At 50.7% G+C, this 144179-nt stretch overlaps 2 protein-coding genes across 3 annotated transcripts in view; both read right to left on the bottom strand.

The window, feature by feature from the left end:
- Positions 1 to 5578, bottom strand: part of LOC147116796 (protein scribble homolog) — a 145134-nt gene extending 139556 nt beyond the window's left edge. Inside the window, 1 exon segment of the mRNA XM_085987226.1 lies at positions 5210 to 5578. Within this exon segment, the coding sequence (XP_085843352.1) occupies positions 5210 to 5368 (159 nt within the window). The 5' untranslated portion in view covers positions 5369 to 5578.
- A 23946-nt stretch (positions 5579 to 29524) lies between these two features.
- LOC147116795 (poly(U)-binding-splicing factor PUF60-like) lies at positions 29525 to 136121 on the bottom strand. 2 transcript variants are annotated; one of them, XM_085987215.1, is made up of 12 exons: positions 136007 to 136121; positions 135099 to 135140; positions 96325 to 96411; positions 91009 to 91098; positions 71438 to 71503; positions 69843 to 70004; positions 61554 to 61646; positions 56783 to 56996; positions 47274 to 47464; positions 33338 to 33479; positions 31367 to 31605; positions 29525 to 30523 (listed from the first exon to the last, which is right to left on the bottom strand). In XM_085987215.1, exons 1-12 carry the CDS (start codon positions 136031 to 136033, stop codon positions 30224 to 30226), a joined length of 1653 nt encoding a protein of 550 aa, XP_085843341.1. In that variant the 5' UTR covers positions 136034 to 136121; the 3' UTR covers positions 29525 to 30223. The 2 variants fall into 2 exon arrangements, with proteins under 2 accessions (XP_085843341.1, XP_085843342.1); XM_085987216.1 differs by lacking the exon at positions 71438 to 71503 and having other exon boundaries at positions 136007 to 136120.
- Between the last annotated feature and the right edge of the window lie 8058 nt (positions 136122 to 144179).

Genomic DNA, 144179 nt, shown 5'->3' with positions numbered 1-144179 from the left:
TTTACCAGTTACATCCTCAAAAAATTCCAGTAGATTAGTCAAGCACGATTTACCTTTTGTAAATCCATGTTGACTTTATCCGATCCTGTCACTGTTTTCCAAGTGCTCTGCTATTACATCTTTTATAATGGACTCTAGCATTTTCCCCACTACCGATGTCAGGCTTACCGGTCTGTAATTCCCCGTTTTCTCTCTACCACCTTGTTTGAATAGTGGGGTAACATTAGCTACCCTCCAAATCCATGGGTACTGTTCCAGATTCTATCGAATGTTGGAAGATGATCAGCAATGCATCTACTATTTCTAGGGCCACTTCCTTAAGTACCCTAGGATGTAGATTATCAGGCCCTGGGGATTTATCGGCCTTCAATCCCGTCAATTTCCCTAAAACCTTTTCCCGACAAATACTGATTTCTTTCAGTTCCTCCCTTTCATCAGACCCTATGTTCCCCGACATCTCTGGGAGGTTATTTGTGTCCTCCTTTGTGAAGACAGAACCAAAGTATGTATTTAATTGGTCTGCCATTTCTTTGTTCCCCATTATAAATTCCCCTGATTCTGACTGCAAGTGACCTACACTTGACTTCACCAATCTTTTTCTCTTCACATATCTATAAAAGCTTTCAGAGTCAGGTTTTATGTTTCCTGCAAGCTTACTCTCATACTCTATTTTCCCCTTCTTAATTAATCCCTTTGTTGAATCCTAAACTGCTCCAAGTGGAGACTAATTCTGTCCCTCAGAATTTTTTCCAATAATTTCCCTACCACTGATGTTAGGCACACTGGCCTGTAATTCCCTGGTTTATCCCTACTACCCTTCTTGACTAATGGTACTACGTTAGCTGTCCTCCAGTCCTCTGGCACCTCCCCTGTGGCCAGAGAGGTTCTGAAAATTTGTGTCAGAACCCCTGCAATCTCCTCCCTTGCCTCACACAGCAGCCTGGGATAGATCTTGCCTGGGCCTGGGGATTTATCCACTTTTAAGCCCGCCCAAACCGCTAGTGCCTCCTCCCCCTCAATACTAATTTGTTCAAGTATATCACAATCCCCCTGCCTGATTTCTGTGCCTACATCGTCCTTCTCCATAGTGAACACAGATGCAAAATATTCATTTAAAACCTCACCCACATCTTCCGGCTCTACACACAGATCGACACTTTGGTCCCTACTCTTTCCCTGGTTATCCTCTTGCCCTTAGTATACTTAGAAAACACCATGGGATTTTCCTTTATTTTGCCCGCCAGTGTTTTTTCATGCCCCCTCTTCGCTCTCCTAATTTCTTTAAGTACCCCCCTGCACTTTCTATACTCCTCTAGGGCTTCCACTGTTTTTGGTCCTTTGTATCTGCCAAGAGCCTCCCTTTTTTAAATAATCCATTCTTGTATATCCCTTGACATCCAGGGTTCCCTGGGCTTGTTGGTCCCATGCTTGACCTTTATGGGAACATGTTGGCGCTGTACTCTCTCTATTTCATTTCTGAAAGACTCCCACTGCTCTGATGTGGATTTTCCTACAAGTAGCTGATCCCAATCCACTTTGGCCAGATCCTGCCGTATCATATTAAAATCGGCCTTCCCCCAATTTAGAACCTTTATTTCCAGTCCATCTTTGTCCTTTTCCATGACTACCTTAAATCTCACCAAATTATGGTCAATGTCACCAAAATGCTCTCCTACTGACACTCTACCACTTGCCCGGTTACATTCCCTAGAATTAGGTCTAGTACCACCCTCTCTCTTATAGGACTTTCTACATGCTGGTTCAAAAAGCTCTCCTGGATGCACTTTAAGAATTCCGCACCCTCTAAGCCTTTCACACTCTGACTATCCCCGGTAAATATTGGGGAAGTTGAAATCCCCTACTATTATTACCCTATTATTTCTACACTTCTGAGATTAGCCTACATATCTGTTCCTCTATCTTCCCCTGACTGTTTGGGGGCCTATAGTACACTCCCAGCAAAGTGCTTGCCCCCTTTTTGTTTTTAAGTTCTACCCATATGGCCTCATTAGAGGAACCTGCTAAGATATCATCCCTCCTTACAGCAGTAATTGACTCCTTGATTAATATTGCGACAACCCCTCCTCTTTTACACCCCCCTCTGTCTCGCCTGAAGATTCTATACCCCGGAATATTGAGCTGCCATTGTCGGATAGATGCCAATGTTACAGCTGTACTGGAACAACTTAGCTAGAGGCGTAGCTAGTTCTGGAGCACAAGTCCTCAGCACGATAGCCGAGATGTTGTTGGGGCCCATAGCCTTTGCTGTATCCAGTGCGCTCAGCCGTTTCTTGATATCTCACGGAGTGAATCGAATTGGCAGAAGGTTGGCTTCTGTGATGGTGGAGACCTCAGGAGGCCAAGATGGATCATCCAGTCGGCACTTCTGGCTGAAGTTTCTCCTGCTCCCCCCTCCTTCACCATTACACTGCCGGTTATCTCGAGCTGCTCTCACAATCTGCGAGCATGGGTGATGTCTCCAGATACCAAAAAAGATTAAAACCACATCTCTGGGATCAAGATATGAGATAGAACAGCTGCCAACAATCAGGTCACCTAGACAGGGAGGTACAAGGCAGGAGTGCTGTGTGAGCTAACCAACTCACATGATCAAACGCTCCACTAACCATTGAAAGCAAAAACCTAATATTTAAACAATCATATCTAAACATTAAACACCCGCAACTCACTCCATCGACCAACCAGTCGGTGCATGAGAGAGAGAGAGAGAAGGGCATGTGTTCAGGGCAGTTTACTTAACATTATAATGAGAAGGTAATAGGATCGGGGCTGGGTGCAGTGCAGATACTTCACACAGTGCAGCACGACACCACCCCAGGTCAGACTGCTCGAACTCCCATCACAAGCTGTGAATCAAAGTATAAAGCCCCTAATTCCACTCAGTTGGGTACAAGACAGTGAGAACTTAGACAGGGATGACTCTCAAAAAACCCGCTGGATAAAGAGCGACTGGGCTAAGCGAGATAGACTCCGGGTTTGAAAAGACAGGAAGAGGCCATTCAGTACTGGCTGTCAGTGTCGGCTTTCTGAACAAGCTAGTCAGTTAACGTCGGTACTGGCCCACAGCGCAGGTAGTCTGTGGAGTCCACCCATCATCGGACAATCCCACACCGCACATTTCCAACTGTCTGTCTCAGACCCTGCCAGGACAGGAGTCCAGACAAACACCACAATAAAAGGCCTACACTGGGAAACCAGGCGCGGCACAGATCTTTGTTAATGGGATTAAAATAACTACAGATCCGAGACCGTAAACAAATCGAAGAGCAGGGAGTTCTGCCGGTGTCCTGTTCAACATCCGCCCTTGACCTACACCACCAGAAACAGATTATATGGAAACGCATCTCACTGCTGTATGCAAACTGGTGACTGTGTTTCCCTACACAGCAGCAGTGCGGACTGAGGCCCCGCCCCGCCCCGGCCTACGCGGAGTGAGGCCCCGCCCCCGCCTACACGGAGTGAGGCCCCGCCCCCGCCTACGCGGAGTGAGGCCTCGCCCCTGCCTACGCGGAGTGAGGCCCCGCCCCCGCTGTAAGGCCCCGCCCCTGCCTACGCGGAGTGAGGCCCCGCCCCTGCCTGCGAGGAGTGAGGCCCCGCCCCGCCTACGCAGAGTGAGGCCCCACCCACGCGGAGTGAGGCCCCGCCCCCGCGGAGTGTGGCCCCGCCCCGGCCTACGCGGAGTGAGGCCCCGCCCCTGCCTGCGAGGAGGGCCCCGCCCCGCCTACGCAGAGTGAGGCCCCACCGACGCGGAGTGAGGCCCCGCCTACGCAGAGTGTGGCCCCGCCCTCGCCTGCGCGGAGTGAGACTCCGCCCCCGGCTACGCAGAGTGAGGCCCCGCCCCGCCTGCGCAGTGAGGCCCCGCCCCTGCCTACGCGGAGTGAGGCCTAGTTCTATGCAGTAAATTCGATGTAATTATACGATAACATTCCTCAGGTCGGGATCTCCCTTGTGGGATTCAAGTTCCACTCAAGAGGCTTAAACACCAAAATCCAGGCTGACACTCCAGTGCACTACTGATGTATTGCTGCACTGTCGGAGGGGCAGTACTGAGGGAGCGCCGCACTGTCGGAGGGGCAGTATTGAGGGAGCGCCGCACTGTCGGAGGGGCAGTACTGAGGGAGCGCTGCACTGTCGGAGGGGCAGGACTGAGGGAGTGCCGCATTGTCGGAGGGGCAGTACTGAGAGAGCGCTGCACTGTCGGAGGGGGAGTCCTGAGGAAGTGCTGCACTGTCGGAGGGGCAGGACTGAGAGAGCGTTGCACTGTCGGAGGGGGAGTCCTGAGGAAGTGCTGCACTGTCGGAGGGGGAGTCCTGAGGAAGTGCTGCACTGTCGGAGGGGCAGGACTGAGGGAGTGCGGCACTGTCGGAGGGGCAGGACTGAGGGAGCGCCGCACTGTCGGAAGGGCAGGACTGAGGGAGTGCGGCACTGTCGGAGGGGCCGTCTTTCTGATGAGACGTTAAACCAAGGCCCCGTCTGCTCTCTCAGGTGGAATTAAAAGATCCCACAGCCACTGTTTTAAACAAGAGCAGGGGAGTTCTCCCATGTGTCCTGAGGCCAATATTTATCCCTCAATTAACAGGAGTGAAACAGATGATCCGGTCATTATCACATTGCTGTCTGTGGGAGCTTGCTGTGCGCAAACTGGTTGTCGCGTTTCCCACATTACAACAGTGACTGCACTTCAAAATACTACTTCATTGGCTGAAAAGCGCTTTGGGACGTCCGGTGGTCGTGAAAGGTGCTATAGAAATACAAGTCTCTCTTTCCCAGGGCCTTCCCCCCCTGGGACCTCGCCCCCCCGGGCCCCAGCCTCTCTCCCCGGGGCCTCTCTCTCCCCCCCGGGGCCCGGCCTTCCCCCCCCCTGGGGCCTCTCTCCCCGGGGGCCCGGACCTCTCTCTCCCCGGGGCCTCTCTCTCCCCCCGGGGCCCGGCCTTCCCCCCCCTGGGGCCTCTCTCTCCCCCCGGGGCCCGGCCTGTCCCCCGGCCTCTCTTCCCCCTCCCCGGGTCCCCCGGCCTGTCCCCCGGCCTCTCTTCCCCCTCCCCGGGTCCCCCGGCCTGTCCCCCGGCCTCTCTTCCCCCTCCCCGGGTCCCCCGGCCTGTCCCCCGGCCTCTCTTCCCCCTCCCCGGGTCCCCCGGCCTCTCTTCCCCCTCCCCGGGTCCCCCGGCCTCTCTCCCCCGGCCCGGCCTACCTTGGGCAGCTCCCGCAGCTGGTTGGAGTCGAGGAGCAGCTCCTCCAGGCTGCGGCTGTAGCGGTAAATCTCCTCGGGGACGCCGCTCAGGGAGCAGTGCCGCCGGTCCACAGACTCGATGTGCCGGTTGCAGCGCCAGAGCGGGATACACTTCAGCATCGCCGCGGCCTCAAGCTCGACCCGGCCCGACTCACCGCCCGCCTATTGCGGCATCGGGGCTCTGCCCGCTCTCGCAGCCCGCGCTCCGTCCCCGGGCCCGCTCTCGCTCTCACGCTCTGCGGGCCGCTCTGACCTCATCACGCACACAGCACGTCCGAGCCCGCCGCCATCTTTGTTAGGGGCACCCGGACCCTGCGGGGCAACCCGGGACCCCCCAAACCAACCCAGCCCAGCCCGGGACCACCCAGCCCGGCCCGGCCCGGCCCGGGACCACCCAGCCCAGCCCGGCCCGGGACCCCCCCAAACCAGCCCAGCCCGGCCCAGGACCCCCCCAACCCAGCCCAGCCCGGCCCAGGACCCCCCCAACCCAGCCCAGCTCAGCCCGGGACCCCCAGCCCAAGACCGCCCAGCCCGGCCCTGGAACCCCCAGGCCGGCCCGGGACCGCCCCGCCCAGCCCGGGACCGCCCAGCCCAGCCCAACGCACCCCAGCCCGGGACCCTGCAGCAGCAACTTTCACCACCTCCCACCCTTACAGCCACTTTTTAAGGTGTAGTCGCTCTTCTGATGCAGAGAAGCAGGCAGCCACTGAAAACTCCCACAAACAGCAATGAGAACACACACCGCAGCCTCTGCTTTACTTTGTTGGTTGACGGATGAATTCTAGCCCCAACCCCACAATGAATATATTTTAATTAGAGCCTGCAAGCATCCTAGGGGGTAATTAGAGAGACTGGTGGTGACTATAAATCATAGAATCACACGATGGTTACAAGACAGGAGGCCGTCAGTCAGCCCATCATGACTGTGCTGGCTCGCTGAAAGAACTATCCAATTAGTCCCACTCCCTGCTCTTTCCCAAATCACATTGAACTCCTCCTCAAGGCTTCCATGGCCATAGAGTGTATCCGGGATGGTTTCCTAGAACAGTATGTAATGGAACCAATCAGGGAGCAAGTTCTGACAAAGGGTCATCGACTTGAAATGTTAAATCCGTATATCTTAATGTAGTGTGTCCTTCAATCAATCGACAGAGACTGCAGAGGAACAATCAACAGGTGTTTACTGGATGAGGGTTACTCTAAAACTAATAGTACAGATCCCTACTCAGGGTTTATATACAGGTGTGATCACTGCCGGTACTACAGTATACAGGAGCTGTAAAAGGTAGTTCTCCCCTTAAAAGGTACATGCACTACAATTCCTCCCCTTTTAGATTAACAGTACCATAACATTCATTTAACAATTAACACTTTTAACATGCAACATTAACTGAACATAGTCCATTTATAAATTCAGTCTTTGGGGCGGCTTCCTGATCCTTTCTGGATAGCGCCTTTCCTGAGTGTCTTGCTCTTGGTGCAGAGGCGATTCTGGCCCCCTGTCGTCGGTTGGTTCATCAGCTTCCGATGCTACTGTTTCTGGGGTAGATGCTACCTGTATGTCGGGTTCATCACCAGGTACGCGAGACATGGGGTTGACTCGTTCCTGTGACTCGAGGATCTGGTCGACATGGTGTCTCACAATGTTCTCCCCAACATCCACTGTGTACATTAGTGGCCCCTGCCGTGTGCATATCGTTCCGGGTTGCCATTTCTCTGTTCAGTAGTCGCGGGCCAAGACTGGTTGCCCTACATTGAAGCTCCTTGTCGGCTTCTCATTGATGTGTTGGAATTGCTTAGTCTCAACATCTCTTCGTACATTTGGTCTGAGCAAATCCAGACGAGATCTCAACCTTCGGTTAAAGAACATCATGGCCGGGGTCTGGTTGGTGACTGCATGTGTCGCATTTCTGTAGGCTAACAGGAATTTGTCCACCTTATGCTGCAGTGGAATATCGTCATGACACATGGCCCTTACTGCCTTTTTAAAGGTTTGTACGAACCTCTCAGCCAATCCATTTGTGGCTGGATGATACGGGGCGGATGTGTAATGCCTTACCCCATTCCTTTTCATAAATTTCCGAAACTCTTCGGACACAAACTGTGGTCAGTTATCACAGCAAATCTGCTCTGGCAAGCCGTTCCTGGCAAATATGGTCCGTAGGACTGCAATCGTTTTCTCCGTGGTGGTGGAGGACATTTTGATCACCTCAGGCCATTTCGAGTGCGCATCCACGGCTATTAAAAACATTGAGTCCATGAATGGACCAACAAAATCAATATGCACCCGTTGCCATGGAGAGGAGGGCCACTCCCATGGGTGTAGAGGGGCATGTGGTGGTGCATTTTGGACCTTCTGGCATCCTGAGCAGCTTTTTGTCAGGTCCTTGATTTGCTGATCGATCCCCGGCCACCACACATAAGCCCTAGCAAGGCTTTTCATTTTCACCCCTCCCAGATGGCCTTCGTGAAGCTCATTGAGCACTCTTTCCCTTAACTTGGGTGGAATTACCACTCGGGATCCACACATCACTGTCCCCTGGCATACTGACAGCTGTTCTCTTCTGGATGAGAATGCTGGCAACAGTGAGTCGCCATGTGTTGGCCATCCCTTCACCGTCAAGTCATGTACCAGAGACAGTGTCGGGTCATTTCGGGTCTCCTTCTCTATATCCGCGTTAGTTACTGGCAAGCGTTCAATTATAGTCGAATAAAATATTTCGACAGGGTCCACTGCTGGTGCTTCCTCCGCAGTAGGCAGTGGCAGGCGTGATAGCCCATCAGCGTTTCCATGCTGTTTCGTGCCCTTATACTCTATTTCATATTGGTTCGCCCCTAGAAAAAGGGACCATCTTTGTAGCCGTTGTGCAGTCATCACTGGAATGCCCTTCTAAGGATTAAAGATGGAGACAAGTGGTTGGTGGTCAGTCAGCAAGGTGAACTTCTGCCCGTGCAGATAGTGGTTGAACTTTTTCACTCCCCACACTAGGCTGAGGGCCTCCCTGTCAATCTGGGCGTAGTTACGCTCGGCTGAGGTTAGTGACCGAGACGCAAAGGCTACTGGCCTCTCCAAGCCGTCTGGGAATTTGTGCGACAGCACCGCTCCAATGCCATAGGGTGATGCATCACACGCCAACCGAATTGGTAGTGCTGGGTTGAAATGAGCCAACACCTCTTTTGATGTGATCAATTCTTTGCACTTCTGGAAAGCTCGTTTACATTCGTCATTCCACTTCCATGGTACCCCCGTTTGCAGTAGGGTGTTCAGTGGGTGTAGTACTGTAGACAAATTCGGCAAGAACTTATGGTAGTAGTTCACCAGCCCGAGGAACGACCTCAGTTGTGACACATTTTCCTGTGCTGGAGCCTTGACTACTGCCTCAATCTTTTCAGGGGACTTATGTAACCCCTCTTCATCAATAACGCGGCCACAATACGAGATCTGCTTCTGGAAAAACTCGTATTTGTGGCGATTAGCTCGGAGCCCATATTCCTTCAATCTAGTGAGCACCTGCTCCAGGTTGGCGAGGTGATCACTGTCATTTTCGCCCGTGACCAGGATGTCGTCCAAATAACACTGGGTCCCTGGAATCCCTTGCAGGACTTGATCCATTGCCCTTTGCCAAATAGCCGGAGCTGATGCTACCCTGAACACCAGCCGGTTGTATTGGTAGAGACCTTTATGAGTGTTGATCGTGAGGTACTGTTTCGAGGCTTCTTCTACCTCCATTTGCAGGTACGCCTGGGCCAGATCAATCTTAGTGAAGCGTTTTCCTCCAGATAGCGAGGCGAAAATATCTTCAATCCGCGGAAGCGGATATTGTACCGTGTGAAGGACTGGGTTCACTGTCACCTTAAAGTCCCCACAGATGCGAACCTTCTTTAGTTCCCCAGGCGTATTACTCAACGACCTCTTCATTACAGGAATGATGGGTGTAGCCCACTCGCTCCAGTCCACTTTGGACAGTACTCCAGAACGTTCCAAACCTTCCAGCTCTGCTTCGACGGCTGGGCGGATCGCATCAGGCACCGGTCTGGCCTTAAAAAACTTTGGGCTTGCATTTTCCTCTATTTTGATCGTCGCTGTTATACCTTTTAGTGTTCCGAGTCCCTCCTGGAACACTTCTTGTGCGTCAGTTAGCATTTTTGACAGTCGTCCAGGTGTGACGTCGTCATCCTTTTTGGCATCTACAGTCAGTGCTTGTATGGAATGCCAATCTAGCTGTATCTTCCGGATCCATTCACGTCCTAGTAGTGGTGGTCCTCCATCTGGCAATACATATAGGTCCATTTTTGGTGTTTCCTTGTTGTTATATATAACGTTCACCCTTATTTTTCCTTTGGGGTAGACTTTTGCCCCGTGTACGTCTTCAAGACAATCCCTGTATCTCTCAAGGGTATATGTGAGAATAGCCGTTTGTAGTCCCTTCGGTTTATGACTGTTAGGGCTGATCCTGTGTCCAATTCCATTTTCACTTGGACTCCAGCTATCTTGAGCGTGATCCAGATAGTTTGGTGATCCTCCATTTTGATCACATTATGTAGTTTCAGACAACCCAGCTCCTTGCTTCCAGAGTCTGTATCACTTTTCTGTTCGTCTGCACTACTCTCCGTCACCTTATGTACCTTCTTGTACTTCTCCTGTGGGGATTTCTTGCTGCTGGTTTTCTTTTCCGACCTGTAGACTCTTGCTATGTGTCCTACTTTTCCACACTGTCTGCACACTTGGTCCTTGAACCAGCAATCCTTATGGTCATGTGTTGTTCTGCCGTATGACATTTCATTTGTGCCATATTCTTGCGGTCTCCGTTGTATCTCTGCCGCGCCCCGTGCTGCTGCTTCATGTGATACTGCCATGCTGAAAGCCTTGTCCAGCGTAAGATCCTTTTCTGATGGAAGCCGTTTCTGCGTTCCTTCACTTTGAAGCCCACACACAAACTTGTCCCTTAAAGTATCTGCTAGTCCCATTCCAAACTGGCGGTATTTCGATAGCTTGCGCAGTTCCGTTAAAAACTCAGCATTACTTTCATCTTTATGCTGGTTCCTTTTGTGAAACTTAAATCTTTCCACTATCAGCAGCGGTGTGGGGTCCAAGTGGTCCTGTAGGATTGACACTATGTTTTCAAAATCCTTTTCCACTGGCTTCTCTGGGGTTACTAGGTTTCGCAGTAAGCCATACGTTTTTGCACCCATGGAATTCAACAATACCAGCGCTTTCCTGTCATCTGGCACTTCATTCGCCTTGCAGTACACTTCTATGCGTTCGACATATGTCGCCCAATCTTTGACTTCATTGTCGAACGCTGTGACACTGCCACTCTTCGGCATCCCTGGGTGTGGTTAGACTGGCTAAAAATGGCATCTCCTGCGCTCTCCCTTCTTCTCCGCTGTGGCTCAAAATGGCGTCTCCCGCGCTTCCTTTCTTCCCCGCGGACGCTGCTCAGCCCTTGAACACCGGCTGCGCTCTGCGCGTTTTCCTGCGTGCTTCTCTCGTTGACGCCGCTCGGTCCTGAACAGCGGCTGCGCCCTGTGCGCTCTACCCTCTCTTCTCGCGCCGACGCCGCTCGGTCCTGAACACCAGCTGTGCCCTGTGCGCTCTACCCTCGCTCTGCTCCAGTCGACGCTGCTCGGCCTTTTCCTGTGCCGTCGGTCGGCTCTAGCCGCCGCTGTGTGGGAAGGGTCTGCGCCATACCTGTTGCCAGTCCGTCTCGCTGGAGTCTCCGCTGGATGGTCGACGCCCGTGCCTCTGGAATCGGACTTCTTCTGCAGAGTTGCAGGTAGGTTCGAATCGACTCATCGCCAATGTTAAATCCGTATATCTTAATGTAGTGTGTCCTTCAATAAATAGACAGAGACTTCAGAGGAACAATCAACAGGTGTTTACTGGATGAGGGTTACTCTAAAACTAATAGTACAGATCCCTACTCAGGGTTTATATACAGGTGTGATCACTGCCGGTACTACAGTATACAGGAGCTGTAAAAGGTAGTTCTCCCCTTAAAAGGTACATACACTGCAACTATGTTTCTCTTTCCACAGATGCTGCCTGACCTGCTGAGTATTTCCAGCATTTTCTGCTTTTATTAGCAGGCTATCTTGGATCTGGTACTGTGTAATGCGACAGAATTAATAAATTCTCATAGTAAAGGATCCTCTAGGAAAGAGTGATCATAACATGGTTGAATTTCAAATTCAGTTGGAGGGTGAGAAAGTTGTATCTCAAACCAGTGTCCTGATCTTAAACAAAGGCAATTACAATGGCATAAGGGCAGAACTGGCTAAAGTGGACTGGAAAAATAAATTAAAAGGTGCAACAGTTGAAATGCAGTGACGGACATTTAAGGAGATATTTCACAACTCTCAACAAAAATATATTCCAGTGAGAAAGAAAGATTTTAACAGAAGGGAGCACCATCTGTGGCTAACTAAGGAAGTAAAGGATGGTATCAAATTGAAAATGAAGACATACAATGTTGCCAAGATTGGTGGGAGGCCAGAGGATTGGGAAATTTTTAAAAACCAGCAAAGGTGACTAAAAAAGAGATGAATTATGAGAATAAACTGGCAAGAAATATTAAAACAGAAAGTAAGAGCTTCTACAGGTATATAAAAAGAGAGTAGCTAAAATTAACGTTGGTCCCTCAGAGGATGAGACTGGGGAATTAATAATGGGAAACAGGGAAATGGCAGTGACTCTAAACAAATATTTTGTATCTGTCTTCATGGTAAAAGACACTAACAACATCCCGATAATGGACAATCAAGGGGCCACAGGGAAGGGGGAACTAAAGACAATCACTATCATTAAGGAAAAAGTACTCGGTAAAATAATGGGACTAAAAGACGACAAGTCCCCTGGACCAGATGGCCTGCATCCCAGGGTCTTAAAAGAAGTGGCTGCAGAGATAGTGGATGCATTGGTTGTAATATACCAAAATTCCCTGGACTCTGGAGAGGTCCCAGCGGATTGGCAAACCGCTAATGTAACACCCCTATCTAAGAAAGGAGGGAGACAGAAAGCAGGAAACTATAGACCAGTTAGCCTAACATCTGTCATTGGGAAAATGCTGGAGTCCTTCATTAAGGAAGCAGTAGCAGGGTATTTGGAAAATCATAATGCAGTCAAGCAGAGTCAGCATGGTTTTATAAAAGGGAAATCATGTTTAACAAATTTGCTGGAGTTCTTTGAAGATGTAACGAGCAGGCTGGACAAAGGTGAACCAGTAGATGTGGTGTATTTGGATTTCCAGAAGGCATTCGATAAGGTGCCACATAAAAGGTTACTGCATAAGATAAGAGCTCACGGAGTTGGGGGTAATATATTAGCATGGATGGATAGAGAATTGGCTAACAGAAAGCAGAGAGTCAGGATAAATGGGTCATATTCCGGTTGGCAAATGGTAACTAGTGGGGTGCCACAGGGATCGGTGCTGGGGCCTCAACTATTCACAATCTACATTAATGACTTGGATGAAGGGATCGAGTGTAATGTAGCCAAGTTTGCGGATAATACAAAGATGGGTGGGAAAGCAAGTTGTGCAGAGGATTCAAAGAATCTGCAAAGGGATATAGACAGGCTAAGTGAGTGGGCAAACATTTGGCAGATGGATTATAATATGGGAAAGTGTGAGGTTATCCAGTTTGGCAGGAAAAATAAAAATGCAAATTATTTAAATGGAGAGAGATTACAAAATGCTACAGTTCAGAGGGACCTGGAGGGTCCTTGTGCATGAAACACAAAAAGTTAGCATGCAGGTACAGCAAGTAATCAGGAAGGCAAATGAAATGTTGGCCTTTATTGCAAGGGGGTTGGAGTATAAAAGTAGGGAAGTCCTGCTACAACTGTACAGGGTATTGGTGAGACCACACCTGGAGTACTGCGTACAGTTTTGGTCTCCTTATTTAAGGAAGGATATACTTGCATTGGAGGCAGTTCAGAGACAATTCACTAGGTTAATTCCAGAGATGAGGGGGTTGACTTATGAAGAAAGGTTGAGCAGGCTGGGCCTATACTCACTGGAATTTAGAAGAATGAGAGGGGATCTTACTGAAATATACGATACTGAGGGGGCTCAACAAGGTGGATGCAGAGAGGATGTTGCCCCTCGTGGGAAAATCTAGAACTCGGGGGGCAGTTTTAGAATAAAGGGTCGCCCTTCTAGAACTGAGATGAGGAGAAATTTCTTCTCTCAGAGGGTCGTAAATCTGTGGAATTCTCTGCCCCAGAGAGCCGTGGAGGCTGGGTCATTAAATACATTTAAGGTGGAGATAGACAGATTTTTGCAAGATAAGGGAGTGAAGGGTTATGGGGAGCGGGCAGGGAAGTGGCTTTGAGCCCAAGATCAGCCATGATCTTATTGAATGGCGGAGCAGGCTCGAGGGGCCAAGTGGCCTATTCCTGCTCCTATTTCTTATGTTTCCCACAGCCCTGCAAAAAAATTTTCTTCACGTATTTATGCAATTCACCTTTTGAAAGTTACTATTGAATCTGCTTCCTCCGCCCTTTCAGGCAGCGCATTCCAGATCATAACTGGTTGCATAAAAAAAAGTTTCCTCATGTCGCCTCTGGTTCTTTTGCCAATTACCTTAAATCCGTGTTCCCTGGCTACCGACAATTCTGCCACTGAAAAGTTTCTCCTTATTTATAAACTCATCAGAAGCCTTCATGATTTTGAACACCTCTAGCAAATCTCCCCTTAACATTCTCTGCTCTAAAGGAGAACCCCAGCTTCTCTCCATGTAACTGAAGTCCCTCATCCCCAGTACCATTCTACTAAGTCTATTCTACACACTTTCTAAGTGGGGCCAGGGTGGTAATTAATGAGACTGAAGGTCCTGGCTGTCGTGCTGAAGTCTTGTGCTCCAGAACTAGCTGCGCCTCCAGCCAAGCTGTTCCAGTACAGCTACAACACTGGTATCTACCCAACACTGTAGAAAATTGCCCAGGTATGTCCTATCCACAAAAAGTAGAAAAAATCCAATCCGGCCAATTACCACCCATCAGTCTACTCTCAATCATCAGCAAAGTGATGGAAGGAGTTGCAACATTGCAATCAAGTGGCACTTACTCACCAATAACCTGCTCACTGATGCCCAGTTTGGGTTCCGCCAGGACCACTTGGCCCCAGACCTCATTACAGCCTTGGTCCAAACATGGACAAAGGAGCTGAATTCCAGTGGAGAAGTGAGAGTGACTGCCCTTGACATCAAGGCAGCATTTGACCGAGCCTGGCACCAAGGAGCCCTAATAAAACTGAAGTCAATTGGAATCAGAGGGAAAACTCTCCACTGGCTGGAGTCAACATAGCACAAAGGAAGATGGTTGTGGTGGTTGGAGGTCAATCATCAGTTCCTCAGGGCATGTCCTAGGCCCAATCATCTTCAGCTGCTTCATCAATGACCTTCCCTGCATAACAAGGTCAGAAGTGGGGATGTTCGCTGATGATTGCAGTGTTCAAATCCATTCGCAATTACTCAGATAATGAAGAAGTCTGTGACCGCATGCAGCAAGACCTGGATAACATTCAGGCTTGGGATGATAAGTAGCAACATTCGTGCCACACAAGGGCCAGGCAATGACTATCTCCAACAAGAGAATCCAACCACATCCCCTTAACATTCAATGGCATTACCATCGCCAAATCCTCACCATCAACATCCTGGGGGGGCGGGGGTTACCATTGACCAGAAACTTCACTGGACCAGCCACATAAATACTGTGGCTACAAGAGCAGGTCAGAGGCTGGGTATTCTGCAGCAAGTGACTCACCTTCTGACTCCCCAAAGTCTTTCCACCATCTACAAAGCGCAAGTGTGATGGAATACTCTCCACTTGACTGGATGAGTGCAGCTCCAACAACACTTAAGAAGCTCGACACCATCCAGGACAAAGCAGCCCAATTGATTGGCACCCCATCTACCACCTTAAACATTCACTCCCTCCACCACCGGCGTACCGCGGCTGCAGTGTGTACCATCTACAGGATGCACTGTAGCAACTCACCAAGGCTTCTTAGGCAGCACCTCCCAAACCCGCGACCTTTTCCACCTAGAAGGACAAGGGCAGCAGGCGCATGGGAACACCATCACCTCCAAGTTCCCCTCCAAATCACACACCATTCTGACTTGGAAATATATCAGCCAATCCTTCATCGTCGCTGGGTCAAAATCCTGGAACTTCCGACCAATGTTCCCGTTAAGCTGCTCGGCTGCAAAAATAAAAATACTTGTATATGCACTTGAGGTGCCGTAAGCTACAAGGCTTTGGACCAAGAGCTGGAAAGCGGGGTTAGGCTGGATAGCTTTTTCCACTGGCACAGACACGATGGGCCGAATGGCCCCCTTCTGTGCCATAAATTTCTATGATTCTATAATCTAACGCTTGGAGCCCTGGTAACATTCTGACGAATCTGCTCTGCAATCCTTCCAGTATCTTTCGAAGGTGTGGTGCCCAGAACTATACACAGTACTCCATGTGCAGTCTAACCAGGGCTTTGTATAACTGTAGAAAAAATCCCCCCCCCCCCTCTATATTCTAAACCTCTAGTTATAAACATTCCATTAGCCTTTTTGATTATTTTTTTATACCTGGCCACTACATAAGAACATAAGAACATAAGAAATAGGAGCAGGAGTAGGCCAATCGGCCCCTCGAGCCTGCTCCACCATTCAATAAGATCATGGCTGATCTGATCCTAACCTCAAATTTTCTATCACTCTGCATCCACCCGAACCCATGTGATCTCCCGGGAGAGGCGAAAAACCAGATAAAGACCCAATGGCCAATTTGGGAGAAAAAAATCTGGGAAATTCCTCTCCGACCCATCTAGGCGATCGAAATTCTTCCAGGAGATCACTCTGTCCCTATATTTTCTACAGTACTTACCTTCTGTAAAGGCGATCTCCACCCCAGCCAGGAACAGGAATAAAACCATCTCCTGAAATCTAACAGAATTAGAACACAGTAGGAGCAGAACAAGGCTACACGGCCCCTGGGCCCGCTCCACTACCCACAGGGCCATGACCATTCCGAACCCAGACTCATGTCCAATTTCCTGCCCGCTCCCCGTAACCCTTAATTCCCTTTACTTCTAGGAAACTATCTATTTCTGTTTTAAATTTATTTAATGATGTAGCTTCCACAGCTTTCTGGGGCAGCAAATTCCACAAACCTACCACCCTCTGAGTGAAGAAGTTTCTCCTCATCTCAGTTTTGAATGAGCAGCCCCTTATTTTAAGATTATGCCCCCTAGTTCTAGTTTCACCCATCATTGGGTGTACATGGACCCCTAAACCTCTTTGGACCTCCACTGTTCCCAGCTTTTCACTATTTAAATACTCGGATCTATCCTTTTTTGGTCCAAAATTGGTGACCTCACACTTACCTGCATTGAAAGCCATCTGCCACAGTTTCGCCCACTCACTGAATCTATCAATGTCTCTGTAATTTTATGATCCCGCCTAAATTGATGCGCCTCAATAACTTCAAGACTCAAAGTTAACTGAATAAAACAAGGCTTTCGGAGTGTTGGGCAGGGGCAGCTCCCGTAGGGGGCGCAATCGGTCGGGGTCTGGTCCGATTTCCCCATTCTCCACCACGCTGCCTAGTATGCAGAGGCGCGTGGTGTTGAAAACGCACTTGTCCTCGTTGTAGGTGAGGTTGAGTTTTTGTGCGGTTTTCAGAAACCTCGCAAGGTTTGAGTCATGGTCCTGTTGGTTGTGGCCGCAGATGGTGACGTTGTCGAGATAGGGGAAGGTTGCCTGCAAGTGGTGGTTATCGACCATGCGGTCCATCTCCCTCTTAAAGACCGAGACCCCATTCGTCACCCCAAAGGGGACTCTGAGGAACTGGTAGAGGCGTCCGTTTGCCTCGAAGGCGGTGTACGAACGGTCCTCTGGTCTGATAGGGAGCTGGTGGTACGCTGACTTGAGGTCGATGGTGGAGAACACCCGGTATTGGGCGATTTGGTTCACCATCTCGGATATGCGGGGTAGCGGGTAGGCGTCTAGTTGGGTATAGATGTTGACTGTTTGACTATAGTCAATCACCATCCGCTTCTTCTCGCTACCCCTCACCACCACCACTTGGGCGCGCCACGGGCTGTTGCTGCGTTCAATAATGCGCTCCCTCAGGAGCCTGTCTACCTCGGTCGCGATAAACCGTCTGTCCTCCCAGCTGTACCTCCTGCTTTTGGTCGCTATTGGCCGGCAGTTAGGGGTAAGGTTCGCGAATAGCGAAGGCGGCTTTACCTTCAGGGTAGCCAGACCGCACACTGTGAGGGGCGGCTGGGTCCTACCGAAATTGAGCGTGATGCTTTGGGGGTGGCACTGAAAATCCAGGCCCAAGATCATGCTCACACATAAATCCTTCATAATTAAGTTTAAAATTATTATATACAGTGCCTTTAACGGACAATCGTACCGCGCAGTAACCCGCAATAGTCGATATCTGGGTTTTGTCGGCCATAGAGATCGTGCCCTGAGTAGGGACTATAGTTAGCGAGAGTCGTTGTACCAGATCAGGGTGAATGAAGCTCTCCGTGCTCCCGCTGTCAATTAAACATTTAACCTTGCACCCGTTTACCTCGATTATTATTATTATATTATTACACTACTTACTGAGCCACCAATCTTTGTGTCATTGGCAAACTTTGATATATGGCTCTCTATTGTGTTACCCAAGTCATTAATAAATATAATGAATAGTTGAGGCCCCAGCACAGATCCTTGTGGAACACCACTAGTCACATCCTTCCAATTCGAGGACATACCCATTATCCCTACTCTCTGTCCTCTGCCGCCTAATCGAACTGCTAACCAGGTCAATAACCTGCCTTCAATTCCATGAGCTTTAATTTTAGCTAACAGTTTCTTCTGTGGAACCTTATTGAATGTCTTCTGGAGTCCATATTAACTACATTAGAGACTGGAGGTGACCAGGGTGGTAATCCTCATTCTCTATCACTCACCCAAGTTTCTCAACGATATATCTTTATAGCCTCTCAGCCTCAGTGATATTAACCTCCATATCAACTCATCATGCCCTCTCTCCTGAATTCACTGCCCTCCTATCCTCCCCAATCTCTCCCATCATGTAAACTCCCCTCCCTTTATTGACAGCCATCTCACATGGCCTCCCATCATGTCAAATACAGATAAGACCATCTCTAATCACTTCTTTGTATCACTCTACACCCACATCCCCCTTCCCAATCCCACTTCCTTCTGTGTCCGCCCCTGGAAAAAACTCCCTCCCAATTCACTTATAACTGCACTTTCAAATTCTCAACTGTCTCGCCTTTGGCTCTCCATTCACATTTCTGCAGCTACTGATCTGCTCAACCACACCCTCACATCCACCTTTGATGCCCTCGTCCTGATTAACAACTTTCATTTATATAACACGTTTAACATAGCAAAACATCCCCTGGCGCTTCACAGGAGCATTATCAAACATTCACACCGAGCCACACAAGGAGATAGAAACATAGAAGATAGGAGGAGTAGGCCATTCGGCCCTTCGAGCCTGCTCCGCCATTCAATGAGATCATGGCTGATCATCCAAACCCTAGCACCCGGTCCCTACACCGACAGCCATCCCACCCAAGCCCTATCCCCGTAACCCCACATATTTAATCCCCCCCTAACACTAAGGGCCAATTTTTTATCATGGCCAATCAACCTAACCCGCACATCTTTGGACTGTGGGAGGAAACCGGAGCACCCGGAGAAAACCCACGCAAACACGGAGAGAATGTGCAAACTCCACACAGTCACCCGAGGCCGGATTTGAACCCGGGTCCCTGGCGCTGTGAGGCAACAGTGCTAACCACTATGCCACCGTGCCGATATTAGGACACATGTCCAAAACCTTGGTCAGTGGTAGGTTTTAAGGAGAATCTTGAGAGAAAGATTGAGACAGAGAGGTTAAGGAGGGAATTCCAGAGGGCAGGGCCACCAATAGTGGAGCGATTAAAATCGGGGATGCGCAAGAGGCCAGAATTGGAAGAGAGCAGAGATCTCGGTGGGTTGTAGGCCTGAAGGAGGTTAGAGATAGGGAGGGGCGATGCCATGGAGAGCTTTGAACACAAGGATGAGCGGGATTTGGTGAGAGTTAGGACACGGGGCAGCAGAGTTTTGGATGAGCTCAAGTTTATGTAGGGTGAAAGATGGGGCGACGGCCAGGAGAGAATTGGAATTGTCAAGTCTAGATGTAACAAAGGCATGGATGAGTATTTCAGCAGCAGATGAGCTGAGGCAGGGACGGAGACAGACGATGTTACGGAGGTGGAAATAGGCAGTCTTGGTGATGGAGCAGATATGTGGTCGGAAGCTTATCTCGGGTCAAATATGGCACTAAGGTTGCGAACGGTCTGGTTCAGCCTCACAGTTACCAGGGAGAGGAATGGAGTCAATAGCTAGGGAACGGAGTTTATGGCGGGGACTGAAGGCAATGGCTTTGGTCTTCCCGATATTCAGTTGGAGGAAATTTCTGCTCATAAAAACCATTACTCTCTCTCACCCTGGTCGTTCCCCCTGGTACGGCCCTCATCTCCACTCCCTTAAGTCTAAGGGATGCAGACTTCCAAGATCATCCTAGAATGCAAAGATAACTCTCCGCTTCTCTTCTCAACTAGTCTTCTGAATCCACTCTCCCCGCCTCCTCCACCTCCAACAGGTGAGGAATTCATGGACTTCTTTATCATTAAGAGTGAGACCATCCCTTCAGCTGCCTCTGCCGCTTCCCTCCCCTCCTAGCCCACCGGGCCAAACTAACTTTTCTTGGCTCCCCTAGATTTCTCAACTTTCCCTTAGTTGTGCCCTGTATTAGCCCTGAACTTGCATCTTTCTCAAGTTCTTCTCCTGTCTCCCTTCATGCCCTATCCAAGTTCATCTTGTCCATGAGACCCACCTCCTGCTCCTTCGACCCTATTTCCAAACTGCTGCCCACCCAACATCCCTTCCTGGCCCCCATTTTAGCTGAAATAACAGAAAATGCTGGAAAAACTCAGCAGGCCAGGCAACATCCGTGGAGAGAAATTAGAGTCGACGTTTTGGGTCGAAACCCTTTTTCAAAACTGGAAAGGAAATGAAATAGATCGAAAGGAGGGCTGGGGAGGAAACAAAAGAAGTGAATAGACATTAAGAGGTATTCAAAACGAGACGAGATGGTGATAGGACTAGTGGAGACAAAAGACGGCTCGGATTAGGTGTGAAATGTACTGGCAGAATGGGAGACAGCTGCCATGTAAAAAAAAGAGGACGGGGTGGGGTGGGGGGGAGGGAAAACCCAAAACAAAGGTGTGGATAAAATATAAGTAAAAATGTAATAGGGGCCGAGGTTATGACCTGAAATTGTTGAACTCGATATTGAGTCCGGAAGGCTGCAAAGTGCCTAATCGGAAGATGAGGTGCTGTTCCTCGAGTTTATGTTGAGCTTCCGTGGAACAATGCAAGAGGCCAAGGACAGTGAGGTCCGAGTGGGAATGGGACGGTGAATTAAAATGACAGGTGACCGGAAGCTCGGGGTCACCCTTACGGACTAAACGGAGGTGTTCCGCAAAGCGGTCACCCAATCTGCATTTGGTCTCCCCAATGTAGAGGAGACCGCATCGTGAGCAGCGAATACAGTATACTAGATTGCGAAAAGTACAAGTAAATCGCTGTTTCACCTGGAAGGGGTGTTTGGGGCCCTGGACAGTGGGAAGGGGGAGGCCAGCGAGGCCCGAGAGCACTCGGAGCAGCGGGAGCAGAGGAGGAGCAGTCGGGTATAAAAACCCACGACCAGCGAGGCCCGAGAGCACTCGGAGCAGCGGGAGCAGAGGAGGAGCAGTCGGGTATAAAAACCCACGACCAGCGAGGCCCGAGAGCACTCGGAGCAGCGGGAGCAGAGGAGGAGCAGTCGGGTATAAAAACCCACGACCAGCGAGGCCCGAGAGCACTCGGAGCAGCGGGAGCAGAGGAGGAGCAGTCGGGTATAAAAACCCACGACCAGCGAGGCCCGAGAGCACTCGGAGCAGCGGGAGCAGAGGAGGAGCAGTCGGGTATAAAAACCCACGACCAGCGAGGCCCGAGAGCACTCGGAGCAGCGGGAGCAGAGGAGGAGCAGTCGGGTATAAAAACCCACGACCAGCGAGGCCCGAGAGCACTCGGAGCAGCGGGAGCAGAGGAGGAGCAGTCGGGTATAAAAACCCGCGAGGCCCGAGAGCACTTGGAGCAGCAGAGAGCAGCGAGGAGGAGCCCGGCTTAAAAACCGGCGGCAGTTGCGAGGCGTACCAAATCAACAGCAGAGGAGAGGGGTAAATAGTAATCAGTGTGTGACGTCACCAGGGAGCAGCTGGTGCAGTCGGGAGAGCAGGAGGCCAGTAACTCTTATATAGGTGGAGCTGTTGCTAAACCCGAAACACTACAGTGTAGTGTCTCCCACCCTTCCACCTCCTCTAACCTTTTAGGGGTTAGGGGAAGTTGAAAAGGTAGGTTCAATTTATTTTATTTCAGGAGCCTAACCTAGGTGGAAAAGGTTCCAGGACAGGAGGCGGCAGTGAAAATACAACACCAGAAAACAGGTAGGTGACTGGTTGGTGAGTACTTTCACAAACTTATTCTAAGTAGAATTCAATAATTAAGCTAAATCGTAGTAAATAAAAGGGTCTTGTAAGGGTTAAGTCATGGAAGGGCAGCTCAGACCCGTGTCATGCTCCTCCTGTGCCATGTGGGAAATCAGGGACACTGTCCCTGACAACTATGTGTGCAGGAAGTGTGTGCAGCTGCAGCTCCTAGCGGACCGCATGGCGGCGCTGGAGCTGCGAATGGACTCACTCTGGAGCATACGCGATGCTGAGGATCTTGTGGATATCACATTCAGTGAGTTGGTCACACCGCAGGTAAAGGCTAGCTCAGACAGTAAATGGGTGACCAAAAGGCAGGGTAAAGGCAGGAAGGTAGTGCAGGAGTCACCTGCGGTCATCTCCCTCCAAAACAGGTTTACCGTTTTGGGTACTGTTGGGGGAGATGACTTATCAGGGGAAGGCACCAGCAGCCAGGTTCAGGGCACCATGACTGGCTCTGCTGCACAGAAGGGCGGGAAAAAGAGGGATAGGGCTATAGTGATAGGGGATTCAATTGTAAGGGGGATAGACAGGAGTTTCTGTGGCCGAGACCGAGACTCCAAGATGGTATGTTGCCTCCCTGGTGCAAGGGTCAAGGATGTCTCGGAGCGGGTGCAGAGCATTCTGAAGGGGGAGGGGGATCAGCCAGTTGTCGTGGTACATGTAGGTACCAACGATGTAGGTAAAAAGAGGGAGGAGGTCCTACAAGCTGAATTTAGGGAGTTAGGAGCTAAATTGAAAAGTAGGACCTCAAAGGTAGTAATCTCTGGATTGCTACCAGTGCCACGAGCAAATAAGTTTAGAGAAAGTAAGATAGATAAGCTAAATACGTGGCTTGAGCAGTGGTGCAAGGGAGAGGGATTTAAATTCTTGAGGCATTGGAACCAGTTCTTGGGGAGGAGTGACCTGTACCAAGGGGACGGTCTACACCTGAACTGTGAGGGAGCCGATGTCCTCGGGGTAATATTTTCTAGGGCGGTTCGGGAGGATTTAAACTAATTTGGCAGGGGGATGGGAACCTAGGTAGTGGAAAAGAGGGAAGTCATATGAAGTCAGAATTAGATGGTAGAAAGGTGAGAAGCAATAAGCAAAGGAGAGAAACACAAAGGGCCAAACTAATTCATAATGAGAGTGTGAAAAAAGCAAGCCTGAAGGCTTTGTATCTTAATGCTAGAAGCATTAGGAACAAGGTGGATGAATTAGTTGTGGAAATAGAGGTAAACAAGTATGATTTGATTGGGATTACAGAAACGTGGCTGCAGGGTGGGCAAGGCTGGGAACTTAACATCCAGGGATATACAATATTTAGGAAGGATCGGCAAAAAGGTAGGGGAGGTGGGGTAGCATTGCTGGTAAAGGAGGGGATTAATGCAATGGAAAGGAAGGATATTAACTCGGATGAAACGGAGTCTGTATGGGTAGAAATGAGAAATAGCAAGGGGAGGAAAACGTTAGTGGGTGTGATATATAGGCCTCCAAATAGTAATATGGAGGTGAGGGAAGGCATAAAAAGGGAAATTAGAGAAGCGTGCGATAAGAGCACAGCTGTCATCATGGGTGACTTTAATTTACATATTGATTGGACTACCCAAATTAGTAAAAATTCTGAGGAGGAGGAATTCCTGGAATGTTTTCGGGACGGTTATCTGGACCAATATGTCGAGGAGCCGACTCGAGATCAGGCGATTTTAGACTGGGTATTGTGCAATGAGAAGGGACTTATCAGCAATCTTCTTGTACGAGGCCCCTTGGGTCAGAGCGATCATAATATGATCGAGCTCTCAGTCGAGATGGAGAGTGAGGAAATTGAATCAGAGACTAAGGTCCAGAACTTAAATAAAGGGAATTACGAGGGTATGAGACGGGAATTGGGTAAGATTGATTGGGTGGTGTTTCTGGGGGGATTGACAGTGGAGAGACAATGGCAAGCATTCAAAGATAGAATGGAAGAATTCCAGAACATGTTTATACCGGTTTGGCATAAAAATAAACCTAAAAAGGTGACTCAACCGTGGATAACGAGGGAAATTAGGGACAGCATAAAATCAAAAAAAAGGGCATATCAACTGGCAAAAAAAAGCACCAGACCGGAAGATTGGGGGCAGTACAGGATACAGCAAAAGAGGACAAAGGGATTAATCAGGAAGGGGAAAATAGAATACGAAAGTAAACTTGCAGCAAACATAAAGACAGACTGCAAAAGCTTTTATCGGTATATCAGGAGGAAAAGACTGGTAAAATCCCAAGTCGGTCCCTTGCAGTCCGATTCGGGAGAATATATAATGGGGAATAAGGAAATGGCAGACCAATTAAACTCATACTTTGGTTCTGTATTCACAAAGGAGGACACAAATAACCTCCCAGGAATATCGGCAAACATAGGGACTAATGAGAGGGAGGAGCTGACAGAAATTAGTATCTCTAGGGATATGGTGTTGGGTAAGTTGAGGGGACTGAAGGCCGACAAATCCCCGGGGCCTGATAAACTACATCCTAGGGTACTTAAGGAGGTGGCCCTGGAGATAGCAGATGCTCTAAGGATCATCTTCCGGAACTCCATTGACTCGGGAACAGTACCCGTGGATTGGAGGGTAGCTAATGTTACCCCAATATTTAAAAAGGGGGGTAGAGAGAAAGCAGGGAATTATAGACCAGTAAGCCTTACATCGGTTGTGGGCAAAATGCTAGAGTCCATTATTAAGGATAAAATAGCGGAGCACTTGACAAATGGGGAAAGGATCAGACAGAGTCAACATGGATTTACAAAGGGTAAATCGTGTTTGACTAATCTGCTGGAATTTTTTGAGGAAGTAACTGGTAAAATAGATGGGGGAGAGCCAGTGGATGTGGTGTACCTTGACTTCCAGAAAGCCTTCGATAAGGTTCCACACAAAAGATTATCATGCAAAATTAAGGCTCATGGAATTGGGGGCAAAGTATTAACGTGGATAGAGAACTGGCTGGCGGATAGAAAACAGAGAGTTGGAATAAACGGCTCGTTTTCGGAGTGGCAGGCAGTGACCAGCGGGGTGCCGCAAGGATCTGTCCTGGGACCCCAGCTGTTCACAATATATATAAATGATTTGGATCAGGGAATTGGATGCAATATTTCCAAATTCGCTGACGACACTAAACTAGGAGGAGGGGTGGGCTCTGATGAGGATGTCAGGAGGCTACAGTGCGATTTGGACAGGTTGGGGGAATGGGCGGATACGTGGCAGATGCACTATAATGTGGATAAATGCGAGGTTATCCACTTTGGGGGTAAAAACAGGAGGGTGGATTATTATCTAAATGGCAATAGATTGGGAGATGGGGAAGTGCAGAGGGACCTGGGTGTTCTTGTGCACCAGTCACTGAAGGAGAGCATGCAGGTGCAACAGGCGATTAAGAAGGCAAATGGTATGTTGGCCTTCATATCAAGGGGGTTCGAGTATAGGAATAGGGATACCTTACTACAGCTGTACAAGGTGCTGGTGAGACCGCATCTGGAGTATTGTGTACAGTTTTGGTCGCCCCATCTGCGGAAGGATGTTCTTGCCATGGAAAGAGTGCAACGGCGATTCACCAGGCTGATACCTGGAATGGCGGGAATGACCTACGAAGAGAGATTAAATAGTTTGGGCTTGTACTCACTGGAGTTTAGAAGATTGAGAGGGGATCTCATCGAAACATATAAAATTATGGCAGGCCTGGACAGGCTGAATTCAGAGAGAATGTTTCCAATGGCCGGGGAGCACAGAACCAGGGGCCACAGTCTAAAAATAGCGGGCAAATCATTTAAAACAGAGATGAGGAAGAATTTCTTCACTCAAAGAGTGGTGAGCCTGTGGAATTCCCTGCCACAGAGGGCTGTGAAGGCTAATTCAATAAATATTTTCAAGAGAGAATTGGATATATTTCTGAAGGCTAAGGGGATTAAGGGTTACGGAGAAAAGGCGGGGACGGGGTACTGAACTGGTAAGATCAGCCATGATCTCATTGAATGGCGGAGCAGGCTCGAAGGGCCGAGTGGCCTACTCCTGTTCCTATCTCTATGTATCTATGTATCTATGTATAGGGGCAGGTGTTACATCTCCTGCGAGGTATAGGGGCAGGTGTTATATCTCCTGCGCTTGCACGGGAAGGTGCCAGGCGAAGGGGAAGGGGTGCTGGGGATGATAGAGGAGTGGACTAGGGTGTCTGATATTGTTACCGTTCTCTCCCTTCAGGGACTGCGCCCCTCTCCTTCAAATCTGCCATCATCAGCCCTCTCCTCAAAACACCAACCCTTGACCCCTCTGTCCATGCAAACTACCCATCTCTAACCTCCCTTTCCTCTCCAAAGTCCTTGAACGTGTTATCGACTCCCAAATTCGTGCCCATCTTTTCCGTAATTCCCAAGTTTGAATTCCTGCAATCAGGGTTGTCTCTGCCACAGTACTGAAATGGCCCTCATCAAAGTCACAAATGACATCCTACATAGAAACACAGAAGATAGCAGAAGGCGGCCATTCGGCCCCTCGAGCCTGCTCCGCCAATGAGATCATGGCTGATCATCCAAATTCAGTACCCTGTACCCTGCTTTCTCCCCATACCCCTTGATCCCTTTAGCCTTAAGAAATATATCTAACTCCTCCTTGAATATATTTAATGAATTGGCCTCAACTGCCTTGTGTGGTAGAGAATTCCACAGATACACCACTCTCTGGGTGACGAAATTCCTCATCTCTGTCCTAAATGGTTTACCCCTTATCCTTAGACTGTGACCCCTGGTTCTGGACTCCCCCATCGGGAACAGCCTTCCTGCATCTAGTCTGTCTTGTCCTGTTAGAATTTTATAAGTTTCAATGAGATCCTCTCATTCTTCTAAGCTCTGACAAATAAGCCTAATCAACCCAATCTCACCTTATATGTGACTGTGACCATGGTGAACTATCCCTCCTCATTCTTCTCGACCTGTCTGCAACCTTTGGCGCGGTTGACCACATATCCTCCTCGAAAGCCTCTCCTCCATCATTCAGCTGGGTGGGTCCGCCACGCCCAATTCTATTCTTATTGATCCAGTCGTAGCCAGAGAATCACCTGCAATGGTTTCTCTTCCCGCTCCATTACCTCTGGTGTCCCCCAAGGATCTATCCTTGGCCCCCTCCTATTTCTATATACTGCTCCTCGGCAACATCATCCGAAAATACAGCGTCACTTTACATATGTATGCTGACGACACCCAGCTCCACCTTGCCATCATCTCTCTCGACCCCTCCACTGCCTTTGTCTCACTGCTTGTCAGACAGCCAATACTGAACGAGCAGAAATTTCCTCCCACTAAATATTGGGGAGACTGAAACCATTGTTTTCAATCCCCGTCACAAACTCAGTTCCTTAGCCACCAACTCCATCCCTCTCCCTTGCAACTGTCTGAGGCTAGACTGCTCGCAACCTCGGTGTCTGAGCAGACCCCTCTAACTTCACATTCCCGAATCTGGGGAGATCCCAGACTCCCCCTCATTCCTGAATCTGGGGCGGTCCCTCTAACCTTTCTCAATCTCATAACTGGGGAGGTCCCTCTAACCCTATTTCACGTTCCTAAATCTGGGGAGGCCCTTCAAACTCCTCACACTACCGTAACTGGGAGGTCCCTCTAACCCCTCGCACACACTCCCGAATCTGGAGAGGTTCCTCTAACCCCTCGCACACACTCCCGAATCTGGAGAGGTCCCTCTAACCCCTCGCACACACTCCCGAATCTGGAGAGGTTCCTCTAACCCCTCATATACACTCCCGAATCTGGAGAGGTCCCTCTAACCCCTCGCACACACTCCCGAATCTGGAGAGATCCCTCTAACCCCTCGCACACACTCCCGAATCTGGAGAGGTTCCTCTAACCCCTCGCACACACTCCCGAATCTGGAGAGGTCCCTCTAACCCCTCGCACACACTCCCGAATCTGGAGAGGTCCCTCTAACCCCTCATATACACTCCCGAATCTGGAGAGGTTCCTCTAACCCCTCGCACACACTCCCAAATCTGGAGAGGTCCCTCTAACCCCTCGCACACACTCCCAAATCTGGAGAGGTTCCTCTAACCCCTCCATTCCCGAATCTGGGGAGGTCCCTCTAACCCCTTGCACACACTCCCGAATCTGGAGAGGTCCCTCTAACCCCTTGCACACACTCCCGAATCTGGAGAGGTCCCTCTAACCCCTCCATTCCCGAATCTGGGGAGGTCCCTCTAACCCCTTGCACACACTCCCGAATCTGGAGAGGTTCCTCTAACCCCTCCATTCCCGAATCTGGAGAGGTCTCTCTAACCCCTCATTCCCAAATCTGGGGAGGTCCCTCTAACCCCTCGCACACACTCCCGAATCTGGAGAGGTTCCTCTAACCCCTCCATTCCCGAATCTGGAGAGGTCTCTCTAACCCCTCATTCCCAAATCTGGGAAGGCCCCTCTAACTCCCTCACCTTCCTGAATCTGGGGAGGTCCTCCTCTCTCACTCCCGTATCTGTGAAGGCCCCTCTCATGCTCTCATATCTGGGGAGGCCCATCCATCAGACACTTTCTTATTTACAACTTCAGTGAGCTAGAGAGCGCCGAGAGGTACTGATTTTTAGATGAGACGTTAGACCAAGGCCCTATCTGTCTGTTCGGGTGGATGCTGAATTGGAGAGCTCTTTCAAAGAGCCGGCACAGGCACAATGGGCCAAATGGCCTCCTTCTGTGCTGTATCATTCTATGATGATGATTCGATGTTAAAAGATCCCATTCCACTATTCGAAGGGCAGGGATTGAGCCAGTAACCTGGACAACAGTCATCCCTTAACCAACACAACCAAAAAAGAGAGTAACTGGCCCGTTCGCTGAACCTGCAGTTTGTGGGACCTTGTGAAAATCAGCTGCTAGGTTTGTTTACAGAATAAGATAAATAATTTATTGGTTTTGAGGGGCTTTGGGACATCCCGATATGTTAAAGCCACCAAGCTCTTCATTGGTTCATAATGTTCGGACATTACCTTACCAAATCCTCCACGGGCTTCAGTCAACAGTGCCAAGACTCCACCAGAGGTTTACTGAGGCACCATTTCCATTGGCACGTCACTGCACAGTATTGTCACAGCTGATGAACTGGTCTGTTGGATAGCTCATGTATCTGGGGAGGCTCTCTGGACACTGCTCCTGTTCAAAGATCATTCCTACGCCCATTTTGAGGACGGCCGCACCATTGGGTTTTGACAGAGTTTCCTTCGACAGGCCAGACGATTTCCTCATTGACATCGTTCCTCAGTTGACGCGCACACTGCCTCTGGCTGGGAACGCCACGTGCCTTTTAGGGTGTTAATCAGATACTATTGGTTCAGAGAAATGATTTCAGCAGCCAGTTCAGGAACTATTCCCCTTTAGAGTTGTAGATAGTTGAGAACTACTGGGTAATATAACTTAAACTAACACTATTCCAATAATCTACGGTAATAATACCCGGACAGGTTTTCCCCGATTAGCTGCTTGACAGCATTCCACCAACAGTCGGAGGATGTACATTTTGCAGACAACTAGTTTGTGTCATTCACCGCCTGTGAAATGAAATGTCAATGAAACATGTGGCAGACTCTAATAGGTTGAGATCATCATTCAGCTCAAGGGCATTTACAGTCACGACTTAACACCAAACAAGAGCTATCACAGCAAGAAGCATTTGTTTTTATAATTTCTTTAATAGAAATGGAAACGGTTTAACTTTTCTACAATATCCAGACGTTTGGATCCATACAGTTAACAAATTTAAAAAATGAGAGAACCCCGCACTGAGTTTAACCATTCTGGAGTGGACTGAGCAACCAGGTTCGTTCCATGTCCAGAACTGGGTTAAAATGAATCCTGTCCCCATGGACAAGAACTGTCAGCAGTTACCATCTCAGCCCCACCCTCCCCCCATCCAGCCCAAGTCCACAGGTTCCATTTTAATTGGGGCAATAAATCCCAAACATTCTGCTGTTCTCTCTGACTAGAATCAGCAGCTGAACAAATCTCTCTAACCAGTGACGTACTCACAAACAGGTGAAACAAATGTGTGGCCCAGGCTGAGAGTTCACGGGTCTGAGCTCCCAGTCTGCTCCACACTGTTACAGGTCTGCACTTTTGTCCACTAGGTGTTGCTACCGAATGGAGGAATCGCACACTGTAACAGGTTAAGCAAACACAGCATCTTATCACTTCATGAAGTGGAAATCCATTGGATCCATCTGCGTCCACCAGAGGTCCCAGGTCAGAACACGTGCTGAGACATCAGGTGTTGGGTCAGGTCCCTGGAGAATACCTGACCTCATGACAGGATGAGAGTTTCTTTAGCTGTAGTTCATGAGTAACAATCAAAAATATCACACACCCGGGAGTTCATGCAGACAGATCACTGTTATCAAACCGATCCTGGTCATATATCTCCGCAATAACCTTTCGTCCTCCAAACCACCGCCCGTTAAGAGCCTGGATGGCTTTATGCATCTCTGAAGCCATGGAGAACTCCACGAAGATTTTGACAATCACCTCAGCGTCCTCCTCCTCGCCCTGCTTCTCCTGGTAGATGATCACACGGTTCACAGCTCCAAATTTACCACATTCCTCTGTCACTTCGCCCTCCAGATCATCATCAATGTCCTCGGGACCCACCATGTTCCGCAAGACCATGACTGTGGACTGAAATGAGGAGGAAAAGGTCCAGTTATTCTCCGCACAGGCACCGCTCGAATCCTGTGGCATTGCACCAGGCCACACCGCCCATTCTATAGGACATGACCCACATATCAAACTCTTACTCAGAAACAGGAGGAGGCCATTCAGCCCCTCCAGCCTGTTCCGCCATTCAATTAGATTATGGCTGATCTGAACCTCAACTCCATTTTCCCGCCTTTGCTCAGTTTCCCTCGATACCCTTACCCAATAAAAATCTGTCGATCTCGGGCTTGAAAGCTCCAATTGACCCTCAGCATCCTCAGCGTTCGGGGGGGGGGGGTTCCAGATTTCCACCACCCTTTGTGTGAAGAAGTGCTTCCTGACATCACCCCTAAACGGCCTGGCTCTAATTTTAAGATTCTGCCCCCTTATTCTGGACTCCCCCCACCAGAGGAAATAGTTTCTCTCTATCTACTCTATCGACTCCTTTTAAAATTTTAAACACCTCAATTATATCACCTCTTAAATCTTCAATATTTAAGGGAATACAAGCCTAGTTTATTGAACCCGTCGTCATTTTTAATTCTTCTAGCCCCGGTATCATTCCAGTGAATCTGCGCTGCACTCCCTCCAAGACCAATATATCCTTCATGAGGTGCAGAGCCCAGAACTGAACACAATGCTCCAGATGGGGTCTGGCCAAGGCTCTAAAATTAAAGCCCAACATCCTCCCCTTTGTATTCTAGACCCCTTCAGATAAAGGCCAACATTCCAGTAGCCGCCTTGACTTTTTTTGTACCTGTCCACTAGCTTTTAGTGATGTGTGTACCTGGACCCCATACCTCCGATTCAATGGCCACCTCTTACCTCCTGCTTGCGAAGCAACTTCTGCATCACCATGTGCCTGGCGTTACTGCCAGAAATGCTCATGTGCTCCTGCTCGCTCAGCATCTCCAGCCGCTCCGTATCCAGCAGCTTCTCCTCATCCTCCTTCTTGCCTTCTGCAGCAGCGGCAACTGTTGGTGGCGTGGCCAGGACAGGGTTAACCACCCCTACCTGTGGGATGGTGACTGGCAATGACACTGTTGGACGGGTTGGGGTCACACCTGAGGAGACAAGGTTACATCTACTGCCATGGTGCAGATAGGTTTCCCTTCAACTCACTACAATCATAGAATGGCTACAGCACAGGAGGCCGTGTGACCCGTCCTGGCTCTCTAAGAGCACTTCTGCTACTCCCCCGCCCTTTCCCTGTAGCCCTGCAAATTTATTTCCCTCAGGTACTTCTCCAATTCCCTTTTGAAAGCCACGATTGAAACTGCCTCCACCGCCCACCACCCTCGCAGGCAGCGCATTCCACATCACCACTCGCTGCGTAAAAAGTTTTTCCTCCTGTCGCCTTTGGTTCTTTTGCCAATCCCCTTAAATCTGTGTCCTCTGGTTCTCGACCCTTCCGCCAATGGGAACAGTTTCTCTCTCTCTACTCTGTCCAGATCCCCTCATGATTTTGAACACCTCGATCAAATCTCCTCTCAACCTTCTCTGCTCCAAGGAGAACAACCCCAGCTTCTCCAGTCTCTCCACGTAACTGAAGTCCCTCATCCCTGGAACCATTCTTGTAAATCTTTTCTGCACCCTCTCTAAGGCCATCACATCCTTCCAAAAGTGCGGTACCCAGAATTGGACACAATACTCCAGTTGAGGCCGAACCAATCTTTTATAAAGGTTCATCATAACTTCCTTGCTTTTGTACTCTATAGCTCTATTTATGAAGCCCAGGATCCCGTATGCTTTTTTTTTTTTAACGCTTTCTCAATCTGCCCTGCCACCTTCAACGATTTGTGCACATATACCCCCAGGTCTCTCTGTTCATGCACCCCCTTTAGGATTGTACCCTTTAGTTTATATTGCCTCTCCTCGTTCTTCCTACCAAAATGTATCACTTTGCACTTTTCTGCATTAAATTTCATCTGCCACATGCCCGCCCATTCCACCAGCCTATTTCTTCCTGAAGTCTAAACTTTATAAAAGTTACGGTGATCTCATCAAAGATGCACAAAAATCTTCAGCAATTAAGCACTCAACACCACCCTGGAATTTGTTTGGACTTTATTTTATACTGAATAGCAGAGGTTAGAAGACAAGAGCCATTATCAAGACTTAAATCCTTTTAAAGCACTCTTGTGCAACTAGGTTACAGCCCTCTTGCCTGCCCTGGGCTCAAACACAGCTCTTAGGGATGGTCTTCCCCAGAGAGGGGCAGGAAGGTGCCCAAATTCATTTGTAGCTCAGGCTGAGGGCTGGATGCTGGACTCATTCAAGTCACAGCCGGATGGTGCAATGGAAAGACGCTCGGAGTGGTGGGTCAGCAAAGATGGGCCCAGGAGCCTCCTTCACCCCAATCGATCCCGACAGTGCACAGATTTCCCTCCTGGGTTGTTCAGGAGAACAGCCGGCCCACTCGGTTGATATCCATTTATTGAACACCCTCAATGACACCAGCACGACTTTGCACCAGATGTTCCCAATCAGTTCGCCAGCAGCTATTTTATGCTCATTTCTAAAGAGCGAGGCACCCAAAATCAGGAGGAGTAGTTTGTTGTGGGCACGGCCTTTTTTATTACTCAATGTGTCCTTCTACCCTCTTTATAGAAGTGTTTTTAAATCAGAGCCAACTTAACACCCACTCTCCAGCCAACCCCCTGATAATACAACACCCACTCTTTCACTGCCCCCCACCAATAATACAACCCCCTCCCACCAAGCTCTCCTCTCTACCCCACCACTCCAGCCATGTCTGCACTCGCCAGTGTTCCAGAACCTCGACGCGTTACTGACCTGTTATGACACCTGGGGCTTGGGCTGCCATGACGGCCTGTGGCAACGCTCCAATTGGCTGTGCGAGGGTAAGTGCTGGAGTAACTAGACCTGGTGCCGAGAGGCCACTAACACCAAGCACTGCTGCCCCAGCCACAGCCTCCTGCAGGGAGGCAAATACACGAGCGTTATGAGAGGGTAAAGGGATTCATACAACAGCTTATAGGACATCTGCTCCTTAACAGTTCCATTTTTGAATGCTCAAATAATGCTCACATACCAGCCTCTCAACACACCAACACATCCATAATCCTGAATGTTGCTGAAGCCTTCCGTGATTGGGTTGAGGCAGTAACAGGCCAGATATTAAAACTAGGTGCAGTTTTTCAATGTGAACGAAACATTAAGATTGAGGCTGAGGGGGACTTCCTACCCCAGTGTGGTGGTGAGCAGCCTTCTCCCACGAGGGGAGTGCGAGAGGGGGCACTCCCCAGTTTCACAAATGTGAGAGGGTGACCAGTGTGCTCATCGATGACCATTTATCCAGGATTGGGGACAGTTTGTCACTAGCATTTCACAAGTGTCTTAAACTTGAAATGTTTATACTGTGTCCTCATGAAAAAGAGCCAACAGTACAATTACAGACTCTGTCTTTCCAACTGTGAGCTGTATGGGAAGTAGAATCAGTCTGGGTGGAGATAAGAAATAACAAGGGGCAGAAAACACAGAGGAGTTGTATATAGGCCCCCTAACAGTAGCTATACCGTTGCAAAGAATATTAATTAAGAAATAGTAGGAGCTTGCAACAAAGGTAATGCAATAATCTTGGGGGACTTTAATCATCATATAGACTGGACAAACCAAATTGGCAAAGCTAGTCTGGAGGACAAGTTCATGGAATGCATTTGGGACAGTTTCCTAGAACAATATGACATGGAACCAACCAGGGAACAGGTTATTTTAGATCTTGTATTGTGGAATGAGACAGGGTTAATTAGCAATCTCATAGTAAAGGATCCTCTGGTGCAGTGATCATAATGATAGAATCTCACGTTAATTTTGAGAGTGACTTATCAAAGTCCAAAACTAGAGTCTTAAATTTAAATAAAGCCAATTACATAGGTATGAGGGGCGAGTTGGCTAAGGTAGATTGGAAAAATAGATTAAAAGGTATGGCGGTAGATCAGCAGTGGCTAGCATTTAAAGAAATATTTCATAATTCTCAACAAAAATACATACAGGAAACTCTCTGGTCTCCGGCACCGACAGGACTGGGATGGTGCTGGTTAATTAAAAATTCCGGATGACGGAGAGGTAAATCTACCGAGGCTATTTTTAACTAAAATAAAAAAAATCAAGCATTGTGCAGTATACAGTAATTGGGTCCTCACCTACAGAATGTTGTGTTAAATGGATGGTGGAAGATGCTTCATTAAGTACAGTACTGCCAGTTGAGGGTAATCCATAACTCTTTAATAACTTAACAGTAAAACAAAACTTATACAGTAAACAGAAAAATGGCGGATCGGAAGAGACTAGCGGCAGCGCAGGAGAGTCAGACTCCTGTTATTGAGGTGTTCAGACTTCCGACAGCGCCAAGAGGCCGAGTAGTGGCAGTTTGGAGAACTACCCCCACTGACTAACTCGACCAGCGCGGGAGACTCGGACTCGGCAACATTGCCGGTTATTGAGGTGTTGTTTTTGGAGTATGGAATTTTGCTGGTTAAGAGAGAATTCTGGATATTTAGGTGCCGTATAAACGCGTTTCCTGTACCATTAACAAAAACTCCACGGAAAAAGTAATCCAACTGTGGCTAACTAAAAGAAGTTAAGGATAGCATTAGATTGAAAGAAGAAGCTTGAGGATTGGGAGAGTTTCAGAAACCAAAGTTTGACCAAAAAATTGATAAAAAGGGAAAAAACAGAATGAGAGAAAACTAGCAAGAAATATAAAAGCAGATTGTAAGAGCTTCTACAAGTATGTAAAAAGGAAGAGAGTAGCAAAAGTAAACGTTGGTCCTAGAGGCGGAGACAGGAGAAATTATTATGGGGAAGAGGGAAATGGCAGAAACATTAAACAAATATTTTGTATCTGTCTTCACAGTAGAAGACACAAAAAGCAAACCAAAAATGGTGCAGAACCAAGGTTCTAATGAGGGTGAGGAACTTAACGTAATTAATATACTGTAAGTAGAGAAAAAGTACAAGAAAAACTAATGGGACTGAAAAATCCCCTGGACCTGACGGTCTATATCCTAGGGTTCTAAAAGAGGTGGCTGAAGAGATAGTGGATGCATTGGTTTTAATCTTCCAAAACTCCCTAGATTCTAGAATGGTCCCAGTGGATTCGAAGGTCGCAAATGTAACAGCGCTATTCAAGAAAGGAGGGAGAGAAAAAACAGGGAACTACAGGCCAGTTAGCCTGACATCAGTCGTCGGGAAAATGCTGTAATCCATTGTTAAGGAAGTGGTATCAGGGCACTTAGAAAATCATAACATGATTAGGCAGAGTCAACATGGTTTTATGAAAGGGAAATCGTGTTTGACACATTTATTAAGAGTTTTTGAGGATGTAACTAGCAGGGTAGATAAAGGTGAACCAGTGGATGTAATATATTTGGATTTTAAAAGGCTTTTGATAAGGTGCCACATAAAAGGTTATTACACTAGATTAGGGCTCATAGAAACATAGAAGATAGGAGCAGGAGTAGGCCATTCGGCCCTTCGAGCCTGCTCCACCATTCAACGAGATCATGGCTGATCATCCAAACCCTAGCACCCAGTCCCTACACTGACAGCCATCCCACCCAAGCCCTATCCCAGTAACCCCACGTATTTAATCCCCCCTAACACTAAGGGCCAATTTTTATCATGGCCAATCAACCTAACCCGCACATCTTTGGACTGTGGGAGGAAACCGGAGCACCCGGGAGGAAACCCACGCAAACACGGGGAGAATGTGCAAACTCCACACAGACAGTCACCCGAGGCCGGATTTGAACCCGGGTCCCTGGCGCTGTGAGGCAACAGTGCTAACCACTATGCCATCGTGCTGCTCACGGGGTTTGGGGTAATATAGTAGCATGGATAGAGGATTGGTTAACGGACAGAAAACAAAGAGTCGGGATAAACGGATCTTTTCCAGATTGGCAGGCTGTAACTAGTGGGGTGCCGCAAGGATCAGCGTTGGGGCCTCAGCTATTTACAATCTATATTAATTACCTAGATGAAGGGACCAAGTGTAATGTATCCAAGTTTGCTGATGAACAATGGTGTCACATTTGCCACAAGAAAAGGTGCAAGGACAATCCTAGTAACTACAGGCCGGTCAGTTTAACATCAGTGCTGGGTAAAGAACATAAGACGTAGGAGCAGGTCATTTGGCCGCTCGAGCCTGCTCCGCCATTCAATAAGATCATGGCTGATCTGATCTTGGCCTCAACTCCACTTCCCTGCCCGCTCCCCATAACCCTCGACTCCCTTACCTTTCAAAAATCTGTCTATCTCCACCTTAAATATATTCAATGACCCAACCTCCACAGCTCTCTGGGGAAGAGAATTCCAAAGATTCACGACCCTCAGAGAAGAAATTCCTCCTCATTTCCGATTTAAATGGGTGCCCCTTATTCTGAAATTATGCCCCCTAGTTCTAGATTCCCCCAGGAGGGGAAACATCCTCACTGCATCTACCCTGTCAAGCTCCTTCAGAAACTTTTATGTTTCGATAAAATCCCCTCTCATTCTTCTAAACTCCAATGAGTATAGGCCCAACCTTTCTTCATAAGACAAGCCCTTCATCTCCGGAATCAACCTCATGAACCGTCTCTGAACTGCCTCCAATGCAAGTATATCCTTCCTTAAATAAGGAGACCAAAACTGTACGCAGTACTCCAGGTGTGGTCTCACCAACGCCCTGTACAGTTGTAACAGGACTTCCCTATTTTTATACTCCATTCCCTTTGTACCTCAGCATTTTGTAATCTTTCCCCATTTAAATAATAATTTGCTTTTTTATTTTTCCTACCAAAGTGGATAACCTTGCATTTTCCCACATTAAACTCCATCTGCCAGATTTCTGCCCACTCACTTAGCCTGTCTATATCCCTTTGGAGATTCTTTGCGTCCTCCACACAATTTGCTTTCCCACCTATCTTTGTATCATCAGCAAATTTGACTACATTACAATCTATATTAATGACTTGGATGAAGGGACCGAATGTAAATAGTTGAGGCCCCAGCACTGATCCTTGCGGCACTTCACTAGTTAGTTTGCCAACCTGAAAATGACCCATGCATCCCAACTCTCTGTTTTCTGTTAGTTAGCCAATCCTCTATCCATGCTAATATATTACCCCCAATCCCGTGAGCTCTTATTTTGTGCAGTAACCTTTTATGTGGCACCTTATCGAATGTCTTCTGGAAATCCAAATACACCACATCTACTGGTTCCCCTTTATCCACCTGCTCGTTACATCCTCAAAGAACTCCAGCAAATTTGTCAAACATGATTTCCCTTTCATAAAACCATGCTGACTCTGCTTGACTATATTATGATTTTTAAATGTCCTGCTATCACTTCCTTAATCATGGACTCCAGCATTTCCCAACGACAGATGTTAGGCTAACTGGTCTATAGTTTCCTGCTTTCTGTCTCCCTCCTTTCTTAAATAGGGGTGTTACATTTGCGGTTTTCCAGTCCGCTGGGACCTCTCCAGAATCCAGGGAATTTTGGTAGATTACAACCAATGCATCCACTATCTCTGCAGCCATCTCTTTTAAGACTCTAGGATGCAGGTCATCGGGTCCAGGGGCCTTGTCCACATTTAGTCCCATTAGTTTGCCTAGTAATTTCTAGTGATAGTAATTGTTTTAAGTTCCCCCCCCCCCAAATAGCTCCTTGATTATCCATTATTGGGATGCTTTTAGTGTCTTCTACCGTGAAGACCGATACAATACATGTGTTCAAAGTCTCCGCCATTTCCCCATTTAAAGTTTTAGAAACAATAATCAAGGAAAAAATTAACACTTGGAAAGGTTTAAGCTAATTAAGGAGAGCCAACACGGATTTGTAAAAGGCAGATCATGTGTGACTAATCTAATTGAATTTTTTTGATGAAGTAACAGGGAGGATTGATGAAGGGAATGCAATGGATGTTGTCTACATGGATTTTAGGAAGGCGTTTGACAAAGTACCACATAGAAGGCTGGACATATTGAGAGAGTGGTTAGCGAAGCAGATGGGATCTTGGGCTTCATAAATAGAGGTATTGAGTACAAAAGTAGAGAAGTTATGCTGAACCTTTATAAAGCGCTGGTTAGGCCACAGCTGGAGTATTGCGTCCAGTTCTGGTCACCACACTTTAGGAAGGATGTGAAGGCCCTTGAGAGGGTGCAGAGGAGATTTACCAGAATGGTTCCGGGGATGGGGATCTTAGCTACAAGGACAGGTTGGAGAAGCTGGATTTGTTTGATTAGAGCAAAGGAGGTTGAAGGGTGATTTGATAGAGGTGTACAAGATGATGACGGGTTTGGATAGGCTAGACGGTGAAAGGCTGTTCCCACTAGTTGATGGTACAAGGGCTAGGGGACACAGATTTAAGGTTTTGGGCAAGAGATACAGGGGAGATGTGAGGAAAAACATTTTTACGCAGTGAGTGGCGAGGACCTGGAACTTGCTGCCAACGGAAGTGGTGAAGCGGAGACACTCAGGCCTAGAAATTCAGTATAGCCACGTTTGGGGCGCTACAGCCGGGCGGCCGCTAAAGTTTGCACCCGGCGCAACTTAGCGCCACCTTCGCCGATATTCAGTTGCATCGCCCCAAGAGGTTGCTGCTGCGCTAAAACAGGCGATGCACGACTATCATTAGGCGCTAAGCCAGCGGTCCGGGGCGCTACCCCCGAGGGCGGGCGCAGCGCAGGTGCAGCGAGTTGCTGATTGAAGGCAGACACTCTGGCGCCGGTGAGCTCTTAAAGGGGGAGGGTGGAATTGTTTGGCTGCCATGCCCTGCACACTGCAGCCCTGAAGCAAGGCCTGACCACTGCTGCTTGAACTGTTCAACGCCCAGGACAATGGAGAAGGCCAGTGCTTCAGCGAGGGTGACCTGAGGGTGCTGGTTGGTGCAGGCGCCATGTTCTGTTCCCTGAAGGTGGCAGGAGGCCGCTGCCCAGCGCCTATCGGAAAGCCTGGAGGGAGGTGTCAAACAGGGTGACCTCCAACAGCGTGGTTGCCAGGACTCCTGTACAATGCCGAAAAAAGTTCAACGACCTCACTCGGGTCGTCAGGGTGAGTACCCTTTCCAGTGTCCTCATCCCTGCATGTGCACCTCACTTTATGGGCAAAGGGACCTGAAAGCCCTAATGCCCAGCCCTCATCCAGCAGCTATGGGACTGTCATGAAAATCACTTGCACATTCAGGACTTTACACACTGTCAGGGCTAATCCACCATGGGAGGCAGTGCAGGCAAGATCAGGGCTTCACACTGTACTTAGAGGCCGTCCTTTCTCTTGCAGGGCAAGCTGGCGCAGAACCAAAGGCAGCAGCGTCAGACCGGGGGAGGCCATCCTGACCTCAAACAGCTCTGCGACCTGGAGCAGCGTGTGGAGCGCATTATGTCAGGCCGGCTGATTGGCCCCGTCGCCAGTGGAGATGCCAACCCTGTTGTGGGCCCCAATGGTAAGGGCATCACCTTTTTGACCTCTCTTTCCACTTGCGCCTCACACCAGCATCCTTTGCCACTGTCGGACCAACGCAGTGCATAGCAGCACTCATGCCTCCCTCGCTGCCGCCCTGTCCTCACTCTAAAGCAACTCTTGTGCCTCCCTGCTTTCAGATGGTGACTCGCCAAGTGAGGAGGCGGCCCCTCAAGCTGGCACTGTGTCCGAGTCAGACATAGAGGTGGAGGAAGAGGAAGCCAGACCATCAGGGACACCCTCAGCCGAGGCAGCCCATGGCCATGATGGTGACACGTCTTCCCTGGAGGGGAGCAGGTTCGGAGGATAGTGAAGCTCCGGGGACCAGCGGGCTGCAGCAACGCGGGAGGGGTGGGGAAGCTCGGCGGCCTTCTCCCCAGAGGGTGAGTGCGGCCTCCAGTCCTGCTATGGTGAGCGCAGGAGGAGGTGCGGATCGTAGTGGAAATGGGCGCCCAGGCTGAGCGCAGGCACACTGAGCTCATGGCTGCAGTGGCAAGGATGCCTGACTCCACAGAGTCACTGACAAGGAGTGTGCAGGAATTCGGGGCAACACAGGCTAGGAGTCAGCAGGACTTTGCTGCTTCACAGGCGGCTTCTATCCAAGTGCTCAGTCGTGCCGTGCATTCACTGGCTGCTGTCATGCACACAGACCAGGGCCACACGGGCACTAACTGCTGCCACACTCGCTGGATCGGCCAGGCATCGCCGGGGCACTCGCTGTGCCGCAGCAGCCCAGCAGTCTGTGCCTCAGCAGATTGCTGCGCATGCTGCAGTGCTGGCCCGTGCGCGTGCCAATGTATCAGCCGACCAGGGAGTGCCTGTGATCTGTCAGGTTGGCAGCATTCCTGCAGCCAACACTGTCAGTCCTCCATTGCAGCTGCCACCAGCTGTTGGACAGACTGCTGCCGCCCAAGCAGAGTTGGAGCAGTCAGCAGCCGGCCCCTCCAGGCCCAGAGCTGGTCCAGGCCGACCCCCAAGGGCATCTGTCGTCCCACCATCTGACCCTCAGCAGCCTTCCCCCAGCCTTGCTGCAGCCACTGGGGTCCCATTGAGGAGGAGCTGCAGGGTAGGTAGGGGCCAGTCACGGATGCGAAACGCATCACCCTCGCAGGGGAAAAAGTAGAAGGTGTGGCCAAATGTTTTGTTTTACTTATAAAAGCTGAGACTGGTGTATTTGTTTTACTTGTAAAGGCCGAGGCTGGTCTATTTGTTTTACTTGTAAAGGCCGAGACTGCTGTATTTGTTTTACTTATAAAGGCCGAGACTGGTGTATGTGTGTTTTTGGGGGGGGTTTCTCTCCATTAGTTTGTCATGTGGGAAGGGCACAGAGGTATCATAGTAAAAAAAATTCTGAAATCGCACCGTCCATGCTTTCTTTTGGAAGTCCTGGTTGCCCTGCTCGGCTGAGGGCTTGTGGAGCGGCTACATTCATCATCTGCCATTGGCACAAGCCATTCCGAGAGGGGGCCTAGAACCGACTTGCAATAAGCCGCCGACGGGCGGCCCTTGCACTTTCTGCCTCCCTCCTGTGCTGGTCCTCCTCCTCCTCCTCTGGTGGTCCTCCAATGTCTGCTGGCAGTGGCTGAGTCCTGCGGATAGCCAGGTTGTGCAGCATGCAGCACACGACAACGAAATGGGAGACTTGCTCAGGCGAGTACTGTAGGGCTCCTCCGGGACGATCCAGACAGCGGAACCGTTGCTTCAGCACGCCGACTGTTTGCTCAATGATGTTCCTGGTTGCTTGATGGCTGTCATTGTATCCCTCTTCAGCAGGGGTGCTGGGCGCACGGAGCGGGGTCATCAGCCAGGTGCACAAAGGATAGCCTTTGTCCCCGAGAAGCCATCCTCGTGGGTGAGGCTGGGCCTCGAACATGTCTGCCGCAAGATGAAGGCATCGTGGCTGCTGCCTGGAAAGCGGGCATTGACAGCTAGGATGAGCTGCCTGTGGTCACACACCAGCTGTACGTTGAGCGAATGGTAGCCCTTCCGGTTGCGGTAATCCTCGGCATTCTCTAGAGGTGCCCGCAAAGCCACAAGCGTGCAGTCAATGGCGCCCTGCACCATGGGGAAGCCCGCTAATGCTGCAAAGCCCATTGCACGCTGTTGCTGCTTGTCAACGGTCATGGAGAAGGAGATGAACTGACGTCTCCTTCTGAAAAGGGCATTGGTCACCTGGCGGATGCAGCAATGTACCGCAAACTGGGAGATGTTGGAAATGTCCCCAGTAGCGGATTGGAAGGAGCCGGTGGCATAGAAGTTGAGAGACACCGTCACCTTCACTGCCACCGACAGACGTCCTGCTCCTCAGCTGTGGCTGCAGATCTCCGCAAAGCAGGTGGCAGATCTCAGTGACCACTGCCCTTCTGAATCGCAGCCTCCGAACACACTGCTCCTCAGACATGTTCAGATATGAGAACAGCTGGCGGTATACCCTGGGTGGGTAAGGCCTCCTTTGCCGACGTCTGTTGCCCCTTCTCCGTCTGGCCATGACTGGCACTCTCTCACGGCATCTCTGAGCCCTTTGAATGCAATGGAGAAGCCCAACGTTTCCACCCATTGCAGCCCCCATTATATGTTTCCAATCAATGCTATGGCTCTGAAGTTAAAGACAAGTGCAAAGCTGTGGCCTGAAGCCACAAGTACCTGTGCGAGTGTTGAGCCAAACCAGAAAGCTCTCTACCTTTGTCTCTCTCCAAAGATCCGTCTCTCACAAAGGAGGAGTGGTGCAAAATGGCTGCCATTTATACTGCAGGAGGAGTGCCCTTTAATTAGCGCCCCCGCGCCCCGCAGCGACTGGGAACCGTTCCCCTCTACCAGTCGCTAGGGGCGCCAGGCGCACAATAGGCCGGCGCCACTGAATTTCCGGTTTGGGGTGCACAAAGTGCGTTGCACCATGAAATGACGTCAGGATCTGCGCGCGCAGCTGAGCGCGCGCAAAGGTTTTGCGCCGCCGCTAAATCTTAACTGAAGTTCGCAAGAGGCGCAGATCGCGCTGCGCCCGGCCGCTAGCCGCTTAGCACCCCACATCTCCTCCTCCTCCTAAGGCGCTAGCGGCTGGCGCAAACAACTGAATTTCTAGGCCTCAATGTTTTCAAGGGGAGACTGGATAGGCACTTGAAGGAAATAAACTTGCAGGGCTACGGGGATAGAGCGGGGGAATGGGACTGACTGGATTGCTCTAGAGACACCCGGCATGGACTCGATGGGCTGAATGGCCTCCTTCTGTGCAGTTCTATGACTCTGACACAAAGCTAGGTGGGACAGTAAGCTGTGAGGAGAGTCTGCAAAGGGATATAGATAGGCTAAGTAAGTGGGCAGTAAGATGGAGTATAATGTAGGGAAATGTGAGGTTATCCACTTTGGTAGGAAGAATAGAGAAACAGAATATTTTTTAAATGGTGAGATACTTTCAAATGTTGGTGTTGAGAGATTTGGGTGTCCTCGTGCAAGAAACACAAAGTTAGCATGCAGGTACAGCAAGCAATAAGGAAGGTCAATGGCATGTTGGCCTTTATTGCAAGGGGGTTGGAGTATAAGAGTAAGGAAGTCTTGCTACAATTGTACAGGGCCTTGCTGAGACCACACCTGGAGTACTGGGCAGTTTTGGTCTCACCAAGGCCCTGTATAACTGTAGTTAAGACATCCTTGCTCCTGTGCTCAAATCCTCTTGCAATGAAGGCCAACATGCCATTTGCCTTCCTAAGTGCCTGCTGCACCTGCATGTTAACTTTCAGTGACTGGTGTACAAGGACACCCAGGTCCCTCTGTACATCAACATTTCCCAATCTATTACCATTTAAATAATACTCTGCCTTTTGTTTTTTCTACCGAAGTGGATAACTTCACATTTATCCACGTTCTGCTGCATCTGCCATGTATTTGCCCACTCACTCAACTTGTCTAAATCGCCTTGAAGCCTCTTTGCATCCAGCTCACAATCCCACCTAGTTTTATGGAAAAATTACATTTGGTTCCCTCATCCAAATCATTGATATATATATTTAGTGAATAGCTGGGGCCCAAGTACTGATCCCTGCGGTACCCCAAAAAAGACCCATTTATTCCTACTCTGTTTCCTGTCTGTTAACCAACTTTCAATCCATGCCAGTATATTACCCCCAATCCCATGTGCTTTAATTTTACACACTAACCTCTTATGTGGGACTTTACCAAAGGCCTTCTGAAAATCCAAATACACCACATCCACTGGTTCTCCCTTATCCATTCTACCAGTTACATCCTCAAAAAACTCCAGTAGGTTTGTCAAAAACGATTTCCCTTTCATAACTCCATGTTGACTTTGTCTAATCCCATTGATACTTTCTAAGTGTCCTGTTATCACATCCTTTATAATAGACTCTAGCATTTTCCCTAGTACTGATGTTGGGCTAACCGGTCTGTAGTTCCCTGTTCTCTCCCTCCTTTTTTTAATTAGTGGGGTTACATTTGCCACCCTCCAATCTGCAGGAACTATTCCATAATCTGTAGAATTTTGGAAGATGACAACCAATGCATCCACTGTTTCCATGGCTACCTCTTTTAGTACTCTGGGATGCAGATTACCAGGCCCTGGGGATTTATCAGCTTTCAGTCCCATTAATTTCTCCAGCACTATTTTTTACTAATTCTAATTTCCTTTAATTCCTCCTTCTCACTAGACCCTTAGTTCCCTAGCATTTCTGGGAAGTTATTTGTGTCCTCTTCCGTGAAGACAGAACCAAAGTATTTGTTTAATTGCTCTGCCATTTCCTTGTTCCCCATTATAAATTCTCCCATTTCTGACAGTAAGGGACCTACATTTGTCTTCACTAATCTTTTTCTTTTTACATACTTGTAGAAGCTTTTACAATCCACTTTTATGTTCCTTGCAAGTTTACTCAAACTATTTTCCCCCTCTTAATCAATCTCTTGTTCCTTTTTTGCTGAACTCTAAACTGCTCCCAATCCTCAGATTTGCTACTTTTTCTGGCAACTTTATATGACTCCTCTTTGGATCTAATACTATCCTTAATTTCTTTTATTAGCCATGGCTGGGCCGCTTTTCCTTTTGTGTTTCTGCACCAGAAAGGAATGTATAACTGTTGCAATTCCTGCATTCATTCCTTAAATGTTAGCCATTGCCTATCCACCGTCATACCTTTTAATGAAGCTCCCCAATCTATCATAGCCAACTCACTCCTCATACCTTTGTAGTTTCCTTTGTTTAGATTTAGGACCCTAGTTTCGGATTGGACTTCTTCACTTTCCATCTTAATGAAGAATTCTATCATGTTATGGTCACTCTTCCCTAAAGGACCCCACACAAGATTATTAATTAACCCCTTCTCATTGCACAATACCCAATCTAGGATAGCCTGTTCCCTAGTTGGCTCCTCAACGTACTGGTCTAAAAAAACCATCTCGTACACACTCCAGGAATTCATCCTCCATAGTATTATTGCTAATTTGGTTTGGCCAGTCTATATGTAGATTAAAGTCACCCATGATTACTGTAGTACCCTTGTTACATGCATCTCTAATTTCCTGTTTGATGCCATCCCCTACATTACCACTACTGTTTGGAGGCCTATAGACAACCCCCACCAATGTTTTCTGCCCCTTTGTGCTTCTTGGCTCCACCCCGACTGATTCTACATCTTGATTTTCTGAGCCAACATCCTTTCTCACTATTGCTCTGATTTCATCTTTTACTAACAACGCCACTCCAACTCCTTTTCCTTTCTTGCCTGTGTATCCAAGGAAGGATATACTTGCCTTGGAGGCAGTGCAACAAAGGTTCACTAGATTGATTCCTGGGATGAGGGCTGTCCTATGATGAGAGATTGTGTAGAATGGGCCGATACTCTCTGGAGTTTAGAAGAATGAGAGGTGATCTCATTGAAACATACAAGATTCAGAAGAGGATTGACAGGGCAGACACAGAGGTTGTTTCCCCTGGCTGGAGTGTCTCGAACTAGGGAGCATAGACTCAGGATAAGGGGTCGGCCATTTAAGACTGAGATGAGGAGGAATTTCTTCACTCAGAGGGTTGTGAATCTTTGGAATTCTCTGCCCCAGAGGGCTGTACATGCTGAGTCTTTGAGTATATTCAAGGCCGAGATCGATAGATTTTTGGACTCTAGGGGAATCAAGTGATATAGCGATCGGGCGGGAAAGTAGAATTGAGGTCGATGATCAGCCACGATTTTATTGAATGGCGGAGCAGGCTCGAGGGGCTGTATGGCCGACTCCTGCTCTTATTTCTTATGTTCTTATGTATCTGGAGATAGCACCTCTGAGCAGTGCAACAGTGAGGAAGTGGTGAATATAGGCCATCCAGTCACAGACCACGTGATGACCAAGAGCGCAGTACTGAAGTATGATCCGCCGATGGTGGACAATGCTGAACGAGCCCAAGAGTTACGAGCCCCTGGCTGTTCCCAAACCCCCTGTAAAGGAGGCTGAACGCCAGTACCCATGTGGTGTTTTAAGCTGCTGGTCACATTAGACAGACATTGTGCAGGAGCAGTCTCCGTGACAGGCTGCTTCAAAGACAGCAGCTGAACCAACCTTTCCTTTCTGGCAATCGGTTTGTGGTCATCACTAAAGTTATCCCGTAGTCATCTTGTCCCTTTGGGGAAAGGGTAATGGTGCAAGGACAAAATCTGCTCCTATGTATATTAAATAGTGCCAACAACATAGAATTATAGAATTCACAGCACAGAGACAAGCCATTCGGCCCAACCGGTCGAGTCCATGCCAGTATTTATGCTCCACGAGTCTCCTCCCACTCCTCTTCACCTCACCCTATCAGCATATCCTTCTATTCCCTTCTCCCTCATGTGCTTATCTAGCTTCCCCTTAAATGCATCTTTGCTATTCGCCTCAACCACTCCCTGTGGTAGCGAGTTCCACATTCTCACCACTCTCTGGGTAAAGAAGTGTCTCCTGAATTCCCCACTGGATTTATTAGTGATTCTCTTATATTGATGGCCCCTAGTTCTGGTCTCCCCCACAAGTGGAAAAATCATCTTTACATCTACCCTATCGAACCCTTTCATAATTTTAACGGCCTCTATCAGGTCACCCCTCAGCCTCCTCTTAGACCCAGCCTGCAAACCGTCCTTGTCCAAGTTCCCACACGTGCCTTCCAGCAGCGATTGCTGATTTTGCCCTCCCTGGCACAGGTACCCGTTCCACTGGCCTCGACACAGACCTGGAGATTGAGTCAGGCGATGCCACAGGGAGCTAGCTGGCATACCACGACTGAAACTGCCTCATACCCACCTGAGCCGTGATCTTGGCTGTTGCTGCGGCCGCTGCTACCGCTGCTGCGGGGGGCAATCCACCAGGTGCCGCGGGCGTCATCAATGGCATCGGAGGAGTCACCGCTTTCCCAACACGGAGGAACTGGCCACCGAGGTCAAAGAGGTTCATGGAGGACACGGCATCCTGCGAGGACTGGGCCTTCTCGTACTCTGCACAAAGGCAACAGGTTCCGTGTTCACTCAAAACAGTTAGGGCCATGGGTTCAGCACACTTCACACCCCATCATTCACACACCCCCCAACCCATCATTCACACATCTCAACTCCACCACCCACACACCCAAACCCAGACCCCACCATCCACACAGGGCCCAACTGGCATTGAGGTTTTCTATGCCCAAGGTACAATCCTTCCCTGTGCAATTCTCTTTCTCCCCGCACCCCCCACCCTCAGGGACACAGCCTCCCCAACCCCCATCCCACCAGGGACACCCCTCTCCCCTCCTCGTTCAGGAACACAGTTCCCGGCCCCCATTTACACACTCACCCATCCACAACACCTCTGCTTAATCTAAAACAGGGTATCTTACCTTGTTCCCCACTTCTCTGTTGCCGTTCCTCAGTGCCATCTCCAACACTCGTCTCCACACTGTTCAGAAAGTGCAGAGTTCCGTTACCCAGACCGGGCTGTGCCGGCCTCGGGCTGCAGGCGTCTTTAAACATACGTGGGCTTGTACAGACTTTGAGCCGACTTGGTGAGCGAGTCCAGCAAGTCAGCAAGCGCAGAGACAATGTGAGCAACCAGAAGGAAACACTGCAGCAACGTTTTGCCACCGTGCTCCGGTGATGCAGCGATGAGTGGTAGTTTACCGGCCAGCTTGCAGTTAATACCTCAATATACAAGTGAAACCCAAGCCAGGGACAAGGAAGCATTCCATCTGCCTGCTGGACTGATGGCCACACATTCCGCTCAACTCATCAGATCCAAGTCAGTCATTCAGTGACGAGCGTCTTGTCACCTGTAACAGGCAGCTGCTGCTGGGGCGGACTAACTGCAGCTGCTGCTGGGGCGGACTAACTGCAGCTGCTGCTGGGGCGGACTAACTGCAGCTGCTGCTGGGGCGGACTAACTGCAGCTGCCCATTCAGCCCCAGGGTCTCGGCGTCAGGGTCCACAATATCTTTACACTCCGACAAAGGTCAAGCACCATTGACTTTAAACCCTCTGTCTGTATGGATCACAATCCCTTGGGTTTTCAGTCCATCTGCTATTTTAGACGGAATTAATTTAACTCAATGGCACAGTTCTCAGATGCAATTCCATCACATTTCTACCAGATGCTTTTCGTACACTGACCACTTTCGTGCAGAGAGTGGTGAAAATCAAAGGTTCAGTCTTCACAGAATGCTTTACAGAGCAGCTGTTATGAATGCCCGTACACCCTAGTGTGTAAACCAAGCAATTTACCCCAAACCCAGTTTCTGGTTCCATTACAACAATTACCTTCCAGGGTAAGCACAGGGAGGGCTTTTAATAACCAAGCTGTCCTTTCACCTCTGGGACCAGAATTCAAATTCAGCCCAGACAAACAGAATGAAAATCTCCTCTCCCCGACTGTCACTCGGTGAAATAGGAGTGGCTGGAACAAAATCAGTTCCCAGACAACAAGAACCCGCAGCACAAAGTGACCTATAATTTGCCATTATCTGGAGAATCTCACTGCGTTAACTTCCTCTTTCACACGGGCAGGTTATCAAGCTAATGTATTCAATGGCAATCAGATCCAAAATGTGGGGTCATTGTGGAGGGACTTAATCCTGTACCCAACCTGCATAAAGCAAATACCAGATTTGATATAAAATGATCTCCTTAGCACGATCATCCTTCACCTGGAGACGTGCGAAAACATAGAGCCTGCATTCACACAGCCTTTTATCACCACAGTAACATCCCACAGCACTCCTCACACACTCAATTACTTCATGCAGTTATTGCCCATCATCCAGACTCATCTGAAAGGACGCTAAATAAAATCAGACAAGAATGGGTTAAACGGAAAATTAGATGCAAAAGCAAAATGTAGTTTGGGAGATGAGGTTTACTGTGTTAAACGTAACACAAGTGGAATTAGGAAGTGTTAACACCAATGCCATTGTCTTCGGTCCCAGACACAAACTCTGTTCCCCTAGCCACCGACTACATCCCTCTCCCTAGCACCTATGAGGCGGAACCAGACTGTACACAACCTCACCATCCTATCTGACCCCGAGATGAGCTTCCGACCCCATATCTTCTCCATCACCAAGACCACCTACTTCCACCTCCATAACATTGCCCGTCTCCACCACGCCCCCCCTCTCACCCCACCTCAGCCCGCCTCAGCTCATCTGCTGCTGAAATTCTCATCCATGCCTTTCTGTTTAGATTTGACACTTCCAACACTCTCCCGGTCAGCCTCTCACCTTGCACCCTCTGTAAACATCAGCTCATCCAAAGCACTGCTGTCCGTATCCTAACTTGCACTAAGTCCTGTTCACTCCTCACCCCTGTGCTGCCGGACCTGCACTGGCTCCCAATCCTGCAACACCTCCATTTTTAAATTCTCATCTTTGTAAATCCTTCCATGCCCCCGCCCCTCCCCATCTCGAACCTCCTCCAACCCTATAACCCTCGAGGTCTCTGCGCTCCTCCAATTCTGGCCTCTTGTGCCTCCCCAATTTCCTTCACCCCACCATTGCATTAGGCACTAATTCTGTTTCTGCCTCTCTCCTCCTTTAAGACGCTCCTTAAAACCGACCTGTCACCTGTCCTAATTGCTCATGTGGCTCGGAGTCAAATTTTGTCTGATAATATTCCTGTGGTGTCTTGGGACGTTTTACATATTAAAGACACGACAGAAATGTAAGTTGTTGTTATGGCAAACAAGTGGAATTAGTGGGGTGCAACACTGTCGGGGTGCAACACTGTCGGGGTGCAACACTGTCGGGGTGCAACACTGTCGGGGTGCAACACTGTCGGGGTGCAACACTGTCGGGGTGCAACACTGTCGGGGTGCAACACTGTCGGGGTGCAACACTGTCGGGGTGCAACACTGTCGGGGTGCAACACTGTCGGGGTGCAACACTGTCGGGGTGTAATTGCGTTGAGGTGTAACACTGTCGAGGTGTAATTGCGTTGAGGTGTAACACTGTCGAGGTGCAACACTGTCGGGGTGTAATTGTGTTGAGGTGCAACACAATTAGCAGAATATTGAATACGCAGTATGAATATTCAACCTCTGGTTGCTAGTCCAGTTATATAACCACTACATTACCAATCCCATTCAAATCAACAGTGCAATTACATGGACAAATATTACACACACAACTTAGCAGCAATAACGAGTAGCACAGACAGACAAGCACACACACACAGGGGCACATAGAATCATAGATTGCTTACAGCACAGGAGGCCATTCGGCCATCCCAGCTCTCTGCGAGAGCACTTCAGCTAGTCCCACTCCCCCGCCCTTTCCCCGTAGCCCTTCAGGTACTTATCCAATTCCCTTTTGAAAGTCACGATTGAATCTGCCTCCACCACCCTTTCAGGCAGTGCATTCCAGATCATCAGCACGGTGGCATAGTGGTTAGCACTGTTGCCTCACAGCGCCAGAGACCCGGGTTCGAATCCGGCCTCGGGCGACTGTCTGTGTGGAGTTTGCACATCTCCCCGTGTTTGCGTGGGTTTTCTCCGGGTGCTCCGGTTTCCTCCCACAGTCCAAAGATGTGCGGGTTAGGTTGATTGGCTATGATAAATTGACCCTTAGTGTTAGGGGGATTAACTACGTGGGGTTACAAGGATAGGGTGGGACATGTGTTGGTGTAGGGGTTACGGGGATCGGGTGGGATATGTGTCGGTGCAGGCTCGATGGGCCGAAGTGGCCTCTATCTGCACTGTGGGGTTTCTGTGATCACCACTCGCTGAGTAAAAAAGTTTATCCTCCTGTCGCCTTTGGATCTTCTGCCAATCACCTTGAATCTGTGTCCTCTGGTTCGCGACCCTTCCGCCAATGGGAACAGTTTCTCTCTCTCTACTCTGTCCAGACCCCTCATGGTTTTGAACACCTCGATCAAATCTCCTCTCGATCTTCTCTGCTCTAAGGAGAACAAACCCAGCTTCTCCAGTCTGAAGTCCCTCATCCCTGGAACCATTCTTGTAAACCTTTTCTGCACCCTCTCTAAGGTCTTCACATCCTTCCTAAAGTGCAGTGCCCAGAATTGGACACAATACTCCAGTTGTGGCCGAACCAGTGTTTTATAAAGGCTCATCATAACTTCCTTGCTTTTGTACTCTATGCCTCTATTTATGAAGCCCAGGATCCCACAGGTCTCTGTGCATGCACCTCCTTTAGATCACACAGACACAATTTTGGATTGAAAGGCTACGACCTCCAAGTAAAAATTTTCTGCTTTCCATTCTTACAGAATGTGGTCTGTACCTGCGATCCTCTGACCTCAGTGAACTTGCACAAGTCAGACGACCCCCCGCGCAGGAGTCAGACTACCGCGAGCGCACCCCATTAAAAACACAAATCACAATCATCACCCTTACCTCTCTTTTTCTCACCTTTGTTCAGCCTTCCATTATCTTGCTCACTCACTCCTCTCCACGAGATGGGCTCCACTGCTCCCTTGCACACTTTGTCTCTTCCTGGGTCCTCCCTGCAGTGTCCCCATCTCATTCCAACAGCATCCTACACACTCCATACTCTTCAAGAGGCACTTCGGAAAGGAGCGGGGCTTGCGATCGTTTCAGCTCCAATTGGAAGCATCTACCCCTGCAGCAGCTATCGAGCAGTCAAGAGCTGCTGGAATGGTAGCTGGTGTTGTGTTGAGTTAAGATGAGGCTAACAAGGTGCTGAGGGAGGTGAAACAAGACAGTGGCTGCACTCATCCACAAGGGCCTCCAATGACAATGATCCAATGATCAAACGTCTGTCACCATTTCATGGTTAAAAGGGTTCCTCTGGGCCAGTGGTTTTACAGAGTCAGAAGCCATGGCAGGGAACAATCTGCCTGGAGCCGGAGTATCAGCAGCGTGTGCTGCGCTGAACCAACTGACTGGAGAAAGCAGGCTGCGGTGCGTAACTATCTAGCGGGCAGTAGGACGCCTGGTTTCCAGAGGTTGCTGCCAGCTGTCCCTCGAGGTTGGGGGATTAGGATTCTGTTTGAGCCAGGATACCCTTGGTACCACAATGTAATTGGGAATTCTAACCACTGAGGAGGATCCCAGCCAGAGCACAATCTACAGTAAAATGTTGGCCGTATCAGCAGCTCTTCGGCTCATGGTGGCAGGCTGAAGTGTGTAGGACAGGTTGCGGTGCAGTGCAGAATATGGAATACCGTAAGGCTCAGCAAATCTCCCCGACAACCATCGTACAGTTGTTCTTCTTGTAGATGGCCTGATTCCACACTTCACCCAGGATGGCTTCTCCAGCTCCAGGATCTGCGTACAGCTCAATGAGGGAACTCACGGAACCCATTTCACTCGGTCAGCATTGCAAGGGCTGCCCTTGGAGTGCTTCAGGCATTTCTGAAAGAATTGGGCACTTCTTTTCACAGACTGGCTGGGGATCTGGTGCTCTCTACTCACCATCTTGAACCATGGGCTGACCAGCATTTGTTGTGGGTTCTCCCAAGTGCTGTATCATGGGTCTGCAAGGCCCAATGGACATCTTGAAGGTACAGGGGCCTTCTGTTCCAATCGATTCACTCATCAATACTCGAGAGCTGGGCCGAGTGGACTCACTTCTTCAATACCACGTTGGTCTTTCTCGTCTCTCTTCACAGACAGCAAAGTTGTGCTCCAGGCTAAGCTTGTGCTGTTTGGTCTCATGGTTCACAACTCCTAGGCATGTAACAAAATGGCCTCCTTCAGTCCACAAGATTCAGGACCAAGCTGTGGGCTGGATTTGTGACAAAGCAGAAAGGGGTACATGGAGAGGGGCTCCAACACCCTAGAGGGCAGAGCCAGCCTCACAACAGACATGCAACCTTTGCCAAAACTCTTCGATAAGGGAAATACACAAGTGGTGAATATGTGGAACAGCCAGCCCAGGGAGGCAGAGGATTTACTAAATTTAAAGAGGGACTTGAATAATTTTTTGCCAAATAGGGTGAGAGATATAAAGAGGATGGTAGCCTTTAACCACTGGACTGGCACGACAGATGGAAATGGTCTTTTCCAGACCTGTATGGTCCAACGACCCCAATGATATTGAGGAAGGAGAGCTGGCTGGTGAACTATGTCCAATGATGCACCATGGACTCCTGGAGCTGGCTTGGTTGGTTGGGGCAGGCGGGAAGGAATTTCCTTGAGCTTTTCCAACATTTCTTCAGTTCTCCTAGAAGTCAGCATTCTGAACAATTGGAGTGGGGAAGGGGAGTAGGTTGCACTGGCCAGCTGATCGATGGAACATTCATGGGCCCAAGGGCCCCTTCTTTTTATGTCCATACAAGCAGTTAGTGACAATTAAGTCTGGCACAGGGCTGTGTACTTCTAGAATACCAAGGCAGTGGTGTACATTGCAAGCTATCCCCAGTAGGTCCCGTCACTGCGCTGAAAGCAGGTGCAAGTCATATAACTGAAGAAATGATGGAGGCTTGGAATGGCAATGGCTGGATGGCATTATTTGTTGGCCAGGGTTGAAAACACAAACTCATCCACGATTCACTGCTTACCTTTATTGGGCTGTAGAGGCTGGTGGAAGCACTGTTCGATGGGCCACGGTATGTGCCCATATTGTGGTGAGCAACATGGTGGCAGTGTACTAATCTTTTATGGAGAGTTGTGTTGCTCACCATGCTATCAGTTTGTGGTACCTACTGTCCAATGAGCCAAGGCTCAACCCATGATCAGTCATCCAATAACCAGTGACTACACGCATCCCATGGGGAGGTGAAAGGTCAACAGAGTCTCTTTCACTCCTAGATGGCACACTGGCACTGGAATTTGGAAGCGTTCATCCTCTGGGGCAGACTCGATAACCCAATACTTGAACCACTAGGCCACAGCACCCATGGGTAATGCTACTGAATGATTAGCCACACTGGCTCACTGATGGGACCTGAAGGACCTTCAAATCATCCCACATGGCTCCAGAGAAGCCTGTAAGGTAATGATGGGCCTAGCTGGGCAAGCAGCAAGAAGCTTACCTGTGCTCTGTACTGATAAGGGAATCTTAGCTAGTTACCTACACACACAGGGTCCCTGTGGCATCAGCAATGCGGTGTCTCACTATGGGGAGAGATTGTGCATCCTCTGGATTTGTAATGAGTTTGTTTTGGACATTCCCAAGCATGGTTGAGGTGTACTCTGCTGACGAAGAGGCACAGAAACTAAAAACAAATTTCCAACTCCAACAACACCCAGCTCAATGCATTTAAGACTACGACCACAAACCTGAACAGCAGAATCAGGGAGGAACTGCTTCGTCTACCTACCAGCCAATGCTGCCTGGTTTTCCCAGTCCACTGCCAGCTGCATTGGCACTGGGTTCCGACATTGCAAACAGCACTCGTGCTGAATCAGAAAACAAGACCGTTTGTACTTCTGTCCATTCTTAAAGAACGCAAAAAACCTCACCAGTAACAGCACTTGTGTAAAACGGTCAAATCACTTGTAATACCCAAGGACTCTACTTGATCAGAGCAGTAAATCAGCCACACAGTGAAGTGACATACACTCCACAAGCCCAAAGCTCCCACGTTCCAACAAAGAGCAAATTTTAACTAGAAATCAGGAGTTTTAATTCTCATCTCCCATTACGTACCAGGACAATGTGCAGCCACCTCTATTTTACACTGGCTACCCCCACCCTCCTCCCAACCCATAACACCAAGATCATCAAGCTGCCCGTCTACATATTCAAAATACCTTCAACCCACCATTCCCATACCCAAAAATCAACTACACCCATAGAGTATTCACCTACGCACCACCTATCCGCATCATTCAGAAACCCAAGGCACCCTCGTACTATTATTCACACTCAACTCATTGCAAAAATAAAATTAGCCCAACCTAATGGCCCAGTCACACAGATTTCCTGAGGTTTGTTTCCTACTCACGTTGTACATATAGTACAACAGAATTCTTTAAATGGAGCTAATTGTCAGGCAGATAAACACATTGGAAGAGTTATCCGAGCAGTCACCAGACACCAATACAATCAAGATGCCTGTGCCAAGCTGCGGCCCACTGAGGTGTAATGACCTGCCACAGTGCCCACTCTTCCACTGCACTCCGCTCCACGGCCAGGCTGCAATCCCCTTCTGGTTTCAGATTTTGCTTTTCCTTCTACAATGAAACATAGGAATTGCTAGCCGAAAAAAATATCATGGCCCATCTAGATCACCTCCTCGTATCCTAGTCGTTGCAACGATAATGGAGTTGTTGACTAATCACAGCAATCAAATCTTTATCAATGCGTCTACAACAGACTGAGACGTGAGGCGAAGAAAACCCCCCGTGGTGGAGAGCTTTGGGAACCAGAGGTCCAGTCACCCGTTCCTTCTGTATTCTCATTTCTAAGATGGCCATCTAGGTGTGGCACGTAGACTGAACATATAATATATATATCCACGAGTAGCTGGCAGTGAGCGTTACAGTGCACGACAAGGTCAAAATGGATGCCCAACAGCACAGCGTCAAAGTCTCGCAGATAAAGGACTGCTTACGTGTCACTCTGTAATGGGCAGCACAGATGACGAGTGTCCAGAAGTTCCAGAAATTCAAAATGACAGAGCTGGCACAAGTCTTGCGTAACTGAATCACGGCAAGAAACCAATGCTAAAAATGCAGTGTATCTGCAACTGTGGCAGTGCCCATGACATTGAAGTGTCTTTGTAAACATGGCCTATGCTGGTAAGTGCGCTAGCCAGCCCGTGTGTAAGTGCACAGAGATCTCTACTTAAAGTTGTACTAGCAGAAGCAGAATCAACTAAGAGGAGGAGGAAAGCAGGAGGGATGATGGTGCTAAGGAATGAACATCTTCCCACTTTGCTGCCAGTTCTGGCATTAGCACTGGTTGAGATGAAATGCAGGGCTTGTCCTCTGTGAACCTTTTCTTCCAGAGTCACTCCTACTGCATCAGGACAACTCTTCCAATTCTGGCGCGCTCTGTCCCGACAGCCTAGCAACGCTGGATAAATGGCATGCTGGCCAAATTTAGAGGCTGCTTGGTGCTTCGGAATGAGAGGAAAGGAGGGGGGGGGGGGGGAAAAAAGAGAATCACAATGGCAAAAGGAAATTAGACGGAGAGTGCCGAAACTCGTTACTCAGGACTTACAGGAACCAGAGAGCAGTCCTTCACTCCATCTACCTGGGCTGGAGTGATTGGCAAGTCCCCGAGGTGAAAGGTCACTGCTCTATCCAATTCTGCTTTAGAAACCTGCCAGGCCTTTTTTTTTTCAAATTTTGTAAAATGCGTGTTCCTCCCTTTTTCCACAATACCATCACGAAACCAGTTTTACCAACAGAACACTCACCAATGAATCCATATCCTTTGTGCTTCCCCGTTGTGGGGTCTCGGGCCAAGGTGCAGGATTTAATCTTTCCAAAGGCCTCGAACACACTTTTAATGTCATCATCCGACAGATCCGGGTGAACGGACGCGACATAAATTCTGTTAAACGCCCTGGCTTCCTCTGCAAGCTGGTCTATGATTGGTTGAGCTTGTCCTATGTTACTCGGTCTGCCAACCTGTAACAAAAGAAACCCCCGCCAATTACAGACCAAGCTAGAAATTAATACGAACCATGCCACTTCTCCTGGAAAACACGGGCTAAGAACTGAGAGGCCACCTGGAATCTTCCTGGGACATTGGAAGTACCCCAAGAACATTTGCAAATGGCGCCTATTGGTAATGGAATCGAGTGAGTCTCACAGTCTGCTCCCTATAGGAAGAGACCAGTTTTTTTTTTTTTTAAAGATTATTTTTCCAACAGACCTCACTCATCAGGAACACTGGGCCTGAGTGTTCAAAAGGGAAATCTTAGTGTTTTACAGGAGAGCATGTAGCATGCTGGCACATCTAATTAAAGGGAAACTACACCTCATTTAAAAAAACAGTAAATTTCCTGCTCCCACGCACAGTCCCCTGCCAAGTGCTCCGAGCCACACGTTGCGGTGCTGTGGAGAAATCCACCCCGTAACCTCGCGTTTGTTCACCACCGGGAGGAGGAAGGCGGCGATGGGGAGGGGAAGGAGATACGCAGCCCACACGCCTGCCTGCGGTGCATTCTGGGTAGAATGACATCACTGCAGCTGCACAGTACAAAACCTTCCACCGAATTTGATCACCTGTGGAAGACTTGTACAGGGCAGCTACAGAACAAGCAGACCAGAGTGATGTCACCCTACCCAGAGTGCACCGCAAGCGGGAGCAGGAACCGCGGCACCGGGCAGTGGGAGAAAATGCAACGTCACGAGCTGGACTTCTCCCCAACACAGCAGCGCATGATTCAGAACAATTGGCAGAGGATTGCGCCTGAGAGCAAGCTATTGAAACTTACCACTTTTTAAATGGGCTGAAGGCCCCTTTAACAGATATCAATGTGGCTGTCGGTGTATGTTTACTGGGACTGCCCTGACTTATTCCCCCAGCCAATCGCAGGACATCATGGAGGTGTGGCACCATGGATCAGCACCGAAGCCCAACCTGCTGCGGAGACAGGCCAGAACCATCGCAGTAAACATTAGAAAGAAAAGATCAGAGACTGGTTTCACAACTTTGGAGCATTTATTGTTTAAAACTTGAATTACAAGCTGATTTGCTGGTAGTTGGGAGCCCCTCATCCTCCAGTCGACGTGAAGTGTCCAACACGACAGTTTGCTTTTAGGAAGGGCGAGGGAAGTGAAGAGCAGGAAGAGGCTTAGAAGAATAGGATGTACAGGTATTTTACCTATTGAAGGACAATTTATACTAGGTCTGGAGTATGGAAGAGGAGAAAAACGTGGGAAGCGTGGGCTAGCAAGAGCTCCAACGAACATTTTCTTGCGGATAACTGCCAAAGACCGGAATAAACAAGCTCCAAGTGCATTCCAAACATTTCAAGAACAAAAGGGAGCCTGGGATTGTGACACAGGCCGGAAGAGAGCGGCAGAACACGATGAAGAAATCTGGATGTGCAGGCAGCACAGTAATCGACGAGCGAGTTAAAAGGACAGAAAACGGATGTCCGCGAGATCGTCGTGGTGTCTGGATCGTAACTAAGGGTCCAGGCGGAATCAGTTGCCTCCTCTTGTTCTCCAAGCCCTGGACTGCTAGGGCCCACTAGATGCTTTTATGTTTAGTCTTCAGTCTTCAACTACTCTTAAGAACCAGTAGATCTTCCGATTGGAACGGGGCCAATCGCTCTGAAGTGACCCACAGCGACCTACGTGTTTCACTGGAGGCAATTAAGCCGAGATCACCGCCGTGCCTGCTCAAAGATCCCTTCTGTACTCCGCACAAAGGCAAGGTCAGAGAGCCAGCTGCCGACAGGGGCAAGCCAAGAAAAGATGCTATGTACTTAACAAAAAGAACAAAACTCCGGTCAAACGAGATGCAATTTTAAAAAAATATCACTAGGAAAAAAATATATTTTTATTTCAAAGAGGAAAGGTAGATAAAACCAGTGACCCCTGCCCGTCACTGCACCTCCCCCCCCCCCGCCAAATTAAATGATCAGGCTGGCTCCTGGAGGCGCAGTCGTTTAAATGTCGAGTGCTCCACTGGCTGCGGGCACCTTAATGCTGGAATTTACAGCTGCTGCTTCTTCTGAACAGAAAGGCTGCCGGACTGGCGAGGAGAGAGTGATCTGCAGCCGAATCCTGCTCCACATTAAAGCTTGGGGGAGACACAAAGAAAAGGTCGTTTCTAGGCACATAATAGGAATGGTTACGGCAGCATTCATAATGTCAGCAACAACCCAGAGCTTAAACACGGTTACCAGAAATCTGCCTCCATCAGGCTGAAGGAACTGACACTAATACGGTGGAAAGTCTGGAGGGTCTCTCCCCTCCCCTCCCACCCAACCTCACCCACATCATTACTGCTTCGTTAGCGTCTGTGGAGACACATTACCATCGCCCCGATCATTCACTATTACCCACACCTTCCCCCAGACCAACCCGCAAACTAAATCCTCCTTGTTCGCTTTCCCTCACCTGTTCTGTCCAAGGACTTTTAACATCTACTTTCCCCCCTTTCTACATCCCCTCCCACCTTGTCCCCTTTCTACATCCCCTCCCACCTTGTCCCCTTTCGACATCCCCTCCCACCTTGTCCCCTTTCGACATCCCCTCCCACCTTGTCCCCTTTCGACATCCCCTTCCACCTTGTCCCCTTTCGACATCCCCTCCCACCTTGTCCCCTTTCGACATCCCCTCCCACCTTGTCCCCTTTCGACATCCCCTTCCACCTTGTCCCCTTTCGACATCCCCTCCCACCTTGTCCCCTTTCGACATCCCCTCCCACCTTGTCCCCTTTCGACATCCCCTCCCACCTTGTCCCCTTTCTACATCCCCTCCCACCTTGTCCCCTTTCTACATCCCCTCCCACCTTGTCCCCTTTCTACATCCCCTCCCACCTTGTCCCCTTTCTACATCCCCTCCCACCTTGTCCCCTTTCGACATCCCCTCCCACCTTGTCCCCTTTCTACATCCCCTCCCACCTTGTCCCCTTTCGACATCCCCTCCCACCTTGTCCCCTTTCGACATCCCCTCCCACCTTGTCCCCTTTCTACATCCCCTCCCACCTTGTCCCCTTTCGACATCCCCTCCCACCTTGTCCCCTTTCGACATCCCCTCCCACCTTGTCCTTTCGACATCCCCTCCCACCTTGTCCCCTTTCGACATCCCCTCCCACCTTGTCCCCTTTCGACATCCCCTCCCACCTTGTCCCCTTTCGACATCCCCTCCCACCTTGTCCCCTTTCTACATCCCCTCCCACCTTGTCCCCTTTCTACATCCCCTTCCACTCGACCAAGCTGTTCTTTTCCTGTCTCCTACATCCATCTAAGCTTCCCCCCATCCCAAATCTCACCCTTATGACATAGTCACCCAAAGCTAGCAGCTCTGCAACCCCCCCCGCCACTCTCCTTCCCCCACCCCACCTCGCTTGAACCCACCAACTGCATAACCCTTATCGCACTCCAGGAATCCTGTCCCCACTCTCACCTCGATACCCTGGACCTGTCACTCCTTGACTGAATCTGCCTTCCATTGTGTTACAATACCAATGGCAGTCTTTAGTCTCCATGGCATTGCCCATCCAACAGGGACTAACCCTGGTGGCTCCACTTCTATGTTCTAATCTGGCTCTTGCAATAAACACTGCCTCTCTCTCAGAAAAGATCAGATATATAGCCTGGTCTCAAACGGGTTATTCCCAATTGCCCCAAAAAGCCCACTTAAACCACACAAGCTGGTGAGTCGATTTACGCTCAATGGCTAATTTGCACATCAGTTCCTCCATTTACGCCACATCAGTTGCAGCCACTAAGTTTGAGTCATCCCATAAGCTATGCCTAGCCTTACTTACCAACTCTGCTGGGAAGTCTACCAAGTCAGAGCAGTGACCTGTGGTTCAGTGGCTCCAGTTGTCACAGGAGCTCGTGTGCAGATGTGCAGGATCCCTTACTTAGCAGCAATGGCACTTACTGATCTATACCAGTGTGCCTGTGACAACACCCTAACCAATGAACCTAGAACATCTTGGCCTATAGGAATTAAAACTAGGGTTAGAAAACACAACAAGAGTCAACTTTAATGAAAGAAATGCGACACCATCGAGTGCTCACCAGAATTCTGGTGGGGTCATCCAAATCTCAGCTTAATTGATGAGGCTGAGAACAGTGAGGAAATAAAACTGGCCAACTATACATAAACTATTATAAAAAGAGACAGAAATTCAATTTTGTATTGCACATGAAGAGCCTTCTGCTGTAGTCACTGCGGACGAGATGACAATGTAATGAGCTTTCAAGAATCCCTGATGCCACAAAGGCCACTGACAAGCTCCAACCTTACAACTGCTGACCATCATTACCCAACATATATCTGTGAACAGCCAATCACTCAATGTTTAAGGGGACAGTTAGCAGGGTCCTGGCTCATCCGTTCCCACGTCATCTTGCGCTTTATCCTTTCAGCGGACCACAGTGCATTGGGCCTTCGTGCATTTGGGTAAAAAATGTAAAAGAACTGCTGGTTGTGCAGAGACCCCAGTCCGCTTGTGGTCAGACAGGCGACGTGTTAAAGTGCTGAAGTCCTTACCTTGATGTTTCTGCCTCCCAGCATCACCGAGTTCATCTGCTCAAGAGCAAGTTGAGCTGCCTCTGGAACCTCGTACTCCACAAAGGCAAACCCCTACAAGTAAAAGGAAGGGCCTCACTCTCGGCTCTGCTACAGCACAGTGCAAGCCAGAGCCAGCTGACCCGCACTGACCCCAGCCATCTTGCACACACAAAACCAAGACTTCACAACCACATGCTAATCACTTAGCTAACACCCCTATCTGCTACTGAGAATTTCTCATTTAGTCTTTCCCTTTCTATACAAACTACCCGTCAGCCTGTGATCACACTAGCGGCCTCCACACCCATCGATACAGATCAGAAAGGCCCTCGGCTCCATCCTAGCTCAGCCATTCAGCAAAACACTATAATTCGCACCTCCAGCTGTTTTTTAGAATCATAGAATGGTTACAGCACAGAAGGAGGCCATTCGGCCCATCAATCCCATGCTGGCTCTCTGCAAGAGCACTTCATGCAGTCCTGCTCCCCCTCCCTGTCCCCGTAGCCCGGCACATTTTTTCCCCCTCAGGTACTTCTCCAACTCCCCTTCGAAAGCCACGATTGATTCTGCCTCCACCACCCTTTCAGGCAGTGCATTCCAGATCTTAACCACTCGCTGAGTAAAAAAGTTTTTCCTCCTGTCGCCTTTGGTTCTTTTGCCAATCATCTTAAATCTGTGTCCTCTGGTTCTCGACCCTTCCGCCAATGGGAACAGTTTCTCTCTATCTACTCTGTCCAGACCCCTCATGATTTTGAACACCTCGATCAAATCTCCTCTCAACCTTCTCTGCTCCAAGGAGAACAGCCCCAGCTTCTCCAGCCTATCCACGTAACTGAAGTCCCTCATCCCTGGAACTTTTGTAAATCTTTTCTACACCCTCTCTAAGGCCTTCACATCCTTCCTAAAGTGCGGTGCCCAGAATTGGACAATACTCCAGTTGAGGCTGAACGAGTGTTTTATAAAGGTTCATCATAACATCCTTGTTTTTGTACTCTGTGCCTCTATTTATGAAGCCCAGGATCCCGTAAGCTTGTTTAACCGCTTTCTCAACCTGCCCTGCCACCTTCAATGATTTGTGCACATATACCCCCAGGTCTCTCTGTTCATGCATCTATAATGAAAATCCAGCCATCTCAGTCTTGGAAGTTTCAATTAACCCCCCACATCCACAGCCTTTTTGGGGAGAGTTTTCCTGATTTCCACTATCCTTTGTGTGAAGACGTGCTTCCCGACATCTCCCCTGAACGGCCTGGCTCTAATTTTAAGATTGTGTCCCCTTTTTCTGGACTCCCCCACAAGAGGAAATGCTTTCTCTCTATCAACCCAATCAAATCCCTTTATCATTTTAAACACCTCAATCAGATCGCCCCATACATAACCTGCTCTCAATTTAACCCATCATTCTGGTGAATCTGCGCTGCACTCCCTCCAAGGCCAATATATCTTCCGGGGGTGCAGAGCCCAGAACGGAACACAGTGCTCCAGATGGGCTCTGACCAACACTCTGGAGAACTGAAGCACAACTTCCTCACTTTTGAGTTCCAATCCCCTTGAAATAAAGGCCAACATTCCATTAGTCTTTTTAATTACTTCTTGCACTAGCAGTTAATGATTTGCGTACATGGACACCCAAATCCCTTTGCTCCTACGCAATTCCTAGTCTCTCACCATTAAGAAATTATTCCAATTTGTCTTCCTCAGATCCAAAGTAGATGACCTCTCACTTGCCCACATAGAACTCCATCTGCCACAAGTTTTGCCCACACACTTAATCTGCCTCAGGTCTCTCTGTAATTTCCTGCTCTCGTTTACACAAATTACTGTGCCTCCTAATCTAGTGTCATCTGCAAACTTGAGCTCTTTATTCTTTCATCCAAGTCAGTGATTTACATTGTGAGAAGCGGAGACCCCAGTACAGATCCCTGGGGAACACCACTTGTCACATCCCGCCAATTAGAGAACGTTCCCTATATTCCTACTCTGTCTCCTATCGCCCAACCAATCCATGTTAGGTTACCTCCAATTCTGTGCGCTCCCATTGTTGCTAATAATCTCATGTGCAGAACCTTATCAAATGCCTTCTGGAAGATCAGAGAGGTAACATCCATAGACACTCTAGTTCAAGCATGTGCCCCAAGTCCTGCTGAGTGAAGTAACATTCCCGATGTATGGTTTCCAAACAGTCACCATTTAATGCAAGTGAGGAAATTTGAGCCGTATTACTCCTAGAATCATAGAAAGTTACAGCACGGAAGGAGGCCATTCGGCCCATCGTGTCCGCGCCGGCCAACAAAGAGCTCTCCAGCCTAATCCCACTTCCCAGCTCTTGGTCCGTAGCCCTGCAGGTTACAGCATCCCAAGTGCGCATCCAAGTACTTTTTAAATGTGGTTAGGGTTCCTGCCTCCCACCCTTTCAGGCAGTGAGTTCCACACCCCCACAACCCTCTGGGTGCAGAAATTTCCCCTCAAATCCCCTCTAAACCTTCCACCAGTTACTTTAAATCTGTGCCCCCTGGTTTTTGACCCCTCTGCTAAGGGAAATAGGTCCTTTCTATCCACTTTATCTGTGCCCCTCATAATTCTATACACCTCAATAAGGTCTCCCCTCAGCCTCCTCTGTTCCAAGGAAAACAGACCCAGCCTATCCAGTCTTTCCTCATAGCGAAGATTCTCTACTCCCAGCAACATCCTTGTAAATCTCCTCTGTACCCTCTCTAGTGCAATCACATCTTTCCTGTAATGTGGTGACCAGAACTGCACGCAGTACTCTAGCTGAGGCCTAACTAGTGTTTTATACAGTTACATAGAAGATAGGAGCAGGAGTAGGCCATTCGAGCCTGCTCCGCCATTCAATGAGATCATGGCTGATCATCCAAATTCAGTACCCTGTCCCTGCCTTCTCCCCATATCCCTTGATCCCTTTAGCCTTAAGAAATATATCCAACTCTTTCTTGAATATATTTAATGAACTGGCCTCCACCGCCCTCTGTGGCAGAGAATTCCACAGGTTCACCACTCTCTGGGTGAAGAAATTCCTCCTCATTTCAGTCCTAAATGGCTTACCCCTTATCCTTAGACTATGACCCCTGGTTCTGGACTCCCCGGCCATCAGAAACATCCTTCCTGTATCTAGTCTGTCCAGGCCTGACAGAATTTTATAGGTTTCGATGAGATCCCCTCTCAATCTTCTAAACTCCAGTGAGTATAAGCCCAATTGACACAATCTCTCCTCGTATGTCATTCCTGCCAGTTGAAGCATAACCCCCCTGCTCTTGTATTCTATGCCACGGCTAATAAAGGCAAGCATTCCGTATGCCTTCTTAACCACCTTATCTACCTGGCCTGCTACCATCAGGGATCTGTGGACATGCACTCCAAGGTCCCTTTGTTCCTCTACACTACTCAGTGTCCTACCATTTAATGTGTATTCCCTTTCCTTGTTAGCCCTCCCCAAATGCACTTCTCCGGACTGAATTCCATTTGCCACTGTTCTGCCCACCTGACCAATTTATTGATATCTTCCTGCAGTCTACAGCTTCCTTCTTCAGTATCAACCACAGCCGATTTTAGTATCATCTGCAAACTTCTTAATCATACCCCCTATATTCAAGTCTAGATCATTGATATATACCACAAAAAGCAAGGGACCCAGTACTGAGCCCTGCGGAACCCCACTGGAAACAGCCTTCCAGTCACAAAAACACCCATCAACCATCACCCTCTGCTTCCTCTCTCCAAGCCAGTTTTGAATCGAACTTGACACTTTGCCCTGGATCCCATGGGCTTTTAACTTCGTGTCCAGTCTGCCATGTGGAACCTTATCAAAAGCCTTGCTAAAGTCCATATATACTACATCAAACACACTACCCTTATCTACCCTCGTTACCTCCTCAAAAAATTCAATCAAGTTTGTCAGACACGACCTTCCCTTAACAAATCTGTGCTGACTATCCTTGATTAATCTGTATCTTTCTAAATGAAGATTTATCCTGTCTTTCAGAATTCTTTCCAATAATTTTCCCATCACCGAGGTTAGGCTGACTGGCCTGTAATTACTCGGTCTATCTTTTTCTCCCTTTTTAAACAAGGGTACCACATTAGCAGTCCTCCAGTGCCACACCTGAAGCCAGAGAGGATTGGAAAATGATGGTCGGGGCCTCTGCTATTTCCTCTTTTGCTTCGCTTAACAGCCTGGGATACATTTCATCCGGGCCTGGGGATTTATCCACTTTTAAAGCTGCTAAACCCCTTAATACTTCCTCTCTCACTATGTTTATTTCATCTAATATTTCACACTCCTCCCCCCGATAGCAATGTCTGCTTCGCCCCTCTCCTTTGTGAAAACAGACGCAAAGTATTCATTAAGAACCCTACCGACGTCTCCCGCCTCCACACACAGATTACCCTCATGATCTCTAATAGGCCCTACCCTTTCTTTAGTTATCCTCTTACTCTTAATATATTCATAAAACATCTTTGGGTTTTCCTTGATTTTACTTGCCAAGAATTTTTCATGCTCTCTCTTTGCTTTCCTAATATCATTTTTAATTGCACCCCTGCACTTTCTGTACTCCTCTGAACATTCTGGAGTATTTAGCATCTGTCATACGCCTCCCTTTTTCTCTTTATCCTTCTGATCATCCAAAGCTGACTGCATTCAGGCACAATACCACAGGACTGGAAGACAAACATCACATCACTTTTCAAAAAGGGAGAAAGGAATAAACCAAAGCAAGTGAGTTAATCAGTAGTGGAAAGTTGCTGGAACTCATTACCAAGGACACAGTGAGAAATTGGAAGTGTGAGAAATTGGAAAAGTGCAGACCAATTAGAGAGTTAGCACCGTTGTGAGAAAGTTAAGTCATACCTAACTAAAATAATGCTGGCAGTTTAGGGGCAATGTGATCGAAGTGTTTAAAATGATGAAAGGGTGGGACAGGGCAGATAGATGCAGACTGTTCCCAGTAATTGAAGTGTCCACAACGAGAGGTCAAAGATAGAAGATTTGAGTTAGTATTTTAATCACTCCACCATTGGCAGTGCTGCCTTCAGCTGCCCAAGTCCGAAGCTCTGGAATTCCCTTCCTAAATCTCTGCCTCTGCACTTTCCTTTCCTCCTTAAAACTACCTCTTTCACCAAGCTTTTGGTTATTTGCCCCAACATCTCCTTATATGGCTCGGTGTCAATTAAAAAAAATATATGTAACAGTCCTGTGAAGTGATTCATGAAGATTCAGAAGAGGGCAGGAGAAACTTCTTCACAGAGAGCTGCGAGTCTGTGGAAATCACTTCCAGGGTTAGTGGGAAATGGGGTTGAAGAGATATGGGAGCAGGGCGGGTAAACGTGCCAAAATGACTAATTGCTCACACGGAGCGTGAAAGCCAACACTTGGGCTGGGCCAAATGGCGTGTTTCCGTGTTGTACATTCTATGTAGAGGTGAAAAGTGATCGAGAAGACGACGGTGATGTTGGGCTTCATCACAAGTAGCACAGAATATAAAAGCAAGGAGTGACAGAGCACCATCACTAGCTCATTTGTAATAACATTGACTTTCAGCAGCCCGGCTGGAGGAGGGAGATGCAGACTTTGAGAATGTTCGATGATCACTCACCGTGATGACTACCTGGGATGAAGGGAATGAGTATCTGGTGAGGCCGGGCAACCGAGTATCTGGTGAGGCCGGGCAACCGAGTATCTGGTGAGGCCGGGCAACCGAGTATCTGGTGAGGCCGGGCAACCGAGTATCTGGTGAGGCCGGGCAACCGAGTATCTGGTGAGGCCGGGCAACCGAGTATCTGGTGAGGCCGGGCAACCGAGTATCTGGTGAGGCCGGGCAACCGAGTATCTGGTGAGGCCGGGCAACCGAGTATCTGGTGAGGCCGGGCAACCGAGTATCTGGTCAGGCCGGGCAACCGAGTATCTGGTCAGGCCGGGCAACCGAGTATCTGGTCAGGCCGGGCAACCGAGTATCTGGTGAGGCCGGGCAACCGAGTATCTGGTGAGGCCGGGCAACCGAGTATCTGGTCAGGCCGGGCAACCGAGTATCTGGTCAGGCCGGGCAACCGAGTATCTGGTCAGGCCGGGCAACCGAGTATCTGGTCAGGCCGGGCAACCGAGTATCTGGTCAGGCCGGGCAACCGAGTATCTGGTCAGGCCGGGCAACCGAGTATCTGGTCAGGCCGGGCAACCGAGTATCTGGTCAGGCCGGGCAACCGAGTATCTGGTCAGGCCGGGCAACCGAGTATCTGGTCAGGCCGGGCAACCGAGTATCTGGTCAGGCCGGGCAACCGAGTATCTGGTCAGGCCGGGCAACCGAGTATCTGGTCAGGCCGGGCAACCGAGTATCTGGTCAGGCCGGGCAACCGAGTATCTGGTCAGGCCGGGCAACCGAGTATCTGGTCAGGCCGGGCAACCGAGTATCTGGTCAGGCCGGGCAACCGAGTATCTGGTCAGGCCGGGCAACCGAGTATCTGGTCAGGCCGGGCAACCGAGTATCTGGTCAGGCCGGGCAACCGAGTATCTGGTCAGGCCGGGCAACCGAGTATCTGGTCAGGCCGGGCAACCGAGTATCTGGTCAGGCCGGGCAACCGAGTATCTGGTCAGGCCGGGCAACCGAGTATCTGGTCAGGCCGGGTAACCGAGTATCTGCTCAGGCTGGGTAACCGAGTTCTGGTGAGGCTGGGTAATTTGGGTTCTGGTGAGGCTGGGTAATTTGGGTTCTGGTGAGGCTGGGTAACCGAGTTCTGGTGAGGCTGGGTAATTTGGGTTCTGGTGAGGCTGGGTAACCCAGTTCTGGTGAGGCTGGGTAACCGAGTTCTGGTGAGGCTGGGTAATTTGGGTTCTGGTGAGGCTGGGTAACCCAGTTCTGGTCAGGCTGGGTAACCGAGTTCTGGTCAGGCTGGGTAACCGAGTTCTGGTCAGGCTGGGTAACCCAGTTCTGGTCAGGCTGGGTAACCCAGTTCTGGTCAGGCTGGGTAATTTGGGTTCTGGTGAGGCTGGGTAATTTGGGTTCTGGTGAGGCTGGGTAATTTGGGTTCTGGTCAGGCTGGGTAATTTGGGTTCTGGTGAGGCTGGGTAATTTGGGTTATATTTCCTGGAGATAGGTGGTTAAGGTGCGACGTGACCCAGTTAGGGTCAATGGGCATCGACTTTTCCCTCGAGTACAGGAAACCAAGGATCTTACAACATCAGATAAGTGGCTGAAACAAGCCAGAATATTCCCCCCCCCCCCCCACAAAATGGGTTGAGAATATGGAATGCACTGATTCCAATCAATGAATATATTCTAAAGGAAGCCTGATACTTACTTGGGAAGTCAGGGATGTGGAGAAAGGACAGGGAAGTGGAATTAAAAAGATGGAGCTTTCCTGGCAAACAAAATAGCAGAGCAGGCTTGATGGGCCAATTGGATCAGTCCGGGTTCCCACTCCGTTACCTCCCATCGAGACAGGATCGCTCCAGTCTCTCCAGCCTTTCCTCATAACCCGGCCCTCTGGTGCCAGGGATGCCACCCTCATGGCTCTTCTCTGCGCCACCTCCAGCTCTCCTTCATACCTCAGTGATCAGACTGGGCAATGTGTTGAAGGCTTGGTCCGAGTGCTTGACCAGTATCGTTTCAGTACGACCTCCTCTGCCCGGTGCTCTACTCCTCTGCCCATATAATTCAGTGTTCTTTTTGTCCCGTCGACTACTGCTCAGTGACAGACACCTTGAGCATCAAGTCTATTAACCCCCCCCCCACCCCCATCTTTAACTTCACCCTGAGACACCTCCATCCATATAAAAACGTGCAGGGTCAGTACTCAGGGACTAGAGGGAGCAGGGAGAGTAAACAAATCATCTTCGTTCTATATTTGCTGAAGCACCATGATGGTGTAGCAGCTCGACTCTGTCGTGTTAAGCTTTCTCAGTCACTCTCTTCCTACTTTACTCCACTGCCATCAGTTACTTAACTACCTCTGAAGTTACTTCCCCAACCTGCTAGTTCTCATGAGTATCTTAATCAAAGCTACTCTAGTGAACGTGACAAAGACTATCTCAAAGATTTCCTACCCCACAGAACAAGTTGCACAGGGCTTCAGGGACCTGTTAAGCTGGCAGTGGTGGGGGACTTATTATATTTAATAGTCTTAAGTTGGATGCCAGCTTTAGAGCCACTAGTTTCACTGGGAGCCTCTGGTGTGATGCGGAGCCCACCTCGGGGTTTAATGCTACTCAGCCCTCAATAATGCAACACTGACATGTAGTAAGGCGAGAGAAAAGGGAACCTTGTGTTTCATAGTGACGGAATCCCATGACATGTCAATGCTCTTGATTGGTCCAAAGGGAGCGAATGCCTGCCGGATGGTATCTTCTCCCAGCTCATAGTAAATCGATCCAACGTAAACCCGACACATGATCGCCAGCGCGCGCTGCCTCTGTGCTGCCATCTGATCCGGAGAGGGAGTGAAAGAAAACACAGTGAATATGTACAACCAGGCAACACTATCAAAACACCCTAACAGACAGAGTCTGGACAGTAGGGACAAGTAACAGAGCATTACTGCATGTGGTTAAGTCACAGGCCATATCTTTCAGGCAACTTAGCTGCTACACTATGGTACGCAGATCTCAATTAACAAGTGCAGTATAAAATAAATGACTAGATAGAGAAAAAAAGCTAGCACTTACTGTGGATCATACCATCTCAAATAAGCATTTTTAATATTTGTCGTACTGAAGCCATTTAAGGCTTGGCTATAACTCATCTTTTACAGGCTGGAATATTAAACCATCATTCTGCAGAACAGTAAGGGGCCTTCACTTCAACTAAAATGCAGTCTCTGCTCAGTGCACGCTCCAATGAGGTGAACGGGCGGGGGGTGGGGTCTTTGCTGCAGTCCTGTGTCCTAACATTCTGTCTGCAGTCTCGTTCAGTGGGCTTTTTTTACCCCCCAGTGGTCCGGTAGTACGACACCAACAGCAGTCGCGCCCTATTGCTTTGGGGGGGGGGGGGGGGGGAAGTGAGAGGAAAAAAAAGAGCCCCAGGGCTGCAACACAGCTGAATCTGCCGGCCTCAGCTGTGGTCAGCACTCGGGAGCTCTGGGCCAGGCTGGGGGCGGTGAGGTCCCGAGGACTGGGCAAGGGTCCCACCTCGGGCAAAAAGGAGAAAGGGTTAAAGAAAAGGTGTGAATGCGCAACACCGCAGCACTGACGTTGGTCACAGAGAAAGCAGAGGCCTGGGCCACGCTCTCCCCTCGGGTGGGAAGGAGGCATGAAGCATTGCGGTAAATTCTGGAAAGGACACAAGGGGAGAGGGAGAATAGAGGGAGAAAGAATTAAAGGGGGGGAAAAACAAAGAGAAACAGTAAAAACCCTCCCTTCCCCCGACCCCCACAAAAAGAGCTGGCAAAACAGCTGTGGAAATTGTTTAAAAAGCGGTCCAGATGTGATGAGAAGGGAAGCACACACAGACATGCAAATGTCAGAGTAAATTGAAAACCTATTAGTGCAAGTTTCCTCAGAGCTTAGCAGTCTCACTTTTAAAATGTACAACAAAAGAGCCTGTATGACAACCTCCAAAAAATAAAGTTGCTTCAAACCAGTCTTCCTAACATGAAAGGGGCAAATGCTAACTGTATATTGACTGTAATCTTTTGATGACATTTACTCTCTCTCTCTCCTCACTCCACCTGACGCACTAAGGTGTTAGAATCTACCGGTAGCTCGTGTGCCTGCACAGGTGCTTGCTGCGCCACTTTACCATCACTCTGTAGCAGAGATGCTAAAATCGCTTACTCTGGGCTTTTAACCAAAAAATATCACATAGCTCAAGACATTTTGAAAACTCCAAGTGTTAGTGCTTTTTGACAAAAGTCCCTACCTGATCTTTGGAGTCGAGACAATCGCACAGTTCCCAGCATGCCCATTTTCGAAAGGAACCCAGTGTCTGATGAGAGGAAGTCACTTATGAAAAAAATCTAATAAAGCCTTTTTTCACTTTGAGGTGACAGTTAAGTGTTACGGATGTAGGTACGCCAGAGTTCCCGCTAGGATTTTAAAAAGTTAAGTGGCCTGAAAAGTTAAGTCCCCGTTTTCTTCTTTTAAAATTATCTTTATAAATGGTGTAAAACCATAATTAGTGGGTTTTTGTAATTAGTGAACTCTCCCATAGCAAAAACACCTGTGTGTAGACTGCGCTCATTGCATTGAGACTGTGCCTATCAGGTTGTACGCAGTGAAGCCCCCTTATTGTGACTGCTCCCCATAGCCCTCTTTTCACACTAGCTTATAGTCCCACCGATCCGCTATCAGTTTGGATCAATCAGTATCTTGCGTTTTAATCACTTGCCGCACTGATCTCTCTCTCCCTCCCCCTCTCTTCCCCCCACCCCCTGTAAATGATCAGGACACTCAGACTAGGTCATCTTCCCCTCTCTTAGGATGGCTGGACATTGAAAGAATAGGGAAGAGGTATTTGAGGAAGAGTTCATTATAAATTGCTAAATTTGCGACAAAATTTACAAAATGGGGTGGGGGAGGGAGAGGAAGGTCGAGTGGAAAGGAGCGGGACTTTAGAAAGAAAGGCTGTACAGATCACAACTGAAAGGACCCCAATGGAGTGCGGGTATCCTGGCAGACCACGGGCTGCTCGCTACTGCATGGCAACACCGGGATCTCCAGCAGCTTGGCAGGCAGAGAGTGACAATAAAAGGGCTTCTGCATTGAAAAGTTTTCACTATGGGGCATCTTGGCGTTTTATTATGATGATACCCATTAACCCCTCCCCTCCTCTAACTTTAAATCTACCCTCAAAAGATCAGGGACAGGACAAATTGACTTAAAATTTTAAATTAACAGGAACCCTGATGTACACGCACACAGTTTCAAGTAAGCTCATTTTCAAAAAAAAAAGGAACCCAGACTCTAATCAGAGACAGACTCAGGTTTGATATTACTGAGGTGACAAATAAAGAGGATGTGTGCGGACAAACAGTCGGACGGGTGAAGATTTCAAGCAAGCAATCAGAGAGAAAGTGCCCAGAACCCAGTACTTCAACTATCGAAACAGCAAAACTACCGGGGATCACAAGGCAGCGGAAGAAACGGAAAAGAAAATGAATGGATGGTGCATTGCGATTCAAAGTTCTAACCAGCCAGCTGGGACACTCCGTCTCCTGCCTCCAGCCCAACACCACAGATGCACCCCAAAGTCAGCACCAGGATTTTAAAAAGTTAAGATACAGGCACATGACCCGTGATTTAACACAGTCCGAAGCGAGTACAGTCCGTGCTTCAACACTACAGCTGATGTAATAACTCTCCTCATCTACCAGTGCTCCACACTGCTTACAGTCCTGTAGATATCTCTAAAGCAAACTCCTCTGCAATACTACCCAATGTCCAGCACAGTTAATAATCAGCTTCCATGGCAGGAGGAGGCAGATTGCAACGGAGTTACTTACCAACAAGTACCTGTAACAAGGAATTGTAAACCAGCAGCACAGTCAACACAGGACCACTCCGGCAATCTCTCAAACTCTCTTGTAAATTAACAGTCCCAATATTTAGCCCTGGATGCACAGGTTTTATCCCGGGTGTGACACAGCAAAGCGGGGAATTTATCCCGGGTGTGACACAGCACAGCGGGGAATTTATCCCGGGTGTGACACAGCAAAGCGGGGAATTTATCCCGGGTGTGACACAGCACAGCGGGGAATTTATCCCGGGTGTGACACAGCACAGCGGGGAATTTATCCCGGGTGTGACACAGCACAGCGGGGAATTTATCCCGGGTGTGACACAGCAAAGCGGGGAATTTATCCCGGGTGTGACACAGCACAGCGGGGAATTTATCCCGGGTGTGACACAGCACAGCGGGGAATTTATCCCGGGTGTGACACAGCACAGCGGGGAATTTATCCCGGGTGTGACACAGCACAGCGGGGAATTTATCCCGGGTGTGACACAGCACAGCGGGGAATTTATCCCGGGTGTGACACAGCAAAGCGGGGAATTTATCCCGGGTGTGACACAGCACAGCGGGGAATTTATCCCGGGTGTGACACAGCACAGCGGGGAATTTATCCCGGGTGTGACACAGCAAAGCGGGGAATTTATCCCGGGTGTGACACAGTACAGCGGGGAATTTATCCCGGGTGTGACACAGCACAGCGGGGAATTTATCCCGGGTGTGGCACAGCACAGCGGGGAATTTATCCCGGGTGTGGCACAGCACAGCGGGGAATTTATCCCGGGTGTGACACAGCAAAGCGGGGAATTTATCCCGGGTGTGACACAGCACAGCGGGGAATTTATCCCGGGTGTGACACAGTACAGCGGGGAATTTATCCCGGGTGTGACACAGCAAAGCGGGGAATTTATCCCGGGTGTGACACAGCACAGCGGGGAATTTATCCCGGGTGTGACACAGCACAGCGGGGAATTTATCCCGGGTGTGACACAGCACAGCGGGGAATTTATCCCGGGTGTGACACAGCACAGCGGGGAATTTATCCCGGGTGTGACACAGCACAGCGGGGAATTTATCCCGGGTGTGACACAGCAAAGCGGGGAATTTATCCCGGGTGTGGCACAGCAAAGCGGGGAATTTATCCCGGGTGTGACACAGCACAGCGGGGAATTTATCCCGGGTGTGACACAGCAAAGCGGGGAATTTATCCCGGGTGTGACACAGCACAGCGGGGAATTTATCCCGGGTGTGACACAGCACAGCGGGGAATTTATCCCGGGTGTGACACAGCACAGCGGGGAATTTATCCCGGGTGTGACACAGCACAGCGGGGAATTTATCCCGGGTGTGACACAGCACAGCGGGGAATTTATCCCGGGTGTGACACAGCACAGCGGGGAATTTATCCCGGGTGTGACACAGCACAGCGGGGAATTTATCCCGGGTGTGACACAGCACAGCGGGGAATTTATCCCGGGTGTGACACAGCACAGCGGGGAATTTATCCCGGGTGTGACACAGCACAGCGGGGAATTTATCCCGGGTGTGACACAGCACAGCGGGGAATTTATCCCGGGTGTGACACAGCACAGCGGGGAATTTATCCCGGGTGTGGCACAGCACAGCGGGGAATTTATCCCGGGTGTGACACAGCACAGCGGGGAATTTATCCCGGGTGTAGCACAGCACAGCGGGGAATTTATCCCGGGTGTGACACAGCACAGCGGGGAATTTATCCCGGGTGTGACACAGCACAGCGGGGAATTTATCCCGGGTGTGACACAGTACAGCGGGGAATTTATCCCGGGTGTGACACAGCACAGCGGGGAATTTATCCCGGGTGTGACACAGCACAGCGGGGAATTTATCCCGGGTGTGACACAGCAAAGCGGGGAATTTATCCCGGGTGTGACACAGCACAGCGGGGAATTTATCCCGGGTGTGGCACAGCACAGCGGGGAATTTATCCCGGGTGTGACACAGCACAGCGGGGAATTTATCCCGGGTGTGACACAGCACAGCGGGGAATTTATCCCGGGTGTGGCACAGCACAGCGGGGAATTTATCCCGGGTGTGACACAGCACAGCGGGGAATTTATCTCGGGTGTGACACAGCACAGCGGGGAATTTATCCCGGGTGTGACACAGCACAGCGGGGAATTTATCCCGGGTGTGGCACAGCACAGCGGGGAATTTATCCCGGGTGTGACACAGCACAGCGGGGAATTTATCCCGGGTGTGACACAGCACAGCGGGGAATTTATCCCGGGTGTGGCACAGCACAGCGGGGAATTTATCCCGGGTGTAGCACAGCACAGCGGGGAATTTATCCCGGGTGTGACACAGCACAGCGGGGAATTTATCCCGGGTGTGACACAGCAAAGCGGGGAATTTATCCCGGGTGTGACACAGCACAGCGGGGAATTTATCCCGGGTGTGACACAGCACAGCGGGGAATTTATCCCGGGTGTGACACAGTACAGCGGGGAATTTATCCCGGGTGTGACACAGTACAGCGGGGAATTTATCCCGGGTGTGACACAGCAAAGCGGGGAATTTATCCCGGGTGTGGCACAGCACAGCGGGGAATTTATCCCGGGTGTGACACAGCACAGCGGGGAATTTATCCCGGGTGTGACACAGCAAAGCGGGGAATTTATCCCGGGTGTGACACAGCACAGCGGGGAATTTATCCTGGGTGTGACACAGCAAAGCGGGGAATTTATCCCGGGTGTGACACAGCACAGCGGGGAATTTATCCCGGGTGTGACACAGCACAGCGGGGAATTTATCCCGGGTGTGACACAGCACAGCGGGGAATTTATCCCGGGTGTGACACAGCAAAGCGGGGAATTTATCCCGGGTGTGACACAGCACAGCGGGGAATTTATCCCGGGTGTGACACAGCACAGCGGGGAATTTATCCCGGGTGTGACACAGCACAGCGGGGAATTTATCCCGGGTGTGACACAGCACAGCGGGGAATTTATCCCGGGTGTGACACAGCACAGCGGGGAATTTATCCCGGGTGTGACAGAGCACAGCGGGGAATTTATCCCGGGTGTGACACAGCACAGCGGGGAATTTATCCCGGGTGTGACACAGCACAGCGGGGAATTTATCCCGGGTGTGACACAGCACAGCGGGGAATTTATCCCGGGTGTGACACAGCACAGCGGGGAATTTATCCCGGGTGTGACACAGCACAGCGGGGAATTTATCCCGGGTGTGACACAGCACAGCGGGGAATTTATCCCGGGTGTGGCACAGCACAGCGGGGAATTTATCCCGGGTGTGACACAGCACAGTGGGGAATTTATCCCGGGTGTGGCACAGCACAGCGGGGAATTTATCCCGGGTGTGGCACAGCACAGCGGGGAATTTATCCCGGGTGTGACACAGCACAGCGGGGAATTTATCCCGGGTGTGACACAGCAAAGCGGGGAATTTATCCCGGGTGTGACACAGCACAGCGGGGAATTTATCCCGGGTGTGACACAGCACAGCGGGGAATTTATCCCGGGTGTGACACAGCACAGCGGGGAATTTATCCCGGGTGTGACACAGCACAGCGGGGAATTTATCCCGGGTGTGACACAGCACAGTGGGGAATTTATCCCGGGTGTGACACAGCACAGCGGGGAATTTATCCCGGGTGTGACACAGCACAGCGGGGAATTTATCCCGGGTGTGACACAGCACAGCGGGGAATTTATCCCGGGTGTGACACAGCACAGCGGGGAATTTATCCCGGGTGTGACACAGCACAGCGGGGAATTTATCCCGGGTGTGGCACATTCCAGCACAGCGGGGAATTTATCCCGGGTGTGGCACATTCCAGCACAGCGGGGAACGTATCCCGGGTGTGGAACATTCCAGCACAGCGGGGAATGTATCCCGGGTGTGGCCCAGTACAGCGGGGAATGTATCCCGGGTGTGGCACAGTACAGCGGGGAATGTATCCCGGGTGTGGCACAGCCCAGCACAGCGGGGAATGTATCCCGGGTGTGGCCCAGTACAGCGGGGAATGTACCCCGGGTGTGGCACAGCACAGCACAGCGGGGAATGTATCCCGGGTGTGGCCCAGTACAGCGGGGAATGTATCCCAGTACAGCGGGGAATGTATCCCGGGTGTGGCCCAGTACAGCGGGGAACGTATCCCGGGTGTGGCACAGCCCAGCACAGCGGGGAATGTATCCCGGGTGTGGCACAGCCCAGCACAGCGGGGAATGTATCCCGGGTGTGGCGCAGCCCAGCACAGCGGGGAATGTATCCCGGGTGTGGCACAGCCCAGCACAGCGGGGAATGTATCCCGGGTGTGACACAGCACAGCGGGGAATTTATCCCGGGTGTGACACAGCACAGCGGGGAATTTATCCCGGGTGTGACACAGCACAGCGGGGAATTTATCCCGGGTGTGACACAGCACAGCGGGGAATTTATCCCGGGTGTGACACAGCACAGCGGGGAATTTATCCCGGGTGTGGCACAGCACAGCGGGGAATTTATCCCGGGTGTGACACAGCACAGTGGGGAATTTATCCCGGGTGTGGCACAGCACAGCGGGGAATTTATCCCGGGTGTGGCACAGCACAGCGGGGAATTTATCCCGGGTGTGACACAGCACAGCGGGGAATTTATCCCGGGTGTGACACAGCAAAGCGGGGAATTTATCCCGGGTGTGACACAGCACAGCGGGGAATTTATCCCGGGTGTGACACAGCACAGCGGGGAATTTATCCCGGGTGTGACACAGCACAGCGGGGAATTTATCCCGGGTGTGACACAGCACAGCGGGGAATTTATCCCGGGTGTGACACAGCAGTGGGGAATTTATCCCGGGTGTGACACAGCACAGCGGGGAATTTATCCCGGGTGTGACACAGCACAGCGGGGAATTTATCCCGGGTGTGACACAGCACAGCGGGGAATTTATCCCGGGTGTGACACAGCACAGCGGGGAATTTATCCCGGGTGTGACACAGCACAGCGGGGAATTTATCCCGGGTGTGGCACATTCCAGCACAGCGGGGAATTTATCCCGGGTGTGGCACATTCCAGCACAGCGGGGAACGTATCCCGGGTGTGGAACATTCCAGCACAGCGGGGAATGTATCCCGGGTGTGGCCCAGTACAGCGGGGAATGTATCCCGGGTGTGGCACAGTACAGCGGGGAATGTATCCCGGGTGTGGCACAGCCCAGCACAGCGGGGAATGTATCCCGGGTGTGGCCCAGTACAGCGGGGAATGTACCCCGGGTGTGGCACAGCACAGCACAGCGGGGAATGTATCCCGGGTGTGGCCCAGTACAGCGGGGAATGTATCCCAGTACAGCGGGGAATGTATCCCGGGTGTGGCCCAGTACAGCGGGGAACGTATCCCGGGTGTGGCACAGCCCAGCACAGCGGGGAATGTATCCCGGGTGTGGCACAGCCCAGCACAGCGGGGAATGTATCCCGGGTGTGGCGCAGCCCAGCACAGCGGGGAATGTATCCCGGGTGTGGCACAGCCCAGCACAGCGGGGAATGCAGCCCGGGTGTGGCACAGCCCAGCACAGCGGGGAATGTATCCCGGCTGTGGCAAAGCCCAGCACAGCGGGGAATGTATCCCGGGTGTGGCACAGCCCAGCACAGCGGGGAATGTATCCCGGGTGTGGCACAGCACAGCACAGCGGGGAATGTATCCCGGGTGTGGAACATTCCAGCACAGCGGGGAATGTATCCCGGGTGTGGCACAGCCCAGCACAGCGGGGAATGTATCCCGGGTGTGGCGCAGCCCAGCACAGCGGGGAATGTATCCCGGGTGTGGCGCAGCCCAGCACAGCGGGGAATGTATCCCGGGTGTGGCACAGCCCAGCACAGCGGGGAATGTATCCCGGGTGTGGCACAGCCCAGCACAGCGGGGAATGTATCCCGGGTGTGGCACAGCCCAGCACAGCGGGGAATGTATCCCGGGTGTGGCACAGCCCAGCACAGCGGGGAATGTATCCCGGTTGTGGCACATTACAGCACAGCGGGGAACGTATCCCGGGTGTGGCACATTACAGCATAGCGGGGAACGTATCCCGGGTGTGGAACATTCCAGCACAGCGGGGAATGTATCCCGGGTGTGGCACAGCCCAGCACAGCGGGGAATGTATCCCGGGTGTGGCCCAGTACAGCGGGGAATGTACCCCGGGTGTGGCACAGCACAGCACAGCGGGGAATGTATCCCGGGTGTGGCACAGCCCAGCACAGCGGGGAATGTATCCCGGGTGTGGCCCAGTACAGCGGGGAATGTATCCCGGGTGTGGCCCAGTACAGCGGGGAACGTATCCCGGGTGTGGCACAGCCCAGCACAGCGGGGAATGTATCCCGGGTGTGGCACAGCCCAGCACAGCGGGGAATGTATCCCGGGTGTGGCACAGCCCAGCACAGCGGGGAATGTATCCCGGGTGTGGAACATTCCAGCACAGCGGGGAATGTATCCCGGGTGTGGAACATTCCAGCACAGCGGGGAATGTATCCCGGGTGTGGAACATTCCAGCACAGCGGGGAATGTATCCCGGGTGTGGCACAGCCCAGTACAGCGGGGAATGTATCCCGGGTGTGGCACAGCCCAGCACAGCGGGGAATGTATCCCGGGTGTGGCACAGCCCAGCACAGCGGGGAATGTATCCCGGGTGTGGCACAGCACAGCACAGCGGGGAATGTATCCCGGGTGTGGCACAGCCCAGCACAGCGGGGAATGTATCCCGGGTGTGGCACAGCCCAGCACAGCGGGGAACGTATCCCGGGTGTGGCACAGCCCAGCACAGCGGGGAATGTATCCCGGGTGTGGCACAGCCCAGCACAGCGGGGAATGTATCCCGGGTGTGGCACAGCCCAGCACAGCGGGGAATGTATCCCGGGTGTGGCACAGCCCAGCACAGCGGGGAATGTATCCCGGGTGTGGCACAGCCCAGCACAGCGGGGAATGTATCCCGGGTGTGGCACAGCCCAGCACAGCGGGGAATGTATCCCGGGTGTGGCACAGCCCAGCACAGCGGAGAATGTATCCCGGGTGTGGCACAGCACAGCACAGCGGGGAATGTATCCCGGGTGTGGCACAGCACAGCACAGCGGGGAATGTATCCCGGGTGTGGCACAGCCCAGCACAGCGGGGAATGTATCCCGGGTGTGGCACAGCCCAGCACAGCGGGGAATGTATCCCGGGTGTGGCACAGCCCAGCACAGCGGGGAATGTATCCCGGGTGTGGCACAGCACAGCGGGGAATGTATCCCGGGTGTGGCACAGCCCAGCACAGCGGGGAATGTATCCCGGGTGTGGCACAGCCCAGCACAGCGGGGAATGTATCCCGGGTGTGGCACAGCCCAGCACAGCGGGGAATGTATCCCGGGTGTGGCACAGCCCAGCACAGAGGGGAATGTATCCCGGGTGTGGCACAGCCCAGCACAGCGGGGAATGTATCCCGGGTGTGGCACATTCCAGCACAGCGGGGAATGTATCCCGGGTGTGGCACAGCCCAGCACAGCGGGGAATGTATCCCGGGTGTGGCACATTCCAGCACAGCGGGGAATGTATCCCGGGTGTGGCACAGCCCAGCACAGCGGGGAATGTATCCCGGGTGTGGCACAGCCCAGCCCAGCGGGGAATGTATCCCGGGTGTGGAACATTCCAGCACAGCGGGGAATGTATCCCGGGTGTGGAACATTCCAGCACAGCGGGGAATGTATCCCGGGTGTGGCACAGCCCAGTACAGCGGGGAATGTATCCCGGGTGTGGCACAGCCCAGCACAGCGGGGAATGTATCCCGGGTGTGGCACAGCCCAGCACAGCGGGGAATGTATCCCGGGTGTGGCACAGCACAGCACAGCGGGGAATGTATCCCGGGTGTGGCACAGCCCAGCACAGCGGGGAATGTATCCCGGGTGTGGCACAGCCCAGCACAGCGGGGAACGTATCCCGGGTGTGGCACAGCCCAGCACAGCGGGGAATGTATCCCGGGTGTGGCACAGCCCAGCACAGCGGGGAATGTATCCCGGGTGTGGCACAGCCCAGCACAGCGGGGAATGTATCCCGGGTGTGGCACAGCCCAGCACAGCGGGGAATGTATCCCGGGTGTGGCACAGCCCAGCACAGCGGGGAATGTATCCCGGGTGTGGCACAGCCCAGCACAGCGGGGAATGTATCCCGGGTGTGGCACAGCCCAGCACAGCGGAGAATGTATCCCGGGTGTGGCACAGCACAGCACAGCGGGGAATGTATCCCGGGTGTGGCACAGCACAGCACAGCGGGGAATGTATCCCGGGTGTGGCACAGCCCAGCACAGCGGGGAATGTATCCCGGGTGTGGCACAGCCCAGCACAGCGGGGAATGTATCCCGGGTGTGGCACAGCCCAGCACAGCGGGGAATGTATCCCGGGTGTGGCACAGCACAGCGGGGAATGTATCCCGGGTGTGGCACAGCCCAGCACAGCGGGGAATGTATCCCGGGTGTGGAACATTCCAGCACAGCGGGGAATGTATCCCGGGTGTGGCACAGCCCAGCACAGCGGGGAATGTATCCCGGGTGTGGCGCAGCCCAGCACAGCGGGGAATGTAGCCCGGGTGTGGCACAGCCCAGCACAGCGGGGAATGTATCCCGGCTGTGGCAAAGCCCAGCACAGCGGGGAATGTATCCCGGGTGTGGCACAGCCCAGCACAGCGGGGAATGTATCCCGGGTGTGGCACAGCACAGCACAGCGGGGAATGTATCCCGGGTGTGGAACATTCCAGCACAGCGGGGAATGTATCCCGGGTGTGGCACAGCCCAGCACAGCGGGGAATGTATCCCGGGTGTGGCGCAGCCCAGCACAGCGGGGAATGTATCCCGGGTGTGGCGCAGCCCAGCACAGCGGGGAATGTATCCCGGGTGTGGCACAGCCCAGCACAGCGGGGAACGTATCCCGGGTGTGGCACAGCCCAGCACAGCGGGGAATGTATCCCGGGTGTGGCACAGCCCAGCACAGCGGGGAATGTATCCCGGGTGTGGCACAGCCCAGCACAGCGGGGAATGTATCCCGGGTGTGGCACATTACAGCACAGCGGGGAACGTATCCCGGGTGTGGCACATTACAGCACAGCGGGGAACGTATCCCGGGTGTGGCACATTACAGCACAGCGGGGAATGTATCCCGGGTGTGGCACAGCCCAGCACAGCGGGGAATGTATCCCGGGTGTGGCCCAGTACAGCGGGGAATGTACCCCGGGTGTGGCACAGCACAGCACAGCGGGGAATGTATCCCGGGTGTGGCACAGCCCAGCACAGCGGGGAATGTATCCCGGGTGTGGCCCAGTACAGCGGGGAATGTATCCCGGGTGTGGCCCAGTACAGCGGGGAACGTATCCCGGGTGTGGCACAGCCCAGCACAGCGGGGAATGAATCCCGGGTGTGGCACAGCCCAGCACAGCGGGGAATGTATCCCGGGTGTGGCACAGCCCAGTACAGCGGGGAATGTATCCCGGGTGTGGCACATTCCCGCACAGCGGGGAATGTATCCCGGGTGTGGCACAGCCCAGCACAGCGGGGAATGTATCCCGGGTGTGGCACAGCCCAGCACAGCGGGGAATGTATCCCGGGTGCGGCACAGCACAGCACAGCGGGGAATGTATCCCGGGTGTGGCACAGCCCAGCACAGCGGGGAATGTATCCCGGGTGTGGCACAGCCCAGCACAGCGGGGAACGTATCCCGGGTGTGGCACAGCCCAGCACAGCGGGGAATGTATCCCGGGTGTGGCGCAGCCCAGCACAGCGGGGAATGTATCCCGGGTGTGGCGCAGCCCAGCACAGCGGGGAATGTATCCCGGGTGTGGCACAGCCCAGCACAGCGGGGAATGTATCCCGGGTGTGGCACAGCCCAGCACAGCGGGGAATGTATCCCGGGTGTGGCACAGCACAGCACAGCGGGGAATGTATCCCGGGTGTGGCAAAGCCCAGCACAGCGGGGAATGTATCCCGGGTGTGGCACAGCCCAGCACAGCGGGGAATGTATCCCGGGTGTGGCACAGCACAGCACAGCGGGGAATGTATCCCGGGTGTGGCACAGCCCAGCACAGCGGGGAATGTATCCCGGGTGTGGCACAGCCCAGCACAGCGGGGAATGTATCCCGGGTGTGGCACAGCCCAGCACAGCGGGGAATGTATCCCGGGTGTGGCACAGCACAGCGGGGAATGTATCCCGGGTGTGGCACAGCCCAGCACAGCGGGGAATGTATCCCGGGTGTGGAACATTCCAGCACAGCGGGGAATGTATCCCGGGTGTGGCACAGCCCAGCACAGCGGGGAATGTATCCCGGGTGTGGCGCAGCCCAGCACAGCGGGGAATGTAGCCCGGGTGTGGCACAGCCCAGCACAGCGGGGAATGTATCCCGGGTGTGGCAAAGCCCAGCACAGCGGGGAATGTATCCCGGGTGTGGCACAGCCCAGCACAGCGGGGAATGTATCCCGGGTGTGGCACAGCCCAGCACAGCGGGGAATGTATCCCGGGTGTGGCACAGCCCAGCACAGCGGGGAATGTATCCCGGGTGTGGCCCAGTACAGCGGGGAATGTACCCCGGGTGTGGCACAGCACAGCACAGCGGGGAATGTATCCCGGGTGTGGCACAGCCCAGCACAGCGGGGAATGTATCCCGGGTGTGGCCCAGTACAGCGGGGAATGTATCCCGGGTGTGGCCCAGTACAGCGGGGAACGTATCCCGGGTGTGGCACAGACCAGCACAGCGGGGAATGTATCCCGGGTGTGGCACAGCCCAGCACAGCGGGGAATGTATCCCGGGTGTGGCCCAGTACAGCGGGGAATGTATCCCGGGTGTGGCCCAGTACAGCGGGGAACGTATCCCGGGTGTGGCACAGACCAGCACAGCGGGGAATGTATCCCGGGTGTGGCACAGCCCAGCACAGCGGGGAATGTATCCCGGGTGTGGAACATTCCAGCACAGCGGGGAATGTATCCCGGGTGTGGCACAGCCCAGCACAGCGGGGAATGTATCCCGGGTGTGGCACAGCCCAGCACAGCGGGGAATGTATCCCGGGTGTGGCACAGCCCAGCACAGCGGGGAATGTATCCCGGGTGTGGCACAGCCCAGCACAGAGGGGAATGTATCCCGGGTGTGGCACAGCCCAGCACAGCGGGGAATGTATCCCGGGTGTGGCACATTCCAGCACAGCGGGGAATGTATCCCGGGTGTGGCACAGCCCAGCACAGCGGGGAATGTATCCCGGGTGTGGCACATTCCAGCACAGCGGGGAATGTATCCCGGGTGTGGCACAGCCCAGCACAGCGGGGAATGTATCCCGGGTGTGGCACAGCCCAGCACAGCGGGGAATGTATCCCGGGTGTGGCACAGCACAGCACAGCGGGGAATGTATCCCGGGTGTGGCACAGCCCAGCACAGCGGGGAATGTATCCCGGGTGTGGCACAGCCCAGCACAGCGGGGAACGTATCCCGGGTGTGGCACAGCCCAGCACAGCGGGGAATGTATCCCGGGTGTGGCACAGCCCAGCACAGCGGGGAATGTATCCCGGGTGTGGCACAGCCCAGCACAGCGGGGAATGTATCCCGGGTGTGGCACAGCCCAGCACAGCGGTGAATGTATCCCGGGTGTGGCACAGCCCAGCACAGCGGGGAATGTATCCCGGGTGTGGCACAGCACAGCGGGGAATGTATCCCGGGTGTGGCACAGCCCAGCACAGTGGGGAATGTATCCCGGGTGTGGCACAGCCCAGCACAGCGGGGAATGTATCCCGGGTGTGGCACAGCCCAGCACAGCGGGGAATGTCTCCCGGGTGTGGCACAGCACAGCGGGGAATGTATCCCGGGTGTGGCACAGCCCAGCACAGCGGGGAATGTATCCCGGGTGTGGCGCAGCCCAGCACAGCGGGGAATGTATCCCGGGTGTGGCGCAGCCCAGCACAGCGGGGAATGTATCCCGGGTGTGGCACAGCCCAGCACAGCGGGGAATGTATCCCGGGTGTGGCACAGCCCAGCACAGCGGGGAATGTATCCCGGGTGTGGCACAGCCCAGCACAGCGGGGAATGTATCCCGGGTGTGGCACAGCCCAGCACAGCGGGGAATGTATCCCGGGTGTGCCACAGCCCAGCACAGCGGGGAATGTATCCCGGGTGTGGCACAGCCCAGCACAGCGGGGAATGTATCCCGGGTGTGGCACAGCCCAGCACAGCGGGGAATGTATCCCGGGTGTGGCACAGCCCAGCACAGCGGGGAATGTATCCCGGGTGTGGCACAGCCCAGCACAGCGGGGAATGTATCCCGGGTGTGGCACAGCCCAGCACAGCGGGGAATTTATCCCGGGTGTGGCACAGCACAGCGGGGAATGTATCCCGGGTGTGGCACAGCACAGCACAGCGGGGAATGTATCCCGGGTGTGGCACAGCCCAGCACAGCGGGGAATGTATCCCGGGTGTGGCACAGCCCAGCACAGCGGGGAATGTATCCCGGGTGTGGCACAGCCCAGCACAGCGGGGAATGTATCCCGGGTGTGGCACAGCCCAGCACAGCGGGGAATGTATCCCGGGTGTGGAACATTCCAGCACAGCGGGGAATGTATCCCGGGTGTGGCACAGCACAGCACAGCGGGGAATGTATCCCGGGTGTGGCACAGCCCAGCACAGCGGGGAATGTATCCCGGGTGTGGCACAGCACAGCGGGGAATGTATCCCGGGTGTGGAACATTCCAGCACAGCGGGGAATGTATCCCGGGTGTGGCACAGCACAGTACAGCGGGGAATGTATCCCGGGTGTGGCGCAGCACAGCAGGGAATGTATCCCGGGTGTGGCGCAGCCCAGCACAGCGGGGAATGTATCCCGGGTGTGGCACAGCCCAGCACAGCGGGGAATGTATCCCGGGTGTGGCACAGCCCAGCACAGCGGGGAATTTATCCCGGGTGTGGCACAGCCCAGCACTGTTGACCACCCAACCTCTCTTCCTGGCCCTGATGTTAGCGGTTGTTGTTCACACTCTCTACCCCCAGGTACTCTTCCTTTCCCCTTTAAATCTGCCATCATCAGTCCCTTCAAAAAACCCACCCCATCTCCAACCTCCCTTTATTCTACCAAGTTCTTGAACGTGCTGTCGCCTCCCAAATCCATGCCCATCTTGCCGGATCTCCATGTTTGAATCCCTCCAATCAGGTTTCCACCCCTGCCACAGTACTGAAACGGCCCGAATCAAAGTCACAAATGACATCCTATCTGACCAGTAAACAATCCCTTCTCATCATTCTCGACCTGCCGGCATCTATAGGCTGCCCCTCGGCGACACCATCCGAAAACACCACCAGCTTCCAACTCTACACGGACAACACCCAGCTCTACCTCACCACCTCTACTCTCTCAACCCCTCCACGGTCTCTAATTTGTCAGACTGCTTGCCAGACATCCAGTACTGGATGAGCCGCAGTTTCCAACACCTAAATATGGGGAAGACTGAAGCCATAGTCTTCGGTCCCTGGCCACCGACTCCATCCCTCTGCCTGGCAACTGTGCCGCTGAACCAGACCATTCACAACCATGGTGCCATATTTGACCGAGATGAGCTTCCGACCCCCCCCATCCTCTCCCAGCACCAAGACCACCTATTTCCACCTCCGTAACATCGCCCGTCTCAGCTCATCTGTTGCTGAAACCCTCATCTATGCCTTTGTTATCTCTAAACTTGACTATTTCAAAGCTTCTCATCTTCCACCCTCCATAAACTTGAGCTCATCCTAAACTCTGCTGCCTCGCTGATCTACACGGGCTCCCGGTGCTGCCTCGCTGATCTACACGGGCTCCCGGTGCTGCCTCGCTGATCTACACGGGCTCCCGGTGCTGCCTCGCTGATCTACACGGGCTCCCGGTGCTGCCTCGCTGATCTACACGGGCTCCCGGTGCTGCCTCGCTGATCTACACGGGCTCCCGGTGCTGCCTCGCTGATCTACATGGGCTCCCGGTCCAGCAACACCTCAACTTTAACATTCTCATCCTTGCTTTCAAATCCCTCCATGGCCTCGCCCCCTCACCATCTCTGTAATCGCCTCCAGCCCCACAACCACCACCCCCCACCCTGACATCTCTGCGCTCCTCCAATTCTGACCTCTTGTACATCCCCAATTGTAACGCTCCACCATTGGCAGCCGTGCCTTCAGCTGCCCGGGCCCGAGCTCTGGAACTCCCTCCCTAAACCGCGCCATCTCTTTTTCCTCCTTTAAGATGCTTCTTAAAACTGAACTCTCCTGTCCTAATATCTCATGCGGCTTGGTGTCAAATTTTGTTTGATGACGCTCCCTGGGACGTTTTATGTTTACGACACTATATAAATACAAGTGGTTATTGTTTGGAATTTATCCCAGGCGTGCAGAATGGGGAAATTATCCCGGGTATATACACCCCGCACAGACAGTCAGTCATACTCCATCCAGTCTACACTCGACTGGTGATTCGTCAAGTTAAAGTACCTCCCACTGGACTGGTCACACTGCTGTGGAGCTGTTCAGAATACACTCGGTCCTGCCTCACAGAATGCCACTCGAAATCTGACGCTGTCCGAGAGGAGCAGCAACAACTCAGCGAGGGTCGCTGGCCATCATTCCTTCAATGCGGAGGAGTTTGCTTAAGCAACATCTATAGCACTGCACACTCCCTCGCAGTAACGTTCTTTGTGCCAGTGAAATACCACACTGCCACTACACCCAGCAAGAATGTCAGCTGGCAACAGTTGGAGTCACATCTGCGGGCATCACAATCAGACAAGCAGCTTCAGCACCGACAAACCCGGTAGTCCACACTCGGAGCGGAGTCTCTGTCCTGCCATCTGATGGTGCTGCAGCAAAAGCCAAACGGCCTTTACATTGAGGGGACATGTTGGCAGGTGCCACAGATGGGAAACGCGGACAGACCCCAGCAATGTGAGCCCAGCATCTGATGAGCGGAAGTCTCTCAATGAAATTCAAGTTTAAAAACTGATGAAGTCTGTGGAGTTACTGAGGTGATAAATTATTGCTCATGGATGGACAGACAGATGAACAGCAGCAAAGGAGGTGGGGGGAGAGGGGGGAGGGGGGGTGGGAAGAGAAGAAAAAAACCAAAATAAAAACGTTCTCCCAAGTCAGAAATTGGGCAGGGACTTGCTCAATACTCAGTAACTCTGCCAGGATTTGATGTAAGTCAATCCTTGCCTTACTTGGTCTCCGGTGGGAAAGGCTGTCATGGTGGATCTCACTGCATTAACCAAATGCCCAAACCATCCCATCCTTGGCAGCAATCCTGTCACAAGGATGCATTACCCGACACCTCACTCCCCTGTAACATTTGCTATTAGATACGAAAAATATTCAGCAACTGTGATGCAATTGTGAATTTACTTTTTAGACAAATACAGAAATGGAGAAGAGGTGAGACCATGAATATGTATAGACGTGGATATAAGCAATTTTCAGCGTGTGAAATATCAACACAAATTATTCGAGTATCTATGTTTTGAGAAGGGGTTCCTGATATTACACATTTTCTAATAACCACACCAGTTTTGAAAATTGTTCAGTGTCCTTAGTTGAACCAGACACTATCATTGTTAGGACAAGTGTTTATATTCCTAAAAAGGAAAAAAAAAATCCAAGTCTAGGACCAGAATACAGGGGTGGAAAATTTTACAACCTTTGAAAGGACAAGCAGTTGGAGCTGCGGGGCAAGTTGAAATGCTGAATGTCCTGCCACTGGAGGGCAGCTCTACCATGGTCAATGACTGGACCAGAAACGGCACAGCTCACTGAGGGCCTCTACTTACAGAAAGCCAAGATTTCAACACAACCCAGGTACAATGTCAGAACACAAATGTTTCGACAGCAAATCTAGGATCAGTGCAGGAAAAATGTTCCACCCCCGGAACCAGAATTTATTAAAGGGTCAGATCTATAAACCGTGCGCACACAAGCAAAAATATCACACTTTCATTAACATACCCCAGGGCAACAGAGTAACTCCTCCGCATGATGCTCTTTGCCAGACACACAACCCTCTTACAATGCCGGAGAGGCACATAATAGAAGTGTGTCTGCAGTGAGGGAGTCTGATAAAGTGCAGCAGAGAGAATGAGGAATTACTGTACATCAAGCACCCTGGGGAAAATAGAGGCTTCAAAAGCAGCCAAAACACACAAACCAAAAATAATTCATTTCATTCTAGGCACAGGAAAACTATTACAGAAAGATCAACAGATAGCAACACCCTCCCTCCCCCCAGTCAGAGCCTCTGTAGGCCCCTCAGCAGTCCGCTCATGGCAAAGCTCCATTAGGAAACAGCCACACCTGGAAATTCCTCAACACAACAATCAGGACTCCCCAGGTTCTGCTAACACTCAAACCCTTCAACATAGAAATGAGTCCAACTCAACTCTCACCAAATAGAAAATAAATTTGAATTTGGATGATCAGCCATGATTACATTGAATGGCGGAGCAGGCTCGAGGGGCCGAATGGCCTACTCCTATCTTCTATGTTTCTATGTAAATTGGTATTTGAGTGAGGGAGTTGGAAAAGGGGCCAGTTTACCAACCCAAAGCGTGTGACGCACGGGGTCCCAGCCCCAGGCTGCGCGCGACCCCCAGGGGTGTCCCGGCCCCAGGCTGCGCGCGACCCCCAGGGGTGTCCCGGCCCCAGGCTGCGCGCGACCCCCAGGGGTGTCCCGGCCCCAGGCTGCGCGCGACCCCCAGGGGGGTCCCGGCCCCAGGCTGCGTGCGACCCCCAGGGGGGTCCCGGCCCCAGGCTGCGCACGACCCCCAGGGGGGTCCCGGCCCCAGGCTGCGCACGACCCCCAGGGGGGTCCCGGCCCCAGGCTGCGCGCGACCCCCAGGGGGGGGGTCCCGGCCCCAGGCTGCGTGCGACCCCCAGGGGGGTCCCGGCCCCAGGCTGCGCACGACCCCCAGGGGGGTCCCGGCCCCAGGCTGCGCACGACCCCCAGGGGGGGGGGGGGTCCCGGCCCCAGACTGCGCGTGACCCCCCAGGGGGGGTCCCGGCCCCAGACTGCACGCGACCCCCAGGGGGGGTCCCGGCCCCAGACTGCACGCGACCCCCAGGAGGGTCCCGACCCCAGGCTGCGCGTGACCCCCAGGAGGGTCCCGACCCAAGGCTGCGCGTGACCCCCAGGGGGGTCCCGGCCCCAGGCTGCGCGCGACCCCCAGGGGGGTCCCGGCCCCAGACTGCGCACGACCCCCAGGAGGGTCCCGGCCCCAGACTGCGCACGACCCCCAAGGGGGTCCCGGCCCCAGCCTGTTACACACAGGGTCCCAGTCACTTCCTGTCCAAGTGAGTGTTATGCAGCGCCCCGTGCTGCTGCCTGTACAGAGGTCAGTGCTACGTGTACAGCCACTAATTTCAGCGGCTGACTGTAATGGGGAACTGACAGTGCTACACAAACCGCTCCAGTGCTCCCAAGCTCCCCAGATTGTTGCAAAGAGCTGCGGCTGTTTCACGCCTAAATAAACCAAGTACGAAGTGCTAAATCATCCTGAAGTCGGTCTCCATTACTTATTGCACAAGCTAATGAAAGTCATCAAACACACACAAACTGGACACTGTACTGAGTGCAATGCTGCATCTCTGCCCCCGTGTCAGACCAGGCTCCACGTGTTCACCTGCTGGGTCCATGTAGAGCATCCCACACAGCTGCACCTTAATGGTGGTAACTGGAGACTGCACAAGAACAGTGCATGGAGTCACAGGCCTGAACTGCAAAGTGTTATTTTCTTGGCAAATCAGCCCAAAGCTGTTGAGCCTCAGACAGAGCAGCCTCTTTATAACAAACTGGGCAACTGTCTCCATTTCAGGTGAGCAGGGAGGCTCCACCTCAGCAAGATGTCCCCACACCTTTACAATAAAGGGGGCCTGACTGCAGAGGCAGGCATGCAGCACAGTAACCAGTGAGAGCAGGAGAAGCAGGACTGTGGGCCCCAAGTCTGACTCACCTGTAGGTTGGTGAGCTGTTGCTGCTGGTGAGCGATGGTCTGCTTCACTAACACACTCTTAATGCTTTGTTCCATTGCATACTTCTTCGCCTGGGAAAGAAAAACAAAGTGAAAAGATGAAGCTTTGCCAGGATTATTCAGAATCACAGAAACCCCACAGTGCAGATAGAGGCCATTTCGGCCCATCGAGCCTGCACCGACACATATCCCACCCGATCCCCGTAACCCCTACACCAACACATGTCCCACCCTATCCCCGTAACCCCACGTATTTAATCCCCTTAACACTAAGGGTCAATTTATCATAGCCAATCAACCTAACCCGCACATCTTTGGACTGTGGGAGGAAACCGGAGCACCCGGAGAAAACCCACGCAAACACGGGGAGAATGTGCAAACTCCACACAGACAGTCGCCCGAGGCCGGATTCGAACCCGGGTCTCTGGTGCTGTGAGGCAACAGTGCTAACCACTATGCCACCGTGCTGTGCAGGATAATGTGGTTCCATCCCCGTTAGATCGTTGGATGACGGAAGAGAACAAAGGGACCTGGAAACAGGCCGGGTACATGGGATTAGAACTACTGCTGCAGTGGTGGATAAACAGCACCATGGACTGGTTGGGCCCAATGGCCTGGTTCTGTCGTCCTTCCTGTGCAATTCGATGAGAAAATTACATCTCAAAGGGGCCATAAAGGGGGTCCCTCCGTCGGTGGATGCAGGAGGCTTTGCCTCACGCACCTGCCAAATGAGACCAAAAACAGTTCCCACGGCTTATAGCGGGCGCATTTCTGCGAGCGCAATTTGCCCGCTATACGTGGTGGGGCTGAAAATTTCAGAAGTAAGATTGATAGATCTGTTAGGTAAGGGTATTAAGGGTTACGGAGCCAAGGCTGGTAGATGGAATTCAGCCACAGATCAGCCCTGATCTAAGTGAATGACGGAACCGGTTTGAGGGGCTGAATGACCTGCTCCTGTTCCTATGACCGGACGGCTGGGTGGGACTGCGCTACGGTCTGATACTGATCATAGTCAGGGGTCTGGGGAAACTTGTTGGTATTTGAGATTTTTAAACACTGACTGCAACCATTTGTAGTTGATGTTTTGTTGCTATTACAAAGTACTTACAGCACAGAAATAGGTCATTCGGTCCATGTCGGTGTTTATGTACCACACGAGCCTCCTCCCACCCCTCTTCATCCCACCCCATCAACATAACCTTCTATTCTTTTCACTCATGTGCTTATCTAGCTTCACAAGAATTAGGAGCCATTCAGCCCCTCGAGCCTGCTCCGCCATTCAATAAGATCATGGTTGATTGGCGACCTCAACTCCACTTTCCCGCCCGATCCCCATATCCCTCGATTCCCCCGGAATACAAAAATATCTGTGTCTCAGCCTTGAATATACTCAACGACTCAGCATCCACTGCCCTCTGGGGCAGAGAATTCCAAAGATTCACAACCCGCAGAGTGAAGAAATTCCTCCTCATCTCAGTCTAAAATGGCCGACCCCTTATCCTGAGACTGTGACCCCTGGTTCTAGACACTCCAGCCAGGGGAAACAACCTCTCAGCATCTACTGAAACGGGTCGTTTTCCGAGTGGCAAGCAGTGACTAGTGGGGTACCGCATGGATCGGTCCTAGGACCCCAGCTGTTCACAATATATATTAATGATCTGGACGAGGGAATTGGATGTAATATCTCCAAATTTGCAGACGACACAAAGCTGGGTGGGAGGGTAAGCCGTGAGGAGGATGTCGTGAAACTCCAGTACGATTTGGACAGGTTGGGTGATTGGGCAGAAACATGGCAAATGCACTATAATGTGGATAAATGTGAGGTTATCCACTTTGGTGGCAAAAACAGGAAGGCAGATTATTATTTGAATGGCAATAGATTGGGAGAAGGGGAAGTGCAACGAGGCCTGGGTGTTCTTGTGCTCCAGTCGCTGAAGGTAAGCATGCAGGTGCAGCAGGCGGTTAAGAAGGCAAATGGTATGTTGGCCTTCGTAGCAAGAGGGTTCGAGTACAAGAACAAGGATGTCTTGTTGCAGTTGTACAGGGCCTTGGTGAGACTGCACCTTGAGTATTGTGTGCAGTTTTGGTCACCTTACCTGAGGAAGGACGTTCTTGCCATGGAGGGAGTGCAGCGAAGATTCACCAGGCTGATACCTGGGATGGCAGGAATGACATACGAGGAGAGATTGTGTCGATTGGGCTTATACTCACTGGATTTTAGAAGATTGAGAGGGGATCGCATCGAAACCTATAAAATTCTGTCAGGTCTGGACAGACTAGATGCAGAAAGGATGTTTCTGATGGCCGGGGAGTCCAGAACCAGGGGTCATAGTCTAAGGATAAGGGGTAAGCCATTTAGGACTGAAATGAGAAGGAATTTCTTCACCCAGAGAGTGGTGAACCTGTGGAATTCTCTGCCACAGAGGGCGGTGGAGGCCAGTTCATTAAATATATTCAAGAAAGAGTTGGATAGATTTCTTGAGGCTAAAGGGATCAAGGGATATGGGGAGAAGGCAGGGACAGGGTACTGAATTTGGATGATCAGCCATGATCTCATTGAATGGCGGAGCAGGCTCGAAGGGCCGAATGGCCTACTCCTGCTCCTATCTTCTATGTTTCTATGTAAGAAGTCACACAACACCAGGTTATAGTCCAACAGCTTTATTTGAAATCACAAGCTTTCGGAGCGCTGCTCCTTCTTCAGGTGAAGTGGAGAAATGCATAAAGACACAGCCTATATAGTCAGAGAATCATGTCAGATGTTTACAGGTAACCTTTCCAACTGCCATTTATCACACCTCGGCAGAGAGATAATCACAGCAGTCAAAGGTGTGAATGGTGTCCAAACAGGTCAGTCAGGGAAACATTACATCAAAGAACAATGAGGTGGGGTCACAAGGGGTCAAATATTGCAGATGCTGGGGTCTGTATGAAAAACAAAAAAAGACAAAAAACATTTTTTTTCTATCCCCCTCAGAATCTTATACTTTTCATTGAGATCACCACTCATTCTAAACTCCAGAGAGTATCAGCCCAATCTACTCAAGCTCTCCTCATAGGACAACCCTCTCATCCCAGAGATTAATCTAGTGAACCTTCGCTGCACTGCCTCTAAAGTATATCCTTCCTCAGATAAGGAAAACTAACTGTGCACAGTACTCCAGGTGTGGTCTCACCAAGCACTGTACAATTATAGCAAGATTTCCTTACACTTGTATTCCACCCCTTGCAATAAAGGCTAACCTGCTATTTGCCATCCTAATTTGCTTGCTGTACCTGCATGCTAACTCTCTGCGTTTCCGGTGCTATTTGCTACTTATGCTATCTTTGCTATTCGCCTCAACCACTCCCTGTGGCAGCGATTTCCACATTCTCACCACTCTCTGGGTAAAGAAGTTTCTCCTGAATTCTCTATTGGATTTATCAGTGACTCTCTTATATTGATGGCCCCTGGTTCTGGTCTCCCCCGCAAGTGGAAACATCTTCTCTACGTCTACCCTTAACAAACCCTTTCATAATCTTAAAGACCTCCATCAGGTCAACCCTCGCCTTCTTTTTTCTGGAGAAAAGAGCCCCAAGCCTGTTCAATCTTTCCTGATAGGTATAAGCTGCGTGTTCTGGTTACCATTCTAGTAAATCTTTTTTGCACCCTCTCCAGTGCCTCAATAACCTTTTTATAATAGAGACCAGAACTGCTCACTGTCCTCCAAGTGTGGTCTAACCAAGGTTCTACACAAGCTTAACTAACTTCTGCTTTTCAATTCTATCCCTCTAGAAATGAACCCCAGTGCTTTGTTGGCTTTTTTATGGCCTTATTAAACTGGGTCACTACTTTTATGTCTGTCTGTACCCCCAGATCCCTCGGTTCCTCTACCCCATTTACACACTTACATTCCAAGGAGTATGCGGCCTCCTTATTCTTCCTAAAGTGTATTACCTCACTTATCTATATTTAATTAATACAAACGCAAACTACTGCAGACGCTGGAAATCTGAAATAAAAACAGAAAATGCTGGAAGTACTCAGCAGGTCAGGCAGCATCTGTGGAGAGAGAAACAGAGTTAACGTTTCAGGTCCATGACCCTTCGCTCTAACTCGGTTTCTCTCTCCACAGATGCTGCCTGACCTGCTGAGTGTTTCCAGCATTTTCTGTTTTCATTATCTATATTTAAGTTTATTTGCCAAAAACACGCCCATTTTGCAAGTTTATTATCGACTATGATCATGCACTCCTGCCACTGCAGCACAGGTACATTTTCTTGAAGTTTTTAAAGAGTAGCTAATTAATGCAACATTAATTACTCTTGGCGAGCGCTTACTCTGCATATCTACTGCTCCGAGTGAGGGCACAGGACGTGTTATACTAGAGGGTCTGAAGCTCGGGGCTGAAGTATGCAGCGGTCCTGGTCAGCTTCACCATTACATCAGGCGAATAAGAACATAAGAACTAGGAGCAGGAGTCGGCCCCTCGAGCCTGCTCCGCCATTCAATAAGATCACGGCTGATCTTCGACCTCAACTCCACTTTCCCGCCCGATTTCCATATCCCTGGATTCCCCACGAGTTCAAAAACCTAACGATCTCAGCCGTGAATATACTCAAAGACTCAGCATCCACAGCCCTCTGGGGCAGGGAATTCCAGAGATTCACAACCCTCTGAGTGAAGAAATTCCTCCTCATCTCAGTATAAATAGCCGACCCCTTATCCTGAGACTATGCCCCCTAGTTCTAGACACTCCAGCCAGGGGAAACAATCTCTCAGCATTTACCCTGTCAATCCCCTTCAGAATCTTGTATGTTTCAATGAGATCACCTCTCATTCTTCTAAACTCCAGAGAGTATCGGCCCATTCTACACAATCTCTCCTCATAGGACAGCCCTGTCATCCCAGGAATCAATCTAGTGAACCTTCGTTGCACCGCCTCCAAGGCAAGTATATCCTTCCTTAGATAAGGAGACCAAAACTGTGCCCAGTACTCCAGGTGTGGTCTCACCAAGGCCCTGTACAATTGGAGCAAGACTTCCTCACTCTTATACTCCAACCCCCTTGCAATAAAGGCCAACATGCCATTTACCTTCCTTATTGCTTGCTGTACCTGCAGGCTAACTTTCTGTGCTTCTTGCACAAGGACACCCAAATCTCTCTCAACACCAATATCGCCGTTGCCAAATCCGTGGCCCTCCTGCTCACCAAAGCACCCGCCCCCCCCCCCCCACAAGCCCTGCATAAATTACATTATGTCATTTGTTCTGAATTTCATCCCTGGTCAAACTGCCCACTTTCAGATTTGGCCTCACCTTCTGCAGCGCCTCCTGCTGCTCGGGGTTAAGCGATGGCAGGCCAAGCTTCGACTGCCCATTCTCCAGCTTCAGAATGTCACCACCCTGAAATAAAGCACAGACACAGTTTACTTTTAGGTCACTCTCTCCACTTTTAATGGGAGGTGGTCCATCAAACAAATAACGTGAGTGGCTACTAATAAATCAAGCATGTACATATCTGTTTTTATATAATGTTAAACACACCGTCACCAAATTTATAATAAAAACTGAAGAGAGAATCGCAGATCATTTTGCAGCAAAGTCCCAAAACATGACTGGTTTCACTTTTCAGATGCTGACTGACCTATTGTGCACTTCCAGCATATTCTGAGATTTTCAAATTCAGTTGCTTTTTGTTTAAAAAAATTAGTACAAATTATGTAAACAGTGCAGGGCTCCCACAGTACTGCCCCTCCGACAGTGCAGCACTCCCTCAGTACTGCCCCTCCGACAGTGCAGCACTCCCTCAGTACTGCCCCTCCGACAGTGCAGCACTCCCTCAGTACTGCCCCTCCGACAGTGCAGCACTCCCTCAGTACTGCCCCTCCGACAGTGCAGCACTCCCTCAGTACTGCCCCTCCGACAGTGCGGCACTCCCTCAGTACTGCCCCTCCGACAGTGCAGCGTTCCCACAGTACTGCCCCTCCGACAGTGCGGCACTCCCTCAGTACTGCCCCTCCGACAGTGCAGCGTTCCCACAGTACTGCCCCTCCGACAGTGCAGCGCTCCCTCAGTGCTGCCCCTCCGACAGTGCAGCACTCCCTCAGTACTGCCCCTCCGACAGTGCAGCGTTCCCACAGTACTGCCCCTCCGACAGTGCGGCACTCCCTCAGTACTGCCCCTCCGACAGTGCGGCACTCCCTCAGTACTGCCTCTCCGACAGTGCAGCACTCCCTCAGTACTGCCCCTCCGACAGTGCAGCACTCCCTCAGTACTGCCCCTCCGACAGTGCGGCACTCCCTCAGTACTGCCCCTCCGACAGTGCAGCGCTCCCTCAGTGCTGCCCCTCCGACAGTGCGGCACTCCCTCAGTACTGCCCCTCCGACAGTGCAGCGTTCCCACAGTACTGCCCCTCCGACAGTGCGGCACTCCCTCAGTACTGCCCCTCCGACAGTGCGGCACTCCCTCAGTACTGCCTCTCCGACAGTGCAGCACTCCCTCAGTACTGCCCCTCCGACAGTGCAGCACTCCCTCAGTACTGCCCCTCCGACAGTGCGGCACTCCCTCAGTACTGCCCCTCCGACAGTGCAGCATTCCCACAGTACTGCCCCTCCGACAGTGCAACGCTCCCTCAGTGCTGCCCCTCCGACAGTGCAGCACTCCCTCAGTACTGCCCCTCTGACAGTGCAGCACTCCCTCAGTACTGCCCCTCCGACAGTGCAGCACTCCCTCAGTACTGCCTCTCCGACAGTGCGGCACTCCCTCAGTACTGCCCCTCCGACAGTGCGGCACTCCCTCAGTACTGCCCAGTAGCGTCAGTCTAGATTTTGTGCTCAAGTCCGAAGGTGGGACTTGAACCCACAAACTTCTGACTCAAGAGGAGAGAATGCTGCCACTGAGCAAGGGCTGGCACTAGTCGATGGCTGAAGTCCAGATTTATTCAACTGTACTGATTTGTTAACTAAAGCTCGGGATAGCGTGAGCCAACCTAAGCCCGCCAATCAAATTGTTCCAAAAAAGGTATTTACAATCAGTTAATGCTGCCTTTTAGGGCATCTCAAGATCTGATGCTGAAAACAAGCTTCGCAAAATAATAAACCCCCGGCACTAAAAATGACAGCTCTCCAACTGATTGTCATATTCCACAGTAGGTTAACTAGCTTTTATTCTGAGTTTGGTCCTCCATCAGAACCTGCACCTTCACTGCTCACTCCAACCCAATTCGGTTCCTTGCTGTCTCCTGTACCTTCTCCCTTGCTGCTTCAGGCCCACTGAGCAACAAGTTGTTTTTATACAACGGCAGCAACATAGAAAAATGTCCCAATGCACGTCAAAGACAAAATCAGACAAAGATGGAAACCGAGCGCAAGGTGAGGTGACCAAAAGCTTGGTCAAAGAGGTGGGGTTTCGGGAGTGTCTTAAACAGAGGGGGAGGTGGAGAGGTTTAAGGAGGGCATCACTAGATAGCCAAAAACACAGCCACTAATGGTGGGGCGAAGGGGGAGATACAAAAGGACAGAGTCAGAGAAAGGGAGTGCTCAAAGGGAGAAGATCTGTAGAACCGGAGGAGGTTAAAGAAATATGTACAGTCATGAAGGAATTTAAACACAATGCAATGTAGATCAGCGAGCTTGGGGGGGGGGGGGGGGGGGGAAGGACACACGACTTGGCGAAGGGGTGACATCAGTGGCGAGGGTAGAGTTTGCAGGGGACACGGTGAGGGGGTGAAATCAGTGGCGAGGGTAGAGTTTGCAGGGGACACGGTGAGGGGGTGAAATCAGTGGCGAGGGTACAGTTTGCGGGGGACACGGTGAGGGGGTGACATCAGTGGCGAGGGTAGAGTTTGCAGGGGACACGGTGAGGGGGTGAAATCAGTGGCGAGGGTACAGTTTGCGGGGGACACGGTGAGGGGGTGAAATCAGTGGCGAGGGTACAGTTTGCGGGGGACACGGTGAGGGGGTGAAATCAGTGGCGAGGGTACAGTTTGCGGGGGACACGGTGAGGGGGTGTAATCAGTGGCGAGGGTACAGTTTGCGGGGGACACGGTGAGGGGGTGAAATCAGTGGCGAGGGTACAGTTTGCGGGGGACACGGTGAGGGGGTGAAATCAGTGGCGAGGGTACAGTTTGCGGGGGACACGGTGAGGGGGTGAAATCAGTGGCGAGGGTACAGTTTGCGGGGGACACGGTGAGGGGGTGAAATCAGTGGCGAGGGTACAGTTTGCGGGACACGGTGAGGGGGTGAAATCAGTGGCGAGGGTACAGTTTGCGGGGGACACGGTGAGGGGGTGAAATCAGTGGCGAGGGTAGAGTTTGCGGGGGACACGGTGAGGGGGTGTAATCAGTGGCGAGGGTAGAGTTTGCGGGACACGGTGAGGGGGTGAAATCAGTGGCGAGGGTACAGTTTGCGGGGGACACGGTGAGGGGGTGAAATCAGTGGCGAGGGTAGAGTTTGCGGGGGACACGGTGAGGGGGTGAAATCAGTGGCGAGGGTAGAGTTTGCGGGGGACACGGTGAGGGGGTGAAATCAGTGGCGAGGGTAGAGTTTGCGGGACACGGTGAGGGGGTGAAATCAGTGGCGAGGGTACAGTTTGCGGGGGACACGGTGAGGGCGTGAAATCAGTGGCGAGGGTAGAGTTTGCAGGGGACACGGTGAGGGGGTGAAATCGGTGGCGAGGGTACAGTTTGCGGGGGACACGGTGAGGGGGTGTAATCAGTGGCGAGGGTAGAGATTGCGGGACACGGTGAGGGGGTGAAATCAGTGGCGAGGGTACAGTTTGCGGGGGACATGGTGAGGGGGTGAAATCAGTGGCGAGGGTAGAGTTTGCGGGGGACACGGTGAGGGGGTGAAATCAGTGGCGAGGGTACAGTTTGCGGGACACGGTGAGGGGGTGTAATCAGTGGCGAGGGTAGAGTTTGCGGGACACGGTGAGGGGGTGAAATCAGTGGCGAGGGTAGAGTTTGCGGGGGACACGGTGAGGGGGTGAAATCAGTGGCGAGGGTAGAGTTTGCGGGGGACACGGTGAGGGGGTGAAATCGGTGGCGAGGGTACAGTTTGCGGGGGACACGGTGAGGGGGTGAAATCAGTGGCGAGGGTACAGTTTGCGGGGGACACGGTGAGGGGGTGAAATCAGTGGCAAGGGTACAGTTTGCGGGGGACACGGTGAGGGGGTGAAATCAGTGGCGAGGGTACAGTTTGCGGGGGACATGGTGAGGGGGTGAAATCAGTGGCGAGGGTACAGTTTGCGGGGGACACGGTGAGGGGGTGAAATCAGTGGCGAGGGTACAGTTTGCGGGACACGGTGAGGGGGTGAAATCAGTGGCGAGGGTAGAGTTTGCGGGGGACACGGTGAGGGGGTGAAATCAGTGGCGAGGGTAGAGTTTGCGGGGGACACGGTGAGGGGGTGAAATCAGTGGCGAGGGTACAGTTTGCGGGGGACACGGTGAGGGGGTGTAATCGGTGGCGAGGGTACAGTTTGCGGGGGACACGGTGAGGGGGTGAAATCAGTGGCAAGGGTACAGTTTGCGGGGGACACGGTGAGGGGGTGAAATCAGTGGCGAGGGCACAGTTTGCGGGGGACATGGTGAGGGGGTGAAATCAGTGGCGAGGGTAGAGTTTGCGGGGGACACGGTGAGGGGGTGAAATCGGTGGCGAGGGTACAGTTTGCGGGGGACACGGTGAGGGGGTGAAATCAGTGGCAAGGGTACAGTTTGCGGGGGACACGGTGAGGGGGTGAAATCAGTGGCGAGGGTACCGTTTGCGGGGGACACGGTGAGGGGGTGTAATCAGTGGCGAGGGTACAGTTTGCGGGGGACACGGTGAGGGGGTGAAATCAGTGGCGAGGGTACAGTTTGCGGGGGACACGGTGAGGGGGTGAGGGGGTGAAATCAGTGGCGAGGGTAGAGTTTGCGGGGGACACGGTGAGGGGGTGAAATCAGTGGCGAGGGCACAGTTTGCGGGGGACACGGTGAGGGTACAGTTTGCGGGGAACACGGTGAGGGGGTGAAATCAGTGGCGAGGGTACAGTTTGCGGGGGACACGGTGAGGGGGTGAAATCAGTGGCGAGGGTACAGTTTGCGGGGGACACGGTGAGGGGGTGAAATCAGTGGCGAGGGTACAGTTTGCGGGGGACACGGTGAGGGGGTGAAATCAGTGGCGAGGGTACAGTTTGCGGGGGACACGGTGAGGGGGTGAAATCAGTGGCGAGGGTACAGTTTGCGGGGGACACGGTGAGGGGGTGTAATCAGTGGCGAGGGTACAGTTTGCGGGACACGGTGAGGGGGTGAAATCAGTGGCGAGGGTAGAGTTTGCGGGGGACACGGTGAGGGGGTGAAATCAGTGGCGAGGGTACAGTTTGCGGGGGACACGGTGAGGGGGTGAAATCAGTGGCGAGGGTACAGTTTGCGGGGGACACGGTGAGGGGGTGAAATCAGTGGCGAGGGTACAGTTTGCGGGGGACACGGTGAGGGGGTGTAATCAGTGGCGAGGGTACAGTTTGCGGGGGACACGGTGAGGGGGTGTAATCAGTGGCGAGGGTACAGTTTGCGGGACACGGTGAGGGGGTGAAATCAGTGGCGAGGGTAGAGTTTGCGGGGGATACGGTGAGGGGATGAAATCAGTGGCGAGGGTACAGTTTGCGGGGGACACGGTGAGGGGGTGTAATCAGTGGCGAGGGTACAGTTTGCGGGACACGGTGAGGGGGTGAAATCAGTGGCGAGGGTACAGTTTGCGGGACACGGTGAGGGGGTGTAATCAGTGGCGAGGGTACAGTTTGCGGGGGACACGGTGAGGGCGTGAAATCAGTGGCGAGGGTACAGTTTGCGGGGGACACGGTGAGGGCGTGAAATCAGTGGCGAGGGTAGAGTTTGCAGGGGACACGGTGAGGGGGTGAAATCGGTGGCGAGGGTACAGTTTGCGGGGGACACGGTGAGGGGGTGAAATCAGTGGCGAGGGTACAGTTTGCGGGGGACACGGTGAGGGGGTGTAATCAGTGGCGAGGGTACAGTTTGCGGGACACGGTGAGGGGGTGAAATCAGTGGCGAGGGTACAGTTTGCGGGACACGGTGTGGGGGTGTAATCAGTGGCGAGGGTACAGTTTGCGGGGGACACGGTGAGGGGGTGTAATCAGTGGCGAGGGTACAGTTTGCGGGGGACACGGTGAGGGGGTGAAATCAGTGGCGAGGGTACAGTTTGCGGGGGACACGGTGAGGGGGTGAAATCAGTGGCGAGGGTACAGTTTGCGGGGGACACGGTGAGGGGGTGAAATCAGTGGCGAGGGTAGAGTTTGCGAGACACGGTGAGGGGGTGTAATCACTGCCGAGGGTACAGTTTGCGGGGGACACGGTGAGGGGGTGAAATCAGTGGCGAGGGTACAGTTTGCGGGGGACACGGTGAGGGGGTGTAATCCGTGGCGAGGGTACAGTTTGCGGGACACGGTGAGGGGGTGAAATCAGTGGCGAGGGTACAGTTTGCGGGGGACACGGTGAGGGGGTGAAATCAGTGGCGAGGGTACAGTTTGCGGGGGACACGGTGAGGGGGTGTAATCCGTGGCGAGGGTAGTTTGCGGGACACGGTGAGGGGGTGTAATCCGTGGCGAGGGTAGTTTGCGGGACACGGTGAGGGGGTGAAATCAGTAGCGAGGGTAGAGTTTGCGGGGGACACGGTGAGGGGGTGTAATCAGTGGCGAGGGTACAGTTTGCGGGGGACACGGTGAGGGGGTGAAATCAGTGGCGAGGGTACAGTTTACGGGACACGGTGAGGGGGTGAAATCAGTGGCGAGGGTACAGTTTGCGGGGCACGGTGAGGGGGTGAAATCAGTGGCGAGGGTACAGTTTGCGGGGGACACGGTGAGGGGGTGTAATCAGTGGCGAGGGTACAGTTTGCGGGGCACGGTGAGGGGGTGTAATCAGTGGCGAGGGTACAGTTTGCGGGGCACGGTGAGGGGGTGTAATCAGTGGCGAGGGTAGAGTTTGCGGGGCACGGTGAGGGGGTGAAATCAGTGGCGAGGGTACAGTTTGCGGGGGACACGGTGAGGGGGTGAAATCAGTGGCGAGGGTAGAGTTTGCGGGGGACACGGTGAGGGGGTGAAATCAGTGGCGAGGGTAGAGTTTGCGGGGGACACGGTGAGGGGGTGAAATCAGTGGCGAGGGTACAGTTTGCGGGACACGGTGAGGGGGTGAAATCAGTGGCGAGGGTACAGTTTGCGGGGGACACGGTGAGGGGGTGAAATCAGTGGCGAGGGTACAGTTTGCAGGGGACACGGTGAGGGGGTGAAATCAGTGGCGAGGGTACAGTTTGCGGGGCACGGTGAGGGGGTGAAATCAGTGGCGAGGGTACAGTTTGCGGGACACGGTGAGGGGGTGAAATCAGTGGCGAGGGTACAGTTTGCGGGGGACACGGTGAGGGGGTGAAATCAGTGGCGAGGGTACAGTTTGCGGGGGACACGGTGAGGGGGTGTAATCAGTGGCGAGGGTACAGTTTGCGGGGGACACGGTGAGGGGGTGAAATCACTGCCGAGGGTACAGTTTGCGGGGGACACGGTGAGGGGGTGAAATCAGTGGCGAGGGTACAGTTTGCGGGGGACACGGTGAGGGCGTGAAATCAGTGGCGAGGGTAGAGTTTGCGGGACACGGTGAGGGGGTGTAATCAGTGGCGAGGGTAGAGTTTGCGGGGGACACGGTGAGGGGGTGAAATCAGTGGCGAGGGTAGAGTTTGCGGGACACGGTGAGGGGGTGTAATCAGTGGCGAGGGTAGAGTTTGCAGGGGACACGGTGAGGGGGTGTAATCAGTGGCGAGGGTACAGTTTGCGGGGGACACGGTGAGGGGGTGTAATCAGTGGCGAGGGTACAGTTTGCGGGGGACACGGTGAGGGGGTGAAATCAGTGGCGAGGGTACAGTTTGCGGGGGACACGGTGAGGGGGTGAAATCAGTGGCGAGGGTACAGTTTGCGGGGGACACGGTGAGGGGGTGAAATCAGTGGCGAGGGTACAGTTTGCGGGGGACACGGTGAGGGGGTGAAATCAGTGGCGAGGGTACAGTTTACGGGGGACACGGTGAGGGGGTGTAATCAGTGGCGAGGGTACAGTTTACGGGGGACACGGTGAGGGGGTGAAATCAGTGGCGAGGGTACAGTTTACGGGGGACACGGTGAGGGGGTGTAATCAGTGGCGAGGGTACAGTTTGCGGGGGACACGGTGAGGGGGTGAAATCAGTGGCGAGGGTACAGTTTGCGGGGGACACGGTGAGGGGGTGAAATCAGTGGCGAGGGTAGAGTTTGCGGGGGACACGGCGAGGGTACAGTTTGCAGGGGACACGGTGAGGGGGTGAAATCGGTGGCTAGGGTACAGTTTGCGGGGGACACGGTGAGGGGGTGTAATCAGTGCCGAGGGTACAGTTTGCGGGGGACACGGTGAGGGGGTGAAATCAGTGGCGAGGGTACAGTTTGCGGGGGACACGGTGAGGGGGTGTAATCGGTGGCGAGGGTAGAGTTTGCGGGGGACACTGAGGGGGTGTAATCAGTGGCGAGGGTACAGTTTGCGGGACACGGTGAGGGGGTGAAATCAGTGGCGAGGGTAGAGTTTGCGGGGGACACGGTGAGGGGGTGAAATCAGTGGCGAGGGTACAGTTTGCGGGACACGGTGAGGGGGTGAAATCAGTGGCGAGGGTAGAGTTTGCGGGGGACACGGTGAGGGGGTGAAATCAGTGGCGAGGGTACAGTTTGCGGGGGACACGGTGAGGGGGTGAAATCAGTGGCGAGGGTACAGTTTGCGGGGGACACGGTGAGGGGGTGAAATCAGTGGCGAGGGTACAGTTTGCGGGGCACGGTGAGGGGGTGTAATCAGTGGCGAGGGTACAGAGTTTGCGGGGTTGTGGTTTCTCGCCACCCAATTGTTAGAATATTTTAAGAATGTGGTTTAAACCGAGCATGGTCAGGTATCCAGTCTCGCACAGCGCCCAGGCATTTAACAAGAGGGTGATGCTGGTGGGAGCGGTTCCTGTCTCTGTGAACAGAGATAAGGGATGATGTAGTTACTAAGGAACCAACATACCACAGAACCTGATAGCATTGAAAGACTGCTAAGAATTATGAAGGCCCAGAAGGCAATAAGGAGGCCTGTACATGGATAAGGAGAGGCTACACATTCCAAGAGAACAATAAAAGCCTGTACGGCAGAGATAAAAACCAAAAATGCTAGAAATACTCAGCAGGTCAGGAGAGAGAGAGAGTGTTAACGTTTCAGGTCGATGACCCTGTGTCAGAACTGGAAAAGTGAGAGATGCTGCAGATTTTAAGCAACTGCAGGGGCAGGGAAAGGGGGGAGGGGGTCTGGGATAGGATGGAAGGCAGGAGAGATTAAATGGCAAAAGGGATGATGGCGCAAGACAAAGGAGATGGTAATGGAACAAGTTAAGAAACAAAAGATGCATCTCGAGGTGTATGAGAACAGCAGAATCATCAACAGCTGCCATCTGAAAAATTGGGGAAGGGGTTATGATCCAAAATTGTTGAACTCGATGTCGAGTTCAGAAACCTGTAAAGTGTCTAATCGAAAGGAGGTGCTGTTCCTCGAGCTTACGTTGAGCTTCATTGGAACCAAAGGCGACGCAAGAAAAAATGTTTTTATGCAGTGAGTGGTTAAGATCTAAAGTGCACTTCCGAAAGGGTGATGGAGACAGACTCAACCTTATCTTTCAAAAGGGAGTTGGATAAGTATCTGAAGGAAAGCAATTTGCAGAGCTACGGGGAAAGGGCGGGGGGATGGAACTAGCTGGAGTGCTCTTGCAGAGTTGGCACGGGCTCGACTGGCCTACTCCCGTGCTGTAACCATTCTATGGTTCTAGTGTAGGAGGCAGAGGACAGAGTGGGAGTGCAGCAGAGAATTCAAGGGAGAGGCGACTGGAAGCTCGGGTCACGCTTGTGGACTGAATAGGTGTTGGGCAAAGCAGTCACTCAATCTGCGTTTGGTCTCCCAAGTGTAGAGGAGACCACATCGTGAGCAGCTTTAACAAAAAACTGTTTTTCTTCCTTTCAGGAGTCAAGGATCACAAACTTCCAACTCTTGAATACCAACATCCGTCTAGAACCTCCGCCCCCTTCACTTTCCTCTGACCCCATCCCTTCTTCCAATCTCACCCCCTGCCATGTTTCACTATCACCTCTTGCCTTCAACGATCAGTCCTCAGCAAAGACCTGTGCTTCATCCCCTTACACCCCCACCTCAATCAATTTCAAGCTCAGCACGACGCTGAGCTCTTCCTTTCGCCTTCATCTCCGTGTCCTCCACTTTGGGAGGAATCTACATACACACAACACGCAACCCCCCCACACAACACGCAACCCCCCCCCCACACGCAACCCGCAACCCCCCCACACACACAACACGCAACCCCCCCCCCACACACAACACGCAACCCCCCCACACACAACACCCCCACCCTTTCTCCCGTTTTCAGAATTCTCATTCTACATGGACCCCTCCCTCTGGCCTCTTAGTCCCTCCAGATCTTTTCATTGCCAACATGCCGCCGTGACATCGGATGTCTCATTTTCTCTGTTCCCGTCACTCACTCGAACCTGCTCCCTCTGAACTTGCAGCACTCTGTCATCTCAGTTTTAACCCTAACACGGTCATCAAGCCTGCTGACGAAGGTGTCCCTGTTGTTGTTTGGCAAACCGACCTCTACCTTGCGGAGGCTGAACGCCAAATCTCTGACGCCTCCTCCTACCTCCCTTGGACTACCGAACATCAAGCCATCATTTCCAAGATGGTCACTGACCTCATCTCCTCTGAAAATCTTCCCTCCACGGTCTCCAAAGTAATAGTCTCACCCGCACAGCCCTTACACCTCCTTCCCAAGAACCACAAACAGGACTGCCCTGGTACACCCATCGTTTCAGCCTGTTCTTGCCCCACGGAACCGATTACTTCCTATCTCGACTCTCTTGTCCAGTCTCTTCGCACCTACATTCGCAACTCTTCCGACCCCCCGCCGCCACTTCAACAGTTGCCAGTTTCCTTGCCCCAACTGTCTCCTTTTCACCATGGACACCCAATCCTTCTACACCTCCATACCCCACCAGGGCAGCCCAAGGGCGCTCGGCTTCTTCCTTGAACAGAAGCCCAACCAGTCCCCATCCACCACCACCCTCCTCCGCCTGGGTGAACGTGTTCTCACATTGGACTTCAGTAAAGCCTTTGACAAAGTCCCGCATGGGAGACTGGTCAAGAAGGTAAGAGCCCATGGGATCCAGGGCAACTTGGCACATTGCTTCCTGCCACTAAGCCAATTTTGGATCCAGAGGGTGATGGTCGAAGGTTGTTTTTGTGACTGGAAGCCTGTGTCCAGTGGTGTACCGCACGGATCGGTGCTGGGTCCTTTGCTGTTTGTAGTATACATTAATGATTTAGCTGTGAATGTAGGAGGTATGATCAGTAAGTTCGCAGATGACACGAAAATTGGTGGAGTGGTAAATAGCGAGGAGGGAAGCCTCAGGCTACAGGACGATATAGACGGGTTGGTCAGATGGGCAGAACAGTGGCAAATGGAATTTAACCCTGAAAAGTGTGAGGTGATGCATTTTGGGAGGACTAACCAGGCAAGGGAATACACAATGAATGGTAAGACCCTGGGAAGGACAGAGGATCAGAGGGACCTTGGTGTGCATGTACATAGATCCCTGAAGGTAGCAGGACAGGTGAATAAGGTGGTTAAGAAGGTATATGGGATACTTATATTCTATGCCTCAGCTAATGAAGGCAAGAGCAGGGAGGTTATGATGGAGCTGCACAAAACGCTGGTTAGACCACAGCTGGAATACTGTGTGCAGTTCTGGTCGCCACACTATAAGGAGGATGTGATTGCATTAGAGAGGGTGCAGAGAAGATTCACCAGGTTGTTACCTGGGCTGGAGCGCTTCAGCTATGAAGAGAGACTGGACAGGCTGGGGTTGTTTTGCTTAGAGCAGAGAAGGCCGAGGGGGACCTGATGGAGGTGTACAAAATAATGAGGGGCATAGATAGGAAGCAACTTTTCCCCTTCGTAGAGGGGTCAATAACCAGGGGGGCATAGTTTCTAGGTAAGGGCCAGGAGGTTTAGAGGGGATTTGAGGGAAAACTTTTTCACCCAGAGGGTGGTTGGAATCTGGAACTCACTGCCTGAAAGGGTGGTAGAGGCAGGAACCCTCAACATTCAAGAAGCATTTAGATGAGCACTTGAAATGCCATAGCATACATGGCTACGGACCAAGCGCTGGAAAATGGGATTAGAATAGACAGGGCTTGATGGCCGGCGCAGACACGATGGGCCGAAGGGCCTCTTTCTGTGCTGTGTAACTCTATGACTATGACATTGAACAACTTCTCCTTTGACTCCACCCACTTCCTCCGAATAAAAGGTGTTGCCATGGGAACCCGCATGGGTCCTAGCTACGCTTGCCTTTCTTGGGATACGTGGAACATACATCGTTCCAGTCCTACTCAGGTCCCCTCCCTCACCTCTTTCCAGTACATTTTTTCAGGTGGCAGCTGTTGATGATTCTGCTGATCTCATTTACACCTCTTCCAACCTTTCACCCCATCAGACCTTCTCTTTCTTTTGTTCTTTCCTCTCGCCCCCTTCCCACCTCCCCACTTGCTTAAAACCTGGTTATATCTCGAACTTTTCCAGCTCTGACAAAAGGTCATCGATCTGAAACGTTAATTCTGTTTCTCTCTCCACAGATACTGCCTGACCCGTTGAGTATTCCCAGCACTTTGTTTTTATTTCAGATTTCCAGCATCCGCAGTGTTTTGTTTCTGTGAGGCAGAGATGGCAGTCCGTAAAACAAGCTCATCTCGAGTAGTTAACGTGGCGACAGCTTGGTGAGATAATTAACAACTGAGGCCAGAGATGTATATGTGCAGAAAAAAAGCAGCCAAATAGTTAAAGACAGGGCATAAATCCCCCTCCCCCTCAAAGCAAGAGCTCTCTGGACAGTCGGAAGTCCACAGCGGTCAAGTCTGATCACCGAGCCCACGGGGAAACCAGGCTGTATATAATTGATACTGTAGAACAGTTGCATAAGAACAATATTATTAGTCAATAGAGTAAAGCTTGTTGTTTGAACCACTCGGGCCCGAATCACATGGAAGTTATTGTTGAAGGACTAACAACCGTACGTTGAGACAGTAACTAGGGAAGAAATCCACTAACCCACCCAGGAACAACAATGTTAATAGATTTACTCTGTCAGAAATTGCAGCTCATTCAAAACTGGAGGTCGGACAAGCAGTCGGACAACAGTGGAGGGGTCCAGAGAGACAGCAGATAGAGAGAGCTGGGTGGAAGCAGATTCCATCGCTGCAGACGATGTCTTCAAGGGCAACATGTAGATGAGCAAGAGATGGGGGCCAAGTATACCCTTGGGGGACTGCAGAAGCAACGGTGCGAGGGTGGGATTGTTGGAAATGCTCTGACTACGATCGTACCCAGTTATTTCACATCAATATCATGTGGGGGAAGCAGGCAGAAGGGGAGTCTAGGACCAGGGGGCGTAATCTAAAAATTAGAGCCAGACCCCGAGCAGTGAAATTAGGAAACACTTCTACACACAAAGGGTGGAAGAAGTTCCTGACATCAGTAGTAGGGAAAATGCTGGAATCCATCGTTAAGGAAGTGGTATCAGGGCACTTAGAAAATCATGACAGAGTCAACATGGTTTTATGAAAGGGAAATCGTGTTTGACAAGTTTTTTTGAGGATGTAACTAGCAGGGTAGATAAAGGGGAACCAGTGGATGTAGTATACAGGAAACTCTCGATTTACCAGCACCTAAATAACCGGGAATCTCTTAACCGGCAAAATTCAGGAGTAGGTTCAGTAAGTTTTACTTCATATTAGTGGCCGCGCAACCGGGGTTCCTGCACCTGTTGCTTAGCAACAGGGATGCCTGGATTTTGTGGCCAGGGTTCCTGCACCTGTTGCTAAGCAACAGGGAAGCCTGGATTTGTTGCTGTGTACGGGGCTCTCGTACCTTTTACTATACCTCTCTGTAATCCGGACTTTTTGATAAACCGGCACCACGCCGGTCCCGGATAAAAAAAAGTTTCCTGTATTTGGATTTCCAAAAGGCATTCAATAAGGTGCCATATAAAAGGTTATTGCACAAAATAAGGGCTCATGGGGTTAGGGGTAACATAGTAACATGGATAGAGGATTGGTTAACGGACAGAAAACAGAGAGTCGGGATAAACGGGTCTTTTTCAGGTTGGCAGGCTGTAACTAGTGGGGTGCCGCAAGGATCAGTGTTGGGGCCTCAGCTATTTACAATCTATATTAATGACCTAGATGAAGGGGCCGAGTGTAATGTATCCAAGTTTGCTGATGATACCAAGCTAGGTGGGACAGTAACTGTGAGGAGAACACAGAGTCTGCAAAGGGATATAGATAGACTGAGTGAGTGGGCAGTAAGGTGGCAGATGGAGTATAATGTAGGGAAATGAGAGGTTATTCACTTTGGTAGGAAGAATTGAAAAACAGAATATTTTTTAAAAGGTGAGAAACTTTTAAATGTTGGTGTTCAGAGAGATTTCGGTGTCCTCGTGCAAGAAACACAGAAAGCTAGCGCGCAGGTACAGCAAGCAATAAGGAAGGTAAATGGCACGTTGGCCTTTATTGCAAGGGGCCTGGAGTATAAGAGTAAGGAAGTCTTGCTACAATTGTACAGGGCATTGGTGAGACCACACCTGGAGTACTGGGCACAGTTTTGGTCTCCTTATCTGAGGAAGGATATACTTGCCTTGGAGGCGGTGCAACGAAGGTTCACTAGATTGATTCCTGGGAGGAGAGGGCTGTCCTATGATGAGAGATTGTGTAGAATGGGCCGATACTCTCTGGAGTTTAGAAGAATGAGAGGTGATCTCATTGAAACATACAAGATTCTGCAGGGGATGGACAGGGTAGACGCGGAGAGGTTGTTTCCCCTGGCTGGAGTGTCTAGAACTAGGGGGCATAGGCCCGTAATTTCCGATAGGAGGCATTCGCACACAGGAAGCCTATCTGAAAAAAATCTACGCTTGTACCCGAGGTCCGGACACTTCCGATCCTGGGCCTCTCCACAGTCGAAATGCGCAGGGCCCACGTATCCCAGGGACACGTGCCGTTCACAATCGTCCCTGGGAATACCTGGGCCAGGCCAGGCAATAGGAGAAGGGAATCTCCCTTCATACTTTTGACAGATAGACCCATCAAAAGTATGAATGGAGATCACCCCAAAAACACATCAAGATATGAAATAAATTTTTTAAAAATCATGTTTTTAAAATGAGTTAAAATTACATTAAATTAAATATTTTAAACAATGAGATCCCCTCTCATTCTTCTAAACTCTAGTGAATACAGGCCTAGTCGACCCAATCTCTCCTCATACGACAGTCCTGCCATCCCAGGAATCAGTCTGGTGAACCTTCGCTGCACTCCCTGTATGACAAGTATATCCTCTCTTAGGTAAGGAGACCAAAACTGCACACAGTACTCCAGGTGTGGTCTCACCAAGGCCCTGTATAACTGTAGGAAGACATCCTTGCGCCTGTACTGAAATCCTCTTGCAATGAAGGCCAGCATACCATTTGCCTTCCTAACTGCTTGCTGCACCTGCATCCCTGCAGGAGGGTTTGCTAGTGCTGTTGGGAAGGATTTAAACTAGTTTGTCAGGGGGCTGAGAACCTAAGTGTGGGCCCAGAACAGAGAGAAACAAAGCTGGAAGTGCAAGTTAGAAAAGTAGTCAGCAAAACTAGTAGGGAGCAGAAACCAAGGCCAATAGTAAAGAGGGTCAAAGTGCAGAAAAATATTAAACAGGCAAAGTTGAAGGCACTTTAACTAAATGCACGTAGCATTCGCTACATGGTGGATGAATTAATGGCACCAATAGAAGTAACTGGGTATGATGTAATTGCCATTACAGAGACATGGTTGCAGGGTAACCAAAGCTGGGAACTGAATGTTCCAGGGTACTCAACATTTAGGAAGGACAGACAAAAAGGAAACGGAGGTGGTGTAGCTCTGTTAATAAGGGATGAGATCGGTACGGTAAAGATAAAAGATCTTGGCTCGGCAGTTCGTGATGTAGAACTGGAATCAGTTTGGGTGGAGCTAAGAAACAGCAAAGGGCGGAAAACATTGGTGGGAGTTATGTATAGGCCACCAAACAGTAGTGGTAATGTAGGGCACAGTATCAATCAAGAAATTAGAAGTGCATGTAACAAGGGCAATATGGTAATCATGGGGGACTTTAATCTACATATTAACTGGGCAAATCAAATTACCACTAATGGTGTGGAAGACGAATTCTTGGAATGCATGCAAGATGGTTTCCCGGATCAGTGTGTGGAGGAACCAACCAGGGAACAGGCTGTTCTGGATCTGGTACTGTGTAATGAGAAAGGGCTAATCAATAATCTTGTGGTAAAGGGGCCTTTAGGGACAAGTGACCATAATATGATTGAATTTTACATTAAGCTTGAGAGTGATGTAGTCCAATTTGAAACTATGGTCTTCAATCTAAACAGAGGAAACTACAAGCGTATGAGGGACAAGTTGGCCATGGTAGATTGGGAGACTACACTAAAAGGTATGAAGGACATACAATGACTAACATTCAAGGAAATAATGCATAATTTGCAACAAACATATTCCTCTAGGGCATAAAAACCCGAAAGGAAAAGTGATCCAACCATGGCTAACAAAAGAAATTAAAGCTAGTATTAAGTCAAAGGAGGAAGCTTATAAAGTTGCCAGAAAAAGCAGTCAGCCTGAGGATTGGGATCTTTTTAGAAATCAGCAAAGGGGGACCAAGAAATTGATAAAGGGAAAATGGAATATGAGCACAAACTAGCAAAAAATATAAAAACGGATTGTAAAAGCTTCTATAGGTATGTGAAAAGGAAAAGACTGGCGAAGGTAAATGTAGTTCCTTTACAGTCAGAGACGGGAGAATTTATAATGGGGAATGAGAAAATGGCAGAGAAATTAAACAAATACTTTGTTTCTGTCTTCACAGAGGAAGACACAAAAAACCTCCCAGAAATACAAGAAAACCAAGGATGTGGCGAGAATGAGGAACTTAAAGAAATTATTCGTAAAAAAACAGTACTCGCAAAATTATGGGACTAAAAGTTGATAAATCTCAAGGACCGGATGACCTACATTCTAGGGTTTTGAAAGAGGTGGCCATTGGGATAATGGACGCATTGGTTGTCATCTTCCTAAATTCTATAGATTCTGGAACAATTCCTGCAGATTGGAGGATAGCAAATGTAACCCCGCTATTTAAGAAAGGAGGGAGAGAGAAAACGGGGAACTACAGACCTGTTAGCCTCACATCAGTAGTTGGGAAAATGCTGGAATCTATTATAAAGGATGCAATAACTGGGCACTTAGAAACTAATAGTAAGATTGGGCCGAGTCAACATGGATTTATGAAAGGGAAATCCCGTTTGACAAACGGAGTTCTTTGAGGATGTAACTAGTGGAGTAGACAAAGGGGAACCGGTAGATGTGGTGTATTTGGATTTTCAGAAGGCCTTCGATAAGGTCCCACACAAGAGGTTGGTGAACAAAATTAGGGCACATGGAATTGGGGGTAATATACTTGCATGGATTGAGAATTGGTTAACAGACAGAAAACAAAGAGTAGGGATAAACGGGTCTTTTTCAGGATGGCAGGCTGTGACTAGTGGGGTACCGCAAGGATCAGTGCTTGGGCCCCAGCTATTCACAATCTACATCAATGATTTGGATGAGGGGACTAAATGTAACATTTCCAAATTTGCTGATGATACAAAGCTAGGTGTCAGTGGCAGTTGTGAAGAGGCTTCAAGGGGATCTCGACAGGCTCAGTGAGTGGCCGAGAACATGGCAGATGGAATATAAAGTGGATAAATGTGAAGTTATCCAATTTGGTAGAAAAAACAGAAAGGCAGAGTATTTCCTAAATGGTGAAAGATTGGGGAATGCAGATACTCAAAGGGACCTGGGTGTCCTTGTACATGAGTCACTGAAAGTGAATGTGCAGGTGCAGCAAGCCATTAGGAAGGCAAATGGTATGCTGGCCTTCATTACAAGAGGATTTGAGTACAGGAGTAAAGAAGTCTTACTCCAAGTATATGGTGAGACCACACCTGGAGTACTGTGTACAATTTTGGTCTCCTTACCGAAGGAAGGATATACTTGCCATAGAGGGAGTGCAACGAAGGTTCACGAGATTGATTCCTGGGATGGCGGGACTGTCGTATGAGTAGATTGAGTAAACTAGGCCTGTATTCTCTTGAATTCAGAAGAATGAGAGGGGGTCTCATTGAAGCATTCAAAATTATTACAGGGCTTAATAGGGTGGATGCTGGGAGAATGTTTCCCTTGGCTGGGGAGTCTAGAACCAGGGGCCACAGCCTCAGGATAAAGGGTAGGCCATTCAGGACTGAGTTGAGCAGAAATTTCTTCACAGAGGTGGTGAACCTTTGGAATTCTCTACCCCAGAGGGCTGTGGAGGCTCAGTCATTGGGCATATTCAAAACAGAAGTCAATAGATTTCTGACTAGTAAGGGCATCAAGGGATATGGCGATAGGGCCGGTGAATGGAGTTGAGGCAGAAGATCAGGCATGGTCTAATTGAATGGCGGAGCAGGCTCAAAGGGCCACATAGCCTACTCCTGCTCCTATTTCTTATGTTCGCTTTCAGTGACTGGTGTACAAGGACACCCAGGTCCCTTTGTACATCAGCATTTCCCAATCTATCACCATTTAAATAATATTCTGCCTTTGTTTTTCCTACCGAAGTGGATAACTTCACGTTTATCCACGTTATACTGCATCTGCCATGTATTTGCCCACTCACTCAACTTGTCTAAATCACCCTGAAGCCTTTTTGCATCCTCCTCTCAACTCACAATCCCACCTAGTTTCGTATCATCAGCAAACTTGGAAATATTACATTTGGTTCCCTCATCCAAATCATTGATATATATTGTGAATAGCTGGGGCCCAAGCACTGATCCCTGCGGTACCCCACTAGTCACCGCCTGCCACCCCTAAAAAGACCCATTTATTCCTACTCTCTGTTTCCTGTCTGTTAACCAATTTTCAATCCATGCCAGTATATTACCCCAATCCCATGTGCTTTAATTTTACACACTAACCTCTTATGTGGGACTTTATCAAAGGCCTTCTGAAAATCCAAATACACCACATCCACTGGTTCTCCCTCATCTATTCTCCTAGTTACATCCTCAAAAAACTCCAGTAAGTTTGTCAAACACGATTTCCCTTTCATAAATCCATGTTGACTTTGTCTAATCCCATTGATATTTTCAAAGTGTCCCGTTATCACATCCTTTATACTAGATCTAGCATTTTCCCTACGACTGATGTTAGGCTAGCCGGTCTGTAGTTCCCTGTTTTCTCTCCCCCCTTTTTTAAATAGTGGGGTTACATTTGCCACCCTCCAATCTGCAGGACAAGGGCAATCCCTAGTGGCTCGAGAGGGTGGTGGTGAGCCACCTTCTTGAACCGCTGCAGTCCGTGTGGTGAAGGTGCTCCCACAGTGCTGTTAGTGAGGAAGTTCCAGGATTTTGGCCCAGCGACGATGAACAAACGGCGATATACTTCCAGGTCAGGATGATGTGGGGCTTGGAGGTGGTGGTGTTCCCATGCGCCTGCTGCCCTTGTCCTTCTAGGTGGAAGAGGTCGCGGGTTTGGGAGGTGCTGCAGAAAAAGCCTTGGCGAGTTGCTGCAGTGCATCTTGTAGATGGTACACACTGCAGCCACGGTACGCCGGTGGTGGAGGGAGTGAATGTTTAAGGTGGTGGATCGGCTGCAGATCAAGCAGGTTGCTTTGTCCTGGATGGTGTCGAGCTTCGAGTGTTGTTGGAGCTGTACTCATCCAGGCAAGTGAAAAGTATTCTAGCACACTTCTGACTTGTGCCTTGTAGATGGTGGAAAGGCTTTGGGGAGTCAGAAGGTGAGACACACGCCGCAGAATACCCAGCCTCTGACCTGCTCTTGTTGCCACAGTATTTATGTGGCTGGTCCAGTTAAGTTTTTGGTCAATGGTGACCCCCCAGGATATTGATGGTGGGGGATTCGGCAATAGTAATGCCGTTGAATGCCAAGAGGCGGTGGTTAGACACTCACTTGTTGGAGATAGACATTGCCTGGCACTTGTGTGGCGCGAATGTTACCTGCCACTTATCAGCCCAAGCCTGAACGTCGTCTGGACTTGCTGCATGCGGGCATGGACTGCTTCATTATCTGTGGAGCTGCGAATGGCACTGAACACTCTGCAGTCATCAGCAAACATCCCCATTTCTGACCTTATGATGGAGGGAAGGTCATTGATGAAGCAGCTGAAGATGGTTGGGCCGAGGACACTGCCCTGGGGAACTCCTGCAGCGATGTCCTGGGGCTGTGATGATTGACCTTTAACCACCACAACCATCTTCCTTTGTGCTAGGTATGACTCCAGCCAGGAGAGTTTCCCCCCCACCCCCGCCGATTCCCATTGACTTCAGTTTTACGAGGGCTCCTTGATGCCACACTCGGTCAAATACTGCCTTGACGTCAAGGGCAGTCACTCTCACCTCACCTCTGGAATTCAGCTCCTTTGTCCATGTTTGGACCAAGGCTGTAATGAGGCCGGGAGCCAAGTGGTCTTGGCGGAATCCAAACTGGACATCAGTAAACAGGTTATTGGTGAGTAAATGCTGCTTGATAGCACTGTCGCCAATACCTTCCATCACTTTGCTGATGATTGAGAGTAGGCTGATGGGGTGGTAATTGGCCTGATTGCATTTGTCCTGCTTTTTGTGGGCAGGACATACCTGGGCAGTTTTCCACATTGTCGGATAGATGCCAGTGTTGTAGCTGTACTGGAACAACTTAGCTAGAGGCGGGGCTAGTTCTGGAGCACAAGTCTTCAGCACGATAGCCGGGACCCACAGCCTTTGCTGTATCCAGTGTGCTCAGCAGTTTCTTGATATCACGTGGAGTGAATTGAATTGGCTGAAGACTGGCTTCTGTGGTGGTGGGCACCTCGGGAGGAGGCCGATATGGATCATCCACTCGGCACTTCTGGCTGAAGACGGTTGCAAACGCTTCAGCCTTGTCTTTTGCACACATGTGCTGGGCTCCACCATCATTGAGGATGGGGATATTCATGGAGCCTCCTCCTCCCATTAGTTGTTTAATAGTCCACCACCATTCACGACTGGATGTGGCAGGACTGCAGAGCTTTGATCTGATGCGTTGATAGAGCTAAGCAATCGCACAGTCTATAGCACGCTGCTTCTGCTTTTTAGCATGCATGTAGTCCTGTGTTGCAGCTTCTCCAGGTTAGCACTGCATTTTTAGGTACGCCTAGTGCTGCTCCTGGAATGCTCTTCTTCACTCCTTATTGAACCAGAGTTGGTCCCCGGGTGATGGTAATGGTAGTGTGAGGGATATGCCGGGCAATGTGGTTACAGATTGTGGTTGAATACAATTCTGCTGCTGCTGCCCCACAGCGCCTCATGGATGCGCAGTTTTGAGCTGCTAGGCCTGTTCTGAATCTAACCCATTTGGCACGGTGGTAGTGCCACACAACACGATGGAGGCTGTCCTCAGTGTGAAGATGGGACTTCGGCTCCACAATGACTGTGCAGTGGTCACTGCTACCACTGTGGTCATGGATGATGCATCTGCGACAGGTAGATTGGTGAGGACGAGGTCAAGTAAGCTTTCCCCCCCTCATGTTGGTTCTCTCACCACTTGTCGCAGGCCCAGACTGGCAGCTATGTCCTTCAGGACTCGGCCAGCAGTGGTGCTACCAAGCCACTCTTGGTGATGGACACTGAAGTCCCTCACCCAGAGTACATTCTATGCCCGTGCTACTCTTAGCGCTTCTTCCAAGTGGTGTTCAAACATGGCGGAGTACTGATTCATCAGCTGAGGGAGGGCGGTAGGTGGTAATCAGCAGGAGGTTTCCTTGCCCATGCTTAACCTGAAGCCATGAGACTTCATGGGGTCTGGAGTCAATGTTGAGGACTCCCAGGGCCACTCCTTCCCGACTGTATACCACTGTGCCGCCACCCGATTGGTCTGTCCTGGCTGTGGAACAGGACATAGCCAGGGATGGTGATGGAGGAGTTTGGGACATTGGCTGAAAGGTATGATTCTGTGAGAATGACTGTCAGGCTGTTGCTGGACTGGTCGGTGGGACAGCTCTCCCAGTTTTGGTGCAAGTCCCCCGATGCTGGTGAGGAGGAGTTTGCAGGATCTGCTGTTGTGTCCGTAGCTGGTTACAGAGGCAGAAATAGGCGGTCTTAGTTATACCACAGACATGTGGTCGGAAGCTCATTTCAAGGTCAAATATGACACCAAGGTTGCGAACAGTGTGGTTCAGCCTCAGACAGATGTTAGGGACAGGGATGGCGTCAGTGCCCAGGGAACGGAGTTAGTGGCGGGGACCGAAAACAATGGCTTCAGTCTTCCCAATATTTAATTGGAGAAAAATTTTGCTCATCCAGAACTGGATGTCAGACAAGCAGCCTGACCATTTAGAGACCGTGGAGGGGTTGAGAGAAGTGGTGGCGAGGTAGAGCTGGGTTTCGTCTGCGTACAGGTGGAAACTGACGCTGTTTTCGAATGATGTCGCCAAGGGGCAGCATGTAGATGAGAAACAGGAGGGGGCAAAGGATGGGTCCTTGGGGGACACCAGAGGGAACGATGCGGGAGCCATTGCAGGTGATGCTCTGGCTACGATTAGATAGATAAGAATACATAGATACATAGAGATAGGAACAGGAGTAGGCCATTCGGCCCTTCGAGCCTGCTCCGCCATTCAATGAGATCATGGCTGATCTTCGTCTGAGATCATAGCTGATCTTACCAGTTCAGTACCCCGTCCCCGCCTTTTCTCCGTAACCCTTAATCCCCTTAGCCTTCAGAAATATATCCAATTCTCTCTTGAAAATATTTATTGAATTAGCCTTCACAGCCCTCTGTGGCAGGGAATTCCACAGGCTCACCACTCTTTGAGTGAAGAAATTCTTCCTCATCTCTGTTTTAAATGATTTGCCCGCTATTTTTAGACTGTGGCCCCTGGTTCTGTGCTCCCCGGCCATTGGAAACATTCTCTCTGAATTCATCCTGTCCAGGCCTGCCATAATTTTATATGTTTCGATGAGATCCCCTCTCAATCTTCTAAACTCCAGTGAGTACAAGCCCAAACTATTTAATCTCTCTTCGTAGGTCATTCCCGCCATTCCAGGTATCAGCCTGGTGAATCGCCGTTGCACTCTTTCCATGGCAAGAACATCCTTCCGCAGATGGGGCGACCAAAACTGTACACAATACTCCAGATGCGGTCTCACCAGCACCTTGTACAGCTGTAGTAAGGTATCCCTATTCCTATACTCGAATGGAATCAAGCGAGTGCAGTCCCAGCCAACTGGACAACGGTGGAGTGGTCAACCGTGTCAAAGGCTGCAGACAAGTCAAGGAGGACGAGGAGGGATAGTTTACCTTTTGTCAGTCACAAAGGATGTCATTTGTGACTTTGTTAAGAGCCGTTTCGATACTGTGGCGGGGCGGAAACCTGATTGGAGGGATTGAAAGGTGGAGTTGCGAGAAAGATGGGCACGGATTTGGGAGGCGACAACACGTTTAAGGCCCGGAGAGGAAAGGGAGGTTGGAGATGGGGCAGTAGTTTGCAAGGACAGAGGGGTCAAGGGTTTTTTTTTTGTTTTTTTTTGGAGGAGGGGGTGATGACAGCAGATTTGAGGGAGAGGGGGACAGTACTCAAGGAGAGAGAACCGTGAACAATGTCAGCTAACATGGGAGGCAGAAAAGGAAGTTGGCTGGTCAGCAGTTTGGAGGGAATAGGGTCCAGGGAGCACGAAGTGGGTCTCATTGGCAAGATGAGTTTGGAGAGGTCATGAGGGGAGATCAGAGACTGGAGAAAGATGCGAGTTCAGGCCTAGGACAGGGGGGAACCTTTGAGGAAATTTGGCCCGGTGGGCTAGGGGAAGGAAGGGAAGTGGCAGAGGCAGCTGAACAGATGGTCTCAATCTCAGACAAAGAAGTCCATGAGCTTCTCACACTTGTTGTCAGAGGTGAGGGTGGAGGAGACGGGAGAGGGATTTAAGAAGACGGTTAGCAGTGGAGAATAGAAGCCGGGGTTTAGCTTTACATTCCAGAACAATTCTGGAACGGTGAGTAATTTTGGCAGACGAGAGCAGGAGCCGATAATGGACCCAGGGTTCTGATCTGTAACCTGATCTCTGGGGAAGTGAACCTAGCATTTAGGACTGAGGTAAGGAGAAATGTCTTCACTCAGGGTGGTGAATCTTTGGAATTCTCTACCCCAGAGGGCTACGGAGGCTCAGTCGTTCAGTATATTCAAGACAGAGTACGATAGATTTTTGGATATTAAGGGAATCAAGGGCTATGGGGATAGTGCAGGAAAGTGGACTTAAGAACATAAGAAATAGCAGGAGTAGGCCAATCGGCCACTCGAGCCTGCTCCGCCATTCAATAAGATCATGGCTGATCTGATCCTAACCGCCAATCTACTATCACAGAACCATCTCCTGAATCTAACAGAATTAGACACACGAAATAGGAGCAGGATCAGGCTACACGGCCCCTGGGCCCGCTCCGCTACCCACAGGGCCATGACCGATCCGAACCGAAACTCATGTCCAAATTCCTGCCCGCTCCCCGTAACCCTTAATTCCCTTTACTTCTAGGAAACTGTCTATTTCTGTTTTAAATTTATATAATGATGTAGCTTCTACAGCTTTTTGGGGCAGCATATTCCATGGACCTACCACCCTCCGAGTGAAGTAGTTCCTCCTCATCTCAGTTTTGAAAGAGCAGCCCCTTATTCTAAGACTATGCCCCCTAGTTCTAGTTTCACCCATCATCGGAAACATCCTCCCCGCATCCACCCGATCCAACCCCTTCACAATCTTATGTGTTTCAATAAGATCGCCTCTCATTCTTCTGAACTCCAATGAGTAGAGTCCCAATCTACTCAACCTCTCCTCATATGTCCATCCCCTCATCCCCGGGATTAACCGAGTGAACCTTCTTTGTACTGACTCGAGAGCAAGTATGTCCTTTCTTAAGTATGGACACCAAAACTGTATGCAGTATTCCAGGTGCGGTCTCACCAATACCTTGTACAACTGAAGCAATACCTCCCTATTTTTATATTCTATCCCCCTAGCAATGAAAGCCAACATTCCATTGGCCTTCTTGATCACTTGCTGCACCTGCATACTAACCTTTTGAGTTTCGTGCACCAGGACCCCCAGATCCCTTTGTACTTCAGTACTTTCCAGTTTCTTGCCATTAAGATAATAACTTGCTCTACGATTTTTCCTGCCAAAGTGCATAACCTCACACTTTCCAGTATTGTCTTCCATCTGCCAAATCTCTGCCCACTTACTTAGCCTGTCGATGTCCCCTTGCAGGTTTTTTATGTCCTCCTCACTCACTACTTTCCCTCCCATCTTAGTATCATCTGCAAACTTTGATATGTTACACTCGGTCCCCTCCTCCAAATCGTTAATATAGATTGTAAAGAGTTGGGGACCCAGCACTGACCCCTGCGGAACACCACTAGTTACTGATTGCCAGTCTGAGAATGAACCATTTATCCCAACTCTCTGCCTTCTGTTAGATAGCCAATCCTCTATCCATGCCAGAATATTACCCCCAATCCCGTGATTTTTTATCTTAAGCAATAATCTTTTGTGTGGCACCTTGTCAAATGCCTTTTGGAAGTCTAAATACACTACGTCCACTGGTTCCCCTTTATCCACCCTATATGTTACTTCCTCAAAGAACTCCAGCAAATTTGTCAAACATGACTTCCCCTTCATAAAACCATGCTGACTTTGTCCTATTAAATTATGATTATGCAAATGTCCTGTTACTGTCTCCTTAATAATGGACTCCAAAATTTTACCTACCACAGATGTTAGGCTAACTGGTCTATAGTTTCCAGCCTTCTGTCTAATGCCCTTTTTAAATAAGGGTGTTACATTAGCAGTTTTCCAGTCTGCCGGGGCCATTGCCGAGTCCAGGGAGTTTTGGAAAATTATTACCAATGCATCCACAATCCCTACCGCCACTTCCCTCAAGACCCTAGGATGTAAGCCATCAGGTCCAGGTGATTTATCCGCCTTGAGTCCCATTATTTTACCGAGTACCACTTCCTTAGTGATTTTGATCGTGTTTAGCTCCTCCCCCCCCCCCTTTAGCCCCCTGTTTGTCCAGTGTTGGGATATTCTTAGTGTCTTCTACTGTAAAGACTGATATAAAATATTCAGTGTTTTTGCCATCTCCATATTTCCCACCATTAATTTCCCGGTCTCATCCTCTAAGGGACCAACATTTACTTTAGCCACCCTTTTTCCTTTTATATAACTATAAAAACTCTTACTATCTGTTTTTATATTTTTTGCTAATTTACTTTCATAATCTATCTTCCCTTTCTTAATCAATCTTTTTGTTATTTTTTGCTGTCTTTTAAAGTTTTCCCAATCCTCTATCCTCCCACTAGATTTGGCTACCTTATATGCCCTTGTTTTTAGTCGAATACTATCCTTAATTTCTTTACTTAGCCACGGATGGCTGTCTTTTCTTTTACACCCTTTTCTTCTCAGTGGTAGATCAGCCATGATCTTATTGAATGGCAGAGCAGGCTCGAAGGGCCAAGTGGCCGACTCCTGCTCCTATTTCGTATGTTCTTATTTCAGGACTATGGAGGGACATCTACATTCCATTTTATACGGTATGTTTCTGGCCTCATACCATTAGTAGTGCAATGAGTGATTCACCATATACATACATTACATGCAAAATTAAAGGCATTTATACATTTGATGCACAACACTTGTAAATTCTCATCGGGCTAAACAAAAGCACGTACAAAATTAGCCTCCAATTGATCAAGATGTGTGCAACAGCAATTTACTCATTTAACACAGGAAACAGACTGCCAGGAAGTGCATATAGACCGAAGATTTTTAATGTTGTGGTTGATCTCCCATGGCATAGAACACGTGGAGTCAAGTTCGATGGGTGAAGGGGAGTTAGAGTCAAATAGACCAGGGGGTGGCAACAGGAAGTGAAGTTTTGCAGACAGGAAGCGTGCACAAAAATAAGATTTTTAGTATATTATAGTTAAGAATAGAAGTGTACAATGCATGGAGGCATGTAATGTCTTGCATGTAGCAAGCACTTCCTGTTTTAGCTTTGTTGATTTGAGACTAAGCGATACGACCAACAGCTAATGGAAACAACTGATCCCGAATGGCCAGTCAGGAAAATCCACCAATAATAAAAAGCTGAACCAATCAAATCACTCAAAATATTTTCAGGAAAAATTTGTCTACCAGTTTCCCCCTAACTGAAATTTCTAATTTGCAAAAAAAAGTGTTTTTAAACATGGTGAAATGTACCAACTGGATTGGCTCACGCTACCTTTATCATCAGCCTCAGAATTCCAGGCTCCAGCTGGTTATTTTCCCATTACAGTCGAAGTGACACCAACCACACGCGCGAGCATGTCGAGTCTGCGGAATTTCCCAGCGGAGTTGAAGCAATGGGCATATCCCTTTAACCCGTGAGGATATACAGCTTCACATTTACAATAACTGCTGCTTCTCGATTCCAAACTGCTTGACTTTTATCTCCAACAATTGGGCACCGACCAGGAGCAGCACCCCTGGTGTCTTTTGGTGCCATTTAAGCAACAAAACAAAGTGTTATCAAGAATCGAAGTTCTCAAAGGATTCTAACACAACTGGAAGAGATATTTAAATTCACTGCTTCTTGATTGGCCGCTGCCCAAATCCACCTCCTCCTCATCATCGCGGCTGCAAATTGACTGAAAGATCTTATTGGAGAAAGTGTACAATTTCTGTATAAAAACTTGGAAGCAGTGTCAGACTGGCGCAGTGGTAGCACGCTCAACTTCAGACGTTCGTGGGTTTAAACCCCACTCCAGCCCATAATCTAGGCCGACCCTGCGCTGCACTGTCGGAGTTCCGGTCTTTCGAATGAGACGTTAAAGCGGGGCCCCATCTGCCTTCTCAGGTGGATGTAAAAGATCCCATGGTAATCAAAGTGCAGGATACTTACTCCGCCTAGTGTCCTGACTAACATTTAGGCCACAATCTACGTCACTTAAAACAATAAATCAACCGGTCATTTGTCTCATTGCTGTTTGTGGGAACTTGCTGTGCTGAAACTGGCTGAGTGTTTCCTACATTACAACAGTGACTACACGTCAAAAAAAAGTACTTCACTGGCTGGAAAGTGCTTTGCAACACCGAGGTCATGAAAGGCGCGATATAAATGCAAGTCTTCTCTTTTTTCAGAACAATGGACTGTTGAGTATTTGGAGGTAATTTTGTGTTTGTTTGTGGAAGATTGCTTATTAAAAGACAAGTCAAACTAATAATCCTCGTCACCTAACCGACCTAGAACCTGACCCACCCATCATTGCAATCACCATCAGCCCTATGTCCCCTCCCCCCCGCTTCAGTCCTCCGACTGGTCATTTGTGCATTCTGTTCCACTTACCTCCAGTGTCAGAGCCTTCAGCCATCTTTATGTTGATCTATATTCCCTCCATAAACCCCGCCTAACCGTCAAGAACCTCCCTAAACCCAGCTATTTAACCAACTTTTGGTCAATCCCCTAATCTGGCTCTTCCCCCATCCACATTTTAGCATCTATTCCCCCTTCCTATTTATCTTTTTTTGGTTCATTCTTGGGATGTGGCCGTCACTTATTGCCCATCTCCAGTTGCCCTAAGATGGTGGTGGTGAGCCGCCTTAACCCGCTGCAGTCCGTGTGGTGAAGGGACTCTCAGGGCTGTGAGGGAGGGAGTTCCAGGGTTTTGGCACAGCTACAATGACTGAACAGCGATATATTTCCAAATCAGGACAGTGCAAGACTTGGGATGGGAATTTGGAGGTGATGGTGTTTCCATGTGCCCGCTGTTCTTTTCCTTCGAGGTAGTAGAGCTCGCAGGTTTGGGATGTACCTTGATGAGTTGCAGCAGTATATTCTCTGGATATTATACACAGTAGTCATGGTACGCCGGTGGTGGAGGGAGTGAATGTTTAAGGTGGTGGATGGGGTGCCAATCAAGCGGGCTGCTTTGTCCTGGATGGTGTTGAGCTCCTCGAGTGTTGTTGGAGCTGCACTCATCCAGGCAAGTGGAGAGTATTCCATCACACTCCTGACTTGTGCCTTGTAGATGGTGGAAAGGCTTTGGGGAGTCAGGAGGTGAGACACTCGCCGCAGAATACCCAGCCTCTGACCTGCTCCAGTAGTCACAGCATTTATGTGGCTGGTCCAGTTATGTTTCTGGTCAACAGTGACCCCCCAGGATGTTGATGGTGGGGGATTCCACGATGGTAATGCCGTAGAATGTCATGGGGAGATGGTTAGACTCTCGCCTGTTGGAGATAGTCATTGCCTGGCACTTGTGTGGCACAAATGTTACCTGCCACTTATCAGCCCACGCCTGGAAGTTATCCGGGTCTTGCTACATGCGGGCATAGACTGCTCCATTATCTGAGTTGCAGCAAATGCAGCTGAACACTGCAATCAGAGATCTGACCTTATGATGGAGGGATGCTCACTGATGAAGCAGCTGAAGATGGTTGGGCCTAGGACACCGCCCTGAGGAATTCCTACAGCGATGTCCTGGGCCTGAGATAATTGGCCTCCCAACAACCACCAGAGCCATCTTCCTTCATGCCAGCTATGATTGAATCCTCGCCGCCACGCCCAGCCAGACGCCGCCACACTCAGACAGTCACTCTCACTTCACCTCATGTCCATGTTTACACCAAGGCTATAAGATCTGGCGCCGAATGGTTCTGGCGGAACCCACCTGAGCATTGGTGAACGTTATTGGTAAGTGTCACTTAATTGCACTGTTGACGACAGGGTTTGTCAAGCTTTTTGTGGAGAGGACGTACCTGGGCAATTTTCCATATTGTCGGGTAGATGCCAGTGTTGCAGTTGTACTGGAACAACTAGCTAAGGGTACGGCTAGTTCTGAAGCACTGGTCTTCAGCACTATAGCCGGGATATTGGCTGGGCTCAGAGCCTTTGATGTATCTACTGCACTCAGCCATTTCTTGATGCCACGTGGAGTGAATTAAACTTCAGTCTTGCTTCTTGCACTCGCTTTCTCCGATTCATGGTAAGCAAAACCACACAGTACAAGCTACTTCACATATACACAACCTTGAATATTCATGTCTCTGGGATTGTAGGTCATTCTGTCAGCGTACCTGAATTCATTATCTCGGAGCCTCATCAGCTGTAACTACGTGACTATGGGATGGGGTGGGGTGGGGTAATTTCACCACACAGCAATACCTGCCTCACACAACCTCGTCCAAGTTAATAGATGCTCCCATTTAGGAGCACATCTGGCTCCTTACTGAGAATTGGTTCAGCACAGAGTTCACAAGGAACAGCTGTGTGAAGATTCCACTTTGTATTAGTAGAAGTCCATTCCCATTCAAAGCTTCAATGTTGACCGTGGGTAAATGTATAGTGTGTGGTCCTGAGCTATACAGACGAGGATTATGGCAGCTTCCATCCAGGTCAGCAGTTGGCAGAGCTGCAGCTGGCTGCACTCGCCCTGCGCCAATGAAGGAAAAACAAATACAATTCACACAATCACTCACTCCCCACCCACAGGACAGCTCACTCGCTCACTCCCCACCCACAGGGCCGCTCACTCCCCACCCACAGGGCCGCTCACTCCCCACCCACAGGGCAGCTCACCCACTGACTCACCACCCACAGGAGGTGGCGGACCTGTGTGGGAGCGGCAGCAGGACCTGAGAGAAGGCAGAGCAGCCATAAAGGAGCGCAGCAGAGGAGGCCCGACACCGGAGTGCTGCGAGTTAGGAAAGAGTCCGAGAGCGGGAGCAGTCAAACAACAACAACTGCGAAACCACTAAAGTGACGTCACAACTAGGGAAGGAGCTGATTGGCAAGTAGGACCTGGTGAGTATTTCTACAGTCCAGTCGTTGAAGTAAAAGTAAGGTCTCTAGTTTAGAGTAAGTAGTGTTTAAAGGGAAGTAAGGTCCCTAGTGTATTTAATATTCTTTAATTTAAAGAAAGTAAAGGGAGTAAATTAAGGGTAGGACATGGCAGGGCAGCGTGGAGTGCTCCTCCTGTGCTATGTGGGAAGTCAGGGACACTTTCGGTGTCCGGGGCGAACACATGTGCAGGAAGTGTCTCCAGCTGCAGCTACTCGAAATCCGCGTTTCGGAGCTGCGGCTAGAGTCACTGTGGAGCATCCGCGAAGCTGAGATCTTCGTGGATAGCACGTTTAACAAGGTGGTCACGCCGCAGGTAAAGACTGCACAGGCAGACAGGGAATGGGTGACCACCAGACAGAGTAAAAGAACTAGGAAGGTAGTGCAGGAGTCCCCTGGGTCCATCTCTCTCTCCAACAGATTTTCCGTTTTGGATACTGCTGGGGAGATGGTTTCTCAGGGGAATGCAGCAAGAGCCAAGTCCGTGGCACTACGAGTGGCTCAGCTGCACAGGAGCGGAGGAAAAAGAGTGGGAGAGCAATAGTGATGGGGGATTCTATCGTAAAGGGAACAGATAGACGTTTCTGTGGCAGCAGACGTGACTCCAGGATGGTATTGTTGCCTCCCTGGTGCCAGGGTCAAGGATGTCACTGAACGGCTGCAGGGCATTCTGAAGGGGGAGGGCGAACAGTCAGAGGTCATGGTTCACATTGGGACCAACGACATGGGTAGGAAGAGGAACGAGGTCCTGCAACAAGAATTTAGGGAGCTAGGTAGCAGATTAAAAAGCAGGACCTCAAAGGTTGCGATCTCTGGATTACTCCCGGTGCCACGTGCTAGTGAGTATAGGAATAGGAGGATAGAGCAGATGAATGCGTGGCTAAAGTGTTGGTGCAGGAGGGAGGGCTTTAGTTTCCTGAGTCTGCTACTGGGGAAGGTGGGACCTGTACAAGTCAGACAGGTTGCACCTGAACCGGAACGGGACCAACATCCTTGCGGGGAGGTTTGTTAGTACTGTTGGAGGGGGTTTAAACTAACTTGGCAGAGGGATGGGATACGGAGTGGAGCTATAGTAGGGGGTGATGCACAGCCAAATATAGAGGAAAAATCAAGTCAGCCTGGAAGGCAGAACAAATATGTAACGGCACAAGGGAGTATGGCAAGGCTGGATGGCATTTATTTTAATGCAAGGAGTCTTGCGAGTAAGGCAGATGAATTGAAGGTGTTGATGAACACATGGGAGTATGATATTCTTGCTATCACAGAGACATGGTTGAGGGAGGGGCAGGACTGGCAACTCAATATTCTGGGGTATAGAATCTTCAGGCAAGACAGAGGGGGGTGTAAAAGAGGAGGGGGTGTCGCAATATTAATCAAAGAGTCAATTACTGCTGTAAGGAGGGATGATATCTTAGCAGGTTCCTCTAATGAGGCCAGATGGGTAGAACTTAAAAACAAAAAGGGGGCAAGCACTTTGCTGGGAGTGTACTATAGGCCCCCAGTCAGGGGGAGATAGAGGAACAGATATGTAGGCAAATCTCAGAAGTGTAAAAATAATAGGGTAATAATAGTAGGGGATTTCAACTTCCCCAATATTAACTGGGATAGTCAGAGTGTGAAAGGCTTAGAGGGTGCGGAATTCTTAAAGTGCATCCAGGAGAGCTTTTTGAGCCAGCATGTAGAAAGTCCTACAAGAGAGGGGGCGGTACTGGACCTAATTCTAGGGAATGTAGCCGGGCAAGTGGTAGAAGTGTCAGTAGGAGAGCATTTTGGTGACAGTGACCATAATTCGGTGAGATTTAAGGTAGTCATGGAAAAAGACAAAGATGGACCGGAAATAAAGGTTCTAAATTGGGGGAAGGCCGATTTTAATATGATCAGGCAGGATCTGGCCAAAGTGGATTGGGATCAGCTACTTGTAGGAAAATCCACATCGGAGCAATGGGAGTCTTTCAGAAAGGAAATAGAGAGAGTACAACACCAACATGTTCCCGTAAAGGTCAAGGGTGGGACCAACAAGCCCAGGGAATCCTGGATGTCAAGGGATATACAAGAATGGATTAGGAAAAAAAGGGAGGCTTTTGGCAGATAGAAAGGACTAAAAACAGTGGAAGCCCCAGAGGAGTATAGAAAGTGCAGGGGGCACTTAAAGAAATTAGGAGAGCAAAGAGGGGGCATGAAAAAACACTGGCGGGCAAAACAAAGGAAAATCCCAAGGTGTTTTAAGTATATTAAGGGCAAGAGGATAACCAGGAAGAGAGTAGGGCCCATTAGGGACCAAAGTAGCAAATCTGTGTGTAGAGCCGGAAGATGTAGGTGAGGTTTTAAACGAATATTTTGCATCTGTGTTCACTATGGAGAAGGACGATGTAGGCATAGAAATCAGGCAGGGGGATTGAGATATACTTGAACAAATGAGTATTGAGAGGGAGGAGGTACTAGCAGTTTTAGGGGCTTAAAAGTGGATAAATCCCCAGGCCCAGATGAGATGTATCCCAGGCTGCTGTGTGAGGCAAGGGAGGAGATTGCAGGGGCTCTGACAAATTTTTAGAACCTCTCTGGCAACAGGGGAGGTGCCAGAGGACTGGAGAACAGCTAACCATTATTCAAGAAGGGTAGTAGGGATAAACCAGGGAATTACAGGCCAGTGAGCCTAACATCAGTGGTAGGGAAATTATTGGAAAAAATTCTGAGGGACAGAATTAGTCACCACTTGGAGAGGCAAGGATTAATCAAGGATAGTCAGCATGGCTTTGTCAGGGGGAGATCATGTCTAACCAATTTGATCGAATTTTGAGAGGGGGTGATTAGATGTGTGGATGAGGGTAGTGCAGTTGATGTAGTCTACAAGGACTTCAGTAAGGCTTTTGACAAAGTCCCGCATGGGAGACTGGTCAAGAAGGTAAGAGCCCATGGGATCTAGGGCAATTTGGCACGTTGGATCCAAAATTGGCTTAGTGCCATGGAGGCAGAGGATGATGGTCGAAGGTTGTATTTGTGACGGGAAGCCTGTGTCCAGTGGTGTACCGCAGGGATCGGTGTTGGGTCTTTTGCCGTTTGTAGTGTACATTAATGATTTAGATATGAATGTAGGAGGTATGATCAGTAAGTTCGCAGATGACACAAAAATTGGTGGAGTGGTAAATAGCGAGGAGGGAAGCCTCAGGCTACAGGACGATATTGATGGGTTGGTCAGATGGGCAGAACAATGGCAAATGGAATTTAACACTGAAAAGTGTGATGTGGTGCATTTTGGGAGGACTAACCAGGCAAGGGAATACACAATGAATGGTAGGACCCTAGGGAGGACAGAGGAACCTTGGTGTGCATGTACATAGATCCCTGACGGCAGCAGGACAGGTAGATAAGGTGGTTAAGAAGGCATATGGGATACCTGCCTTCATTAGCTGAGGCATAGAATATAAGAGCAGGGAGGTTATGATGGAGCTGTACAAAATGCTAGTTAGGCCACAGCTGGAATAGTGTGTGCAGTTCTGGTCGCCACACTATAGGAAGGATGTGATTGCATTGGGGAGGGTGCAGAGGAGATTCACCAGGATGTTACCTGGGATGGGGTTCTTCAGCTATGAAGAGAGACTGGACAGGCTGGGGTTGTTTTCCTTAGAGCAGAGAAGGCCGAGGGGGGACCTGATTGAGGTGTACAAAATTATGAGGGGCATAGATAGGGTAGATAGAAACGAACTTTTCCCCTTAGTAGAGGGGTCAATAACCAGGGGGCATAGATTCTCTGGATTATTACCTGAGCCACGAGCGAATTTGGCTAGGACAAATAAAATTAGAGAGTTAAATGCGTGGCTCAAAGACTGGTGTGGGAGAAATGGGTTTTGCTTCCTGGGACACTGGCACCAGTACTGGGGCAGGAGGGAGCTGTTCCGTTGGGACGGGCTTCACTTGGCCAGTGCTGGGACTAGGGTCCTGGCGGATCATATAACTAGGGCTGTAGAGAGGGCTTTAAACTAACTAGTGGGGGGGAGATTCCTAGAGAGCAAATAATAAAAATGACAACAGAGAAGGTCATAGACTTAGGTAGCAGTGGGGAAATTAAAAACCAGAGCGTGTCAGGAAGGGGCAGAAGGTATGGAGTAAAAGGTAAAGTAATAAAAAGGGCAAAAGCAGGAACTAAGTGTCACAAAACATCTTTGAAAGTTCTCTATCTGAATGCACGTAGCATTCGTAACAAAATAGATGAGTTAATGGCACAAATAACTACATATGGGTATGATCTTGTGGCCATTACAGAAACATGGCTGCAGGGTGACAATGCCTGGGAATTAAACATACCAGGTTATTTAACGATCAGGAAGGACAGGCAGGAAGGAAGGGGAGGTGGGGTGGCTATGTTAATAAAGGAAGGAATCACTGTAATACAGAGAAATGATGATATTGGGTAAAAAGATCAGGATAATGAAACAGTTTGGGTGGAGGTAAGGAATAATAAGGGGAAAAAAACACTAGTGGGCGTAGTCTATGGGCCTCCGAACAGTGGCAACTCTGTTGGACGGAGTATCAATCAGGAAATAGTTGAGGCTTGTAATAAGGGAACATCTATAATTATGGGGGATTTTAGCTATCATATTAATTGGACAAATCAAATTGGGCAGGGCTGCCTTGAGGATGAGTTCATTGAGTGTATTAGGGATGGGTTTCTTGAGCAGTATGTAACTGAACCGACCAGGGGGCAAGCAACCTTAGATCTGGTCCTGTGTAACGAGATGGGATTAATTAAAAATGTCCTAGTAAAGGATCCCCTTGGAATGAGTGACCATAACATGGTTGAATTCCATATTCAATTAGAGGGTGAGAAGGTTGGATCTCAAACAAGCGTGCTAAGCTTGAATAAAGGAGACTATGAAGGTATGAGAGCGGAATTGAGTAGAGTGGATAGGGAAAATAGATTAAAGGGTAAGACGATACACGATCAGTGGTGTACATTTAAGGAGTTATTTTACAACTTCCAAAAAATATATATTCCACTGAGAAGAAAAGGGTGTAAAAGAAAAGACAGCCATCCGTGGCTAAGTAAAGAAATTAAGGATAGTATTCGACTAAAAACAAGGGCATATAAGGTAGCCAAATCTAGTGGGAGGATAGAGGATTGGGAAAACTTTAAAAGACAGCAAAAAATAACAAAAAGATTAAGAAAGGGAAGATAGATTATGAAAGTAAATTAGCAAAAAATATAAAAACAGATAGTAAGAGTTTTTATAGTTATATAAAAAGAAAAAGGGTGGCTAAAGTAAATGTTGGTCCCAGAGGATGAGACCGGGAAATTAATGGTGGGAAATATGGAGATGGCAAAAACACTGAATGAATATTTTACATCAGTCTTTACAGTAGAAGACACTAAAAATATCCCAACACTGGACAAACAGGGGGCTAAAGGGGGGGGGGGGGGGGGAGGAGCTAAACACAATCAAAATCACTAAGGAAGTGGTACTCGGTAAAATAATGGGACTCAAGGCGGATAAATCACCTGGACCTGATGGCTTACATCCTAGGGTCTTGAGGGAAGTGGCGGTAGGGATTGTGGATACATTGGTAATAATTTTCCAAAACTTCCTGGACTCGGCAAAGGTCCCAGCAGACTGGAAAACTGCTAATGTAACACCCTTATTTAAAAAGGGCAGTAGACAGAAGGCTGGAAACTATAGACCGGTTAGCCTAACATCTGTGGTAGGTAAAATTTTGGAGTCCATTATTAAGGAGACAGTAACAGGACATTTGGATAATCATAATTTAATAGGACAAAGTCAGCATGGTTTTATGAAGGGGAAGTCATGTTTGACAAATTTGCTGGAGTTCTTTGAGGAAGTAACATATAGGGTGGATAAAGGGGAACCAGTGGACGTAGTGTATTTAGACTTCCAAAAGGCATTTGACAAAGTGCCACACAAAAGATTATTGCTTAAGATAAAAAATCACGGGATTGGGGGTAATATTCTGGCATGGATAGAGGATTGGTTATCTAACAGAAGGCAGAGAGTTGGGATAAATGGTTCATTCTCAGACTGGCAATCAGTAACTAGTGGTGTTCCGCAGGGGTCAGTGCTGGGTCCCCAACTCTTTACAATCTATATTAACGATTTGGAGGAGGGGACCGAGTGTAACATATCAAAGTTTGCAGATGATACTAAGATGGGAGGGAAAGTAGTGAGTGAGGAGGACATAAAAAACCTGCAAGGGGACATCGACAGGCTAAGTAAGTGGGCAGAGATTTGGCAGATGGAATACAATACTGGAAAGTGTGAGGTTATGCACTTTGGCAGGAAAAATCGTAGAGCAAGTTATTATCTTAATGGCAAGAAACTGGAAAGTACTGAAGTACAAAGGGATCTGGGGGTCCTGGTGCACGAAACTCAAAAGGTTAGTATGCAGGTGCAGCAAGTGATTAAGAAGGCCAATGGAATGTTGGCTTTCATTGCGAGGGGGATAGAATATAAAAATAGGGAGGTATTGCTTCAGTTGTGCAAGGTATTGGTGAGACCGCACCTGGAATACTGCGTACAGTTTTGGTGTCCATACTTAAGAAAGGACATACTTGCTCTCGAGTCAGTACAAAGAAGGTTCACTCGGTTAATCCCGGGGATGAGGGGATGGACATATGAGGAGAGGTTGAGTAGATTGGGACTCTACTCATTGGAGTTCAGAAGAATGAGAGGCGATCTTATTGAAACATATAAGATTGTGAAGGGGTTGGATCGGGTGGATGCGGGGAAGATGTTCCCGATGATGGGTGAAACTAGAACTAGGGGGCATAGTCTTAGAATAAGGGGCTGCTCTTTCAAAACTGAGATGAGGAGGAACTACTTCACTCGGAGGGTGGTAGGTCCATGGAATATGCTGCCCCAAAAAGCTGTAGAAGCTACATCATTACATAAATTTAAAACAGAAATAGACAGTTTCCTAGAAGTAAAGGGAATTAAGGGTTACGGGGAGCGGGCAGGAATTTGGACACGAGTCTAGGTTCGGATCGGTCATGGCCCTGTGGGTAGCGGAGCGGGCCCAGGGGCCGTGTAGCCCGATCCTGCTCCTATTTCGTGTGTCTAATTCTGTTAGATTCAGGAGATGGTTCTGTGATAGTGGATTGGCGGTTAGGATCAGATCAGCCATGATCTTATTGAATGGCGGAGCAGGCTCAAGGGGCCGATTGGCCTACTCCTGCTCCTATTTCTTATGTTCTTATTCAAGGTAAGGGGCAGGAGATTTAGAGGGGATTTGAGGAAAAACTGTTTCACCCAGAGGGTGGTTGAAATCTGGAACTCACTGCCTGAAAGGGTGGTAGAGACAGGAACCCTCAACATTCAAGAAGCATTTAGATGAGCACTTGAAACGCCATAGCATACAAGGCTACGGACCAAGTGCTGGAAAATGGAATTAGAATAGATAGGGCATGATGGCCAGCGCGGACGCGATGGGCCGAAGGGTCTCTTTCTGTGCTGTATAACTCTATGACTATGATGGCTCTAGGACAGCTCACTCACTGACTCACTCCCCACCCACAGGGCAGCTCACCCACAGACTCACTCCCCACCCACAGGGCAGCTCACCCACTGACTCACTCCCCACCCACAGGGCAGCTCACCCACAGACTCACTCCCCACCCACAGGGCAGCTCACTCACTGACTCACTCACCACCCACAGGGCAGCTCACCCACAGACTCACTCCCCACCCACAGGGCAGCTCACCCACAGACTCACTCCCCACCCACAGGGCAGCTCACCCACTGACTCACTCCCCACCCACAGGGCAGCTCACCCACTGACTCACTCCCCACCCACAGGGCAGCTCACCACCCACTGGGTAGATAGATTTGTGCTCATGCTGTCTGACAATTATAGCAAGTTATTCTATTTCAATTATTTAAAGCCGACTGCCTGCTCCAATTGGGTGTGCACAATGCAGCATCTCCTTGCTGACTAAGCGTATGAGCATGTCATGCAGCAATGAGTTAGGCTTCAAAAAAGACCTACCAGCATCATCTGCAGCGTGGGGCTTCCCAAGGGTTCCAGCATCTATTGGATTAAACAAAGAGTACCATAACTGTAGTGGGATGATGTCCGCACCTTCATTACTAAACACATCTTCTCTCGCTCGGGCCTCAGCACACAGCATGGGCTCAGGCGGCCACGCTCTAATCTGAAGTCCCTTTAGATTCCCCCAGCAGGGGGAAGTTTCTCTCCATCCACCCGATTCAATCCAGCATTTTACACCTCGACCAGATGACGCGTCAAACTAGACAGACAAGCAAAGTAACCACACACAGAAACCCCACAGTGCAGATAGAGGCCATTTCGGCCCATCGAGCCTGCACCGACACATATGCCACCCGATCCCCGTAACCAGTGCGGAGTTAACTGAGCTGCGGCATTACTCGCTCTGGTGGATGCTGCGATCCGCTGGTCAGTGTATTGTTGGTGAGGCCGTCAGCGAGCGCGGCTCCGGGCCGGGGCTCTGGCCAGGCTCCGGGCTCTAGCCGGGCCTCCACCCAGGCTCCGGGCTGGTGCTCCACCCAGGCTCCGGGCCGGGGCTCTGGCCAGGCTCCGGGCTCTAGCCGGGCTCCACCCAGGCTCCGGGCTGGTGCTCCACCCGGCCCCTCTGCTGCCATTTTCCCGAGTATCAGCTTCCCAGAAAGGCCCGCACCAGATCCAGCTCCACGAGCGAGCCATGGCCGCCCGCGGACACCTCTCTCTCTCTCTCTCCTTTCTCTTTCTTTCTTTCTTCCTCGCTTCCCGCCATTTCCTTCCCCCTCCCCGCGGGCTGTGAGCCGTCCCTGCCCCGGCCGCGCTGCGCCACTCAAGGTCCGGGCCTGGCCTGGCCGGGCCGGGGGGGAGCGGAGAGGGTCCCACTGTCCCCGGGCCTCGGTCCCCGCCGCCTTTACCTGTGGGAAACCTGCGAGCGACGCCATCCACCCGCCGGCCCGACTCTGCCGCCTGTCCGCCTCGCCCGGCCTGTCGCTCTCGCGAGAGCCGCCCCGCCGCCTCACGTGGGACGGAGCCCCGCCCCCCGGGCCGCCATCTTGTCTCCGCCCCGACACAACAACAACAACAACAACCGGCACAGCTACAGAGAAAGGGAGCGCCTTTCTCTCCAATCCGACTCTCACACACCCAAACCCATCCACAAGTTTTTTCAATTCATTCATGGGATGTGGGCGCGGCCGGTTTTTATTGTCCATCCCTAACTGCTTTAGAGAAGGTGGTGGTGAGCCGCCTTCTTGAACCGCTGCAGTCCGTGTGGTGAAGGTGCTCCCACAGTGCTGTTAGGGAGGGAGTTCCAGGATTTTGACCCAACGACAATGAAGGAACGGCGATATATTTCCAAGTCAGGATGGTGTTCAGATGGTGATGAGGCTCTTGTCGTCATTGAGTATATTCAAGACAGAGATCAATACATTTTTGAATATTAAGGAATCACGGGATATGGGGATAGTTCAGGAAAGTGGAGTTGAGGTAGAAGATCAGCCATGATCTTATTGAATGGCGGAGCAGGCTCGAGGGGCCAAATGACCTACTCCTGCTCCTATTCCTTCTGCCTTTATTAGCCGTGGTATAGAATATAAGAGCAGGGGGGTTATGCTTCAACTGTATAAAACACTAGTTAGGCCTCAGCTAGAGTACTGCGTGCAGTTCTGGTCACCGCATTACAGGAAAGATGTGATTGCACTAGAGAGGGTACAGAGGAGATTTACAAGGATGTTGCCGGGAGTAGAGAATCTTAGCTATGAGGAAAGACTGGATAGGCTGGGTTTCTTTTCCTTGGAACAGAGGAGGCTGAGGGGAGACCATACTGAGTTGTATAAAACTATGAAGGGTATAGATAAAGTGAATAGAAAGAACCTATTTCCCTTAGCAGAGGGGTCAGAAACCAGGGGGCAGAGATTTAAAGTAATTGGTGGATGTTAGATCCGTGTATTTTGATGTTGTGTGTCCTTCAATAACTAGACACGAGACTGCAGGGAACAATCAACAGGTATTTACTGGATGAGGGTTACTCTAAAACTAATAGTACAGATCCCTACTCAGGGTTTATATACAGGTGTGGTCACTGCTGGTACTACAGTATACAGGAGCTATAAAAAGTAGTTCTCCCCTTAAAAGGTACATACACTACAATTCCTCCCCTTTTAGATTGACAGTACCATAACATTCATTTAACAATTAACACTTTTAACATGCACATTAACTGAAAATAGTCCATTTATAAATTCAGTCTTTGGGGCGGCTTCCTGATCCTTTCTGGATAGCGCCTTTCCTGAGTGTCTTGTTCTTGGTGCGGAGGCCCCCTGTCGTCAGTTGGTTCATCAGCTTCCGATGCTACTGTTTCTGGGGTAGATGCTACCTGTATGTCAGGTTCATCACCAGGTGCGCGAGACATGGGGTTGACTTGTTCCTGTGACTCTAGGATCTGGTCGACATGGCGTCTCACAATGTTCTCCCCAACATCTACTGTGTACATTAGTGGCCCCTGCTGTGTGCATATCGTCCCTGGTTGCCATTTCTCTGTTCGGTAGTCGCGGGCCAAGACTGGTTGCCCTACATTGAAGCTCCTTGTCGGCTTCTCATTGATGTGCTGGAATTGCTTATTCTCAACATCTCTTCGTACATTTGGTCTGAGCAAATCCAGACGAGATCTCAACCTTCGTTTAAAGAACATCATGGCCGGGGTCTGGTTGGTGACTGCATGTGTCGCATTTCTGTAGGCTAACAGGAAATTGTCCACCTTATGCTGCAGTGGAATGTCGTCATCGCACATGGCCCTTACTGCTTTCTTAAAGGTTTGTACGAACCTCTCAGCCAATCCATTTGTGGCTGGATGATACGGGGCGGATGTGTAATGCCTTACCCCATTCCTTTTCATGAATCTTCGAAACTCTTTGGACACAAACTGTGGTCCGTTATCAGAGCAAATCTGCTCTGGCAAGCCGTTCCTGGCAAATATGGTCCGTAGGACTGCAATAGTTTTCTCCATGGTGGTGGACGACATTTTGATCACCTCAGGCCATTTCGAGTGCGCATCCCAAGTCTATTAGAAACATTGAGTCCATGAATGGACCAGCAAAATCAATATGCACCCGTTGCCATGGATAAGGGGGGCACTCCCATGGGTGTAGAGGGGCATGTGGTGGTGCATTTTGGACCTTCTGGCATCCTGAGCAGCTCTTTGTCAGGTCCTCGATTTGCTGATCGATCCCCGGCCACCACACATAAGCCCTAGCAAGGCTTTTCATTTTCACCCCTCCCAGATGGCCTTCGTGAAGCTCGTTGAGCACTCTCTCCCTTAACTTGGGTGGAATTACCACTCGGGATCCACACATCAAGGTCCCCTGGCACACTGACAGCTGTTCTCTTCTGGATGAGAATGCTGGCAACAGTGAGTCGCCATGTGTTGGCCATCCCTTCACCATCAAGTCATATACCCGAGACAGTGTCGGGTCATTTCGGGTCTCCTTCTCTATATCAGCGTTAGTTACTGGCAAGCGTTCAATTATAGTCAAATGAAATATTTCGACAGGGTCCACTGCTGGTGCTTCCTCCGCAGTAGGCAGTGGTAGGCGTGATAGCCCATCAGCATTTCCATGCTGTTTCATGCCCTTATACTCAATTTCATATTGGTTCGCCCCTAGAAAAAGGGACCATCTTTGTAGCCGTTGCGCAGTCATCACCGGCACGCCCTTCTAAGGATTAAAGATGGAGACAAGTGGTTGGTGGTCAGTCAGCCAGGTGAACTTCTGCCCGTGCAGATAGTGGTTGAACTTTTTCACTCCCCACACTAGGCTGACGGCCTCCCTGTCAATCTGGGCGTAGTTACGCTCGGCTGAGGTTAGTGACCGAGACGCAAAGGCTACCGGCCTCTCCGAGCCGTCCGGGAACTTGTGCAACAGCACCGCTCCAATGCCATAGGGTGATGCATCACACGCCAACCAAATTGGTAGTGCTGGGTTGAAATGAGCCAACAGCTCTTTTGATGTGATCAATTCTTTGCACTTCTGGAAAGCTCGTTTACATTCGTCATTCCACTTCCATGGTACCCCCGTTTGCAGTGGAGTGTTCAGTGGGTGTAGTACTGTAGACAAATTCGGCAAGAACTTATGCTAGTAGTTCACCAGCCCGAGGAACGACCTCAGTTGTGACACGTTTTCCGGTGCTGGAGCCGTGACTACTGCCTCAATCTTTTCAGGGGACATATGTAACCCCTCTTCATCAATAACGTGGCCACAATACGAGATCTGCTTCTGGAAAAACTCGCATTTGTGGCGATTTGCTCGGAGCCCATATTCCTTCAATCTAGTGAGCACCTGCTCCAGGTTGGCAAGGTGAGCACTGTCATTTTTGCCCGTGACCAGGATGTCGTCCAAATAACACTGGGTCCCTGGAATCCCTTGCAGGACTTGATCCATTGCCCTTTGCCAAATAGCCGGAGCTGATGCTACCCCAAACACCAGCCGGTTGTATTGGTAGAGACCTTTATGAGTGTTGATCGTGAGGTACTGTTTCGAGGCTTCTTCTACCTCCATTTGCAGGTACGCCTGGGCCAGATCAATCTTAGTGAAGCGTTTCCCTCCAGATAGCGAGGCGAAAATATCTTCAATCGCGGAAGCGGATATTGTACCGTGTGAAGGACTGGGTTCACTGTCACCTTAAAGTCCCCACAGATGCGAACTTTCTTTGGTTCCCCAGGCGTATTACTCAACGACCTCTTCATTACAGGAATGATGGGTGTGGCCCACTCGCTCCAGTCCACTTTGGACAGTACTCCTGAACGTTCCAAACCTTCCAGCTCTGCTTCGACGGCTGGGCGGATCGCATAAGGCACCGGTCTGGCCTTACAAAACTTTGGGCTTGCATTTTCCTCTATTTTGATCGTCGCTGTTATGCCTTTTAGTGTTCCAAGTCCCTCCTGGAACACTTCTTGTGCATCAGTTAGCATTTTTGACAGTCGTCCAGGTGTGGCGTCGTCATCCTTTTTGGCATCTACAGTCAGTGCTTGCATGGAATGCCAATCTAGCTGTATCTTCCGGATCCATTCACGTCCTAGTAGTGGTGGTCTTCTGATATACCTATCAATTCGTCCAATAAAAAGCGACGAGTTAGGAACGTAACTAAAGGTTTTTATTGACTAAATAACAGAGCCCACCCTCGTGGGTGATCGGGTCCAACAAGGAGGAATACCAGCCAGTCGACTACCTTTATACCTGGGCAGGTAGGTGGAGCCATGGGCGGAGTCGGAGGTGGTCAGCCCAGGTATAACAGCGCGACAAGAGGCGACCTCGTATCGTGATACAACAGTGATAACGGTGATAACAATACAACAGTGATAACTATAGTGTAACGATAAAAGTGGTTTACCACATTCACCCCTTGTTTAGATTTGAGTCCGGCGGGGTGAAGTGTACTACCAGTTCTGGTATGTCAGTCTGTCCGGAGGCCTCGTAAGCCTCTCCGATCGTCGCAGCGGCGGTGCTGCATTATCCGGTGTTAGTGCTGGTGTCTGCGTGGTCGGCGAAGGCTCGTGGGGTTCCGGCATGCCGTCTACCTGGGCTGGAATTGGGGGGGTGGTGGGGGGGGGTAAAGGTGGTGTCTCCGGAGTGCCCGAGGGTGCGAGGTCTCGTAAGGAGACAGTGTCCTCCCGCCCGTCTGGGTAAGCCACGTAGGCGTACTGGGGGTTGGCGTGCAGGAGGTTCACCCTCTCGACCAGGGGGTCTGTTTTATGGGCCCTCACGTGCTTTCGCAGCAAGACGGGCCCCGGAGAGGTCAGCCAGGTTGGTAGAGTGGTTCCCGTAGTCGACTTCCTGGGGAAAACAAACATTCGTTCATGGGGGGTGGCGTTAACGGCAGTGCAAAGTAGTGACCGGATGGAGTGCAGCGCTGTCGGGAGGACTTCCTGCCAGCGGGAGGTTGGGAGGCCCTTAGACTTTAAGGCTAAGAGGACGGCCTTCCATACCGTCGCATTCTCTCTTTCCACCTGGCCGTTCCCTCGGGGGTTGTAGCTGGTGGTCCTACTTGCTGCAATACCTCTCGCTAGTAGGAACTGACGGAGTTCCTCGCTCATGAAAGAGGAGCCCCGGTCACTATGTATATAGTTTGGGAACCCGAACAAGGCGAAGAGGTCGTTCAGGCATTTAATGACCGTGGTACTGGTCATGTCTGGGCAGGGGAAGGCAAAGGGGAAACGGGAGTACTCATCAACAATGTTGAGGAAGTACACATTACGGTCAGAGGACGGGAGGGGCCCCTTAAAGTCGATGCTCAGGCGCTCGAAGGGGCGGGTGGCCTTGATCAGGCTTGCTCTGTCCGGCCTAAAGAAGTGCGGTTTGCACTCGGCGCAGGTCTGGCAGTTCCTGGTTATGGTCCTGACCTCCTCGATGGAGTAGGGCAGGTTGCGGGCCTTAATGAAGTGGTAAAGTCTGGTGACCCCGGGGTGGCAGAGGTCGTTGTGGAGGGTCTGAAGTCTATCACTTTGCGCGCTGGCGCATGTAATTCGTGACAGAGCATCGGGGGGTTCGTTCAGCTTACCTGGCCGGTACAAGATATCATAATCGTAGGTGGAGAGCTCGATTCTCCACCTCAAGATCTTGTCATTCTTGATTTTGCCCCTCAGCTTGTTATTAAACATAAAAGCGACCGAACGTTGGTCGGTAAGGAGGGTAAATCGTTTGCCTGCCAGGTAGTGCCTCCAGCGTCGTACCGCCTCCACAATCGCCTGGGCCTCCTTCTCGACCGACGAGTGTCGGATCTCAGGGCCCTGTAGGGTCCTTGAGAAGAAGGCCACCGGTCTCCCCTCCTGGTTAAGGGTGGCGGCTAGGGCGAAGTCGGATGCATCGCTCTCGACTTGGAAGGGGATGGACTCATCCACTGCGTGCATAGTGGCCTTGGCAATGTCTCCCTTAATGAGGGAGAAGGCTGCGCACGCTTCCTCCGTAAGGGGGAAGGATGTGGACTTCATGAGGGGTCTGGCTTTGTCCGCATAATTGGGCACCCATTGGGCATAGTAGGCGAAGAGCCCCAGGGTTCTCTTAAGTGCCTTAGGGCAGTGGGGGAGGGGTAGCTCCATGAGGGGGCGCATTCTTTCGGGGTCGGGGCCGATGAGTCCGTTCTCTACTACACAGCCAAGGATGGCAAGGCGCGAGGTGTTAAACACACATTTCTCCTTATTGTAGGTGAGGTTCAGCCGTTGGGCTGTACGGAGGAATTTCTCCAGATTCACGTCGTGGTCCTGCCGGTCGCGGCCGCAGATGGTGACGTTATCTAGGTAGGGGAATGTGGCCTGCAGTCCGTTCTGGTCAACCATCCGGTCCATCTCCCTTTGGAAGACCGAGACCCCGTTGGTGACACCGAAGGGGACCCTAAGGAAGTGGTATAGGCGCCCATTCGCCTCGAAGGCGGTGTACTGGCGGTCCTCGGGGTGGATAGGGAGTTGGTGGTAGGCCGACTTAAGGTCGATGCTCGAGAATACGCGGTATTGTGCAATCTGATTGACCATGTCAGATATGCGGGGAAGGGGGTATGCGTCCAGCTGGGTGTATCTGTTTATGGTCTGGCTGTAGTCGATGACCAGGCGATTTTTATCGCCGGTCTTAACGACCACGACCTGGGCACGCCAGGGGCTGTTGCTCCCCTCGATGATGCCCTCCTTCAGGAGACGCTGCACCTCAGAGCTAATGAAAGCTCTGTCCCCAGCGCTGTACCGCCTGCTCTTGGTAGCGACGGGTTTGCAGTCGGGGGTGAGGTTAGCGAACAGGGAAGGTGGCGGCACCTTGAGGGTGGATAGGCTGCAGGTGTTACGCGGTGGGCGGTTTAACCTTCGCTGGTTGTCGACTGTGAGTGGGGGGAGGGGTCCACCGTATGCTAGGGTTACACTTTGGAGGTGGGATTGGAAGTCCAGCCCTAGTAGGACGGCAGCGCAGAGCTGGGGGAGGACGAGGAGTTTAAAGTTTTTATACTCTGTACCCTTAACCGACAAGGTCACAGCACAGTAGCCGCTAATGTCCGTGGCGTGGGACCTCGATGCCATCGAGATTCGGTTGCGCGTTGGCAGGACAGGGAGGGAGTAGTGGCTCACCGTGTCTGGGTGGATGAAGCTCTCCGTGCTTCCGCTGTCGAACAGGCAGGTCGTGGCGTGGCCGTTTACTTTGATGTTCATCATCGACTTGGACAGGTGGTGTGGGCGGGCTTGATCCAGAGTGACGGAGGCTAGCGTGTAGGTAAGCGAGTCGTTGTCGTCTGCGGGCGAGGCGGTCGTCGGGTCCGGGGGCCCGGTGGCAGTCGGGCGTGGTGGGTAAAATGGCGTCTCCCACGAGGTAGGACAAAATGGCGGAGAAGATGGCTGCCCCCATAACTCACATGAGGCACTATTGGGGTCGGTTGCCTTGATCAAAGATGGCCGCCCCCATGACTCACGTGTGGGGATACTGGCCTCAGTTGCCGTGAAAGAAGATGGCCGCCCCCACAGTTCGCATGAGGCACTGCTGGCCTCTGAAGATCCGCTCCTGCAGGCCTTAGAGAAGTGGCCTTTCTTCCTGCAGGTTGTGCAGGTAGAGTTCCTGGCTGGGCAGCGCGACCTCGGGTGCTTCTCCTGGCCGCAAAAGAAGCAGCCGGCGGCCCGATCGCGGGTGCCCGATGTCGGAGCCGGTACCGGGGGTGGCGGGCCCGGTCGGGTCCGGGACGCCGACGCTGAGGTAGGTCCCGGGGGCGGCGCTGCGAAGGGTATTGCGGTAGGGGTCGGGCCCGAGTCCCAGGGTCGCGAGCAGTACCTGGAAAACGCCTCCTGGTCCTGATGGGCCACCTCCAGGGAGAGAGCGAGGGCTTCAGCTTTGTCCAGGTCGAGGTCTTTAGCTTCAAGCAGTCTTTGCCGTGAGTAGTCGGACCGTAGGCCTTTCACAAAGGCATCGCGGATATTATCTTCCGTATTTTCAACAGCCGTCACCGCTTTAAAGTCACAGTTCCTGCCGAGTGCTCTTAGCGCCCGTAAAAATTCAGCTACAGACTCTCCTGGCTGTTGCGGGCGGGATCTTAGGAGGTGCCTGGTGTACACGTAATTTACCGGGCTGCGGT

Source organism: Somniosus microcephalus, chromosome 5, assembly GCF_052327205.1.
Source record: "Somniosus microcephalus isolate GS21.2 chromosome 5, FLI_Smic_1.0, whole genome shotgun sequence".
Classification (NCBI taxonomy): domain Eukaryota; kingdom Metazoa; phylum Chordata; class Chondrichthyes; order Squaliformes; family Somniosidae; genus Somniosus; species Somniosus microcephalus.
The sequence above is the reverse complement of the archived record's forward strand: the minus strand, read 5'-3'. Positions and strand labels throughout refer to the sequence as shown.

Bases quoted from the DNA above. Each gene is read 5' to 3' on its own strand.
- LOC147116795 (XM_085987215.1), bottom strand. From the start codon at position 136,033: ATGGCGTCGCTCGCAGGTTTCCCACAG. The intron at 96,412-135,098 runs GTAGGTCTTTTT...GCTTTATTTCAG, and splicing joins CCACGCTGCAGATGATGCTG to GGTGGTGACATTCTGAAGCT. The intron at 61,647-69,842 runs GTTCCCTTTTCT...TTTTACTTGTAG, and splicing joins CCGTCACTATGAAACACAAG to GGGTTTGCCTTTGTGGAGTA.